The 112,341-nt window shown below is 38.0% G+C and overlaps 3 protein-coding genes across 7 annotated transcripts in view; 1 reads left to right on the top strand and 2 right to left on the bottom strand.

Annotated features, from left to right (window-relative positions):
• Positions 1-2,876: 2,876 nt before the first annotated feature.
• Positions 2,877-59,758, bottom strand: luzp1 (leucine zipper protein 1). 2 transcript variants are annotated; one of them, XM_079833871.1, is made up of 5 exons: positions 59,460-59,758; positions 25,826-25,954; positions 13,118-16,270; positions 7,691-7,874; positions 2,877-7,533 (listed from the first exon to the last, which is right to left on the bottom strand). In XM_079833871.1, the coding sequence occupies exons 3-4, from the start codon at positions 16,040-16,042 to the stop codon at positions 7,716-7,718; spliced, it is 3,084 nt and encodes a 1,027-aa protein (XP_079689997.1). In that variant the 5' UTR covers positions 16,043-16,270; positions 25,826-25,954; positions 59,460-59,758; the 3' UTR covers positions 2,877-7,533; positions 7,691-7,715. The 2 variants fall into 2 exon arrangements, with proteins under 2 accessions (XP_079689997.1, XP_079689998.1); XM_079833872.1 differs by lacking the exon at positions 25,826-25,954 and having other exon boundaries at positions 59,460-59,730.
• Positions 59,759-95,780: 36,022 nt separating this feature from the next.
• LOC307136650 (procathepsin L-like) overlaps positions 95,781-112,341 on the bottom strand; it is a 1,021,532-nt gene continuing 1,004,971 nt past the window's right edge. Inside the window, exon 4 of the transcript XR_013817816.1 lies at positions 95,781-96,136. The gene's annotated coding sequence lies outside the window, so the exon portion shown is untranslated. The remainder of the gene's footprint in view (positions 96,137-112,341) is intronic.
• LOC307136649 (platelet-activating factor receptor-like) overlaps positions 97,319-112,341 on the top strand; it is a 24,523-nt gene continuing 9,500 nt past the window's right edge. Inside the window, exons 1-3 of one of the 4 annotated variants that reach the window (XM_079833865.1) lie at positions 97,319-97,528; positions 105,452-107,031; positions 107,499-108,323. In XM_079833865.1, coding sequence (XP_079689991.1) covers positions 105,461-106,564 — 1,104 coding nt within the window. In that variant the 5' untranslated portion in view covers positions 97,319-97,528; positions 105,452-105,460 and the 3' untranslated portion in view covers positions 106,565-107,031; positions 107,499-108,323. Of the gene's footprint in view, positions 97,529-105,451; positions 108,324-110,854; positions 110,919-112,341 lie in introns of those variants that run through there. The other 3 variants (XM_079833866.1, XM_079833863.1, XM_079833864.1) reach the window with 3 other exon arrangements.

Here is a 112,341-nt window from a genome sequence, read left to right as displayed (position 1 = left end):
TACTTATCACTACCAGGCCATAAAACACAGACCATATTACTTTATTACATACTGGTGGTGCCTTACAGGAAGAGTTCATAAATCATTTACTCACCCTTACAAAAAAATAAGTTTACTTTAAGTTAATTTTATTAAGTATAAGCAAGTAAAATTCGAGCGTATTTTACGTATACTTTATGAAGTAAGTGTACTACTAGTAGTAAACTTGTAAGTGTACTATTTCAATACCACTTGGTGCTAAATTGGCCCACTTTTTAGTGTATAAAAGCGTATGCTTAAGTGTAACTAGTAAACTTTGAGTACACAACTAGTTTACAACTACATTTTTCGTTTTAACTGTTACTACAAGTGAACTTATAGGTATACTTAGTTTACTAGTTAAATACAATTTGTAGCACATTTTTAGCTTGAAATATACCTAGTAAACCATTAGCTTTATACTGCAAGTATAATTGTGAGTTGTGAACCTAACATGCTTGGTTTACTATTGGTATTTATATGTAATTTTTGCACAAAGTATATACTATGTTACTATTTATGATATTAATTTTTGTACTTGAAATATACCTCTAACTGTACTTTGGTAGTGTACATACGAATATACTTCAATAATCAGTGGACTACACAACAATTCACATTCAAAATTAGGAACAAATGTTTTCACACAATGTAAGTTTATGTAAAAAGGTATTTAATAGGTTACTTAAAGTAAACAGTATACTTAGAATACTTAATTATACCTTTAAGTATCAAAATATTAAAGTATAGGCCAAATATACTTGGAATTTTCTGTCAGTATAAGTCAAGTATATTTAAGTGTAATTTTTATGTATTTCTGAGAAGTACATAAAAAGTGAACTGAAAGTATACTTATTTTTAAGTTTAAAAGAAGTCAAGTCACCTTTATTTATATAGTGCTTTATACAATGCCGATTGTTTCAATCTTTACAGTGATAACAGGAAAAGAATGCAACAGAATTTGATTCGGCTGTTCAGCCGCTCTGGAGAAAACAGTGATGTCTCCAGCTCAGTTCAATTCTCATATAGTGTCAATGCGGGTAGATCAGTGATATAGTTGAATATTTAGTGTCCCCAACTAAGCAAGCCAAAAGCCAAAGGCAACCTTGTGTATCAAACTATATGACTTAAGAAACACTAAAGGCCCATTCACACTAAGGACTATAACTATAAAAAGTTTAGTAATCATTCCAAAAAAATGTGACAATGGAGAAGTCCAAAACACAAACGTTGACCTATACTGTTGAAATAACTTTAGAACAATTTAGTCAGATGAGAACCAATCAGAATCCAGAGGACTTGCAGTCCACTGTGTCTAATGGTCATACACTCAACAAAAGGACTTTGAATTTACTCAAAAAAGCAGCGTCAAGTGGTTCCACACAACTATATGGAGTATTTTTTTTACAAATAACAATTTAGTTATATAAACAAAGAAAAGTCAAGTAAAGCTGAGAAAATTTCTTTAATTAAATACAAACCATTTGAATTTGTCACAGTTGCATACTATTTATATGTGCAGTTTACTTAATATGTTAAATTTATAAAAGTTGAATATGTTAGGTGAACACATTTATTGATTTTAATTTACCTTATTAAATAAATCACTTGCTCTAAAAGTGTAAGTGGAACACTATTAAATAACAACAAGCATATTTTTAGAAACAAAAAGCAAAAATAGCTTAATTGAGGAAAGTCCATCCAATAAATGTGTATATGAGTGCCCACAGCCTAAACACAGGCACCACTCTTCTGCATAATGGTAACCACAAAATGACAGAAACTCCTCTAAATGTCCAACATAACTGAACATTAAACACTAACATAAACTAACAACATCTTTCCCTTTACTGAAAAACATAAAATAACACTTTAATCCCTAAATTTACTAATGCAGTCCCTTGCAAAGCTTGCTGGGAACTACAGATCCACTGCCCAGTTTGTTCGTTTCACGCAATGTTAAGTTGACCGAACAAACATTTATTAAGTAAAGCTGACAATACTCATTTTTAGTAGAAACAACTCAGTAAATTTAAGTTCCTTTAGGTACATGAGTTTTTTAAGTAATGTGAACAAGGAGGGTTTGAGTGCAACTAACAACAGTGAAAGTTCATTTTTTTGAGTGGGAGTTTGACAGTTACAAACTTATTACTGTAGTAACATTCATCCCATTCCATCTGCCACTTGATTGTAAATATAGGAATTAATTACTGGTCTTAGGGGCTGTTTACACGACACAATTTTTAACTAAAAAGAACAACTAACTTTTTATGCACATTGGCCGTTCATTTCATGTTCAGGCTATAGCTTAGTGTTTCTTTACAAAGTGACAGCCAACTACTGGCCTGGCATGTATAATACAGCATTTTTAATCGTTTTCGTGGAGTTGTGAACGGGATCGTTTTGACAATGCTGCCGTGTGTATGAGAAAAGCGCAAAGAATTTGAATTTTAATGAATTTTAATGAAACACAAAAAAGTGTAATGGGATGGGAGCTCAAGTTTCAAAATGACAAAATGTGTGTTGCTTGTGCTATATTGACAATCCCCTCATTAGGCTAAAACTAATTATTTACTGTTGTGACTGGATTTAGTGTTGTTCATTCAGCCAGCTGAAAACAAAGGGGTGTGACATTCCAAATATGTATTGTGTTTGATTACTGCTGTCATCACAAACTCGTCTATTAAATGATAGCAGAGATTTTTGGACGTACATGCAGTTCTGTATAGTGATTTGTCACACCACCATCACTCCATTCAGTCATGTCTATGTTCTGGTAAGCAACTGCTAACAGATAAAAAAAAAAAAAAAAAAAGACAATTTAATAAGCCACCGAATAAACACACAACCAAACCGTTACAAACAAGTTGTTTTTTATTATATTTGCTGGAATACATGTAGTCTGCAGTTCAGCCTAAAGAGGTGTCTAGCTCCATGCACAATGCTGAAACATGTTACGTTGAAACATGCACAAATATTGCAGTACAAAGGTGTAAGACTGAAACACAGAGTGTGTTATTGCTGACACTGAGAGGCTGAATACAATGAGCATGTTCACCTGTGTCCTCACTGAAGGTTCACTATACCAACATCTGCTTAATTGCCATTTACACAAACTGCTTTATCAGAAAAACACCACACTCTCAACTTCTGTCTCCTTAACTATAAAGACTTGTATTTAGACTTGCTAGAGTACCAGTGAACTTAAATTTAGTTACTGTGTGTGGCATGTTACAGCATGTTTGCGTCTGTGTTAAGGCCTGAAATCGGTCTTTGGCAGCGCTTTTAATACAGCACAGGAGATGAATGAACCCTGAATGAACAGAAGGGAAACCCACAGTCTGGGCGGATAAAAGATGGGAACAGTACAGAACTGAACCATACCGAGCCCCTGGCTCAACATATTCATCTTACATTTAATAAACACTTCACCCAGACACTTCTCTTAGAATGAAAGAAAAAAAGCAAACGTTTGAAAAGCTGGTTAATTAACACTAGCAATCTAACTTTAATAGTTTATACAAATGTGAATAAAACATAAGATTGACATTAAAAATCCACAAAACACTCTCCAGGAGCCCAATAAGGTACGCATCTACACAATAAACGAGAAAGGAGAAAGAAAAGAAAAAAACTTTGCATATTTTAAACATGGCCCACTTTACAAAATTACAAGATACTTTTAAATAAAACTATCTGATTGTAGTCTGGGGGACAAAGGCAGATAAAAGAAGAAAAAGCTTGACAACAGAAATATTTACCCTTTTAATTTCATAATTGCTTTTAAGAAGCCATTCGTTTCCATGTAAACTACAAAAATACCTTGGAATGATTTTTGGCACATTGTGTCAACTGAAATATATAGCACTTGGCCTTACAGGAAAACAATATAAATGACACAAATGAAAATAAAACACTTTGCAATCTATACAAATAACGTGGACAGTCTCTCTCTCTCAACCCAGAAAAATACAAGAGCTGTCTCACACTTGCTGCAGGTGAAATTATTCTGTTATTCTGGCCAGTGCACAACACATGTACATATTTACACATCTTTGATGGCTGTACATTCACTTAATTGGGGGTGGGGGTGGGGAGCGATTCAAAAAAAAAAGAAGGGAAAAAAACAAAAAAACAGGCATATTAGAAAATGAAATCCATAAAGGTTAAGGAAAAGGGTAAAGGAGTCATTTAAGTGCTGGTTAAGTGCAGATTCTGGAGCGTGATACCAGTGCCAGCTTATAATGCAGGCACATGTCAAAGCCTTAATGTTCTCTTCTGTACATTCATTACTTTATTGCTTAGAAATGGCTTTTATAAAATAATTACAACTACTTTCCTCGATACGGAGTAGAAAATCGTCACTAATAATGATTAAAAACCATTCCGAGTCATCACCAAATGTTTGGCTACCTAAAATGTACATAAAAGTGGTGTAGATGCGAAAACATTGATGTAGGAAGAAGTATTTTCATGATTTCGTTCTTTCAAATGAACGATATGTGAAACTATACAACCTTTGATCCGTTCTAAGACGTGTAACCGAATCTCGCACTGATTATTTCCACAGAGAGCTAAAGACAGAAGTGGAGGAATGAAAATCAGAGACATGTGTTAGATGACTTCTGAGGGTGAACGGCACATTGACACATTGCTAAATGGGGTTGAGAAACGAAGAAGAATTCCTTGAGAATTGTGGTTTCAGTCGGCCTCTTTCAAAAAAAAGAGCTCTTCCAGAAACTCTGGACTGTCTTGTGAGCACATAAAATCTACGGTTTCCGACAGCTGTGGTTGTGCGTTGAAGCCACAGAGCAGCCGAGAGACCTTTGCCTGGCCGGGGGGTTGGGAAGGGAGATCTAGTAGTCTGCTGGTATTTCCAGTTCAGACTCGCTCTATATCATCACATCAATCTGGGTCATGCTGCAGTTTTAGGATCATGTTTGCAAGCTTTGAGTGGGCACAATTTTATTATAGAGGGATTTACAATTCATAATGCCTAAAACTATTTACGGAAGTTGGGAAACGGCTAAAACCTTCCCTCTCTACAGAATCCTGGCCGACCCTCTTGGTACCACACATGGACACCACCCCGGTCACCCACTCTGCTTCCTCTTTCGCTTTTTTAGTTTTTATTTGCTGCCAGCTGGGCCCACTTCCTCCCTTAGAAGTTATAAGCCCATCAAATGCAGCGCTGACCTCCGACCCGCAACCAACCCAGGGACCGTATATCAGGCCTGCTGCCGCTGCTTTAGCCAGCCAATAAAATTGCTTTAGGGACCGGCAGCTTGGATTACAGCAGCCCAGGGCACTGGGGTATTCTGAGAAAGCAAGGGCATGAGATGTCCGCTTCAGCCCAAGACCCCTGAACAGGAAGTAGAGGTGAAGTCTGCGATATTCATTTGGAAAGACAAACGTTTGTTTTTTACCGTGCACAATTTGAGAAGTACAAAGCCACACTGCCACCCGAGGACAAATGAGTTATTGAAAAACGTTCAGAAATTCATAGAGAAAATACATTTTTGTATGGGCAGCTCGGTGAAGAAAATGAAATGCGTTTTAAGTTGGTTGGCAATATTATTTCGCGAAATGTGGTGGTAACTAATGTTAGAAGCAAGACTTGTTGCTGTTAAACCACATCGATCATGTGTAGTCCCTGTATTTCAGAGGCAACCAAAGAAATAACTTCTTTCCAGAAAGATCTAGTCTGTTTTCTTACTTTTATAAGGCTGTTTTAATGATTTAAGTGCAATTACAAATTCATTAGAATGACTTAAATAAAAAAAAAGATAAATTGATAGACAAACAGAAATTTCCATTCCATTTCAAAGACTTCATCCAGCCCAAGTCAGAGGGATGAATAACTATTCAAGACACAGAAGCACAGGAAACCAGAACAAAGCAAAACTGACCGTGATGGTGAGGTGTGGATGCCGCTGCAGAGACAGCAAACTGTCCACCTGAACATCAACTCCCAGAACAATAGTACACATACAGCATTAGATTAAAACAAACAGAAAAATAAAACATCCCACATTCCAGTGACAATGGAGATCGAGATCATCTGGTGGGTCGTTATCGTCGGACTCAAGGTATTGGATAAGAGAGATAATAATACACAGATACTTAAGAGTAGTGTACAAGGACAAAAGGAATCAGCCCGGAATAAGAAAATAAATCATTGGTGGCACTGAACCGGAGTTTAAAACCTAATAGAAACAGTACACGACAATTCAACTGCAGCAGCTCTATTCAATAATATTTCAACAAGTACTAACCACATGAGGACAAAGTGATGGGCATTCCGGTGTTTTTGATGGTGAGGCCGTTTATCCAGGCATAGGCATTCCTAACTGAAGCATTCTGGATCCTCTGTGGTGTCATGCTAGCCACCCTCAAGGCTCAACAAGCTCTACGGCTGAAATAACATGAAAACACAACCCGTCTAGGGGTTTATTAGACTGACTCAGACCAGCAGAATCCCAAACGCTGGTTATCTGTGACACACCGAGAGTTCGGATCATTGTCTTTCTGTGCAAAGGTAGCGAGTAGAGACACAGAGCGGCTGCAAAGAGTCCGCTCTGAAAATCCTCTATAAATGTCCAGACTTTGGGTTAATCCCGGTTAGCCACCCAGATGGACAAGGTCACATCGAGATAAGCTCTAGGTGATCGAATTCTTCTCCAGTGGTTTGGAATTCAAAGCCAGCATCCCTTCAGAGCTACTGAGTTGGGAAAAGGTCAACATGCAGATGAGTTTTCCAGCTTTTCTTAAAAACGTTTAATGTTGGTGGCCCTGTGCATTCGCTACGCTGGTCGTGAGATCATCAAATCCAGTTAAAGAGAGGATGAAGGAAAAAGACAAACTAGTAACAGAATAAATTGACATGATCAGATACAAAGAACAAATTACAAATGAGATCAATTTGGACACCAGGCGTTTTAAGGATGAAAAGCTGGGCATATGTACATCAATGTATAATGAAGACTGTTGGCCTTGGCATGTACTCTACTGACTCTACTGGCTCCTAAGAAACAAGACAAAAAAATATGTATACACCTGCCTTGATAATCAATGAATTTGAGCTGTGTGCAATAATCCCAATGAAAAAAGAGAAAGGTCAGATTGTAGAACTAACTGAAAAGCCACAAGGTACAACTTGCTCCTTGTGAGAATAACACATGAAATTCAAGACCTGTGGCATCAGAGAGACCCAAATGCCCCTTTCACATATTCCCAACATCAAGGCAGTCAACGTGTCTGCACCTCTCCCTTGTCATGTCTGACGACTTTAATACACTACGAGGAGCAGAAGAGGATTCATCACTGTAGGGACATGTGATTTCCGTTCCCAAAGCGACAGCTGGAAGATGGTACGGAAGATGAGTACGACGAGGTTCCCAGGGGTCACTTGGGGTCTACCTGGAAATCTGATCAGCTGATGGGTCTTTTAAAGACATGGCATAACTGAAGAGATGGGATGAGCTTCATTCCTTGATGAGCACGTGGATGTAAGATCTGAGGTAATGAAAACACACAAGGACACTTAGGTCAGGACTCATTAACATTTGAGTAATTAGCTTCTAGCTTACTTTAATTAAGTATAACCCAGAATCCTCTATGGTCTTTAGCTTTTGATAAGTTGAACTGAATATGGCTATAAGACGACACATACCTAATGGAAATGTGGGTAATATGGATCAATTGTCCAGATGTCGGTTTGACCACGAACGGTTTCCATCAGCTGTGCGGCTTCTGCTAGACCATGCTCCACGACTCCCAGGCCTATCGTACAGTTCCACGTCACCCGTGGGCTGCCTTCGCCATGAGGATGGAAGACTTTCTCCGTCATCTGCAGACTGGGAAGAGAACAAACATACAACAAATGTGATACAGTATACTAATGATTTTAATAGACTCTTGTATTTATCCAGCAAATTCCGTCATGTTCTGAAGGGTTGTTTAATGGCCTGACACAATCAATGCCTGACCATGATTATTTGATCTATTATACGCAATATGATCGATTAGTGACTATTGTGGGCATAAGATACCCAATGATGGGTAATGTGTGATAGGAATTTAAAGCAAATTAAATGCACTTAAAAAAAAAAATCTCTTTATGGTGCAGTAATATGTTAAGAGCATGTGAAGTATAAAAAAACACCATTACAGGTTGAACCAAATTATTATTTGCATAATATTCTAATATTCACAACAACAACAACCAATATTTTTTTTACCAATGGCATATCCGTGACTTTCCTACTCATTTGTGAGTGTTTATTGTGATTAATTTGATAGAGATTCAAAGACTGGCCAATGGATTTCTTAATAAACAAATGTACTTTATAATAAGGAAGTGTTTACAATAGAAATGTCTAGGATGTTTTTACATATTCATTTCCACAATTTCCAGGCAGGAGTTTTAAAATTCTCTGATATTTCCAGGTTTTCAATGTCTGTGGGAAGATGTAAATGTGATCTACATTCCAACAGAAGTATAAAAATAAAGTTTTGTACAGACCAAACACTTATCGGACAGTTCAGAGCAGAGAAATGGCTCAGACCACAAAACAAGCCCTAATATAGAACGACTATTGTCTCTTCCCTTTACTATGAAGGTGGAGACTTTACTTTACACAGCCAACCAAATGGTTTATGACGTCAGTTATAAAAAGTTCCCAAATGAGGCAGCAGGATATGCCACACACTGCTGTGGAATTTCGTACGCAGCAGACAGATGCTAATTGTCCATAATAGGGCTTGAGGCCTGCTGGGATACGAGAGGTGGGTGTACAGGAAACCAGTTACGATGCACTGGCTGCCAAATGGGCAGGCGCAACCTTGCAACTTCCTGTGTCACTCAGGAAGGGGCAACGGGTGGAAACGACAAAAGCACTATCTTGGTATGGGTTCCATGTAAGTCCATGGTACAGGACGTTTAAAACACGTGATTGTGCTGAAAATGGCAAATGTCTAGTTTTGTTTTAAATGTATAAAAAATTGTGCTCAGTAATATCACTAAGAGTAGAACATGTGGCCTGTTAACAAGACATTCTGAAAATGTTTTAATAAAAGCTAAATGCAATACATTCCATTATTTTATTACTAGTGTGATTAATGTGATTCAAGTATGCGTTTATGTCTGGTTATGCAAGTTGAATGAAAAAATAATAATCTTTTCCTATTTTTTAACTTAAAATTATTAGTTAGTAGTTAGTTAAATTAAAAATACAATAAAAAGTACCAAAAAGGTAATAAGATATTATTTTATGTATCTTGTAAATCCCATGATGCACATTATCATTTCAATACTATGGCATATTGTGTATATTAAAGTACTATGGCATTACCTTCTAATACGTAATGTATTACTGCCACATTACATTCTTATATTCTTGGTTTTATGTACTTTAAATGGATATTTCACCCAAAAATGAAAATTAGCCCATGATTTACTCACCCTTAAGTCATGCTAGGTGTATATGACATTCTTCTTTCAGACGAATAAAACTGGAGTTACAGTAAAAAAGTCCTGGCTAATCCAAGCTTTATAATGGCAGTGAATTGTTGTTTAGTTTATGAAGTCCATAGAAGTGCATCTATCCATCATATAACTGCTCCACACGGCTCCGGGCGTTAATCAGCTTCAGCATTCGTTAATACGCATGCGTCAAGGGTTACTCTTTCGCCGTAAATCGATGCGTATGGCAATCCGCCGGAAGTTAGTTATTTTAGTCTATAAAGTTTTAAATATGGATATTTTTCTTACACAAACGCTCCACTTCGCTTCAGAAGGCCTTTATTAACCCCCCAGAGCCGTGTGGAGCAGTTATATGATGGATAGATGCACTTTTATGGACTTCATAAACAAAACAACAATCCACTGCCATTATAAAGCTTGGATTAGCCAGGACTTTTTTTTTACTGTAACTCCAGTTTTATTCGTCTGAAAGAACCAAGGATGACTTGAGGGCAAGTAATTCATGGGCTAATTTTCATTTTTGGGTGAACTATCCCTTTAATATAATTAATAATTTTTTAATGCAAATGCACTTTTTTTCTTCACTTAGTCGGGTCTCCTCATTAAGAAAATAAAAGGGATCACAAATTCAACATTAGCCCTACAATTTACAATGTGACTTGTCCAGACAAGCTTTTAAGATTTTAAATCGCACACCACAGGTGCCATTAAGCAAAGTACCATTATATCTGTGCAGTCACTTTCTGTAATCTACATTAGTATGCAGCTAATGGATGCCTGGCTAAGCATAACTTTCCCATATTAACCTCCAGAAAAATAATAATACAGGAAAAAAAATACAGATTGAACCTGTGATCAAAATCCCTCCATAAATCACTCCAGATTTGTATAATTTTGTAAGCACGGATGAAAAGTCATTCCAGTTCTAAACATAACATGACATCTGGCTGAACGGGATTACTTTACTTTATACAGCTCTCCTCGCAGCAGGAGTATTAATGACTTCAGCACATATACTTGACTCACATAGGCTTTGTGTCAGAGACATGAAACAAATGACCTTGATCTTCGAGGACAGTCCTGGACATGTGCCATCATTAATTATGGAGGAGATAAAACCTCTGCCTCTGTCAGCACAACGACACTGCATCATTGATGGACGGATTGAATCTCCATCAAATCACTGTGGTATTGATCTTATATAAGACACAGTCTGGAAATCTGTCTGAAGGTTTAAATAAAGACATCCATGGCCAAGCTATTCCAATCAAGAGTACGCAGAGAAAATAAATAGAAATAAAGGAATCAACAATTTTCTTCCACTCTATTTACTAGTTTTACAATGCAGCTCCTAAAAACAGACCAAATTCTCAGTTTAGAGAGTTTCTTCATTTAAACATTGATCATGTTATGTGTGTGTGTCGCAATCATTGTGATAACCCTGAGTGAGGCATTTATTGAGAAGATTAGTCTAAACTCAGGGTGAAAAAAGAAATCACATGAGTTGGAGATAAAGCTGAATGCATGCCTGACCATGGCTGATTAGATAAATCCTTCCTAATGGACTCCAGATTGAGTGGGAATGGATGAAGTTTGCTATTTTTGTTGAAGCCTGTTAGACTGAGAATATGTGGGTGCTTCTTCAAATGAGGGCATTCATTTATTTATGCTACTTTTGACATTAATTTTATGCACTGTATAGATTTTTTTGTTTTTGTTTTAGCCTCATCTCAGACCCAGACTTTCAATAGAAAACTATGATAATCCATTCTAAAAATGTATATTACATTTAACAAATAATAATTACATAAACAAGTGAAATAAGCATAAAAAAATGCCATACATTTTTATGTAAAAGCAAAGTTTTACGCAAATTACGACTTCATCAGTTGCCAATTCCAATAAAACAAGATTTCAAATTATGCAAAAATGTATTCAGTTATGTGTATTATTTAGTACACATGTATTTCCATCTCCATTATGGTGGAAATTACACTGTAGTGGAAATGTTCATGAAATTGAGTCATTCAGAAAAATGACTGAAATTACAGAACTCTTCTGTAAAGAATGTGTGTATAGAAAAATCAACTACTGGGAGTGTGTTTAAGGGAGTGCAGAGACCAAAAATGTTTATGGTACAAATCACATTCACTTATACAGATGGAAAGATGCTTTAAATATAAAAAAAAGAAGATAAAAGATTAATGATGGAGAATACCCAACAGAGTGAATGTGATCACAATAGCAGCATATTAACTTACAGCTGCAATGACAGCATTAAGAACCATCTGTAGTACAAAGAAAACTAACCTTCACTGAGTGATAGAGAGAAGGGAGTAAGACAAATGATCTGACCTCTGCTTATGCAAGTGCTAGAATTCACTTGTGCATAAATCTTTCAAGGCATTTGCCATCCATCAGAGCAATAGACAAAGAAAACAAACATGGCATGAAATGGAACGTGAGAAACCAGAAAGCGAGGGAGAATGAAGAGGGGGCAGTTTTTGTTTTTGAAGTCGTGTGCCAGGAAGGGGCCATGTTTGAGGGCCATCTCAGTGATTTAATTAGGTCTTTGTGGGTAAATTTGAAGGCTGGGCTGTTTGAGATGTTTAATGAGAGGATGATGGTAATTGGTGCTCTGGTAGGGTGCAGCTCTATTCTCCTACTTGTATTCTCAGTAAGTGAAAAAGGGTGAAAGCTGGCGAAAAGGGGCCGCTTTCCATGTTTTGTTTTGACTGCTGGGGTGACGCCAGACTCAAATTGGTTTAGCTGTTGAGACAAAAACTGCCAGTTGACCTGACTAACAGTTTTTCTAAAAACAAAGGCATGACCTCTGACCTGTCCGTCATTAGCTTTTTACACCCTTCTCACATGCATCAATATCTAATATTTCACTTAAATGTTAGCTTTGTTCATACAAATGTAAAAAATGTATACACATGTATACTGAACCATGTTGTGTTAATTTTTTCAGAGTCAGCTGTGTCAACTGAATTTCTTCATGATTTAGCTTTAGTACATGCAAGAGAATGTATTGAAATGACTGAGGACACAGACACAAAACACAAAAACTGCCCAGGCCACGACAACTGAAAAGCAGTTTCCCAGTACAGATTCTATATCAAGAAAACAGAAGAGAGATAGATGCCTTAAGGGCCTATTTTCTCTTTCAACAGATGGAGAACAATCTAAAAATACTTCATGCTTACAAAATATCTGTCCACTTCACCTTCTTCCAGATGCAGAGAGGATTACAAGAAAGACTTCCAAATCAAACAAAACTTTAAGAAACAAATGTGTTCAATTCCATGGCTAAGAAATATTAATCAAGATGGTGGCATCAAATATGTGCACAGACTTAAAGGCTGTACTGAGATCATTAACAGGTGGTAGGGCAACAAGAAATTAAAGGAAAAAACAAACATAGAAGATTGGATCTGAATGATCAGATATTTTGCATAAGCATATTTTATGCTCCCGTTTATCTTTACCTCAATGTTTCACAGATCTAAACCACGGCGCTCACAGTGAGAAACATCCATTGGTGAAATGAACAAATCGCTTACAGTACACTTCTGGAATCTACATTATTAGTTATAAAAAGTCAGTACTCACCATGGGTTGTTTACGGCCTCTTGGTTGAAGTTGCTGGGCACTGACAGGCTCATGGGCAATAGCCCTCTCTGGTGAAGGAGTCTTCTTGTTCCTTTGTCCTGGTTCAGGGACAGATGCCGCTGCATTGTTTATCCTACGCATGTATACCTCGGCTGGGCTTGGTTTTCCTCCAAGGTTAGCAGCAGTGCTAGAGCTTGATGGAGTGTCCAACACTGTAGTTGCCCTATATGCTCTCCAGGTAGTTGCAGACTCACCCTCATCCTCTGAGACATCTTGTCTTATTGCTTGAGCAGTTTCATCCACAGAAGCGGTCCCACGGCTCCTCCAAGTGCTCCTGACAGTGATGTTTCTCATTTCTGGCAAAATGTCATCATATGAGTGGTGGTTTTGACGGTGGCTTCTCCAGCTGGTCACGGTGGTGCTGCTACTGCTGCTCTCAAACCCAGACTCAATGTCATTATTGAAGTCTGAAGCTTCTGAAGACTGGAGGCTGAAGCTGCTTTGAGACAGGAGGGCTGTGTCCATGGGAGCAGTCTCAATATAACTTTGAGGTTCAGAGAAGTCAGCATCAGTCTCACTTTGACACAGAGTGATCTCACTCTTAGGGATGGATATTTCATAAGGTATAGAGATGCTACCCCTGTGCTCACTGCTGGGGCCGATGACAATATTACTAGTGGAAGTGTGCCTTTCCTTGGAAGGGGGCTCACTTGATAAACTACTGCTCCGACTGCTTGTTCGAGAGGAGCTGGGGTCATTGGGATAGAAGGTGATACTGCTGGTCATCTTGCCAGTCAATACTGGCTTAGTGGAGATCTTGGGCTTCCCACTGGTAGTCAAAGGCTCTGTGATTCCCCCTGACATCACTTCCTTCCTGTCAATCTCAACAATGGCTTGTTTGATGACAGCTTTTGACCGGAGAGCTTCACGAGGGCTGCATACCCTGCGGATTTCAATACCTGAGGTAGTATGCATAGTCTCTTGGGTATCCCCTTCCACCGTAAGAGGCATGTGTTCCTCCTCACCAAAGAGGCCCTTTGAGGAACCATCAGAGTAAGAATCTTGCAGTTGTGAGTATCTAGTGTACTTTGATGATGTTCTTCCACTTGTACTTGACATCAGGGGGTCATTTTGCTCACCTGCCGATCGCCTGGAGCCGATGGATTCTGTTTCAGAGGCTGAGGAGTGACCATCAGAACCATGATCACTCAGAACAGGTTGTGATACTTGAGACTTGTAAGCAGTATAGGATCCATTTGCCTTGGACAGGCTCAACATTGCAGAAGCATCCTGATCTAAATTCTCAGGTTCATTTAGTCCTTTCTCAGATGAAGCAATGATAGCAGCCCTGGCTGAAATTAAGACTGTCCCATCAGATGTGTTGGATTCATTATCACTTCTAGGGTACCTGGACAACTTTTCTGTTTGATTCCTCTTGCTATCGGGGTCATTTTGCTTGACCGATGGCTTCCAAGACTTTTGGTCATTAGCAGCTGGAGGATAGCGACTAAGGACTGACATTTTCTTGCTTTCACTGAGAGCACTCGATGAGGCACTTCCAATTTTTTTGTCTTTCTTGCCATCTTTTGTCTCATTGTCAGAAACAGAACTGGAAGCACCAGTCTTCAACCCTTTCCTGACATTATGTGCTGGACTAAGAGTCCTTCGTACAGTCTTTGGGGAGCATTCTGTGGAGTGACAAAGGTCTTTGTTCCTCAGTTTAGTTTCTCGCCTCTGCTGAGGAGATGCCTCTCTGCTTTTGGAAGCAGCAGGACTCCTACTTAGGAATTTAGGTGTCTCCTGTCTAAAGCCTCCTCGTACATTGATCTCCTCATTTTCCGCCTTGCCATTCTCCAGGACCTTTGCCATGCTGCTAATTGCAGAGTTTCCATTACTATTGCTGCAACCATTGAGCTGCAGTTTCATCTGCTCAACCTGGTCATGGAGAGCTTGACTACGGTTCCTCTCCTGCTGGTACTTCTCTATCAGTTCAGCATTCTTGGATTCCACGTTCTTCAAGTCCTCCTCCACTAACTCCATCTGCTTCAAACGATTTTTCAATCTTTCCACTTCCTGGCTGAGGTCTTTTACCTTATTATCTTCCTGCCCCTCTAAGCTATTTTTCTCATTCTCTGACTCATTTCTCAAATCTAGGTCATCTGGATGTTTCAAGTACTCAAAACTCTTCTTCCTGGCCAGTTTGCATGTAAGGCCTGATGAGAACTCATCTTCAATTCGAAGATCTCTAGAATCAAATCGGTCTGTTGTGTCTAGTTTGTTTTTCTGACGTTCAAGCTTCTCGGTCAGCTTGAGTATGATTTTCTCATCCTCTCTCTGCCTTTCCAAAAGTCTTTTGCGTTCATTCACAAACGTCTGAGTGAGACTCTTTAGTTTCTCCATCTCTGCAGTAAGGGATTTTTCTGCCCTGTCCAGTCGAGCTTCAGAGGTATCTACTTCCTTTACACGTGCCTTCAAAGCCTCAAGCTCAGCTGCAAGCTTTTTGGTCAGGTTTTTCTCCTCATTAAGACTAAGGCACAACTGGGTACAGTCTGACTTACTTTTACCAAAAGCCTCTTCAAGCTTCTCAAGTTCAGTCATTCTGCGCTGAAGACGCTCAATCTCCACTTTAAGATCCTTACTAAGTTTCTCCTCCTGATCTAGTTTCTCCCTAACGTCACGACAAAGATCCTCCGCTTTCCTGACCTCTTCATCTTTGCCTTCAATTTTGAGCAATCTCTTCCGCAATGTCTCCACATCAGCGAGCAGAGAGGAATTACTCCCCTCAGCCTGAATGATTTTGTCCTGAATGTCAAGAAGTTCATCTTCAGCTTTTTGTAGTTTTCCTCTGGCCTCTTCAAGCTCATCCAGACGTCGTCCTAAGCTCTGCAACTTGTGTCTCAGATGGCGATTTGTTGTGTCTGTCATTTTTTCTTTCCGATACTAATCTACTGTGAGGTCTTTATGATTGCTTGATGCAGGGGTACACATTTGTATGGTGGTGTTTCCTAAGTGGCTCTAGGACTCTTAAGAAGAAATCAGAGGACGAATTTGAAGTTCAGGTCCCTATGTCTTCCTCTTACCTCTAGGAGGAGGTTTTGAATATTTTTTTTTATTTCAGCCTCGTCTCCACTATCAATAGTGATCCAAATGAGTCTGCAAGACAAAAAGAAAGAAACACAAGTGTGAATAGGGTTTGCTTACACACACACACACACACACACCAACCATTGTTTATATAACAAAAACCTGAATATATCTGTGCACAAATTTAAATTCACAATTTCAACCTAACCGATTTTGTGTGATTTTTAAAAATGTGTTTTAGCAAAGAGCACATTAACAAGCACATGGAAAGATTATGACAATAAGCAAAGGAAGACCTCGAAAGGGGTAAAAGGATGGTAAAGGAGAAAGGACACCCACTCTTTTGTTTGTCCTCATCAGAACCCATGCTAATTTTAGCATGGATTTCTTGTCGCACTTTTGCTGACAGCAGCACAACTCACTGACATTGGCCTCTGTCCCTGTGCCCGTCTCTATGGCAACATTCATAGTGACAGCCACCTCTTATCACATCCTCAGGACGCTGAACAAGATTTAGAACCTCTTATGCGCCAAGGCAGTTCTGGCCACAGCAACGCACACTATAAGTAGTCTACAAGCAGTGCCTACTCAAATTAAAAATAAAATTTTTATGCTATGAGCAACTGTCTCTCACCAATTTACTGCTTATAATTTTAATCTACCAATCAAAATCTCCTGATGACTCAAAATGGCTCTTATTAAAACTAATGCAGAATGTCTTGATAGCTGTCAGTTGTTTTGGAAAAACCCCAAGCCTTATTAAATATTCCACTAAATACAGTGAAAGCCCACATACTAACAGTAGGTCCAGAGGTAATAGAGCATTTTATACAACTTAATCTAAAGTGTATTTCAATATGACCGTTCGACTGGCAGGCCCACCAACATGGAGATGGGCCAAAATGAATGAGCTGCTGTGTGTGGATTGCAGGAATTCTGTCATAATACTTTCATAATCTCATAATTTTATGGTGTGAGAGGCAGGCATCAGTACTTCAGGGTTTAGAAAGGAAACGAGTCATCCAGTAAATATACCAGCCAAGCAGGATGGAGATCCAGCACATCTAAGGCATATTTCCATGACACATGACATTCATAATCACTCTGGCAAGATCCCTAGTAAAGGGGCTTCTAAGGTCAGGATTAAGCACACAATGATCGAAGCGAGCAAAGCAATTCATTCCTATGGAACTTGAACTTCACCGTTATGAATGTAACAACAAAACAGTACAATGACAAACTTGCTTAAATAGGTGCTTTTACATTTTGCTTTAAAATAAATGAACTTGATAAATAAAATCTGAGATAATCGTGATAATTTGGGAAATTTTCATACCGTTTCATCCCTATACGCCACTGAAAACATACACCCTCAAAAAAAAAAAAAAAAAAAAAAAAAAAGAGTACAAAATTGTACCTTTGAGGTACAAGTGGCCGTCACTGGGGTGGTACCCTTAAGAGTACATTTTTGTACCTCACAGTCAAGGGTAGGCAAGTTCGGTCCAAGAGAGCTGATGTCCTGCAGAGTTTAGCTCCAACCCTACTAAGATACCACAGTATAAAACTCATGGCTCCCAGTATGCATTGCAGCATTAAGTATGTCACCATTGTTGAGATTCATGTGTGCGTCTAAACTTTTTTCTCCCTAGAATGTATTTAAAAATAAAAATTCTGAATGTCTGACCTGTGGCAAGAAAGTATTGATGGTGAATATTATTTATTAATATTTTTAATCAGTAATGAGTTTAGTCAAACATTTTTCTTCATGACAATTTTGTTTATGGCTTCTTTTGATATGAATAGATTATGTGTTTTGTTAACACTGTAACAAAAACCACAAACTCGCATAAAAAGCCAAGAGTCAAACTGCCCAACTGAAGAAAACACTGATCACCATAATGGGACCAAATATTTTCAATATCTAAACCTCTGTTAATTTTCAACAAGAGCTTCTTTGGATGTCTTTCAGGGTTGGAGCCAAACTCTGCAGGACAGCAACTCACTAGGACTGAACTTGCCAGCCAACGGTTTAATTTTACCCTAAGGACCAATTGTGTACCTTTAAAGGTACAGTTATATGTTTTGTTCCCCAAGGAACAAAATTGTACCTCCACTGTACCGTTTTTCTGAGAGTGTAGTTATGTCTATTATATTGCATTTCTGTCAATAGATCATCATAAATATTACACACTGCATCTTTAAAATCACGTGTCAGAAAAATGACAAGGTCCTTTCATATTTGGAAATGTAAAGGTGGGTAATAAGACACTTGCGTCCCAAATTCACCAAATCAATGAATTATGAAGAAAATTCATATTAAAAAGAACTTTATAGTGGATAAATAACTGGGCTTGATTTTTTCTATGTCATGAATTCTGGTCTTTGGTTAAGTTTGCATTGCCCCAGTGAGTGGTGTAAATGTCATCATGTAAATGTCTTTAGGGCTCAAGCTAGAATACATGAGAAGACTTGCATGACATGTACAATTTCATTTGTACAAATGACAGAAAAACTAAAATTTCTCTTAAGACAACTATAGTGGTGAGAAAGAAATGAAACAGACCAATAAGGAAAACATCACAGAAACTGATAAAGTACCTGAAAGCAAAGCAAATACTTTGTTCTTAGCTTCTAGCCTCGCTCACACACACTCTCTCTTTCTTAAGAGCACCATGCATGCAATCATGCACCATATCATTAGTCCAAGCCATGCTAAGCAATCCGTCGACCTCACAAATATTCTCTTCCCCAGGAGGAAAGGGAGGAAAAGACTTTCCTCTGCACTTGACATCAGTTTGGTTGGCCAGTCTGAAGCTCTTTATTCTTTAAAAAAATCCCTTAATAATAATCCCTCAACTCCAGAAATAATCACGCCTGGCAATCACGACCACCTGAAAGACTACTTTCAGATGAAAAACTATTTGTGATCACTGCAAGGTGAGGTTTAAAAAGTCACACTTTCCCAACAAAGAAAAATAAGAAATAACAATCATTGCTAAAAAAATAACCATTCATTTTGAGAAAGAATAAAATATTTTGCAGCTAAAAATGAACATTTAACTGTGTATCTAAATTGCAGCAGTTTGTTTCTGAAAATAAAATGCATAGAATAGTGAAATAATTTACAGTCACATGATTTTCTCCATTATGCCAAGTATCTGAAAGGAGGCAGATCACATGTCATTGCATAACACCAAAAAAAATTAAACTTTTCCTAACAACAGGGACCTGAAATGGCTAATTCATAAGAAAAAAAAATAATGACTTCCGTTGCTTTGTTGCTGTAAAGCAGTGTTAAATGTGAACATTTATTTCTACCTGATCCTGTATTGATAGAATGATTTGTCAATATTGTACAGTAAGAAGTCAAGAAAGCACTCTGAATTAAAAAGTGAGAGTGAGGGAGAGAGAGAGAGATGATGAGAGTGTGTGTTTGGCCTCCTCTGAACTCGTGCAGTTCTGGCAAAAACCGACAAGCCACAAAATAGTGGCAACCTGAAGTTTGAAGCAGCAATTTTTTTTTTTTTTTTTTTTACATTTTTCCATGAAAGCAAAAACCAGCCTATAATGTTCAGTTTGTTGTTTCCTGTGCAGTCATGTCATTTTCTTCTCCCTCTCTTCACCGCTTTTGGAAAAATGGCAAAGTAAGGACAGGAAGTCTGATGTTTTAGTGGGGCTGTACGTCTGAACGGCCGAGCAGACAGCAGAGCTACAAAAAGACTCTGGTGAGAAAACAACAGTCTAGTGTTTAAAATAAAGACACGTTGATTTGTTTGGACTTTCACAAGAGTTAAAGATTAAAAAAAAGAACACAGGACTCCTTTAATACCATCAGGCAAAAGGAAAACACAAAACAATATACAAGCAAACAGACCCTTCAAAATAAAAACTTGGTGAATATAAATATACAGTCAGCTCAAAAAGTATTTGGACACTTAAGACATGCTTGAAAAAGATTTTAATGTTATTGCTTTAGATAAAAACATATCAAGCGAACAAGTGATGCTAAAGCTTTTCTCAGAACTAACTTGAGACATTTTTGTCTGTTACTTTTAACCAATGAAATGTCAGAATAACTAAGTTTGTGGTTCATCACATTAACTTAACATATTGAATGTTTTACTGACATCTGACAACCAGAACATTTTATTCTGTTGTTTTATCATTTCAAATTCAACAGCTACTCATTTTTATTTTTAAAGTTTTGCTTGAAAAATGTTGCTGTGCTCTCTGTCTTTCTTTCTTTTCAAGACCACGTGGTTTTTACATTTTGTTATATAAAAGACATACATTGGTAATGTACTACAGGAGCCCCAAAAGTATTTATTTGGACACTAAAGTTACACAACACAACAAGGCCTTGTTTTTTTGTTTTTGTATTGTTTTTTTTTTTCATAAACTCTGCTAATGCAGAAAGAAATTTGAAAGTTCAATAATACATTTTAAAAGTTTTTACTACTATGTGCAACTGTAAGAAATGCAAGTCTAAATGAGACAAATGACAGCGAGGGAGAGAGAGTTAAGGGCAAAGTTTTTGAATTATCGGCAAAATTGGCAAAAATCTTTGTGACATGACTGCATAAATGGTGCACAGGAGTAGTATGTTAAATAGTCACGCTACTCCTCTTTAATAATCTTTCATCGTCATTCTTGTATCTTTCTCAACTCTTCCCTCAAGTCTTCCTGCATCTGTAAGAACAACATCACAGACACACTCTCCTAAATAAGGTAAACAACAAACATGACACAAAAAAAACCCTAGTTAATTACCTTGGTATTTTGAGGTTTATACCTCTTGACTGACAGCAAACAAACATTTACACGTTCATTTTGATTTAGTAAAGAGACAAATCCATCACACAGGTCACTGACCCCGGCAGACACAAACAAAGAACAATTCCAGAAATGTTTTCAGCCCAACATACGCACAAACAGGAAAGAATGGAGCGAGCGAGAGAGACATCCACCACACATGTTTGTTATTAAAACGCAGGTACTTGAGCAGAATTTATGCTGTTATTTGAGTTTCTGTGGAGATTTCGAGAGAAGTCTGGAGGCTTGCTCGCTGTGTGTATGTTTGCCATTGTGTTTTGATTATATGTGCATTTCTGAGAATACCAGTTTAGGTCCCTATAAAGCAGGGATACAACATTTCACTGGCATATCTGAAGCGCTGCATGCTGTGTCAGTGTATTTTAAACAAAGCAAAGCATTTGTCCTCAGGATCAGCAGATTGAACACAGCAGACGCATTACTGAAAACTGTGCATAATTGCCATTTACAATCATCCAAAGGGCTACAAACTCTGTGAGTCTGTATAACACGTATCGGTGCCATATGACAGCTGTAAGAGAAGCTCTGTCTGTTTGAAAAATATTATGATATCAGAGAAAGATTTATTGTTTTTGGCAGTGCAAACAGGAAAGGAAAGGAACTGAATGAAACAATGTATGTTTTATCATTAACTAGTGGTTCTAAAAATGGGCCTATTCTAATAGGACTATGGACAGTGAGGAAAAATGCTAATAATTAAGCGCAACTAACTATATATTTGTGGATAGTTACGATTAAAGGGATAGTTCACCCAAAAATTTAAATTCTGTCATTAATTCCTCACCCTCATGTCATTCCAAACCAGTAAGACCTTCGTTCATCTTCGGAACACAAATGAAGATATTTTTGATGAAATCAAAACGTAAACAGCATGGGAGACTGGCACAGGCCAGAACGAAACTGTTGAATAAAGTCGTTATTTTTGTTTGTTTTTGCGCACAAAAAGTATTCTCGTCGCTTCATAAAATTAAGGTTGAACCACTGGAGTCACATGGACTATTTTAACAATGTTTTTACTACCTTTCTGGACCTTGAAAGTGTTAATTAAATAGCTGTCTATGGAGAGGCATGAGAGCTATCGGATTTCATCAAAAACATATTCAAAAATGAACAAAACTTGCAAGTAAAAAAAAATCCTCCACAACAGATCAAGTCCAGACCGAATTTCCTAAACTCAAATGTTGTGGGCGGGGCTAAATTCCGCTGGCATCCAGGCTAGTGATGATCATGTCATTCAATGAAATAGAAATGTGTGGATTTCTTTGTGCTTAGCAAACAAGTGTAACAATTACGTAATGTTTAAAGGTGGGGCTGTGATAAAGCGAGGCGGTTAAGGACAGGAATTCTCCCAGCTGATCTTATTATTAAAGTCACAAACAAAATCGAAGAGAGTTAAAATGTTCAAAAGTTTGTTGTCCCAGATTAAAAAAAAAAATATATATATATATTAATTTTATTTAGCAAATTATACATTAAACTGATCAAAGGTGACAGTAAAGACATTTATAGTGCTACACACCATTTTTATTTAATAGAAATGCTGATCTTTAGAACATTCTATTCATCAAAAAATCCTGAAAATAAACAGTTTTCCACAAAAATATTTTATCACAGAACCATTTTCAATATTGATTATAGAGTGGTGCAGGTATGACATCACTTTGTAGGCCAAAACGCGGAAGCGAGTTAGCATTTTAGCACTTCCGGTTCTCTCGCCTCGAAGTCAATGGGTTTTTTTAATGGGATTTTGTTTAAGTAGCTGAAATAAGGTTTGTGGTGAACACGAGCTCAAGACACTTTCACGTTTTATTCTACGACATCAAATACATCAGTATTACCCCACTTGTGATTTTTGAAGCTGTTACGCGTCTTGAAAAAGGCTTTTACAGCCTCATTATGCTCATAATTGTGCTCTTATAAACTGGTCTAACTCAAACTTTCTGGGAAAATGTTTTGAGATAAAGACTGAAAGAGTTGTCTTAGTGATGGTGACGTTGAAATCAAGGGGCCGTGGTGTAGTCCATTAATAGCTTACCTTTAGCTTTATACTACCGCCGACGGCATTCAGACTTCAAAATTAATAAAAGTTGTGTTCATCTGTGATAATTATCTTGATGGACAAAACATGCAAGTATCATAAACTTATGTAGATCACAGAGCTTGTTTTTTGCCCTATGGGAAAATCCTATTGGGTTTTTCCTCGAGGGAACCAGTGTGACGTGAACTGCCGGTTGGCCTACAAAGTGACGTCATACCTGTACCACTCTATTGAGAACCGAATCAGCATTTTCAAAAGAATTCTGAAGGATCATGTGACACTGAATAATGGAGTAATGATGCTGAAATTCAGCTTTGCCATCACAGAAAAAAAAAATATTAAAATATAAAGCAGTTATTTTCAATTGTAATACTGTTTTTAATCAAATAAATGCAGCATTGGTAAGCATAAAAATCATTACAAAAAATCCCCAAACTTCTAAACAGTTGTCTATATTCAACGTGAATTTGTGACCACTTTATAGTTCCTGGTCTCACTCTGGATGACACAGAAACCAAGTGTCTGCTCTGTTTAGGTGACCTGCTTTCGCTGCTTGGGGATTACAGCACAGCAGGATATACTACAGCACAACTACCTAAATAAAACTACAACTATTACAGTTAAAAAAAGATCTAGACCTCATCAGGGTTCTAAGCTTTTAATCCGCGGGATCCACTAAAATTTATGAACCCCAAGAGACTAAAATACCTTCTGACAGTTTACACTGCCTCAAATGTCAGGGCAAACCGCCTGGACAAAGTACAGACTAGAGAACAAAACCCAACAACAAAAGTGCCACAAAATATGGCATTATACTTTCATGCCACGCTTACAAGCACAAGGAAAGTACAAGGTCATTTTGAATAAGGTACAAGAACATGTTACGCCAACAATGCAAAACAAAACAATCCTGAGACAGTTTAGCATTCCTCAAAGAGCAAAGGTTATTGTCCACAGAGACATTTCTAGAGACTGCTGCTGATGGTGGTGGTGCTCTACAGTATACTAATAACCGACTCCTCTGACACACTAAAAGTTCATTGCTAGTGTAAAATCAGTTAACATATTCACAATGTGTGTGTGAGTTTGTGAGGAGGAAATGGTTTGTTAGTGTGTATATGGTCCCAAAGTCCATCTGAACCCTTTGTGAGTGACTTCCTTTAAACCCGGCGCCACAGTTCCTTCCCTATTCAGCTATGAAGCTATAAAGTATTGAGCTTTGGTGTGTCTCACTCTCTTTTATTGGTACAACACATATTTCAATTTCAGACGTAACTCACCTTACTATTGTCAGCCATCACAACCTGCTGTGGAACAAACACTGACTCAGTGCCCATAACTTTAAATTAGGGTTGAGATAATTAATACAGAAGAATTTAATTTAGAAGAGTGTGAATTTGGGAAAGACTTTGTCTCAAGTTCAAGTTTTAAAACGTGACAAAACTTCACAAGCTTATTCTGAAATATGGAGTCTGTAATGTTCTTGAGAGATGTCTCTTATGTTCACCAAGGGCTGCATTTAGTTGATAAAAAAAAAAATACAGTAATATTGTCCAATATTTTTACAATTTAAAATGACAATATATTTTAAAACCCAATTTATTCCTGTGATGGCAAAGCTGAATTTTCAGTAGCTTTTACTCCAGTGTTCAGTGTCACATGATCCTTCAGAAATCATTCTAATATGCTGATAACAAGAAACATTTCTTATCAAAGTTTCTGTAAAAATATTAAGCAGCACAACTGTTTTCAGGATTCTTTGAGGAATAGGACGTTCAAAATAACAGCCTTTATTTGAAATAGAAATTACATTATGAATGTCCTTACAGCCACTTCTGATGAGTTCAACAAGTTCTTGCTGAATAAAAAAAAAAGTATTGATTTCTTTCAAAAAACAAAAAAAGACATTATGAATCCCACATTTTTGTATCGGTAGCGTGTATATCTATATTTACTATAGAATTAATAAAATAAATATAAATTATATAAATGTAAATGACAAAAATATATGGCAAGTCCTCATTTAGACAGCATGTATGTTTGGTAGTTTTGCTCTCCCTCATAGATGAATAAACTGTTTGTAAGATACTGGCCAAGGTAAACAGAGGTCTGCCAGAGGAACACACACATATACACACTCAGACCACAGACACTCAGTGCTGTTTTGTTGTAGTTATGTCTCCCTCTTGATACATAATATTTTCATTTAGTTTCCATATCTCACTCACTCAAAAACTTAGCAGGAATAGAGATCATAATGATACTGTATACCCGTAAATAAGCATCAAGTTCATTTCATAAAAAAAATTCTCACTAAAAGACCTTTTGACACTTGTCTGAGTGACTTCATCATTTGATTCATTGGTATTTTTGCTCATCATCACTATACAACAATTTTTGACAAAGAATACTATAACTGACCAATCAGAATAGAGTATACCAGGGAGCATTGCACAAACAATTCAGTCAAAGAGTTTCATAACTATCTGTTGACCAGTGTGTCCATCTGGATAGGAACTAGAAGCCTAACAGCATTATGGACGTGCAGATATGAGCGAACACAGCCTAGTGTGCCAACAACAAGTGAGTTGATTGGAACAAAAACCAACCTATCAAGAACATCTACTACTAATCACATTCTGAATCCAGTTTTAAAAAAAACGACCTAAACAAACTACACTAAGACACATTACCAGAAACGAAGCGAAGTTATAGCACACGAAACCTACATTCATAAACAATCATAAACTCACCGCACGATATATCCAAAGCTTGTTTTGCCCTCTTTCTCTCATGCTGTTCAGGAGCCCATTTCCTGTGAGTGATTAGAAGGGTGAGCTCACGGTCCAGAAAATTTTCGCTCTTTGTTGTTGTTGTTTCGTCTGTGAGCAAAGGGAAGGAATGCCCAAATTAAACACGTGGAATTCGGGACGCCCAAAGAAGTAGTACGAGGTTCAAAAGATGGCACGAACGGCAGAGTGTGTGCGTGAGAGAGTGTGAAGAAGCGAGAAAGAAAGACTGCAAGAGAACTGAGGGGGGAGGGATGAGTGAGTTAATGGGTGATTAAAGAGAAGAAAAGAAAAACCTTGTAACATCTTTGGAATCCATTTTTTTGTTTTCTACTGGCACATTAGACTGGCAGCTGAATGCTTTGTATTTATGTTCGTATTTTCTGACAGGCAGGAATGTTATATAAAACGCCTGAGTCCGACCTGAAGAACATGTTCTCTAATGCGTTATTGCACACATACTCTGTGTGTGCAGCATGCAAAACACTCGCAACCACCTCCCAAGGAATTAACCTGAATGTGATTTCAAATGACAGGCCGCTTTCACAACTGGATGAGCAATTACAGAAGACTGATGAAGGTGAAGAAAAACAAAACAAAAGCTTGGGTCAAAGACATGACACTCATTTTTGGCGAATGGGGCATAAAGTCAAAAACGTACTGTCCTGACTCCTGATATCATAAATGAAGAGGGTAAAAAAGCCTAATCAAAATAATAAAATTCTGGAAAAGACATTCTTAAGTAGTTTAGTATGTTTATATTTTATCTATATATTATTTCTCAGAAAAAAACGGTGAAGAGATTTGTTAAAATATTAATATTTGAAAAACCTTTGTTCACCAAATCAAAGTAATTTGACGTGACTAATGTCAATAAGTCTCATAAATATCAGATAAGAGCTTTTTATGGTAAAGCAAGATTGTAATAGCTCACATGGTGAGAACCCCCAAAAACGACTGATATTTATGAATTAATAATTCAAAGAAAAGGATCATAAAACATAATTTTTTCAAAAATGTTTTTCAAAAGCATATGAAACCAACCTGGATACCAAGGGAACAAAGTCAGCTTGATAATGTCAGATAACTTTGATAGAAAGGTATGTAATGGATTACAATCGACCAATCAGCTGTCAGCATTTAAATTTAAGTACACAATTAGATCAACCAATTATGCTTCATTTTGTTCAGTCTGTAAGTAAAAGTAAAAGGTCGCATTAGCAATTAAAGAAAAAACACTTCAGCAAAACATGGTCAGGTCAAAGTGTCTGAATATTTTTTTATTTAACCAATTTTACTGGTAGTCCACTGTATGAAATGTTTTTGGGTATAATAAGACGCGGTTTATTTTATTTTGCTATCCTCACATAAATGAGCTACAGTGTCCTGCACACACAAAATCATATCTGATGTCTAAATCATTTTTTTTGTTTGACTGTATAAAATTAAGGAATAGTTTTTGCACAAGTGTCAGGTTTATATAATCCACGCAAAGCGCCTGGCTGCAGAGGGGGAGTGGAGAGAAAGAGAGATGCCAAGTGAAAATGGTAAATGTGAGATTTGCCTGCATCATGTCCTTATAAGGCCTGAAAAAAGAGCCTTTTCCCTCTAAATCCATCTGGTTGGCATGACCTACAAACACAATACCAGAAGCCCAAAATGATAAAACGGCATCATTTACACTGCATTCTCCAGAGCAAGAGAGAGAGAAAAAGAGGGATGAATATATCAGAGTGGGTGGGCGTTTAATATACTTGACCTTTGGCACTGATTTCGGTCTTGACTTTGAGGTAGAAAACAGACGGAAAGCAAACAAACAGAACAAAAAAGAATCGCTTGAATGTGTGGTATGTTGTGCAGTCCTCTCCAAACTACCCTCAATAATTGGGTGGACGCACACATACTCATTACTAGAGCTTCTATTCAGGAACAGGAATATGTGGAATACAGTAAAAATTTGTAGTAATAATAAATTTAAAAAAGTTTCACAATACCACAACTGGTAACACTTCCCACAAACAACAGCCAGCGAATGAACGGAATTCCTAGGAAGACAATTGCCTCATCATCCTTTGAAGTTACTGGAAGAAACTGTGTGGGAATGCTGATATCCATCAGGAATTGGCCAGTCTCTCTCTGCTAAAGAATTCCTGATTCTGTTTGTCAGTGTGTGTGTGTGTGTGTGTGTGTGTGTGTGTGTGTGTGTGTGTGTGTGTGTTGTAGGACAAAGACTTTGTTCTGCAAAAGGCACTGATGCTGCAGCAGGAGGCTGTGTCTATATCCTATTATGGGTGGGAATGAGTCAGGTCAGAGTCATGTTGACATAGTTCCAGGCTGCACGGCTGACAGACTGACAGCTTTGGGGCCGCGGGTAGAAACTGAAATAATAATCGTTAACTGACTGATTGCACAGTTTATGGAAGACTGATGACTGCTCTATTTGTCATATGACCAGTGTTTGACATGATGAGACTGTCTGTACAAAATAAGACTAAAATTAAGAATCATGCTACAAAAAATCGTTCTTAGTTTTATTATTTAATCAAAAGTCTGTATGACTTACTTGTTCTGTGGAGCACAATATGTACTTTTTGAAGAATATATCTAAAATGTCAGAAAGGCATTTTAAAAGTGGTCCATATGAAACGTGCTATATTCCAAGGCTTATGAAGTTGTGAATACCTTTTTTGTATTGAAGTTTGTTCCTCATCTTAAATTTAAGACACTATTTATTGAAAATCTTGCAATTTGCCCTAACTCTCCTTGGCGGGTTAATTTGATTTCTTGAGAGAAGTGGCAATGCCCGAATGGTATGTAAATCAGTCAGATATTTTCAACAAATCAGTTGATACAGTTTCCAATCAAAACCAATCCCAATGACTTGAGATTTTTCAAGTCCAGCTCATTGACATCCATCTACAGCAGTTAAAGGGGGCATAACACACACAGTTTCTGCCAAACTCCTATAGATACCTATAGTACCTATAGATTAGTATTGCATCCTTCATATGTTCAAAGAGTTTTTAGTTTTATCATATTCATAAAAGACAGATACTCTGTACCGATTATTTCTGTAAATAGGTGAACTCGAGCAGGCGTGCAGTGGGCGGAGCTAAAGAATCTCGAGCACACACACACTCCCTTGATATCTTTCGATTCACTATATGTACACGTTGTTAACATTATATCAATCTTGGCACAGAAATACTCCGTCATATGTCCAACTAATTGTTTTTAAACATTTTGACCATGTTTAGCATGATAATCCAACTCTTTAACCGTGTAAATAAGTCAGAATGCATGAAAGAGCATTAGACCCTCCTTTAACAGTTCACTGGAAGAGAAGATTATAAGTGACAAAAAATGTAAATTGTACGACTTCAGAAGACTATATAGCATAGAAGTCGTATGTACTTTTTAAAATCATTTTGGAGCTTGACAGTCCTCGTTCACATCCATTATCTGGAAAAGATAATAATCTATAATCTAGAAAAAAAAATCCATTCGTGTTCACCATAAAACATTTTTTTGTCTTACATGTTTGAAACAGGCTGAGTAAATAATTGCTACCTCTTTAATAAGCAATAGGAAATTGATCAAATTCCATTTCAATAAATTTAGATTTTAAGCTTCCATGTTTCCTTTTTTGAACAACACATAATTGCCTTCTCTCTAATTAAGACAATGTATTAAAATTTGAAAAGATATGCATCTCGCAAGATAATTATACGCCTTAGCGCAATACAAACCGATATTCAGACAGATTAACGGCGTGTTTCCACAGATCTAAATGACATAATGCGGTATGGAATTCAACCAACTGAACACAGGTATTCATTTTTCGGTTATAAATATCAAGAAGCAACTAATGACAGGGAAGAGGACATAGAACATTTTAATCAGCTAGACAAGACCAACTTTGATTTAGCCACAGTGACGTCAGGCATGAAAGAAATTAATGAACTACTTTAAATGGATTGAAAAGATAGTCATAAAAAGGATGAAGAGGAAATGATGAGTGTGTATGGGGGAGAGAAGGAGAGGATAAAGAATGAGTGCGTAACAGAGGAAGAGGAATGTTGAAAATGAGATGCATTGTCATCCAGATGGTCAGACCATGAAGATGTGTTTATGAGTCAGACACAGCAAACCTCACTTAACACAAGCCAAAATCAACAACATCCCTCCAAAAGCCCCTCAGACCATTCACAATACAAACGCCTCACAAGGGTCTCTAAACCACCAATCTATCAGACTGAAAAGAGGGAGAGGGAGTGGAAGCTCTGCTAAGTCCATGCTGCTTTAGACTTTGAGAGAGAACCAGAGAAAGAGAGAAGAGACAGGGGACCTGCAACATGTTAGCCTGTACATTCCTCTCTCTGAGAACATGTATATTTTCACTGATCACAGAGAAAAACAATCCAGCACAGAAGGGCCATGAGATCGCATGCTGAGAGAGAGAGAGAGAGAGAGAGAGAGAGAGAGAGAGAGAGAGAGAGAGAGAGAGAGAGAGAGAGAGAGAGAGAGAGAGAGAGAGAGAGAGAGAGAGAGAGAGAGAGAGAGAGAGAGAGAGAGAGAGAGAGAGAGAGAGAGAGAGAGAGAGAGAGAGAGAGAGAGAGAGAGAGAGAAATTATGGGTCTTTCAAGCACGCATAAGCATTAGACACCTCCAAGAATCTAAGAACGGAGCTTTTCTATAGTACTAGAAAAATGAAGATGGTGATAACATACACTGGGATCAGAATGTCTGACGCCACTATAGTGAAAATGACATATTTTGTATTTTTAAAATAAAATAAAATATATATCTAATTTCTAAAATTAATATAAAATTAAATAAATGTATTATTTATACAATTAATTAATTAAAACCTGATGATAATGTTATCTAACATGATATGGGAATGTTCCAAAAATGTTTTTTTACATTATTACATTTATTTCATAAAAAAAAAAAAAAAAATTAAACCTATATTTATACATTTCCAGGTTTAAATCCATAATAGTGGTGCAGGTATGACGAGTTAGCATTTTAGCACTTCCGGTTCCCTCAAAGTCAATGGTTTTTTTTTAATGGGGTATTGGTTAAATAGCTGAAATAAGGTCTGTGGTGAACACAAGCTCAAGACACTTTCACGTTTTATTCTACAACATAAAACACATCAGTAGTACCCCACTCGTGACTTTTTGAAGCTGTTAAGTGTCTTGAAAAAGGTGGCAGTTAACAAGTCGCTAAAAAAGACTACAGAGGCTGTCGAGAAGATTAAATGTCATCATGCCGAAAAGGTAAACTCAGTCCGCTTTTACAGCCTCGCTATGCTCATAATTGTGCTCTTATAAACTAGCCTAACTCAAACGCTCTGGGAAAATGTTTTGAGAGATAAGGACTGAAAGAGTTGTCAGAAGCTTAGTGATGGTGACGTTGAAATCGCGGGACCGTGGTTGTAGTCCGTTTATAGCTTACCATTAGCCTTTTCCTTCCGGCGACTACATTTAGGCTTCAAAATTAATAAAAGTTGTGTTCATCATCTTTGACAATTATCTTGATGGACAAAACGTGTAAGTATCATACACTTTTGTTGATCACAGAGCTTGTTTTTTTTGCGATAATCCAAAAGCCTATGGGAAAATCATATTGGGTTTTTGTTGAGGGAACCAGTGTGATGTGAGCCGGTTGGCCTACAAAGTGAAGTCATACCTGCACCACTCTATTAAGCCAGGGTTGTAGATGTAAGAAAAGCTACAATGCAGGCAATGATTTCAGAAGGATTATGCTGATGAAGGTTCTCCTCATCTGTGGTGAGAGCACACCTCTCATACCACTTTTCCACGGTTTCTGGTTCGAGCATGTCTAAGAAGCCAGAACAAAGCCAATTTCTCTAGCCCAAGACCATTTTTTTTTCTTCTGTGTTGGTGAAAATTGAGTATGAGAGTGACAACAAACTCTTACTTTAATGGCAAACACAAGCACGGTTGCCTCCAGCTCTGCTTACAATTTATCAAGTTGTTAATACGTTCTTAAATCAAAATGAACATGTTGCTCTGTACATGCTAACAAATGCTGAAATAGTTCACAAAAGCCCTGCTGACACTCAATCAGGCGAATCAAAACAAATCAGGTTGAACATTGTGCGTCTAATGAGGCTTTTAATCAAAGAGCAACCGTTGAAAGATGGAAAGTCTGACGTGAGAAACAGACGTGGAGTTATTGTCCCACTCTTGGACTGAGAGTTGATGACGGATGATGACATAACAAGGACTGACAGTAGTGCTGGAATCCAACCGCCGACCAACTCCGATTTCTCTCTCTTTTATTCCCCCCATTGATTTCTTTTTCCTCTTTGCATTCATGTTCACTCTTTCTCGTTCTCTCGTCTCCTTGTCAGAAATGTGGCTACTAGAGCCTGTTTCTTGTTGAGAAGAGAAAGAGAGGAGTCTGGAATTGAATTTCCCCATGTGTTCCGCTTACATGCTGCTTCCTGTTTCAGTGTTTCTGTACTGATATCCCCCCCACCCAATCAATTCCACCAACCACAGCACAGGATTTATGAAAGTCAGCTTCAGGATGTTGATACAGGTGCCTGCACCGCCCCTCTTTCTCCCTCTCTCACATACATCCAGACACTCTTTAACCTCTTTCTACCCATTTGATTTCCATGTATCCATTTAGTTTTGTCTCCCTTTTTTAACTAAATTAATACTTGAATTCAGCAATTTCACTTTAAATTGATCAAAAGTGTCAGTAAAAACTCGAACATGGTTACAAAAATGTTATTTCAAATAAATGCTGTATTTTTTTATGGTTTTCACAAAAGCATTAAGCAGCACAACTGCATTCAATAATAATAAGAAATGTTTCTTGAGCACCGAATCAGAATATAAAGCCCTATTCAGACAGGACTAGATTTATAAACATGTTTAAGTTATTTCTTATCACCCAACGTCTGTGACGTCATGTACCGATTCGGACTAACATCTCTGTTTTTTAATGAATTATTTACAGATATACCTTTAATTTTTATAAAAATCCCATTTAAATAAACTTCAGAAGTGTCTGCTTATAATAAACCCACATAAGCGAGCAATCGAAACAAGTATCTTCGTTTGGATCTATTTATTATATCATCCATACTGAAATGAAAGCATGCAAAAGATTGGTGGGCAAATGGTAGCTCAAGTAGGTCAAAAAACACGAGGAGTAGCATTAGGAAAATACAATATTGGCAATTACAGACGCTTGCGTTCCTCCAAGAAAACTAGTCCCACGGGCTTTAGAATGATTTCTGAAGTGACACTGAAGATTGGAGTAATGGCTGCTGAAAATTCAGCCTTGCCATCAGAGAAATACATTTCATTTTAAAATATATTATAATAGAAAGCAGTTACTTTGAATTGAAATAGTATTTCACTGTATTACATTTTTCTGCTGTATTTTGATCAAATAAGTGCAGTCTTGGTGAGAATTAGAGACTAGTGTTGTCACGATACCAAAATTATGACTTCGATACAATACCAGACTAAAATACCTCGATATCGATACTGAATCGATACCACAGCAAAAAACTGTAAAAGAAATTGAATAATATGACGGAACTTATTATTCATTGTTTTATACATTAAAATGAAATAAAACTTGGTGAACTTTTTGGCCTTTCCCTCCTCTTATTGCAAAAATAACTACATGCCAGTGTGAACATCCTTACAGAGATGTTTGCAACAATCACATTATCAATCATGTTAACATTTACTAAACTTTCACTATTCTGAACAGGTTGGGGGGACCAGAATCTTATTTCATGATACGAGTAATTAAAATGTTTTTTTCAGAATGTACAGGAAGAATGTACTTGGTCCATTATTTTACATTATCTATCTTTTTTAAATTCATTTTTACACTGCATATTTTATATTTTATCATTATGTACATTCTAATAAAATTATTAAATTATTCCTAAAGTATTTCTTCCTTCTATAGGACAATATTCACAATATCTTGTTAATAAATATCCTCATGTTTGGTAAATAAGGGGTAGGGGGATAAATCAAATTAAAAAATTTTTTTAAAAAGTGTCTAAAAACTATCAGTAAAGATAAAAAAAAAAGATTGTTTTCTTCAGGCATTTAGTCCTACTCAGACTGACTGACAGCTCTAAATCCAATTACGCTACCTTGTCACCAATCGAAAAGAAGTGGGATGTGTGGAATATGTGTGGCAGCCATTCCAATGTAAATGCAGGTCAATAGGCATCACCAAGTGTTCTAAAAGCTTAGTCTTATCCTGTGTGTGTTGTCAGGGAGCCAATGACATCAGTGATCTTTTCTTTTTTTTATTTGATAATTTCGTTCAGTAGCAGCAGCACTCCTCTTTCAATGAGATGAGAACAGTCTTGTTGCAATGACACATGGAGATGGCCAGACATTAACTAAATACAGCAATGGGTCAGTGACATGATAGTCATTTTGTCTATTAATTTATTCCAAAATACATTTAAAAAAGTTTAAACATACATGTCTTAAACTCCTCTTCTATAATGAGGTTTAAAATTTCTGAATGAAATTACAAAACTGCTTTTCAATACAAAACCGTTTATGATAGTCATAGAGTGGACCTCTTTTTTGATTTTTGTTATAAATTCAAATGATAAATGTCATGTTGTGCAACTCCCCAAAAACAACTTATGTTTATTAAATACACAATGATATTTGATTATTTTTATTCAAAAATAGATTTAATAAAAAAATAATAATAATAAGTTGTGTAATAATAAGTTAAGTATTCAAGGTGTAAGGTAGCCTGACAAGCCAGACCCACATCAAGATGTTGGGTCTGGGAACACACCATTAGCAGGGCTCATATCCGAGGGGCGGGATAAACGGTTGTCTTTCAAATTCCCTCTGCACGCAATAGGATAGCGCTACAACCTACCAGAGCAACGAAGAAGGTGAAGCAGAGCAAGTTGATGGATTAAACTTTCGCCGTATCCGGTCGGCAAAACTCCAAAAACATATTCCTTTCTTAAAGGGTTAGTTCACCCAAAAATGAAAATTCTGTCATTAATTACTTACCCTCATGTCGTTCGACACCCGTAAGACCTCCGTTCATCTTCAGAACAGAAATGAAGATATTTTAGTTGAAATCTGATGGCTCTGAAAGGCCTCCATTGGCACAATGGCACGGTTCACTCTCAAGACCCTTAAAAGGTACTAAAGACGTCGTTACAAAGTCCAGCTCACTACAGTGGTTCTAAAATAACTTTATGAATCGGCGATAATACTTTTTGTGCGCAAAAAAACCCTAAATAACGATTTCAATGACGATTTCAAAACAAGGCATCATGAAGCTTCGAAGCATTATGAATCAGCGAGCCGATTCATGATTCGGATCGCGTGTCAAACCGCCAAACTGCTGAAATTTGGCGATTCAAACTGCTGATTCGACTCGCTGATTCATAACGCTTCGAAGCTTCATGATGCCTTGTTTTGAAATCATCATCACTATGTAAGTCGTTATTTAGGGTTTGCCGTTCTTTGTCTTCCAAATCTTCCAGAGTCGCGGCCAAAGCCAATTCGAAAGACCGCTGTTCATCAGCTTCTTTGTTTACAAGTAGCACTGCGGAACCGCGGCAACTCTGCCGTCATTATGTTAAGCCCGCCCACCGACTCTATACACGATGTGATTGGCCTAACCAGTTAGGTTTTTCCAGCTCGCAAGCCAACGGAGAGTTGCTAGACTACCCTGGCTGCAAATTAGATTTGCTGCCGCTAGGGTGCGTCTAGATTTCTAGGCTAGGTGTAAGGAAAACATGTTATTACATTTTACTTGATGTTACACCAAATTAAATTTTTTGCAACATTAAATTTAAAGTAAATGGTATAAAAGTGTTTATGTAACCAACGTGAATGCCAAGGGAACATTTCTAAAAACTTGCACACGTTGATTTATAAAAAAAAAAAAATCAATTTTATTTATCTTAAATGTCATTTAAGTACAAAACAGACCCTCACAAATCGACCAATAATAATTTATCTCTGCTATGCACAAAGTCAACCTCAAACAAACAAAGACTAATTTCTTCAGCTCACATTCTATAATTCATCACAATTATAGAAAATAATAATCATGGAAAACCACTATTATGCTCCAATCTCAACAAACAACAAAAAATTCCCATCCATTCTTTAACAAGCATGCAAATGGACTGTAGCACAGTCACCCATACAGTCAAAATATTTCTTCATGGACAGAGTACAATTTCTAGAATGGGATCATATTCTATGGGATCATATAAGGGAAAGACACAAGAAAGAGATCAGTATCCACATGATGAGCTGTTAAAACCCAAAGTTTCTGCTGAGACAGAGAGATTTGTTTAATGGGCAAAACGCATGCTGTTTTTCGCTAGTAAATACACTTTTAAGTTACTTTCAAGTCCTCCATACAGAAAAGAATTCTTAGAGTTACATGTACTTTGTGCACAAGCCTCATCCATAGCATGTCCCAATGGGCAAAAAGTGGACCTTGAAGTGAGCTGGAATGGCTTCTAAAAAATGCTAACTATGCCCCTTTTCCACTCTCCCTCCCCAAAGATCAAGTCCAGCTCAACTGAACGGTCCAACCCAGAGCATTCCTGTGTTCTCCAGCCTCTTTAACAAAACACAGTGTGAGAGAGACGTCAAACGCATTAATAACACAACTTTCCACTCAGCTGACCCAAACATCCCTTTTAAGGCCAAGCAGTTCAGATTTCTCTTTTCATTAAGTTCCAAAAATACCTCGAGAACAGAGAGAATGAGAGAAGGGAAGAGAAATCATTGCACTGCCTGGTTTGAGCTGACATCTCTTGGCTTTGATGACTAGAAGAGAGAGAGAACGGCCCTCACAAACTTGGACACACCTGATAAAACCCCCCCGAGGCCTCAGACATAAATATATGAGCCGGTCCAGAGATTTTAGACTCACGAAAGTAATAAATGACACAAGATCCTTGCTCTTGAACCTTTTAAAATGTTTTGAATTCCCATGTTTTAGGTTCCATCTTGTCCACTTTATGTCTGACAGTCTTCTTTAGGCAGTTTTTTCTTTTCAACAGCAAACATTCAAGAGACGTAGTGGAACTTAGTATTCTATTAATCATAAATAAACCATTCCAGATGGAAAAAAGCATCTATTTTGACTGTGAAAGAAGGAAGTCTTGCTCCATCCAGTCACACATTATTCCTAATGTTAACATTTAGTCCATTTCTCTAATAAATGTTCTTCAATAGAGGGAAAACAATATTCTGAACATCTGCACACAATGTGTGCCATTCCTAGAGGTCATTTCTATTTTGTTATGCCTTAAAAGAGCTTTTGTAGAACATTCTTGGAAGATGCTGACTTTGTCTACTCCAAACACAAAAAGTTGGATCTTATACTGCTTTTTGTGGGTTTTTATTATTTTAATTCACAGTATCTTTTTGATGGAAAAAGGTCCACAGAACTCTGTGGGTTGTCCTGATAAAATAACGGTCTATTTTTTTTTTTACATCGCCTTGCAGATGTAAAGGTAGAAGCAGAGTAAGTTTTACCAGACATGACGTCTGAACAGGAAGGTACATGCAGGGCCGAGTTTTCAGGCTTTAGGCTTGAACTGCCCTTTTAAAATGGCAAAAATTCTCAACCATATGTAAACCATTACAGAACTCAGGAAAATGTTTAGAATCGAGTGTCACAGTAGAAACATGTTTTCTATCAGAGATAAGGGATAATAGGCCTTGAACCAGAGCAGACCAAACGTGCGTCAGCCTCAGTTTAACTTTCTCAACATATTTGCACAGTTCACAGGTCACAGCTATCCTGCCTCTAATAAAAGATAGCGCAGTTCCGTTGTCCCCGGATAAACCACACTAGAGACATCTTGCATTTAGCCTAATGAGAGTAAAGACAAAGGATGTGTTAAGTTATTCCTCAAATGGTGTTGTTCTGCATTTATGGTTTTACAGTAGGTTTTACAGTATGATACTGAATGGCATTTAGTTCAGGGTCCAAGTACACTTAAACATTTGAGTGTTGCTGTCCTTTATAGAGCTTAAACACAATGTTTACGGAAGATCAAGATTCATTTTTCTTGCTGCTTTACACTCAGATTACAGTAAACTATTATTATGAAGGCAATGGCTCACACTCCAAAAAAATCTGTGATAGATGGGTCCATTCACTGTTTATTCAATATCACTAACTCTGTACTTTATAGTACTGTGTGTAGACAGCAACGTGGCAAAAACTAGAGTTCATGCATCAGTGAGAAACTGTGCAGAGGGAGGAAGGGCACGGACTCTTTCCCTGCCTATGCCTGAACCTGCTGTACCGAGAGTCTCTGCTTGTGTTTCCATGTGGGTATAAATAGGCAGTGCAGCACAGAATAAAAAAAAAACCAACATCCTCATGGTAAATGATGAGGGAATCCGGGGTTACTGGATGTGACTTTTGGTAAAACACAAAAGGGATTTTCCTGGGTCAAAAAGGTCTTTGGTAGTGGTGGACAAACATGGTCATCCACACACACCGTGCAAAGTACCCTACCCATGTGAGCCCAGTTCTGACAATAAATCCAAAATAAATGCAGAAACAGTTTGTAATATTAACTTATACAATGTATTCATGAAATAAATATTCAAAGCTCAGCGCTCGTCACATATCACAACTATTCAGTGTTTTCAACCACATAATGTTTATTTTAGGTTCCAGACATTTAAACTCACATAATTACTAGCAAAAAAATACACACTGATGTCTATAGCAGCAATGACAATCCTTTCAGACAGTTTGACTACATGTTTTATTCATATCAGATACACATTATATACTTAACTATATAGTTTACTCTATTCTTCTCCCAGTTCAGCAGTCACTTACTTTCATGTATTTCGTGAGACGAGGATGAATTTATGTTATGTAAATCCGACAGATCTGATTCTCTGAGGCGCAAACTAATATGGGGGCGCCCAGTCACTGTGTCCTTCAGACTGGAGCAATGTTCCCGGTAATGTGACCAAAAATATTTAAGACCCATCGAATCTGAATTTATGACTTTTTAAAGCCTTTTTTAAGGAAAACCTTATTTAAGACATTTTAAGGACCCGCGGACACCCTGGTTATTGACGTTTTAATCAACTACTTGTCCGGTCGGGCAAGTAAAATTCTCTTTCACTTGCCCCTTCAAAAAATCCACTTGTCCCGGGCAAGCGTTAATGTCGAGCCCTGAGAAACCTTTGACACTCTTCACAAAGTGAAAACACAAACACTCAGGGGAGTGTTTCAAAGCAGACGGCTTTTGCAGAACGTCAAGTATATCACATCAAATGATCAAATGCATCTTTGGCTGCCAAAATATTTTCAATGCAGGAAAAACCCTGCACAAATGTGAATGACACCTGAAACCAGGTGATTTGTAGCCCTGGGTGATATGGCTATAAATGTATAAATATAATGCATACACTGCTGTTCAAAAGTTTTTGATATGTAAGATTTTTAGAAGAAGTCTCTTATGCTCAACAAAGCTGCATTTATTTGATTAAAAATAAAACAAACTGTAATATTGTGAAATATTATTCAAATGTAAAATTACCGTTTTCAGGATTCTTTGATGAATAAAAAGTTCAAAAGAACAGCATTTATTTTAAACAGAATCTTTTGTAACATTATAAATGTCTTTATTGTCACTTTTGATCAATTAAATGCATCCGTGCTGAATACATTTCTCCCAAAAAATTCTTACTGACCCAAAAACTTTTGAATGCAAAAACTGTCAACTTATGACGTTCGCATGGTTTTACATTCAAAAACATCATAATGAATAAGTAATAGGATATTTTCAACCCTGGTTTTGAGCCTAGCTCCTGGAACGCTCGGTTTTTATGGTCGTGCCGCGTTGAAGACTTGGAAGTAAACGCCCACTGCTATGATTGGATAACAGTTTATAACATATTATAATGAGCTTCGGCTCCCCCGTCAGTACACGTGAGGAATTGTTTTGAAAACCAATGTGGAGAAATGGCAACCGGAATGATTCGCCCACAGGGCTCGCAAAATGCATTTATCAAACAAACACAATGATTTATCTCTCATCCACCGCAATTAATTGGAATGTTATTTTTTATTACTTGGCTGGCCCGATTGGTGGATATAACCGCGAACCGTACATAACTAACACACACACACGCACACACGAGTATGCGCTCACCCAAAAGCCAAGTACGTGCACCAGCAAAACTTCACTGCAGACAAATCAGTCATGAGAGTCAACAACGCACATCAATAAATTAATGTTATTTCACTATTTAAGCTAGTCGAGCCCTGGCCCATACATATCGGAGTCTGATCATGAATCGCAGCACAATGAACCAACAACACCTCAAATACAAAAGATTCTCCAGCCTGTGACACATAATCAGTATATCAAACATAATGCAATACTATCACATATAAAAAAATGTACTCACATAATAGTGTTGCATCATTCCTATTGGATCCAGAAGGCACAGCATAGTTTTTAATCTCATTCTGTCTGCAAATCCAGTATCTTGTTTACAAATGAATCCGGTGAAATGAAGCAAACAAACATGCAATACCCATGTGAGCTGGAACTTCATTAAAAATAAAGTTCAACCATGCATTGCTAATATTGAAATCTGAAGGAAGCTAATGGAATGTTTATTGCTTGGTAGCTCAATCCAGTTTAGCTCCACGTAGGCCTATGTTATTTATCTATTACATGTAATGTGTGAATTGGTGGGCTGGGCTACAGAATTAGGCGTTTGTCTTCTTCGGTTGAGGCGGCGTTTCACTGCTCTCTGACGTCACAGGTAAGAACATTCTGGAGATCGATCGTTTGCTGAGCCAGCTGTCAATAAAAGCTTTACATTGACTAACAAGGAACTTTTCAGCTCTGAATCTTACAGGATATTCTAAGATGACCTTTTATATATCAAAAGCTCAAGGGAAAGTTGATTTCTCAAATCGTGACCCCTTTAAAAAATCGTAATGTCCATTTAAAAATGCATTTGCTGCTTCATTTTATACAGCCAAAAACATATCAAGTGATTTGTAGTGATTCTTATACTAAAACTCTGTCAGAGGACTATTAGCCCTCTGTAGCACACTAGACTTTAAGAAGAAAATCCGGACAGTGCTTGACATCCATTAGCCAGATCCCTGGTGGAATTCCCCATCTTCACCCAAAACAAACATGCACAGAAGCTAATGAACTTGAATATGATCACTTCTGTGCGGCAGCAGATTGCTGCAGCTGTGTCCGGCGTGCCGTCCCGGATACTGAGGGAACATTACACCATCACAGAGCATGTGGGCTGCTGTGTGTGCATCACTCCAGTTCAGCTGAGCTATTTCAGGAGACCTTAGAGATATTTCAAACACACTCCCACTCTCACACCCCCACTCCTCAACAGTGTCACAGAGAGGGGGGTGTGGAACAAGGTCAAAGGTCGATGAGGAATCATTTGATGACTGATTCATTTGAGATGCACATTACTACCACTGGTGAACAGTGATCGGTCTCGGCAGACCACTTCAATAATCGTGTCAACAACAAAGATCCTAAAGGCCCTGATTAAAATCAAACTGATGTGACGTCATTTTGAACAAAATCAGTTAGTTTTGGGAGTTCGAAACAGCTTTTCGGAAAAGTTGGCTATGACTGCTAAACACCTTTGTACTGCCATTGATCTGTAGCGATTATGTAATACGTAGGTGTGCTGTCATTAATTCTGTCATTAATTACTTACCCTTATGTCGTTCGACACCCGTAAGACCTCCGTTCATCTTCAGAACACAAATGAAGATATTTTAGTTGAAATCTGATGGCTCTGAAAGGCCTCCATTGGCACAATGCACTGTACACTCTCAAGACCTTTAAAAGGTACTAAAGACGTCGTTACAAAGTCCATCTCACTACAGTGGTTCTAAAATAACTTTATGAATCGGCGAGAATAGTTTTTGTGCGCAAAAAAACCCTAAATAACGACTTACATAGTGATGACGATTTCAAAACAAGGCATCATGAAGCTTCGAAGCGTTATGAATCAGCGAGTCGAATCAGCAGTTTGAATCGCCAAATTTCAGCAGTTTGGCGGTTTGACACGCGATCCGAATCATGATTCGGCTCACTGATTCATAACGCTTCGAAGCTTCATGATGCCTTGTTTTGAAATCGTCATCACTATGCAAGTCGTTATTTAGGGTTTTTTTGCGCACAAAAAGTATTATCGCCGATTCATAAAGTTATTTTAGAACCACTGTAGTGAAATGGACTTTGTAACGACGTCTATAGTACCTTTTAAGGGTCTTGAGAGTGTAAAGTGCCATTGTGCCAATGGAGGCCTTTCAGAGCCATCAGATTTCAACTAAAATATCTTCATTTCTGTTCCGAAGATGAACGGAGGTCTTACGGGTGTCGAACGACATGAGGGTAAGTAATTAATGACAGAATTTTCATTTTTGGGTGAACTAACCCTTTAAGGCACACTAAACCTTCTGTATTCTGTACACATGCTCAAATGTAAACACGGGCGTGTTTGTGCGCAGGTAAAGGGTGGGGCGTTTTTGAGGAGAAAAGACATTCAACGTCCTTTACAGATGACTTTTAGTGCTAAGAGCTGGGGAATCTGATGAGCTCTTCTCACAACTATTTTCTATGATGTAAAACATCACAGGAGGAGCAGGTCTGAGCAAATCCAAGCGCATTGGCAATCCCAGATGAGGTGCAGTACTTATAGGATATCTGTTTTTTCCTCATTATAGGAGCTACGTTGTCCATTACAGTTCGGTACAGCCATCAGAAACGCCGTTTCCTTGCAGCAGATCTTCGTTTGTGCGCAAAAGAGGAATTCCCGTTCACGCAGAAGTCACTTTCAAACCAAACAGCTGTCTGTTGGTCAACACAGAGAATTCGTGTGAACAACTAGAACACAATGTGAAATTTGCGTGGGCAAATCTTTCACCCTCACACAAAATTCCTAATCACTTGGATTCCTATTGAAATGACTACATATCGCCTTCAAACATTAACTGAACAATGGTAAATGTGACCGCACCTTTAGTGTATATGTTTCAAATGTGATTTGATCACATACAATTTCGACTGCCTATCACAAAATATTCCACGTGAATTTAACATACTTATGATCAGATGACTTAAAGTAAATTCTGTAAGAATACAAACTGTATTTTTTTGTCCATACAATGAAAGTCAGTGAGGTCCAAAACAACTTTTTTTCATCATCAACAGTTTTTGCATCATACAAGTTTGAAACAACATAGGCCTACGGGAGTATAAATGAATACAGAATTTTCATAATTCCTTTATAATAGAAGAAGCACTCTCGTTTTGAGTCATTTGGTACTGTGTGAAGATCAGTCCTCAGGGCGAACTGGGACAGCTGGACTGGTTCAGTGTTTGTTTGTGTGTGGGAGGAGCTGCTGTAATCTTCTTGTGTTCACACTTTAACACCTCGTCCACAAGCTGGATGTCTGTCAGCGAGGCTCTCCCACTCCCTGACAGCACAAAACTGAAGGGACACTCAGTTGTGCACCAGATTCGGTCATCCTTCCTATAACACCATTATATGTCACAGTTCACAGGAACACAAAGAATGACTGAAAAAGTGAAGTCATTTTTTTCAAGATCACGTATACTATTCCTCTATAAAATGTCTATTTTCAAGATAAACAACTGGTTGTTAATGTCAGTGGCAGTGCAGGGATGGGGTTCTTGTTTACAGGATGTGAAAAGCTAATCTGCCGATGACTTTTAACGACCTTAGTACCATTTGGTAAACGTGGTAAAATACACAACAGATTTCACTTCCTTTTAATCTGAGGAGAAGTGTCAACTCAAAGCCTCATTCTTACAGAGAAAGGAGAACAATGATGTCATGTAAAGTACTAAACTGTCCCATAATGTCCCTGTAAAACTAAAACTGTATTGAGAACTGAGATTTTGCAACAGAATGAATGCATACTGACAAAATGGTGTCAGAATCTATCAGCTCATTTGAGCAAAGAAGAAAGAGAGAAAAGAGAGGGAACAACATGAGTGAACCACAATATTTAATTTAACTAGACTAGAAATTTAGCCTCTCCATAATCCCCTGGTGCAAAGTCTGGTAATTACTCTTATCGGACACCGATAACCAGGCCCGGTTCCTAAATCAAATCACTGAGGGTGCTTCTGAAATTACTGAGGGTGCACTAGTAAAGTAAAAACATAGGCTAAGCAACATAGCAGTGTACAGTGAGAAATTTATGATCAAGTCATCACTTTTACCAATAATTGGAATTTCAAAAATATTTAGCTACAAATTGTCTATTAATCTATTAGTCTGCCTTTACATTGCTTTAATGCGTTACTAGCATTTTAACATGTCATCTTCCTAAGAACCAGAAAAAGGTTGTATGCATTGTTTGGAGCATTAAAAAAAATCCTATGTTATATGCTTTATCCTCTGCTCTGTAGAACTCACCAGAACTCATTTATTGAGAAAATTAAAAGATATATCTGAAAAACTTTCACCCTCACACAAAATTCCTAATCACTTGGATTCCTATTGAAATGACTACATATCACCTTCAAACATTAACTGAACAATGGTAAATGTGACCGCACCTTTAGTGTATACGTTTCAAATGTGATTTGATCACATTCAATTTCGACTGCCTATCACAAAACATTCCACGTGAATTTTACATACTTATGATCAGATGACCCAAAGTAAATTCTGTAAGAACACAAACAGTTTTTTTTTTTTGTCCATACAATGAAAGTCAGTGAGTTCCAAAACAACTTTTTTTCATCTTTTCATCATCAACAGTTTTTGCATCATACAAGTTTGAAACAACATAGGCCTACGGGAGTATAAATGAATAAAGAATTTTCATAATTCCTTTATAATAGAAGAAGCACTCTCGTTTTGAGTCATTTGGTACTGTGTGAAGATCAGTCCTCAGGGCGAACTGATATATCTCTATACTATATACTATATCTCTTTACTATATACTATATTTCTGAGGGGGAAAAAATAGGTTCCTTCCACTTCAGAGTTGAGCTCTTTTTATTTTAATATAACTCTTTACATAAATACTATTTTCTACTTTTAAAAAAATTATTTAGTTATTTTACTAACCCAGTGTTTTGTATGTGAATGCTGTTTCACGTGAATATATTACCACAGGAGTGAAGCACAAAGCTTTGTTTAGCCTAGAAAGGAAATAATGGTCAGAGAGCACTTTTTCATTCTGTTTGGCGATCTGGATCTGGTCACTCGATTTTCCGTGAATTTTAACAATAGGCAGGGGATTATAAACGTTTCTTCCTTTCGTTTGCTTATAATTAAGTCTATTATAATTATTCACATCCTTTACTGTGGGAAAGTATAAAAAACACTGTAGGGCTAATACCTTTTTACTTCAAATTTTATTTAACAGTTTGTTCTTGTTATTAAACTTGGTAAGGCGCGTCAAGTTTGGTTTATTTGAATAGCGCATTACACACACACACACGCCGATGATTTTAGTTTTGTTTTCTCTGGCAGTGAATAATCAAACACTGCCTAAATGTCTTGACCTTGTGGAAGATAAAATCCGCTCTTCAGATATTTTACAACAAGTGTTGCCTTGCAACATCAGGAGAAAACATGAAGATGAAGATATTCGAGAAGGTGTCTATCCAGCTCGTGTCCCAAAGCGCAGAGCGGTATATGACGCATCTTTGCGGGGAAATAGTATGAATCAAATATTTTTCTAACTAATATTTAATTTTCTTATATTCTTGAGGTAACCATTATTTACTGAAAATCGTTTAAATGTTTTATAGGCTGTGTTGTTTCACTGATGGAAGTGCTAAAATAAACACACATGCTTATGGATGTTTCAGCCTCAAATTATTTCAAAATGTAGGCTATATATATTTGGCATAGACTGCAGTATTTAAAATAGCATATATATGCATTAGTTACATTCTCAATTTAATTTACAGAGCAATCCCTGCTAAGTTTTTAGTAGGGCTGAAACGATTCATCGAGTTACTCGATTAACTCGATTACAAAAATTCCTCGAGGCAAAAATGCTGCCTCGAAGCCTCGTTACATTCCTATGAAGCGCACTATCCGCGCAGGATCTGATTCACACAGACCGCTGTTCAATGTTCAGGAAGCACACCATAGCGCATGATACATTTTGAATTTAGTTTAGATTCTAGATGCCCAGAATCACTATAGTAACTGCATGTTTTACACAGTTTATGTAAGTTGATTACCGTTCTTATAGCTGCCACACACACACACACACACACACACACACACACACGGCGCGCAAGCCCGAAGCCAGACCGCTTTCACTTTCGTCCTCATAAAGTTTGTCAAGTAAATGCTTTTAAAGCCTTGCCAGTTTGAACATTGAAGCGGTTGTGCACTATTCAAAAACAACAATACGGAAAACTTATCCGTTCAGTGCTCAGCTTTTTTCTGTGACACGGAGAGTTGAGCCGTGTCGCGTCTTTGACAACGAGTGCGCGCCCTGAAGGCAGACCTCTTTTCGCGCGGAGAGCAGCGCAGAACTGATAGTAGAAAAATCAGTAACACACACACACACACACACACACACACACACACACACACACACACACACACACACACACACACACACACACACACACACACACACACACACACACACACACACACACACACACACACACACACACACATGCACCCTCCTCTCTCTCTCGCCAGTCAGACCAATCGTGGCAATGCATCACATATGCTTAAACTTTTATGTAGCCACGCAACAACAATTTCAGCATGCGTTCACTGTATACACCGGGACGTGATGTTGTGACGCGATTTTTCGAACGGATGCTTCACCTAAAATGCACCGCTATGCAAGTGATGCAAGCCAAATGCAGCGTTCTATTAAAAATGAATGTATGTATTTCTGCTGTACCAAACTGCAATGAAGCCTCGCGCGCACACACACACACACATACACACACACACACACACAGGTTGCTAGGTTACCATAGCAAATAGGCTCACCACATATGATATATTATTTGTTAGTAGCCTAATGGTAAATGCTGCAGGTGTAGAAATCTACATAAAATATATTTACTTTGATGTCAGCGCTAGATTACAGCATGAAACCTGTTGTGCATATTAATAAATTAAATTGCTTTTCCTCTTCATTTTCGATATGCATTATTTGTTTTGGTTGTTTAAAAACACGAAAAAAAAGTATCCGATTAATCGATCGATTAAGTGCTAGATTAATCGATTACAAAAAGAATCGATAGCTGCAGCCCTAGTTTTTAGTTTAAAGGGGCTATATGCAACTTTTTCCCCAAAATAAACGTAACAATAGCCTTTTTATTTTACCATTTATGACTCAAACATCTCCTGATGAGCATACTGACACCTTGTCCGCTCACAGTGGGTGCACCTATAAGCCTGTATCCTATTTTTCCTATTTTCTGGCGGGTCGTCTTTTCCCGCGCTGTCTGCGGATGTGACGTCACCACCGCTGCGAGAGCGAGCAGAAAATGAGAGCAGTTCTGTTTTTTGGCCACAGGTGTCAGTCGCGAGTTTAAATTTCAGAAAAACGCATATAGCCCCTTTAACTAATACTATAGAAGAGGATTAGTGTGTGTCGCACTCACAACAGACTCGCAACAGGGGCGTGGGATCACGATGGTGGCGCTCCATCGTGATGTCGGTCAGCCATCACGATGGACGATGATATCGTCCATCGGCACAACCCTATCTCAGGAGGATATTTCGGTCTCATGCAGAGTGGCATTTATATTTAGATGTCAAGTCCTCTTAGCAACAATAGTTTTATTAAATAAATATTATAGACTGTAGCCTCGAAAGTGAGCCAAGATCGCTACGATCACCAAAATGCTGTTGCTTTGTCAGTTCATCGCGATCTCACAAAGTTACGTTATAAAAAGTTGTCAACAATAAATCTCTTACTTACATTTTGTCTTGACTATGTTTGTTAATGAGAGGTTTCCGAGCCTGCATTAACTCAGCACTGAATAGCCTAAAAACGTTTTGAGTGGTGAGATTCTGATCGCGTTCGAGAGATCAACAACTATCTGTGATTGGCTAGTACATTAGTCACCGCTGCAAAAACACGCTGTACATAGATGCATTTAACGCTCTCCAGAGCTCGGACACAAATGTGCAAATCTGCCACATCTGTTTCGCCAGTATATTATTACAGTATCAACTGAGGGTGCTTTTGCTTGCGTTTGAGGGTGCTTAGCATCGGGCCTGCCGATAACCATCACAAGTATTTCACTGTATGCTTCCTCCGATTGGAAAAGAAATCATCAGACTGGCAAAACCAGAAGCAGGGCCTGCTCATAAACTAAAAGTGGAGATGTAGGGCAGGGATTACAGCACACCGGTATTCGTGGTTTGATCAGAGCAAACCGTCTTCTGTCTTTCTCTTGAGCGAGAACTGCCCCTGCCTTCACTCTGTCATGAACACCCACCCATCCTGTTTCAGCTGAAGCTGACAAAGTTCACGTGTACTGTTGTATAACCAAGAATAACAACTCATCATAAAACAACCTTTGCCCTTCTAAGGTGGGAAACAAGTGAAATGGCATAGGAGGCCATGAAGCACACAAGAGACAGACAGAGATAAGCTACGATAGAAACGGACAACAACAAAAAAAACACTAGATTGTTGGTTGGCATTTGGCAGAAGGCTAAGACATACGGCTCTAGAATGCAGTCCAGATTTCCAGCTGAACATACACTAATGCAGTAGCTCTCAGCTGGTTTTGTTTCAGGGCCCAGATTTTACAAGTGGCAACCAAACACAGTCCCACACTTAATGTTGTCTGGGTCATATTTTCTTTGACCTTATACAGTTTTTATTGATGTTTTGAGGATGAGGGTATGTAAATGTATACATGTACAGACTCATTTCAGTACATTTGATTTGTTTCTACGCACTCTATTCTCACTTTCTACGAGGATTATGTTCGATTTGTCATGTGTACGTTGTTGTGTTTAGTAGGGATGCACCGAATATTCGGCCACCGAAAATTTTCGGCCGAAAATGGCCCAAAAGTGCATTTTCGGTTTTCGGCCGAAATACTTTTATCACCGAAACAACACGGCCGAAATGTTGTGATGACGCAAACAGAAACCGCGACCTGCACGTGCTTGTCTGAAGCAGTATATTTGAGAAACACCCACGTCAGCTCCATGTACAAGCACTGACAGCCAGAGCTCATGTTCTCGATGAGAAGAGGAACAGACTTCACTGTGAGTTCCCACACAAACATCGATCAACATGTATCACGGAATTCAAACGATAAATGCCGTTTTGACGCTCTTTAATGTGGCATCACTGATCACATCACAGTTCAAGCCGCGGCGCGCGCGCGCGTGAACGCGATCATCTGTGAGCGCGATCGATCATCTCTTCCTTAAGAATAAACATGAATGAACATCTAAGGTATGTTGAGGATACATTACAACTTACTGTCACGTATCATATGTGGTGTAATCGCTCAATCAGTGTTTCAACAGCGAAAAGACGTCAATATAACTGCTTGTAAACTAGCCTAAACAATGTCATGCAACTTTAGCATCACATTTACCTCAGGCAGTCATTCAGTGTCCACAGAATTTTATTCACTAGAGTAAATCAACTCTTTCACTAAATATATGACCTATATTAGCCGTTATATTCATTATATTCTACTTAACCTGTTAATGATATCTTGATTATTTCCTGTATGTTTAAATAAACCTGTCATGAAAATGACAGACACTGTGTATAAATTATTATATTTCAACAACGAATTGGAGAAAAAACAATTTTATTATTAGATTATTAGTTATTGCAAAAACTGCCTTATGTGAAGTTTGCATGTTTGCGTACTATGTTATTTGAGTGTTGATTATTAGACCTAAAAATAAATAGCAACTGAATTTAGGCTAATAGTTTGGGCTCTGTTGTTAACCTTTAATATTAATGTGCAAGTAAGGGCTCCCTATATAGTTTACAGCAATATCTTCAATACACTTTTAGTTATAATTTAATTCATTTAAGAACAGATACTTTTTTTCCCAGTAAACCAATAAAAATAAATAAAAAGTCATTTTGTAAAACTTCTGTACCGAACCGTCAGTTTTGTGTTCCGCTACACCCCTATTCTACAGTTAACATTTGGGCTATGGCAGTCTTTGCTTTGATACACTATTATGTTGAAGGCCTACAGAGAAAATAGTTTTATCTTTAAGCAGTTGCACTTGTTCTGAATGCACTTTCTTGTAGTAGTCCTACAGAGAAAAATTAAAAATGCACTAGACCTAAATGTACTTTGTTTTTATGAGAGAACATTTAATTTTAAAATCTTTCTGTAGGCCTGTACATTATTATTTAATGCACAAATGAGTGGGGTCAAGTTAAACATTTTAGTTTGAATTTTATTTTATACTGTGCATTGTTGCAATGTGCTAAATAAATATTGGCATAATTTGTAATTGATTTATTCTTTGAAACTTTAATATTAATTTATGCAATTACAATGCCTTGATTTTAGTAAAGTTAGTAAACAGTCATAACCATAAATGCAATGGTACTAATAATTGGCATAATTTATTTCGGTGTTTCGGTTTTCGGTTTTCGGCCTTGGTTTCCTCTTTTTCGGTTTTCGGTTTCGGCCAAGAATTTTCATTTCGGTGCATCCCTAGTGTTTAGTAATCTTCGTAGGTTTATGCAGTCATGTAAAAGCGGTTGATTTAGGAGTTTGTTTGGCTTCTCCGTGTGGTCCTGTTCAGTATTGCAGCTTGACTCGTCTAAAATGAAAACAATCTCGTTGTTGTTGCTCTGTACACATCCTATACACTGTGAATTCTGTAAGTTTTTTTTTTTTCTTTTCTCCACGAGTGCTTAGGTGTGTTTAAATGTATTATATAATAGAATTATATGGACTCCTTATATTTGGTTATTTGGTGTCCTTTTGGAGTCTCCAATGAACCTTGAAGCTTGCAGAAAATATTTTTTTCTGATTGTTTACTTTGATGGATATAGCAAATGATGACAAAATGAATGTATTAATGAGATAAATGGCGTATGGTTAATTTCACGATAAGTGTGCGATTAATCACGATTAATCATGATTAAAAAATAATCGTTGACATCCCTAATAAATATATACATACATACATCCACACGGATGCACACTACTGTTCAAAACCTTTTTTAAAGGAATTAATACCTTCATTCACCATGGACGCAATTGACCAAGTGACAGTTAAAGGCACAATTTGTAATTTAAATTATTACATATGAATACTAATTTAAAAACCACTAGAACAAGGTTATATTTTTTGTTAACTTGTGTACTTACATTATGCCAAATGTTTCCAACAATGTTTGAATCCAGAGAAATCAGCTATATTAACAAGTGTAACGGCCCATGTCATTGCGTCACCTGTCAATGATGTCATATCCGTGTTAAACTTGATTTCTGGTTTAACTTCTGTGGAAACCATGTTTTATTAGACAGGTGAGCAAACGTTTGGATACCTTTATTGACAGAAATCGAATCATTGTTATATACCAGCTCAACACAGTTAGTCTTGTTTTCTCGATTTACTGTGAGTAACATGTTTGCCTTCCATTGGCTGTGGAGGTGAAGACAACAACTCCCATGATTGCATGCTTATTCCTGGCGTCACCAGGCTACGCCTTTTGTTATTGTATTGAATAAGCGACCTCTAGCAGCAAAACTTACATACAGTGCCTTTAAGACTTTTAAATTACAAAATACTCTATTTAAAATAAATGCAATATACTTTCTTTTCATAAAAAAATCCAGGGGGAAATAAACACCTGTGTCTACAAAACTATTAAGCAGCAGCAGCAGTGTATATAGATATTTAATTTTATATATTTAAATATGCAACATTAAACTTCAATTGCATTTTTATGAGCTTTAACTCCAGACTAGGGCTGTAACGATTTGGCCAAAAACAAAAACCTCGATTAATTGAACATTTGACCTCGATTACGATTAATGAACGATTATTTTGCTTTTTTTTTTTTGCCCTCATAAGGTTTTTGAGTAAGTTCACTGATAAGGTTTGTACTGTAAATAATTTCTACCATTAAAGGTGGAATTTTTTTTTCTAATGAAAAAGTGCATTGTGATTTTAAAATACTTGAAGGAAACGGTTCACTTTCAGCAGTTATTGTCTATGGAGCAGATTTCTGTTTGTTGTACATCAGATACAGATAAATTAACACTGTAGGCCTACATTACATTTATTTGAATGCATTAATGAGAGAGAGATTGTGTGTGTGAATTACTCATACCGTCTCTATTCATTATGAAGCTGTGGTTTGTACTTACTTCAAAGGTATTAAAATGTATGCCTATAACGGTTGAGTTTCTAAGCTACTTTAGTGACTTTACTTTAGTCACAGCTTCTGTCTGAGTGTTCGTTTGTCAAAATATATCAGGCATTAGTTCAACATAATACACATCTGATGGTCGAAACTCGCTTTAATGTTCAAACTGGCAGGTCTTAAACCACATACAAATGACAAAGCTTCACCAGGATGCAGGTGAAAGAGGTCTGCCTTCAGGGCGCGCGCGCGCGCGCGTTTTCAGAGACGCGACACGGCTCGGCTCTGTGTTACTGAAAAAAGCTGAGCACTGAACGGAGAAGTTTTCCGTATTGTTGTTTTTGAATAGTTCACAATCGCTTTAAATGTTGAAACTGGCAAGCCTTTAAACGCATTTACTTGACAAACTTTATGAGCACGAAAGTGAAAGCGGCTTCGGGGCTTGCGCGCGCCGTCTCTGTGTGTGTGTGTGTGTGTGTGTGTGTGTGTCAGCGCGTAGGCTATAAGAACAGCAATTAACTGACCTGTATATAAACTGTGTAAAACATGCAGTTACTATAGTGATTCTGGGCATCTATAAACACAGATAACTGCTCCTGCATCTCTCTGTGTGCCTTCAAACTGCACTTGATGTGACTGATGGGGCGGAGTCACGTGAAAACCGAAATAACCGACATGGGAAAAATACGTCGGTTAGAGATTCTGAATGTCGGTTTCGGTTATTTTTCGATTAATCGTACAGCCCTACTCCAGACAATTCAGAATCTCGCCATGGCAATCTTTTTGACTTCCATTCAGAAACCAACACAAACTCTGTCCGTCTTTCTTCTCTAGTCAGTCACTGAAAGCATCTCAAACTAAAGCATTAAAGCATATATGCTGCTTTATCAAAGCAACTCACAGGAAAGTGCAAATATTTGATCTTGACTCATAAAATTCCAGGGTATTCAAGATAGTCTAAGTCTAAAGCTAAAAGAAGTAAACTGTCAAGCGCCAGTAACTGTAGAGGTATTTAGTTGAATGGGCTAGTTTATGTTCATACTAAACACACATAGACAAGTGTTCTGGACTGGAGTCACTATGACAGGCGCTGTTTCTCAGGATTTACTGGAAATCCGTCAGTGCTCTGCATTTGAGCCTGGGACAGGTCATGGCAGGTCCTCTCTGTACTCGTCTTCCCTCTCTGCTTTATGGGCCCCACCTGCCTAATGTAATGGAGCTTGTATGGGGGTTGCTGTTCTCTGTCCTTAGTGTTTCATTTTTCTGTTAGCTTCCCATCCCCCCCCCCCCCCTCAACCATCAACACTGCAGCTTACCTGACAAATTCATACTTGTGTGTGTGTGTATATATGTGTTAGCAGCTTTTTGTTCATAAACAAATCCGAGTATTAATTAAACAATTATACACTCTTTCACAAACCAACTATTATTTAATTCGCTTTAGTCTCTCTTTTCCATGCAACTGCTTTCCTGCCTTTAAAGATTAACTATAGTGCGATTATAGCAAATTATAGCATTTGAGTGGACATCATTGGTTGGATCTATTGAATGAAGACGTCCCCCTTCGCTGAAGGAGTTACTACTACTCTACTGTCTAGTTAAAGGGTTAGTTCACCCAAAAATGAAAATTCTGACATTAATTACTCACCCTCATGTCGTTCCAAACCCACAAGACCTTCGTTTATCTTCGGAACACAAATTAAGATATTTTTGATAAAATCCGAGAGCTTTCTGACCCCTCCATAGACACCAATTTAATTATTAATTTGGAGCGACATGATGGTTATTAATGATAGAATATTTTCATTTTTGGGTGAACTAACCCTTTAAGAGTGTGAAATGTCCAACATTCCAAATGTTGTTGTTGTTGTTTTTTGTTTGTTTGCTTTAGTTATATGTAAGGCTGCATTTACACTTGGCATTAACAAGCGACCTGTATCCGGATGTTGTCCACATACACATTAAAAAGACAAGTGTAAACGCGTTTCTGATCGGAATACTATTCGATCAGCGTGTCCTGGTCTAGAGGTAGTCGGGTAGTCTAGATCGAATCTCAGTGTAATGTAAACGCAATCCAGCCATCGTATCTGCATTCACAGGTCGACGTCATATAAATCCCCGCCCAGTCTTAAAGGCTGTTGGAAAATAATGGACGGACGCAGTTTTGACAAGAAATTAAACGTGTTTCACCTTGACAATGATTAAAAACAGGTTATTTACACTTGCATGATATCCTCTGTGCCATCTTTCATTTTAATTGTGCAACAATATCTGAATGAGGTCATTGTCAGCGCTGCCGGTGTAAATCAGTCGTGGGATCCAAATTAATTTATTGCTTCAGCATGTTTATTATAAATAATATTCCAGTTTTGTCAACAATATGCATTGTACGCTACTTTCTTAGCACTTAAACCTGGACGATATGACTCATTTAACATGGTCAACACAGTTAAATAATCAACTTTGGAAATATTTCTTTATTTAAAAAAACTTTGATCTGAGACTGGAGACGGTATCAGAAAGTAAGTGAATGAGAGCAATGCAAGGCAAGTTTTTAGGTTTACTCGTACATCAATAAACGATGTGCTGCATAGCCTACCCTTGTTTAGTTCTAATTATTCTAATTAATGCTCTTTGTGATGTGCTGTAATGTTGCATAATTTCTTTAATAAAAAGGTTGTCAGATTCTGACATTTTCTGCATGTGACACGTAGCCTAGAGTAGCCTATATAAATGCTTGCCGGCTCTCGTGTCAGAATAAAATTTTTCTTTGTTTATCATACAGGATTAATATTGGAAATCTTAAACTGGTAAATTAAGTACCCTATATTTGAGATGTATATATTGAGTGTATATGAATACATCACAAAAATCCAGTGCTGTATGGGCACTACCTATTGATAGAGGTTAAAGCGAAAGTTGTTTTACACTACGCTATAAAGGCCTATTACAGACCTCATTTAAATATTTTGCAGGAATCAAAAATCCGATCAGTTATCCAGATACAGCGACCACTTGCATGTGAACAAATGTAAACGCGCTGTCCTGATTGACTGATGATCCAATCTGCTTGATCCAATCACGGTGATCGCATGTTAATGCCAAGTGTAAACGCAGCCTAAGAGCTATATGTAAGGGACTATATTTCATATATTTACTATTTTTTATGTGTGAACAGCTTGTAATGTAGGCTAACTTTTAAAAAAAAGAGACCGTCCCAGCTGATTTCCTAGGTTGTCTATGAAAGTCTATAGACTGATATTTATGTGACGATTTTGGGATGTTTTTGCCAGGAAAATCAAAAAGACACCGCGTTTACACACACTCCCTAGTAGGGATTGACCGGTATATCGGTTTCCCGAAAGTCCCTGTGAAGTCAAAATTAAATATGTGTTCTGAGTCATGTTATTAACCACACAGCCAAATTTGAATCATAAAAAGATCCGCCAAGTAAATAAAATAGCTTATCAAAATCTTGAAAAAATAAGCAGCATTCTCTGCTCTCAAACGTTGGGGGCGTGTCCGCTGTCTGCGCTGAAACCACGCCCACTCGCGGGAAAGCTGCCGTAAGCACAGTAGCACACAAGACGACAACACTCACATACAGTTCACGACGGCACCAGATGTCGGCGGGACGGGAGGATGAAGGCCGGCGCGGGAGATAATCGGTTCGGCCCCATTCTGCAGCGGATTATCAGTGAATCACAGTTGTCTCTGATGAAACTTTGTAAAACTATCCGGTGTAAAGTCACTGCAGAGGCAGGTGTTGGTGGTGATCCTCAGCTCTCCATCAAGGTAGCTGTTCACAAAATTAATCCACCTCTTCTTGATATCATCATTTTTGTTTTGTAAGTTGTAGGCTGTAGTAACTAACGGTACTGACAGTAACTTGTGATCGAACTGATGCGAATGTGCTCTAGTTATGATAGTGTTAGGGGAGGGGCATCAACTCACCGGGTTGTTGCTCCAGAATATAGGCTAGTCACCGTATGTAACTTTAAACAAGAAGGCACATAAACCTTCAAATAATCGACATTGGTATCGGTTATAAAAAAAAACAATATCGGTCAATCACTACTCCCGAAAGCCTCTCTTCCCTTTAATGAGACATGAAACGAATACAATGTTCAGGATCATGTCGAAAGAGCCATTCTGTACTGTAATGTCAATGTGTCATGCAAAGAGAAAAGGGATTGATTCAAACTATATAGATAGTCTCACATTGTCAGATCTAGAGCTGCACGATTGATCGTTAAAAGATCGCGATATCGATTCAAACGCCACGATCTCATTCCTAAACGACAACGATTCTCCCAAGTCTTTTAAACCTTTGACAGAATCACACCTGAACAATCAAATCTGCGTTTGCACTGCCGCTGACCCAGAGAAAGCAGTTGTCATGTATGAAACAGCTTCAAAAACAGTCTTTTCAACCACACAGTATAATTTCTGTGTTCATATTCATATTAAATCACACAAGTTTCAATTTACAAATTCAAACTTCGAATCAAAATCAACTTCAGAAAGTAACATGGCGCTTCAAATAATGATTGTGTCAATTACATCGTTACACCAACAGGTGGCGACAAGCAAAAATGTATTGTTGCATTATTCATTCAAGAGATTGGTTTTAAAAATGCTAATTCATACAGTAAACAAGTGAAGTATTTATGAATGAGTCATTGAATCAATAGACTGCAGGAATTAACATTTTGTCTCTAGTAAATTACATGTTATTTTGTTTAGTTGTCTTCAGAATCATGATTTGTTTGAAACAAAAATTCAAAATCAATTTTTCCACAGTCGTGCAGCTCTAGTCAGATCTATAGTCTATAGTCTCAAATATACTTCATAATCAAACTATCATAGCGGTGTCATTCAACATGATGCCGGTGAATTGCATTCACATATTTAAATTTATCTAAACATCAACAACATATCGCTGCAAAGGTATTTCTAACTTCTTTTTACTTCCATGCAAAGAACAAAAAAATAACTTTGCTGTGAGTATATCGGGGCCTTGAATCACTTTCAGCCTGTTCAGTTGTATGATGCAAGCAATACGTTGCTGGCTGCAGTTCACTTATCGGCCACCGGTTTTGCTAATAACAAGGGTTTCTGAATTCTACATATAGCTCCTTTAAATAAGAGCATCATCTGGGTATTCGAAGTGCACTTTTTCTTGTTGCAATTTTTAGTGTATACACACTACCCACACTATTTGTGACCCTGGACCACAAAACCATGCAGTCATAAGTCGCACGGGTATATTTGTGGGAAAACATCATTATTCCAGAAATCATTAGGATATTAAGTAAAGATCATGTCCAATAAAGATAGTTTGTATATTTCCTACTGTAAATATATAAAAAAGTATTATTGGTAGTAATATGCAAAGGACTTCATTTGTACACATTTAAAGGTGATTTTCTCGGCCAAATATTGTCCTATCCTAACAATAGCCTACTTCAATGGAAAGCTTATAATTCAGCTCTCATATGATGTATAAATCTCAATTAAAAAAAATTGACCCTTATGACTGGTTTTGTGGTCCAGGATCGCATTTATACTACAAAATGGCATAGAATATAGTGCATATGTATCAAAAAAGACTGCTTTGAACATTGAATCTAATTTCCATTTACAAATGAACTGGGACATTTTATTTATGAACAAAGTGAATAAACTGGGACATTGTTTTGTATTTGTGAACAAACGAAATGTTTTTTTTTTTTTTACATTTCAAATCTTATGACTCCTCAGCTCCCATGGTATGTGATAGTGAAGTAATTGCTACATAAGTAGTAAAGTGTGATTTTGCTAGCGTTTCATAAATACTGCGTGTATTCAGCCATTCTGCTTATCTGGCATACTTTTTGCGTACAATGTAGGCTATGCAAATGAAGCGGGGACTCACTTCCTGCCACCTACTGGCGTAACGACGTAGCTTGCAGAAAGAGTCACTAAACAAATCAGAACAAACATTTTTGGTGACAAACTTAAAAAGACTGACTCTAATTAATAAAATGTATGTGTCTATAATCTCGGACATGAACCCACAATATGCACAGACTGCCAAAACGAGCTCGCCTCAAACTTCCTGACCTCTAGGCTACTCGGCATCCCTCCGTTCCCTTACAGCACACAAGTCAAAAATAAACACCAGATTTTTAGGCCAAGGCAAAAACAGGACTTTCCACTTCTAATATAGGCCAAAATATGAGCCATGTAAGGTTAAGCTTCAGTTAAAAAAACATCAAACGTGTTTAATTGTGCCTGTCATCGTGTGTTAACGCAGCTCGCATCTCTAATAACGGCTGTCAACATTAATAGCAACGGCTTGAAATACTTTTTCTATTCGCGTCCGTGCCGACAGTAGTGCAAGTCGAGACACAAACTGCGTCAAAAAAAGCAACACGTTACGATACAGAAATTAAAATTTAACACGGTATGTCTGACAAGCGAACATGGACTTCATAATTACAGTCCCACCCCGGACTTTCTTGGAATATTCTGTCCAAACGCACGAAGAAACGCGTTCATGGTTAAGCACAGGGAAACTGCTTCATGTATAAATAAAACCAAATTATATAAACTCTAACCGTCCCAAGATCTCCTGTACTCTGCTGTATTGTTCTCATAGAAAGCAACTTTTCCTGTTTGAAAACAATATTCTAGGATACATCGGGTGTAACGTTACGTGGCGAGGAATTTAAATCGATTTGACATCGCACGCGCGCGACAAATTAAGTGCAGATACCACGTAAATGTTATTACTGCAAACTTTACTTCGCTACATAGTGCGATGCTGCTGACGTAGAACATTACAATCTGAATACTGAGGGAATCTCTGGTTCAGCCCCCTAAAATAAGAATGAGAACATAAGAACATTCAGTTGTCGCTCGGCTACTAAACATCCGTCGTTTGGAAAGTCCCGGTTAAGTTTACAACCGCATCGCTACGAGGCTATATGTCCTACATCAGCCACAAAATAGCTTCACTAAAATCACCGCAGTCCGGTATCGAGCTCCTCCGCTGCAGCGAACAGGAGGGGGAGGAGGGTAGCAAAGTTGCCGCAGTTTGGAGTTGTGTCTGGGGGCAAGCGTCGACCTTTCAGCTCCCCTTCCACTAAACTAGCTTAATAGCACCGCTTCGAATTTCTCTTACCTTGAGCACCAGGAGAAGATTAGTGAGATTTTCGGAGGTAGCTCTCTGGAAGGACAATCTACTCAGCCGCGTTTGACTTTTTGAGGATGAATAGATCAGCTCTCAGCAGGGTCCTCGCTAGTTCCTTCACTCACCCCCCTTCCTTGCTCCGCAAGATCAAACCATTACATTCCTTCGAGATCCAAACAATGAAAAAGGTGGGTTTTCCTTTGCCAAGAAAGACCCACCCCTAGAAAGACTACGCCGCCTGTGACCGCAGAAAGAACGCCCTGCCCGGCTAATACGGTCCCGCCTTCCACGGGCCCGAGGAGTATGGCGGGCGGGAAGGTCCAAAATTAAGACTACTGATTTGTCTTGGGAAATCACTATGCTATAGTGATTTGCTACTGACTTACCCACTGATAAGCCAGCGGTGGATCTGTATAAGCACTTATCTCACATGGCAGACGACTGACTCACCTCACGCGGCGGGCGACTCACTTTCCTCACACAGCGACTGACTCTCCTCACGCAGCGGGCGACTCACTTTCCTCACCAAGCGACTGACTCTCCTCACGCAGCGGGCGACTCACTTTCCTCACCAAGCGACTGACTCTCCTCACGCAGCGGGCGAGTCACTTTCCTCACCAAGCGACTGACTCTCCTCACGCAGCGGGCGAGTCACTTTCCTCACCAAGCGACTGACTCTCCTCACGCGGCGGGCGACTCACTTTCCTCACACAGCGACTGACTCTCCTCACGCAGCGGGCGACTCACTTTCCTCACAAAGCGACTCACTTTCCTCACCAAGCGACTGACTCTCCTCACGCGGCGGGCGACTCACTTTCCTCACCAAGCGACTGACTTTCCTTTCCTCACTCTTGTAGGCCTACAATATTATAATAAAATGTATACCCTTTTCAAACACTGTAATGGTGCAATAACAAACTACATTCAGTAAACTTTATCATTTTTGTGACACAAATGTAATTTGTTCTGAATCTGAACCAATATTCCAGTCAGTGTTCTGTAGCCTAATTGATTTTCATGGCATTTTTTACATTTATAAATTTAATAAATGTAGGCCGTCATCTTTCATGTCATCTATGTATATCTATGTCTATTGTTATTGTGCATAAAACATTATGCAAGTAGCCTCCTATGGCTGACATGGCTAATATTTTAAGAAAACTTGTCAATTAAGTGGATAGTGGTTCTTAGTTGCTATGTAGGGTGTGGTGATTTTTGTCAGATCAGAGATCATGTTACCTTTTTATAAATCAGGATTTTTGCAGGTCAGGTCAGTGAAGTAACTACTGGTTAATGGGTCGTGTTAGTCACTATTTATATTGGCACGCTATGTATATTTTCATTATTAGGCTATTTGTTTACATATTCATAGCCACTGTGGTTCAGGCAATGCGTAGGGCCTACATTGATTATCTTCACTGAATTTCTATATTTATAACAAAACGAGATATAAATTAAAAAATATTTATTTTATGTATGTATATTATACATAGGCTATTATATAATATGTATATATTAAACATATTAATATGTGTGTCAGACAACAAGTGTGCATATATATATGATTATCATTGTAATACAATTAAATATGACATAAAACACAACCCATTCTCACATTTTTGGTAAATGTCAGTTCATGTGTGATCAATAAAAGAAAAGTGTTTGGCAAAACACTTGGGAAATAGAGAGACAAAAGCTTTTTCCAAATGGTTTTTTTTTTAAAGCGATTTAAAATGTGCATTTAAACGATATATTAATGCTCTTTTTATTGTTTTATTAATATATGTTTTAAAACATTAATTAAATAAACAGTTTTAAATGTGTCTATTTATTTATAGCCTACATTTAAAATGTTTTTGTAAATGTATTGTTTTATTAAACTACATTTAAAAACACAAATTAAATAAACAACTTTAAATATGACTATTGATTTGTCCATTTAAAAGTGATTTATTTATATAAGTTTTTATTTTTTAAAAATGATTAAATCGATATATTAATTCTTAATTTTATTTTAAGTGCATGGTACGCTGGTCCTCCATACATTTGTCCTGTATGTAACATTTTAGAATCCATAAAAAGTAGGCTACAGTAAAATGTTCGGTCAAATAACAACAATCTTTAACAAATGCCTTAACATGCAGTCAAGCCAGTCGTGTGTCGTGGCCGAGAACGCATGCATTCAGATAATTCAAACAAAGTTATTAATTCTGGTTTCAGCCTTCAATAACATCAAATCTATCAAAAACATCAAACACTATACTAAAAAAAAAAATTCTTAGAGACAGATGCAGCTGTAACCTTAACTTATTTGTGTAACCTATATTCAGTGATGCCAGTAACGCGTTACTCTAATTTGACCACTTTTTCCAGTAACGAGTAATCTAACGCGTTACTATTTCCAAACCAGTAATCAGATTAAAGTAACTTATCCAAGTCACTGTGAGTTACTTTTTTTTGTCATTTTCCTTAGTAAAAATATATATTTTTGCTTTCTTGTTTTGTCTCAGCAGGGGTTTTCCTGCATAGAGAATTACGAGGCGGCCGCTCCGTCTGTCGACAAAACTCAAGACAGGCAGTCACTTGCTCAGATTAGGCATGTCGTGATAATTAAATAATCATCAGAAATATATATTGTCACATTATCCTTCAGCAATCATTATTAGTATATTATTATTTGCTAGTAGCCTACAAAGTCATCTAAAGCCATTCCATAGCTGAATGTCTTTCCTCCGCTGTTGCTGTCCATCATTCTCCGTTCAGCATTCAAACTGCGCGTCGCGTTCGGTTCCAGTCAGCAGCAGCACGGTAAAGCTCACTCCATATGATATATTCCCGTTATAATACTTGATATGTTGATAAAATAATTTATCTTCCTGGAGTTTATCTTGCGGTTTCTGAAAGATGTTGTGCTCGCTGACAACACAAGGACTATTAATTAGCATCACACGCACAATAACCAGAATTAAAAACTGTGAAGAAACAAATTATCAGTGAATGTTTGGACCGATAGGCTACATAGTAGACTAGGATTTGTGGGCTCGACGCTCATCTTCTCTTTATGCCGTGAACTCTTCAATGTGCACTCGCGCTGCACTGCACACTCTGATTCCATGTTGCTTTAAGCGCATCATTCTGCACCCGGGATGCGCATAAGCGCTTTGTTGCCGCTCTGTTTTGAAGCGTTTCATATATTTTCATAGTTTTGTGCACTTAAAGATTATTAAAAATAAAAAATATATTGTTCTCACGGATCGATCATATATTTGTTGTCCCTTTACAGAGCTGCACATTACGTTTACAATAAAATATAAATCTTGTAATTTTATATTATTTGTGTAGGCCCATATAATTATTTACATTCATATATAAATATAAATTAAAAATTAAATATAAATTGTTTTTCATAAATGTATTTAATAAAAACAAAGTAATTTGTACCTTTTCATTAACATGTTTAGGGTTTTATGTTTAGTGTTTTATGTTTAGTGTAGTGTAACATGTTTTATGTTTAGTGTTGGCAAAAACGGTTGTCATTTTTATGTTGAGGCTGCAGAGGTGTTGTCGGCAACTGATGAATGTAACTAATAAAGTAACTTGTAATCTAACTTAGTTACTTTTAAAATCAAGTAATCTGTAAAGTAACTTAGTTACTTTTAAAATCAAGTAATCTGTAAAGTAACTAAGTTACTTTTTCAAAGTAACTGTGGCAACAATGCCTATATTTAACTTCTTTAAATAGTCTAGCTTAACTGATGCCGTCTTAACGATTTTAGAATTCGTTTAGAGCTTTATGGTTTAAAGTAAACCAACTTTATTTATTATTTGGATTGGTCTGAGATAAAATTATAGTACATAGGCCTATTAATACATATAGGCTATTTATACAATTATTTTAACAAAGGGCATTGTTTTTGATTTTCACTTGTAGAGTAGCAAGATCCTGCATGAAATCGTGATTTTATGGCATTCATTTTATTTATTCAGATATTCAGTATTGGAAACTCCAACGGCCTTCCTTCGTTTGACAGACGTTTTTTTATTGACAAGCTGCAGATAATTTCAAGGCGCCATATTTCCTCATCATTTTTTCAAAATTGTGGGCCCTATATCCTACAATTATTTTTATTAGTAGCTAAGTGTCATGTTTTTTTTAATTTAATTTTTTACTTTGTTATAAACACTGTTCAGATCAATAGCCTACTTGATCAAGCAATATTCAGAAATTAAGCAGCTATTTTTCTGATTAACTTTTATTAGATTGTAAAAAAACAAACTTACAAAAATAAGAATGAATGTTTGAGAGGTAACATGTCTTTTCATAAACTTTAATGAATGTATATTTCTAATTGCACCATTACAGTGTTTGAAAAGGGTATACATTTTATTATAATATTGTAGGCCTACAAGAGTGAGGAAAGGAAAGTCAGTCGCTTGGTGAGGAAAGTGAGTCGCCCGCTGCGTGAGGAGAGTCAGTCGCTGTGTGAGGAAAGTGAGTCGCCCGCTGCGTGAGGAGAGTCAGTCGCTTGGTGAGGAAAGTGAGTCGCCCGCTGCGTGAGGAGAGTCAGTCGCTTGGTGAGGAAAGTGAGTCGCCCGCCGCGTGAGGAGAGTCAGTCGCTTGGTGAGGAAAGTGAGTCGCCCGCTGCGTGAGGAGAGTCAGTCGCTTGGTGAGGAAAGTGAGTCGCCCGCTGCGTGAGGAGAGTCAGTCGCTTGGTGAGGAAAGTGAGTCGCCCGCTGCGTGAGGAGAGTCAGTCGCTTGGTGAGGAAAGTGAGTCGCTTTGTGAGGAAAGTGAGTCGCCCGCTGCGTGAGGAGAGTCAGTCGCTGTGTGAGGAAAGTGAGTCGTCTGCCATGTGAGATAAGTGCTTATACAGATCCACCGCTGGCTTATCAGTGGGTAAGTCAGTAGCAAATCACTATAGCATAGTGATTTCCCAAGACAAATCAGTAGTCTTAATTTTGGACCTTCCCGCCCGCCATAGTGGAGTGGATCATACAGCGCCGAGCTCTAGAGGAAGCTTGAGGAATAACGGAAACCCAGTTTTATTTTTTAGCACTAATCAATACAGGTGTTACAAAAATGAACAATGTAAATAAGTGAAATGGAATATAGCCTAGTTAAAGTGAGTAAAACAAACAGTTACAATGATTCATATAAAAACGCACATAAAAAACAACATATGACAGCAGCAATATTCTCTCTATTGACTGAATATGTGACATGTCCATTCCACTGGCAGGCTATGTTGCAGAAGAAGAACATTTAAGCAATTCCCTGCATGCAAATAGTTCATATTATTCTAAATGTTTTAAATGGCATTTAATTAAAATTGTAATTAATTTGAATCAGTTTTAATTGTATTGTTGCACCATACCACACAAAATCATTAACATTACCATCCAGAAATAGTGTAACAAATAATAATTTATAATATTGTACCCTTAACTGTGTTGTTTTATTCAAAGTCATATCTTGATTATTGTAATTTTTGTGTAATTTTTATGCAGTTTGTGGTTGCAAAGCAAATACATTTTATTTAACCCAAAGGCAACATTGCAGGGCTAAATTAAACATATTTCCTAAACACTTAATAGTTGTCAGAAATAGTGCAAGCACTGCTGAAAAAAACACCAGTCCAGTAGAAAGTTGACTTCCAAAGCGGGATCTGAAAGCAGAATTTGATTGCTGGTGTACAGCCTCAACCCGCAAGCAACCACCAAAATCACAAACACTATTATATTTTTAGCAACTATGCTGTTTCAGCTTGCATTCTTTTTACTCTTCATTAGAGTCATTTCAAAGCAATGCATAGTGGTTTATCATTAGAAAACCAACTCACTCCACTTTATTGATGTTGTGAAGAGAGAAGGCGTGACTGTTATTTTCATATAGAGAAGTCAGGACATTAATATACACTCCAAATGCAAACAATCCCGTTTTTGGTCCAAAAAGAAAAAAAAGTATTTATTTCTGAAAGCAGCAGTACTACTGTGGTGGCCAAGTTTTATTCTTGTGCTGCAATTTACTAAATCACTCTGTGAACTCAGTGAACCAGGCATACATTTATCATTATTACAACATGAATGGTGTATGAAAAGGTCAAATCTGCCCATAATGGTAAGACAAGCAATCTGGGGCCATATTCACAAAAAACATCTTAAGGCTAAAAGTAGCTCCTAACTTGCCGATTTAGGAGAACTCCGATTTGAAACTAGGCTCTGGCTCCGAACCAGCACCAGCACTGCCTTGGTGGAAAAGGGGTGCCAGTGGTAAGATACAATGTTTTGTGAATACGGCCCCTGAACAGGTTTGTTGCTTTTAACATAATTAAAATAAGAGCCATTAATGAACCAGGCTCACTTTATCACAGTCCAAGCTTCATACATACTCTGTCGGGGATGGCAGTTAAAATTACTCTTTCTTCAGTGGCAGTGATCCTGAATAAGCACATGGCAGAAATAAAATGCTATAAACAGCTATAAATAGTTACACCTGCCATAGTCAAGTATAATTTTCAGCATATGCTTTGACTTGCCTTTTTTGGAAAACTTGTGCTGTATTATATTATCCTATTTATGTATTTGCCATTTAACAGCATTTTTTATATTTAACTTTGCCTATTTCAAATATATACTGTACTGGATAATATGTCTTAGTTGGCTGTCTCTTATTGCATGTTGCAAACATTAGGTTAAGAGGGTAACTTTGCCATATACGTTAATTTATTTCCAACATCATATTTAAAAAAAAGATGTCATGAATAGAAAATTATTGAAAATATTAAATCAGGATTGTCAGAATCAGAATGTGTAGTTTGTGCAAAAAAATGTTTGGCAAAACCAACAAGTTGAACGATATTCACTAACAAGTTTTTCAATTGGATTGGCGTCAATTCCCTGATCATTCTGATTCATTTTCAGTGAGTGAAGAACAAATGTATACTCACCCAGAAAATTATGTATTATGCATGTTATCATCTCTGACAGAGCACTTTGAAGCCACTCAGGAAAGTGAAGCTAGACTCTGCCTAAATTCCCTCTATAAAACCCAGTCAGCGGAAGACTGTGCATACATGCATCTCCACCCTGTCTCCTCCGCAAAATAATCACGGAGCTTACAATGAGTGTGTTCAGGTGTTGCAATCACTTCCATGGCCAAAGGTGTATAAAATCAAGCACCTAGGCATGCAGACTGCCTCTACGTGAAAGAATGGGTTGCTCTCAGGAGCTCAGAGAATTCAAATGACGGATGTATCATGAACGTGGTACCATGATAGGTTGCCACCTGTGCAATAAGTCAAGTCAAGTCAACTTTATTTATAGCACTTTTTACAATGCAGATTGTTTCAAAGCAGCTTCACAGTGTTAAACAGGAAAATAATGCAACAGAATTTGATTCGGCTGTACAGCCGCCCTGGAGAAAACAGTGATGTCATCTAGCTCATTTCAATTATCATACAGTGACAATGTGGGCAGATCAGTAATTTAGTTGATGTATTTAATTTAGTTTAGTAATTAAATTTATTTGGATATTTAGTTGAAAATTTAGTGTCTCCAACTGAGCAAGCCAAGCCAAAGGCAACAGTGGCAAGGAACCAAAACTCCATCAGGTGGCATAATGGAGAAAAATAAACCTTGAGAGAAACCAGGCTCAGTCGGGGTGCCAGATCTCCTCTGGCCAATTAACAAACAGTGTATGATTATTATTCTGGCAACTTTACAGGTCAGAGGTCATATTACGAAATACTCCACGGGCAACTGTTAGTGGTATTATAACAAAGTGGAAGCAATTGGGAACAACAGCAACACAGCTATGAAGTGGTAGGCCACGTAAAATCACAGAGCGGGGTCAGCGCATGCTGAGGCGCACAGTGTGCAGAAGTCGCCAACTTTCTGCAGAGTCTGTAGCTACAGACCTCCAAACTTTGTGTGGCCTTCGGATTAGCTCAAGAGCAGTGCATAGAGAGCTTCATGGAATGGGTTTACATCACCAAGTGCAATGCTAAGTGTGGGATGCAGTGGTGTAAAGCAAGCCGCCACTGGACTCTAGAGCAGTAGAGATGTGTTCTTTGGAGTGATGAATGACGTTTCTTTGTCTGGCAATCCGATGGACGAGTCTGGGTTTGGCAGTTGCCAGGAGAACGGTACTTGCCTGACTGCATTGTGCCAAGTGTAACATTTGGTGGAGGGGGGATTATGGTGTGGGGTTGTTTTTCAGGGGTTGGGCTTAGCCCCTTAGTTCCAGTGAAAGGAAATCTTAATGCTTCAGCATACCAAGACATTTTGGACAATTTCATGCTCCCAACTTTGTGGGAACAGTTTCGGGATGGCCCCTTCCTGTTTCAACATGACTGCACACCAGTGCACAAAGCAAGGTCCATAAAGACATGGATGACCGAGTTTGGTGTGGAGGAAATTGACTGGCCTGCACAGAGTCCTGACCTCAACCCGAAAGAACACATTTGGGATGAATTAGAGCAGAGACTGTGAGCCAGGCCTTCTCGTCCAACATCAGTGCCTGACCTCACAAATGCTATTCTAGAAGAATGGTCAAAAATCCTAAATCTTGTGGAAAGCCTTCCCAGAAGAGCTGAAGCTGTTATAGTTGCAAAGGGTGGGCCAACTCCGCATTAAACCCTACAGATTAAGAAAGGGATGTCATTAAAGTTGATGTGTAAAGGCAGGCATCCCGAAACTTTTGGAAATATAGTGTATTTTATGCTGATGTTTATATAATTTTAACAGAACACCTATTTTGGGGCAGTTTCTCCAATTCTTCTTTGCAGGACTTCTCAAGCTCCATCAGGTTGGATGGGGAACATCGGTGCACAGCCATTTTCAGATCTCTGCAGAGATGTTCAATCGGGTTCAATTCTGGGCTCTGGCTGGACCACTCAAGGACTTTCACAGAGTTGTCCCATTGCCACTCCTTTGTTATCTTGGCTGTGTGCTTAGGGTCATTGTCCTGTTGGAAGATGAACCTTCACTCCAGTCTGAGGTCCAGAGCGCTCTGGAGCAGGTTTTCATCAAGGATGTCTCTGTACATTGTTGCATTCATCTTTCCCTCGATCCTGACTAGTCTCCCAGTTCCTGCCGCTGAAAAACATCCCCACAGCATGATGCTGCCACTAACATGCTTCACTGTAGGCATGGTATTGGCCAGGTGATGAGCGGTGCCTGGTTTCCTCCAGACATGACGCTTGCCATTCAGGCCAAAGAGTTCAATATTTGTTTTATCAGACCAGAGATTTTTTTTCTTCTCACGGTCAGAGTCCTTCAGGTGCCTTGTGGCAAACTCCAGATGGGCTGTCATGTGTCGTCTGGCCACTCTACCATACAGGCCTGATTGGTGGAGTGCTGCAGAGATGGATGTTCTTCTGGAAGGTTCTCCTCTCCCAACAGAGAAACGCTGGAGCTCCTCCCTGACTAAGGCCCTTCTTAGTCCATGGGTCCAGGCCACAATTTTCTCTAGGTGGCAGGTGGCAAATTCTAGTTTGATTATTTTTTTTAATCCATATCTCTAGATGATATTACAACATGATAACCTTTTGTTAGTGATCAAAGAAAATCAGCCTTCAATGACACTAACCGTTGAGCCAAAAAATAAAAAAATCTTGTAACTTTATTGTCCTGCAAAGAAAAACAAAAATAATTCGACCTTGTTCATGAACTTATTTGGTCATTGCAAATGGTTTCTGTTTATTAATCATCATCTTCATCATATTCAGCCAGTTTCATGACATCAGTATCCTCCTCCTCCCTCTGATTGCTGCAGGTTTGTAGCTTGCACATTTCTGTGCACTTCAATTTGTTGGCAAGACAGGAACAGTCGGGAAGCTTGCAGATCCGTGAACACTTGGAGGTCATAAGCTCCAGAACAGCCATTGGTGCTGGGGGTCCCTGCATCCAGTCTAAAATCAGCATAACTGTACAAATAGATGGACGATATTTCTCATCCATTTCAGTGAGATGTCCAAATGTCTAGAAATTACCTATACATATTTATTCTATTTTATTATTAGTTATTGTATTTATTAGAAGTTTTGGAAGGCTTTACACAGCAGACCTATCCGACAAGAACATGGCCGCCTCCATCACCCTACAGCTCTCTGAGGGCCTTGAAAAGATTGCACAAAGCTAGCTACCTGGCAAAATGAAGGTCTGGTGTTACCATTTTACCTTGTACCATCGCTTGATGTGGCCTCTCAAACTGTGTGACATCGGCATATTAGCAGTCCACAAAAAGGACTCAAAGGCTAACAACTATATCCGGAAGTGGCTGGGCCTTCCCTGATGTCTGTCAAATGTAGCCCTGTTTGGAAGAAACACCTTGAGGCTCCCAATGAAATCCATCAGCTTGGGCTACAAGCTGAAGAAGGTGCGGCTGGTATTCAAGCTGAACGTCTCACCGGATCCGGCAGTGCAAAACAACATGGCCCAAGTGCAGACTGGAAGGAAATGGAAAGCATCACAGTCAGTACACCAGTCCATTACCCACCTAAACACCAGGAGCTTGTCGGATTGGTGAAATATGGCAGGGCAGGCTTTGGTCGGGAAACACCACATAAGATATGGTCCAAAGCCTCAAAGGTAGAGAGAAAAAACCTGGTGATTTCCGAAGTTGTGAGGGAGGAAGAGGAGGGCTACAAAATAAAAGCCGTGAGCCAATGCCAACAAGGGAGATAGAGAACCTGGGTGGCTGTCATCGACAGGGCTGTGATGTGGGCTGATTTGTGGAGGATGTCTCAAGCAAGGCTGAGCTTCCTAATCAGGGCCACGTATGATACCCTACCAAGCCAACAGAATCTGCACCTTTGGTATGGCTCAGAGAAGATCTGCCATCTTTGTGGCCATCAGAACCCAAACTTACAGCACATCCTATCCAGCTGCAAAACGGCACTGACCCAAGGACTTTATGGTTGGCGTCACGACCAGGTCCTGCGAAAAGTAGCTGAAGCCATCGAGGCACGCAGATTAGAAGCCAACAGGACAAGCCCAGCAGCAACTTACGGGCTGATCCAGTTTGTGAGGCAAGGGGGTGAGGCATTAAGCAGCACCTCAAAGGAGTGGTCCTTGCTGACCCGGCGGCAACTGGGAGCTGAGAGCTGTTCTTGATCACCAACTGAAGTTCCCACAGCAAGTCACCGTAACCTCCCTCCGGCCAGACATTGTGCTCTGGTCTACCATCACAAGAACGGTTATTATGGTTGAACTGATTGTGCCATGGGAAGACGCCCTAGAGTCTGCTTTTGAGAGGAAAAAGGAGAAGTACGCAGACCTATCAGCTGCATGCACGGAGGCACGGTGGCACGCTGTCATGTACCCAGCAGAAGTCTGCTGTCAAGGCTTCACTGGAACTTCCATGCAACGGCTCCTCAAGTCCCTAGGTGTCAGAGGTGCCAGGTTGTCAAAGACACTAGGGCCCCGTCCACACGAAGCCAGATCTTTCCCTATCCGATCTTTTTTTTTTCCTTGTTTCAAGAAATATCTGCGTACACACGAGAGCATGAAAATAGCTCAAAACGATGTAGTATACATGCCAGGCCAGTATGTGGCACTGTAATTCTGCCACAGAAATACACTAAAAACGGAGAAGAAGAGTTGTGGCTAGAAGAGGTACGGCAACAGTCGGAGGTGAGGTAAAATCTCACAATAAAATAACAATAAATACATTTGCTACTTACCAGATGTGTTTTATTAACGCATACACCTACCCCAACCCTAAACATACCCTTACAATAATGCAAATACAGTAATTAAACAACGCAGTATTGATGTGCGCATGCCCAGTGCCCGTAGTTGTATCCCTTCAAGTCTTCCCCGCGCAGGTTGTGTGATGACATCACCGTTTCACAAAATATACGGATTGGCTGTATACACGAAACCGCAAGGGTGTCGTTTTCAGATTTATCCACTTTAGTACCCGGTTTCAAAAAATAGCGGTTTCAGTCTCCCAAAACGCCGGATCCGTGTGGACGAAACGCCAATACGATAAAAAATGTATATGTATACAGTGATACGCGTCTCCATGTGGACGGGCCCTAAAAGAGCTAGCAGAGACAGCAGAGCAAGGGAGCTCCTGGCTCTGGCTCCGGAGAAAGGACAAGGTGTGGGGGAGAGAAGGATCCTAAGGCTGGTTGCAGGGGGCAGTATGGAGACGTCCCGGAGATGTTCCGGGATTAAAGGAGCGAAACGTCAACGAAGGCTCTGACGACTCTGCAGCCAGCCCAAATGGTACCGTCGAAAGTGCGTCAGAAAGAAATGCCTAGGTAACTATTCCTACCTGTGCTTACAACTAACTAAGCACCTTTGTCATCAGTTGTCCATCCATGTCCATTCTGTTCTCACCTTTCCTGACAGCTTCTCTCCTGATTGTAACATCAGCTCTCAACTCTGTGCATTTTGTCAGGCTCTCTTTTGTCCTTTGACCTTTCAAATACTTGCTACATTTGTTGCAAAATATACATTTGGCCTCATACACCCTTGATGCCGGTGGACCTAGTCTAGTGGATGTTCTTAAGTCTTCTGTGAGAGATCTTTCAGAAGAACTTAATTTTGAACTCAGAGTAGTGTGTTCCATGAATCTAGATTCGTAGGTGCCACAAGGTTAGAGTCATCATCCGAACAGTGTATTAAACACACTGGCTGTGTACCACTTGCACTTTGTTTTGCCATATTTCTCTATTCTGTGATGTACATTACTCTGAAAATAATAGAAATACCGGTATATCAAAAACAAGGAACATTTAAATATGTGGTGCTAAAAATAGCATCAGGACTAGCCGTTTCCAATTATGCTATGTGCTAGTCTGTGCAACAAAGTATTGTTAAGTAATCTGGTTTTAAAATTTCAGCCATCTTAAAATACTTTCATCTCGGCATCTCCACACACTCAATCTTTTTTTAATTACTCATGAAATTGTTATTGTATAAAACAGGCATCAAATGCAAGAGAGGACCTTCTGCTTCACAGTGACGCTAGTACTGTGAAGCAGAAGATTACTCCGATCATCTTTGTTCTACAAGCAAGGTAGCCTACTAGACCTTGCTTGTAGAACAAAGATGATCGGAGTAATATTGATTTGAAAATGCATCAAATTAAACAAAGTTGCAATCATCTGTCATTTCTTCACGCATTTTCACACAGCTGAATAAGTCGCAAAGTGCTGGTAGCCTAAACAGCAGTATTCACCTTTTCAGATGATGCTAGTGGCTTATCTGTACAACAAAGTATGGTGGTGTAATCTGGTTTTGAAACTAGCACCAGTCGTTGTTCTTACATAATATACTATTTCATATACAGTACATGCTTTTTTTTGTTTTCAGATTACTATGTCATGGATTGTCCCACCATCATGGTTCTGATATCACCAGATTACAGACAGTCTTCTCTATCCAAATCTGAAACGATATCCTCCCTAACATCAATACATTTTGAGATAGATATACAAATATAATAATTTAATAGATGCAAAAATATGTTTTCTTTAATATGAGGGCTAATATAAAACATATACAACAAAAATAACGTCAAATTATGGCAGATCTGGATAGCCCTGACTGTCCTGAAAAAAATCAACATAGCATGTATGGCTACCTCTTACAATAGACTTCATACAAACCTGCTGTGCAGAAACTGTAGGACGATAATGGCAAAAATTAGTAAAGCTACTCAATTGAAACGGTTATCATGTTTCAAAGTACTTGTATGGACTCTACAAACAAACTGGTACCAAAGAGATTTTGCCACCTTAGGTGGTACCAAATTCTGGCTTGGCCCATGGACTATCTCCCCCGATCGCTCAGTTTGGCCGGGTGGCCAGCCAGAGGTGGACAAAGTACACAACTCTATTACTTGAGTAAAAGTAAAAGTACTACTGGTCAAATATTACTCTGTTACAAGTAAAAGTTCTAAAAACAGATTTTTACTTGAGTAAAAGTACAGAAGTATTTCTATTTAAAAGTACTTAAGTATCAAAAGTAAATTTCATTTTTTATGTCAATGCATTATTTTATTATTATTGTATAAATGCACATTATGGCACTATGGTGGTTTAAGCCAGTCAGTGAAGCTCAATCCGACATGTTAGCATACGACTACCTTAAACTCATTTCAATACTTGTATAAAAGTTACACAAAGCTGCTGTCACTTTAAGGCCAAATGCACGGATCCAATACACTGATACACATCCGATGTTCTCCCAACTGTTTACTTTTCCCTTTCTCCCAAACGTTTACATTTTTGATCAATTGTATGCCAACTAAACTCATCTTTAATCTTTTCAGAAAACTGAAACATACTTTTTAAGTTTGGCCATGGGTGCACACACTTCACAGAGGAACCACTTTCTTCCATTTTGCTATAAACTGATCAGTGTTCAAAAAATGTTGGGAAACTTCACATGACCGTATACAAGCGTGATTACTGATAGGCTGTCTGAAAAAACAACAACAACAAAAAACTTTTAAAGAAGAAAAAAATCATCCACTGACTTTCAAAGTTGCTACAGAAATTACTTTTGACTTTGAGGATCTTGATAGAAATGTAGTGGAGTAAAAAGTACGATATTTGTCTTTCAAATGTAGTGAAGTTAAAGTAAAAGTTTCCCGAAAAAATAATACTTCAGTAAAGTACAGATACAAGTAAAGTGTACTTAAGTACAGTACTCAAGTAAATGTACTTAGCTACTGTCCACCTCTGTGGCCAGCTCTAGGAAGAGTCCTGGTGGTTCCAAACTTCTTCCATCTATGGATGATGGAGGCCACTGTGCTCATTGGGAACTTCAATGCTGCAGATTTTTTTTCTGTACCCTTCCCCAGATCTGTGCCTCGATACAATCCTGTCTCGGAGGTCTACAGACAATTCCTTGGACTTCATGGCTAGTTTGTGCTCTGACATGCACTGTTAATTGTGAGACCTTATATAGACAGGTGTGTGCCTTTCCAACTCATGTCCAATCAATTGAATTTACCACAGGTGGACTTCAATCAAGTTGTAGAAACAGTTGATCAAGGATGATCAGTGGAAACAGGATGCACCTGAGCTCAATTTTGAGTGTCATGGCAAAGGCTGTGAATACTTGTGTGATTTTTTTTTTCTCATTTTTTTGTTTTATGAATTTGCTAAGATTTTAAACAAACTTCTTTCACATTGTCATTATGGGGTATTGTTTGTAGAATTGAGTAAAAAATTTAAATTTAATCAATTTTGGTATAAGGCTGTAACATAACACAATGTGGAAAAGGTGAAGCCCTGTGGATACTTTCCGGGTGCACAGTATCCTACCTTTTCCTTCAAATTCTATTCTTCAAATAAAATAGTATTTTTCATAATATTGGGAAGACCACATAAGGTGTTATCATTAGGCTACTGCCTGTCTGTGCATGACACCAACAGCACACCTGCGTGCAGCAGAAGTTGTACAGTATTGTGTCATCATTCTTATTTAAACTGGCAAATAGACAGTTTGATCACCGAGCGAGTCCTTCGGTGTCTGTCAGTACAGGTCTATGTTGCTAAACCATCTGCTTAGATGGAGTCAAGTGTATCATTGATCATAAATGACAGTGGCGTAGGCTATTTAATCTAGGCTAACTAGTGTATATCAGAAGTAAAACAGAGTTTAAATCATTGTTTACTTCGCTCACTCCAGTAAAAGTGTGCATACACACTGTCTAGAGTGTCCGTACGGTGCACACATATTTATGCCTATTTTATTTTTTATAAATCCCAATATATGCGTAGAAAATGTGCAACTTTTAGACATCAGGTCCCAGGTAGTTTGGGTTGACTTGCTAGACCTCTACTTCTCGTAATTACTACTGTGTATTGTGTACAATATTTTTTGACAGACATTGATGTTGTGATATTCAAATTATGTGGATCTGAAGACAGATGGATCGTAAGGTAATAATGATTTATTTCTAAGCCGCAACATTTCAGTGAAGTGATTGATGTCAATGAGTGTGTTATGTCAATGTTTTTGGTTCTGACATACAGCCTACGTTTTTGATGGACGTGATAACGTGCGTAAGGGGTGAACTATGTTTGATTTTTGGGTAATTATAAAACGTGAAGTTTGCGTTGCGTAGTTCATTAAACTTATTCTAAAGTTTATTTTGTGGCTTAAATACATTACTTGTTACTCAGAGACTGACATATTTGGCTTGTCAAAAATGTTACATTTAGCTGCCGCAAATTTGTTGACTTTTAATTTTTGCTTACTTTTTTCGAAAGATCGTACTTTCCGTACTTTTTATTGTCTCTTAATAACAAAAATATTTTATTTAAACCCACGAAAATGCAGATCCTGTGGCAAATAATAGTGAAAAATCACTTAAAACTGTTGTTCCATTATTACCTCTTAGCAGATTTTGACTCACATACAACAATATTCAGTGATGACTTTTACAGAAAGTTTTGGATTAAGTTTGAAATGAATAACTGCAACACAATATACAGCTCAGGATAATATTGCAATATATTTAGCCTACCTTTTATTTATCTGCACATCTGAACACCTGTAGTTTTGGTTATGAGTTTGAATGTCAAGGGATAAAGCACAAGTGGCTTTCAGATCTCTCTCACTCCTACACAAGCTGTCATCGGTTAAATCAAAAACAAAGTCCTTCACTCTTGAATTATTTTTGAACAAGGCCACTGCATGTCACAGCAGGAGAGGCTGTAGGTGGGGAGAACATCACAAGTTCACACTGTTTGGTTAATGGTGTGCTAAATTTGTGAGAAAATTTGCTCTTACATAATACCATAGGGTAAAGGTGATTTCAAGTACAATATGTTCCTGGACATGTTGTACAAAGCCTAACCCTAACCTATTCCAATCAACCAATCAACCAATCAATTTACAGTTACAACAAGGCTTCTGCCTCATTCTTATTCAACTATCATTTCCCTCTGGTTTTAGGGGTAAGTAATAGGTAGGGTTAGGTTTAGTGGTACACAAGTTAATATAACATTCCAACTAATTAATATATCATGGCAACAACATATTATCACATTCCCACAAGTTAATATGTTGTGGCCATGACAAAACTAAGTGAATTTGAATCCCAGAAAATCTGTTCAGTGGTTCTGATGTTAAATCAAAGAACAGCCTCAAACGTGTGAAATGCACGCTTTAAAAGCATAACATGATGGGACATGCCCAGGTATCAGTGTGTCACAACACATGAGAGAGGTCTTGAGTGCTGGCACATTTTTCACTCTCTCCCACATTCAAATGCCGATTTGCACTTATAAGGAGAGGATATTTATATTGAGTAAAATACAAGCTGTGTTATCGGTGCCAAGCTGTGAATCATCCATAATACCTGGACACTCAGAGGAGCCTCTAGGCGTATAAAAATCTTTCAGCCAAACAATATCTTGAGTCAGAACTAAGATGCCTCACCGTCATGTCTCTCTCACTATTGTTTACGGTACAGTCCTGAGATGTAAGCAAACCATGTGTTGCTATGTCATTGCGAGGGGGGGTTTGTGTTCAGTAAAAGGTGCTCACCAGAATGTGCTTCAGCTTTTTCTGGAATGTGGCTCCGTCTATCTCCATAATATCGCATGATGCCTTTGGGCTGCAGGCCAACATTCCCCAAAGAGCACCTGGGTGAATTTGCCCCATCACTTTCCTAGATTCCATCCGCAGGACCTGCCCTCTGTAAGGAATGATTTAACTTTTAAGAATTGCAATGAAAATGATGGTGTGGCAGTTGCCCAGACAGAGTGCATTTGAAAATTATTCACTCAATAGTGTTTGTTTTTTGCAGTTATAGTAAATAAAAATATAATTATTTGTTTTACTGAATTAATTGTATATAATGCTAATCACATTGTATTTGGTTGTTAAGTGGAAATCATTTTATTGCCAATAACAAAAAGCCATGTTGAAAAATACACGACGCATGATGTCTCCTGCCATTTAAAGGCCGTTTAGCAAAGCAATGCTATTATGATGCATATGATTGGCTCTTGTTAAATGTGTAGTTAACTACGTCTGCCAATTACATCAAACCACATTGCCGCTGAAAGCTTTAGGCTACAACCTGTCTGAGAGTTGCCACCATGGCGAGTGATAAAAATGTGTTTCACTGCTGGAAAATAGAAAAGTAATCCAAAAGTAATCAAATGTAATCAGTTACATTACTTTTATAAAGTAATTGAAAAGTTACACTACTTATTACATTTTAAATAGGGTAACTTGTAATCTGTCACCTATTACATTTCTAAAGTTACCTTCCCAACACTGTCGTCTGTAAAGCTGTGTGCAGTGACAGTGCAAACAGAAATATTTATTTCTGTTTATTTTATCTATTTTTTGCATAAGAACCTGCATGTGGAAAATTGAAAAACAGATGTCAGTAACTTCAGATTAGTAGATTTATGAGTTTCCTAAAGTTGGTGTTGTGAGGAAAAACAAATAATGTACCTTTTTGTGTCATTGTTTTGCAGCAGGTCACGTTCCCTCTGACTTCACTTTTTCCACTCTGAGTGCTGCCTAAGTTAGGTGAAGGCTTTTTTCTATAACTCGTCTTAATTTCATAATGCATCTTTAACAACCAAATACAGTGTGTTTAGCATTATATACAATTAATTCAGTAAAACAAATAATTATATTTTTATTTACTATAGCCGCAAACACTAAACACTCAGTTATGCCCAAAAGAAATGGAAACATATCCATCAGCTCCTTAGTTTTTCATGTTCATATTGAATTCATGTTTATAGTGCAGAAATGATAAACCTTATGGCGGAGAATAGCGCAGGTAAACCACACTAAACCACTTTTCTTTCAAAAAGTAATTAAAATAAGATACATTTTCTTACTTACCAATGTAATCATCTTTCTCTCTAGCGCTAAGCTTAAAGGTTAGTTCACCCCAAAATGACTTCTGTCATTAATTACTCACACTCATGTCGTTCCAAACCCGTAAGACCTTCGTTCATCTTCGGAACACAAATGAAGATATTTTTGAACAAATCCAAAAGCTATCTGACCCCTCCATAGACAGCAATTTAATTAACACTTTCAAGGCCCAGAAAGGTAGTAAAGGCATCAATAAAATAGTGACTCCATGTGACTCCAGTGGTTCAACCTTAATGTTATGAAGCGACGAGAATACTTTTTGTGCACAAAAAACAGACAAAATAATAATAATTGCTTTATTCAATAATATTTCTTCTCGTCTGTGTCAGTCAGTTGACGTTGGCCAGCTCCTGCATCAGCATCATGCGCATCATTTCAGAGACCATAAAAACCATAGTGAGAATTTTTTGTAAGAGCTCTTTTGTTTCTTTTCTTTTTTTAAATTGTGCCTCGTGGTTTGTTTGCTCCAGCAGCGTTTTTCTCATCTTTGTTGCAGGCATACCCATCATAACAAACAGCAGTTTGGCTAGAGACTATCGTTAACCTTAATCCAGGATTTAGCTTGTGGCTCCATAAGGGCTAGGGCTGTGTGTCAGTTTGTGTTTATGTGTCTGTGTTGTGTGCATGTTGTTAAAGTTAATATCTATTAAAATAAAGTAGCATTCCATGAGGCAACTTAAACAGTAAACACAAGTATTTTTCCATCTCTCACTTTTTTCTTTCTTTCTCAAATGTATGAGCTTTGTCTTTTAACACAAGTAAAGAGACTGGAAAGTGGAATAATTTTGTGGATGTTGCTGTTTTATTCTTTTGTGCGTCTATCCATCTTCTACAGAACAGATGGATCGTTCTTGATTGAGCTCTGTCTCTAACTGATGTGAGCACTGTGAGAACATATAAAAGGAATTGTATACCTGTCTGCCTGAAGGGGGAGTCATGTCTGATTTGTGTTGTTGCATAGCATAGCCATAGCTAAACCTTCTGATACCATTTGTGTGCTGTTGCTTGTTTTACTTGAATTGTAATTACATATGGATAAATAGATCATTCACATACGGCAAGATATTCAGGCGCTATTGTTGTAATATTTAATTTTATGTTAGTTTGGTGATTTATAATAAATTATGTTCTTCCAATCGTGGTATGAAATACAAAAGTGGAATATTATAACTGATGTTGCAGCCTCACCCTAGATGGAGCCCTAATTGGGAATTATAGATTGTATAGAATTAGATGTTTTATTATATTTGTGGAATCAATACAGACGTAAATGAATAATTTATAAGAGACAATATTCTTGATATCTTGGTGCCCCCATGTGGCCACTATGCAATCTGTAGATTGAAGAGAGCGAGACAGACCCATTTAGACAATGGGTGATTTTGACATTGCAATCTAAAACGAATAATGTATACTTTCAGTCAAACTTTTTATGTACTTCTCAGAAATATATGTAAAATAAAGTATACTTGACTTATACTGACAGAAAAGTATATTTGGCCAATACTTGTACTTTTTGTTGAGATATTCTTAAAAGTATATTTTTATGGATTATTTATAGGAATTTAATTAAAATCTTTTTATAGTACAATTAAAGCTATTTTTCAAGAATAAAAATGTATACCAAAATATGAACATATAATTAAAGTGCAAATAAATAAATAAATATTAAACTATAATGTTAGGTCCACTTAAAGAAAACATACAAATAGGCCTAATTGCATTATAAATCTACGAGAGTATACTTCAAAATGTTCTTCCATAAACTAAAAAATGTGCTACACATATTCAACTAGTAAACTATCAGTGTTCACTTGCAGTAGGCTCCCAGCAAGCAATTTTGTGTTTAAAAAAGTCTAATAGCAGTGCAAACACAGCTCTGGGACCCGTTTCAATAAGATGGTTCAACCAACTGTGAGTTTAAACTTGAACTCTGAGTTGACTTACCCTGAGATGGGAAACTCTGAGTTTTCAGAACAGCTGAATTGAGGTAGTTCAATCAACTCTGAGTAGACTGACTCTGAGTTAAGCTCATGCACCCCAACTATGAAAAGCCACGATCGATGGAGCTCCGAAATTATGGCAACAGCACCCAACAAAAAGACTTTTGCATACTTCTGGGTCAATATGTAAGTTTAAATCTTAATTAGTTTTATTAAGTTTAATTTTCATGGTATCCAAAAGGCAAAAAAGAATGTTGTAGCAGCTTAAAATGAAAAATAAAAACACAATTCAATCAGGTAAAGCTTTAAGCATAAAAGGTTCATGGGTGTAGGTTTAATGACTTTACAAACATTTGACATATTGAATAAATATCATTCAGTGTCCAATGTGCAGCAGCTTTCACAGACTGTGATGACACGTTTTAACGGTAACGTAAATCCTGCAAAGTTTTTTTGTATTTTCATTTTTTTTAATGTATTTACATTTATAACACTAATACTTTGTATTATATTACTTTTGCATCAAATTACAAAAAAAACAAAACAAGTTACTGCTGCTGTGAGGGTGTTTTTAATACAGCGTCTATGGGAGTGATGGTAAAAAATAATATCTTTCTCTCTTTTCACTCCCGTTATCAATCTCACTCTATTTTTTCCCCTCTTTTTGAAAGTTTTTCACAAAAAAATATATTTAATGTATTCACCACTATAAAACTATGACTTCAGCTTCTGAGAAACCCGGAAATGTGAAAAGGGTCTATGCTCTTTTCACATAATGAAATGTTCTCTGATCCCACCTGTTACATGTATTAATTAGGGTAATGACATTAACATTTTACTTCTACTCAGGCCAGCCAAACACCAGCACCACTGACAGATGAAGATGAGATGAAGGAAGAATATTAAAATCCAACAGGAAAAAGAATAAAGTATTTGGAAACAAAGATGACCATAAAAATTGTAAATAAATGTATTGAACTGCTGTGGTGGTGGTTATGGCATATATCACCTACTAACATATGGCAGCATCCTTCCATCCCATACAGTAATTCGTTTTCAGAAAGTGTGATGATGGGAATATGAGTGTCATCAATGCGTCGAACCACTGGAAATCCTAAAGGAAATTCTAATTATTAGGTAACTTCTAGAGGTTTATCAAGTGAACGTTGGGATCCTGTATAAAAGGACATGCCATTTTTGTCACTTGACCGTGTCCTCATGATGAAATATGAGCAATGAATGACTGTACCTGCACTGCAAAGAATGTTTTTCTTACTTTGTATTTTTGTCAAATGGCAGATAATTTAATTAGTTTTAAGTAAACGTTGCTTACTTTAGATTTAGATGTAATAATTTTTTTTATTGTTATATTTGTACTTGAAATACGACAAAATACTCGGTAAGAAAAGCATTTGTGCAGTCTGAATGAATAAATAAAGTATTTAAACACTGCTGGCGCTTTAAAACTACAGATGAAAAATAGCCTTTAGGCTAATTCTGGTGCATTTACAGAAATGTTTTATTAATGTGCATTGTCCCTGTTAACTAAACAATCAAATAAATAAAAAATAAATAAAAAGTGCGAGGAGACCAAACTCTGGATTTACCAAAGAAAACCTGCTCCAGACCAGGTTAGGTTCACAGAGTAAGTTATACTGACTCTGAGTATGTGTTACCTCTCTTTTAGAAACAGGCTTGACTTACCCTGCTTTCTCAGGTTTAACCCATAAGAACCCGGACCAATTTATCCTTATAGGAAAATTATGGGGCATATAAAACAGGCTTAATGTACCACTTGTAACATGTTTCTGCAGTTGTTTTTGAAATACAACCCCTCCTTGTGAAAGAAATGTAATGTTACACATATGTGACATTGGGCATTTATGATAATTTTTTTTATGTTAAATATATGTGACATTGGGAATTTATTTCTCAGTTTAAAAAAAAATATGTTTTTGCTAAATAGCAGTTTTTTTCTGTTTCTTTTCTTTTCCACAACATTTATCAAAATTATACATATTATAAAAAAAATATTAACAAAACATATCAAGCCATAGACGGATCTTTCAACACTTATCCCCTGCTTGCTGATTTTAAGAATCATTGTTGTCAGTGAAATGTAGACATGCTAGTAGAGTCTGAAAACAGTTGCGTAACATTCTGTCAGCCACCATGGATATGTCATTTTGTCATTTTCCTAAGTATGCATGATTTCCTGGCATTTGGTGCAGATCATGCACAGATCAATACCAATCAATATTTCAATTATATTAAACAGTGCTGTTAACATTTTTCTGAGTCCCAGATTTTATATAAAACATAGAGAAAATATATAACTCTAAAAAAATGATTGAATCTGCTAAATTAATTGAGCAGCTCATTAATATTTTTCTTAAAATGACAAATACATAACATCAAAATTCCACCAACTGTTGTAAGGTTAACAGCCCGATGTGACATATGTCACCACAATATTTTCGGAACTTGTTTTATATCAATTTGTTTAAGAAATTTATTAAAATCAGGTTAAGTGTAATCTATGATACATTATTAAAATGTTAGAATTGTTGCATGGGTCGAAACATACCTTTAGTAACAAAAACAAGCAGATTAAAAAAATTGCTCACACTGCAACATGTGCTAACCAGACAGGCCACCATTTTGGAAATGTTGCCATGGCAACAAAAAATGCACAAATTGTCACATGACTGAACCTGGGTGTTCCTTATATGTCACTTAGGGACTTCCTGAATTGAAATTTAGGGATATTGCTTTAAAAAGACCTTTCCAGATAATCACCAGTGTTTGTGACATCCGTGTCACAGTGGGTTCTTATTGGTTCACCTCCCATTCTGAAACAGAAAACCCAGAGTTTCCCTCATTTCAGGGTTAACATACTCAGAGTTTTCACTTAACCTCCTTACTGAAACGGCCCCTGGTCTTGTTATGTGATTCCCATGCCCTCATGTGATCTTGTCATGTTCTGTCATTGGTTCATTGTTTGATCATTGTTCACAGGTGTCCATTGTCTTGTCCATACCTGTCAAGTTTTGGATTTGAAAATAAGGGAAATTTTTCGGCGCCCACCACAGTCCCACCACCCCAACCAAGGTCCAGTATCCCTTACATTTTAAGACAGGTGTTATAGCCCAAATGAAAACACAAAAGGGTATATATGATGAGCATTTATTTAAAGGCTTATTTGCATATTTTCTGTTCATTTAACATTGCTTGTCTTTACATTTTATTTTCATTCCACACATTCTTTTCATTTCATATTGCTTTTCTTTTACAGTTTTTCTTTTCATTTCACATAACTTTTCTTTACTCTTTTAGTGAGTTATTGTACAAATTTGTTGCTTTGCATTCTTTAAGACTGTTTTGGAAGGAGTGTATTTGTGGGCTGGGCCAGAGTGGTTCATTTTACATGAGAGTAGAGCACAAACAGTTCTGTTGTCTAATGTCATCCTATTCTCTGTAACAATCTTTCGTTCCATAAATACCCTTTCTGAACTTGCATTGCTATGGGCAGGGCTCGACATGAACGCTTGTCCGGGACAAGTGGATTTTTTGAAGGGGCAAGTGAAAAATAATTTTACTTGCCCAACGGACAAGTATCCTGAGTAAAATGTCAAAACAAAAAATAACTAGGGAATCACTAGGGAATAGTTAGTGTAAGTGGAGATCGATAGTGGATAATACTATCAAACAAACTGACATTAACAAGGTTGAGCTGGAGAAAATCGAAAACAAATGAGCGCCGCTCATACAAAGAAACTCAGTTAACATGCATGGTTAAAATTGTGTAGTTATTATATTTATAACATATGATACAGTTAAGCAACATCACACTAACAAGAGTGCTGTTTTCCTGAATACCATCACGACTGGAAATGACACCGATTTCATACACCAGTTCCATAAACAATTAATTAACATTAAGTCACTTACATTTTATAATTAAATTCGCTGTCCCATTGATCACGGTATTTACACGAGGTTTTTTTTTTTTTGGCAGGAGTGCCTTAATCCGTCTCTATCGTTACGTCCATCATCCGTCTCTGTTTTGTTTTTTTTCCCGCGTTGTCACTCGTCATCTGACCTCACACACTAACCTCGCGACAACTGACACCTTTACTGTAGGCTACTGCAGATGGCAGTTATCGCGAGGCTAGTTACAGTGCTCAGGTTGGAAATGTTTTTGTTTTTTTTACTCCGGTATTATTGTTTTTTTAATAACGCAGGTTAAAATACGGGAGATTTACAGGAAAATACTAATACGGGAGGACGGCGGGAAAGAAGGGTAAAATACGGGACTTTCCCGGCCAAAACGGGATACTTGACAGGTATGGTCTTGTCATTAGTCTCTGTGTATTAAAGCCCTCATGTTTGCCGTGTGTCTTTGTCTGTTATTGATGTTGTAACCACTGTTGGTGAGTTTCGTTAAAGCCATGCTATGTTAGCCATGCCAAGCCTAGTTAGCCAAGTCAGCCAAGTCTTTTGTTTAGTTTGTTTTGCCAAGTCCTTGTTTTATGTTTTGTCATTTGGAATAAACTGCACATGGGTTCTAAAACTTGCCTCTCCAGTGGAAGTATGTTACAGAATATCAGACCTTCAACCATGAACCCAGCAGTTTCTCTGCTTCGTCTGTGCCAAGACCATCGCACCATTGAGGATTATGTTCAGGATTTGTCATCTGTGTAGTGAGGTGGACTTTAATGATGCTGCTCTCAAGAGGATTTTTTGCCATGGACTTAATGACCTTTTAAGTTACTTAATGCCTGAGAGCACTGTGCCATAGGGATGGGGAAATGAAGCCTCATGAAGCAGTGAGGCTTTCCCCTGACTGTACCGGGAAAAGATTCAAAGCTTCAAGAGTGTCGAGAACAGCGCCATCTGGTGCTTATTTAAAATAAAGCAGCCAGAAGCCTGTGGAAGAAGCTGTCAGATGAAGCAACCACAACACACTCCAATCGCTTCAATGTTATGTGTACAAATAAAAGCCTTGCACGTTTGAGTTTAATTTGTCCATTAAATAAATTAATTTACTCATTAATGTGTGACAGTAAAATATAATTTGAGCTTATGATTCTATAAGATCTAATATAGGCCTTCTCTCTCTCACACACACACACATTGTGAATAAGGACGTTGTGTGATAGGATCATTAAATGTGGTAATGACACTTGGCAGTGATAGTGCTTGTGTAACTGCAGGAATGACAGAAGTTTTTAATTATTTTTATTAAGGGGAAAAAAACTGCTTCACAGTGTTGGGGCTGAGTCTATTTCTCCTCTTAGACAGTAGAAAAGTGTACATACATTGGAAGCTATAAACTCAAAATATTCCCAGATAGGGGAAGCTTTTCTTTTTTGCTTGTTGCCATTGCTCTAAATACAAAGCCTTCACCAAACACCAACACCCTATCCCCTAATCCCACCCTAACCCCAAATACCAGCACCAAATTACCTAAAAAAACAACAAAAGTGCAAAGATTTTACCAAAATAAAAACACACAACAACAACAACAAAAATAGTGACAAATAAATGTTGGTTATCTAAATGTAATGTATTGATTAACTTTCAAAGTACAGCACTCTCCTCACAAACCCATCAACCAGACTGACTGAGCCAACAAGGATTCCGAACCTCCTGACACGCAAAGTGAAACGTGCACGTGATTGGACAGAAAGTGAGGCTTCATTTGTCATCGATCACGTGACTCTGGGAAACCAATACACACCCCGATACGGAGCTTCACTAGAAATTGTCTCGCATGCGCGATAGGCGCATCGAAGCTTCAGTGTCATACGTAACATCACTACTGTGCCATGGACTCTGACGCAGTATATAGACCAGGCCCTTTTGTTGTGCGGCTCGGCATTTACTGTGGGAATTGCGGAGGAGTCATGCCATTCCACAGTACCCACCACCCCAGAGGGCTTCCATTTTCCCATGTCTGGGTTCGTCCACATCCAGTGTCAAGCCATGTCTCCGATCCACGTTTAGAGAAGAAGTTGACGCTTATTTTGCAGCTTTCGAGTGTGTAGTGGGTAAGTTAAAATTGCCTAAAAATATTTGGCCTTTGTTGCGGTATATTTTTATTGCTAAGGCACAAGTAGTTTACTCTGCCTTACCATTAGAACAATCTCTTGACTATGACATGGTGAAGGCCACAGTTTTACGTGCATATAAGGTGGTCCCTGAGGCTTAATGCTAAACATTTTGTTTGCATTCGAAAATTGTCAAACAGCTGTACGTGGAGTTTGTGAGGGAGAAAATGACTCTGGTGTCGTTCCAACAAGGTTGAAAGTTTTGAACAACTTCAGGAGTTATTCTGGTTGGAAGACTTTAAAAATTGCGGTCACTGGTAAAGAGTACCAGTCAATTTGCTTCTGTGATGGAAGCATCTCACCCTCAAGTTTTCTCACACTTGATTAAAAGTGGTGCTCCCTCAAATTCCAGGCGCAAATCTTTCATGTGTACCTGTGACAGGCGTGCTTGTTTTTATTCCCTGGACCCAAATTATCTAATTTCTGTGAAGAGTGGAAGCAGAAAAGATTTGCGTCTGCGACTAAGTGATGCGCTCGTACAGTCTCTGCCTAAGGTGAATGATGCTGAAATGGCATCTTTTCAGCCTTTTCTCCTGTCAGGTTTTAGATCTCTGTCTGAGTCTGACTTGAGACCAATCTCGATTTTAAGAGATGCAGGATCAGCTTTATCATTCATATTGGGGAGTGTCCTGCCTTTCTCTGCTAACTCCTTTGCTGGCACTGTGTTGGTACATGATGTGTTAATGTCCCCATTTATCGTGTTAACATTTAATCATTTAGAAGATGCTTCTATCCAAAGCAACTTATAAATGTTAACTTTAAGTCTGACCTTGTTAAGAGCACTGTTAAACTAGGAGTACGCACACAGTTGCCTATTGCTGGTGTAGACCTTGTCTTGGGAAATGACCTTGCAGGTGGTGAAGTCTTTCCGCCTTCTGTCGTTGTACGCAACATTAGTGTTGGTGAGCAGCCTGACATTACTAGTCAGTGTCCTGAGGTTCCTCCTGGCATAATGATGCAGTCACAGGAACTTGGGGACATTTTTTCTCTTTCTTCTTTTTCTTGTGTGTTATGTTTTGGGATGTGTTTAAGGTCCTTGCTTTTCCCTCTTATTCTCCCATGCTTCCAGCTTATAGGTATTAACGCCTGCCACTTGATCCCATTTACCTTGTTGGTTTCCCTATACCGGTTGTGATTGGCAGATGACTGGAAGGAAGTGGTATAAAGCTTCAGTGCTAACTGAGAAGAGGAGAGAGACTGAATTGAGCATGTTGTGTGGGGAGGGTTCCGTTCTCCTGCCCCATTGTTGTGTTTGTTGTTGACTTAGAAGGCTAAAATTTTTGTATGATTATATAATTGGTGTGCTGTGTGCCACCCAACATTGAATTGTAAGAAACTTTATCTATTATAACCAATTATTGAATTTGTTTTCTAATGATAAGAATCTTGTGTTTTTCAACATTGAATTGTAAGAAATTGTAGTCTGCCTCGAGTCAGATTCCACTCCAAAAAGTATATTTTAGAATGAGCTCATCCGCAAAATGACTTAATTATCATAGAGAAGAAGAAAGTCAAGCTTTATTGTTTATGTATTGTATATGCAAATAGTCATCGATTAGTGGAAAGGGTGTGGGACATCTCAGACAATAAGGTGTCACAACTTCATACAGACCACAGCGGTTACAACAGGATCAACTTCATTTACATTTAGAGTGGTATAAATTGTAACAGGATATAAGGTTTGGATGTTCTGTGTTCATTCTGACACCGGTGAACCCAAAGTGCTACATGTTTTTTCACTGCTATGCTGCAATAAACTTCTTCATCAAGATTTTCAACATCCATCATTTTTTTTTCAGCGTCTTATTTAAATGACAACAAGTTATCTAATTGATTCAAGATAACCATTAGTCTAATTATTCACAGCTGCTGTACTTCAGATGCAAATGAACAGAACAAGCACACTGTCTCAGGCTTCTAAACTCAACCATGGCCACAATCTGTCTGGGCTTGAATTTCACTATGCAAAAGCAGTTAAGAAATGTAATGCTGTCACAGTACGTCAGACCCACAGAACCCACTCTACGTCGGGTCTTATGTTATATTCTTAAAACAGCTTACTTTGCCACAGTACATCTGGCTTAAACAATTTATCAAATTTAAAACACTTCCACAGTACTTCGGGTTATTGTTTTAAACTTCACAGAGTCACAGAGCGTTGGACTCACTACACCAGGGGTGTCCAACTCGCAGAGCCGGCGGCAGAAACAAATCAATGGACGGGCATTTAATATTCTTGGGGGGGCCTAATTATGACATCCAATACATTTTTCTATAGGACAACAACCAACTAATGTTATTGCTACAACAGTTTCACGGCGATTTCAATATCCTAACTACAATTAGCCTATTGCCCACTCATATTTCGGTTACTGATGTTACAGTTATAGCCTTGGTCTGCATTGTTCCGTGAACACAGCATGCTATAAGCCAACTTCCTAATAACAGCCTAATAGTCACAAATCTCAAGTTAAGTATTAAATCAACCATGCATAATCAACTACGACACACTCACACACATATAGCAATTTGAAGGGTAATGTAAACACGGCTAGTGTCAAATGCATAATTTACACCACAGCTGGTGCAACTTAAGAAGAGTAATAAAACCAACTACTCACGTTCTTAATACAGCTGAAGTCGACGTTTTTGGGAGTGGAATCTCATTAAAAAAACATAGCTTGGATCATGACTGGTGCTGCTAGCCGAGGCTCCACCACCTTCTGTCGTTGTAGCAGGTGTTTCAGGCGCCACAGGTGTCAGTTTCTTCCCTCCAGAAGCTGACGATTTGAAAAAGCTTCGTATATCCATATTTTAATATTTTCACTTTCACGATTAATTTAAATTTAACCTAGCTAGCTAGCTTAGGCAAAACCGAGCGCACGTCACTTCGCTATAACTTTACCGATATGCTGCCGTTAGAGCGGGTCAGCGGGAAACCCCTTTTTTGTAAACAATCAGTCAAACTTCGCGGGTGTTTTTTTAAATAAGATTATGAGTCAAATATTACACTTAAATACACACATCAATAAATATATAAATACTACACGTAAATTATTATTATTTTTTAAATAATTTTTAAATATAAATTTGATGAAGGGGGGGCACAGGAGCTCTGTGGGCGGGCCCGGCCCCCTAAGGCCCGCCCATAGCGCCGGGAGTGCCAACTCGGTCCAGGAGGGTCACTATCCTGCAGAGTTTAGCTCCAACTTGCCTCAACACACCTGCCTAAGTTTCTAATATGCCTAATAAGACCTAGCGGGTTCAGTTGTGTTTAATTGGGGTTGGAGCTAAACTTTACAGGACAGTGGCCCTCCAGGACCAGGATTGGACACCCCTGCACTACACTAACACAACAGTTATGAAATAATTCTGTGACCACACTGTGCCGGGTCTATTCAGTTACTGTATAATTTCCTCAGAATTATAACAACTTCACAATCAGTTTCAATTCCATTAGAAACCTATACTTTGTTTCAGTTACTTTAGAAACGACAAATCTAATACAATGTTCCCCTCACATGCATGGGGCATAGTTTCAAGGGGCTGATGCAGTTTCTTCTCTCAGTAATTATTTGTCCTGTTTTCTAGATTTACCATCTCAGAGGGAACGGATTATTTATATACAAAGTCTATTATTTTAACCCTCTGGTGCTCTTCGGTCATTTCTGTTTTGAAATGTTAAAAATCACAGCTTCATCGGAATGATGTGAAACTTGGTGACTTTTCTATGATTAGGTATGTAAACACACAAAAAAATTGGGGTCATGATTCGAGCATGCTAATTGGTCGTAAAAAAAAAAAGTAGCGTTCATTGTCTTAGGTCATAAATGACCGACCATATAGGAAATGAATGGGAAATCGACAAAAACACACAAATACACCAAATATTTGCGTGTAAATCGGCCACAATGCTGAAAAAAAGTACACAGCGGTAAAGGGGTGACAATCTAAAACACCAAGAGTGTGATATTGACACATCCACACACACGCACACTTATACATACACACACCTATGAAAAACGGAACCTATGCACCACATTTGGATTTTTTTTTAAAACTTGGTGACTTTTCTATGATTAGGTATGTAAACACACAAAAAAATTGGGGTCATGATTCGAGCATGCTAATTGGTCATAAAAAAAAAAAGTAGCGTTCATTGTCTTCGGTCATAAATGACCGACCAAATGGGAAATAAATGGGAAATCTGCAAAAACACACAAATACACCAAATATTTGTGTGTAAATCGGCCACAATGCTGAAAAAAAGTACACCGCAGTAAAGGGGTGACAATCTAAAACACCAAGAGTGTGATTTTGACACATCCACTCACACGCACACACGCACACTTATACACACACACACCTATGAAAAACGGAACCTATGAACCACATTTGGAATTTTTTTTTAAACTTGGTGACTTTTCTATGATTAGGTATGTAAACACACAAAAAATTGAGTACATGATTCGAGCATACTAAGTGGTCGTAAAAAAATGTCTCCCACTTGTGCTCTTCGGTCAAAAATGACACCATGGGAAATCTGCAAAAACACAAATTCACAGAAAAAAATCTATTTCATAATGATTTAATTTCTATAATCATTGTTTCTCTCACCCAGGCCACCCGACGCCGCGTTACGTCCGCTACATGCTGTCTATGTCATTTCTTCAAAGTGGGAAAGCTAAAAAGCCTTTGCCCGTTGTTTAGTTTTGACCCTTTCTGTCATGAGACTTACTATTGCAGCCTATCACACAACAAGAACGGACACTTTTATCACTGAAAAGAAAAAACACAACTCTCTAACAACAGAACCCCACTGTTCTTTATTTCTAACTAAAATAAGACTAAATTTCAGTTTACCAGTTTAAGTATCTTGGTTGTAGTGCTAGGGTTGGAGACGGGAAAACCTCCCTGTCTCGCTCAAATTATTGGTAACACTTAATAAGGTTCAGTAGTTAACTACATTAGTTAACATGAACTAATAATTAACTGCATAAATCATTTATTTATCTTTGTTAATGTTAATTTCAACATTTACTAATGCATTATTAAAATATTGTTATCCTTAGTGGCCCCACTTTATATTAGGTGGCCTTAACTACTATGTAAAAAATACGGGTGGATACGGGTAAAGTTAGGGACAGGTGTGGTGGTATGGGTGAGTCTAAGGGTAGGGTTAGGTGTAAGGGAAGTGTCAACAGTGTAATTACAAATGTAACTACAGAAATTAATTACAGATGTAATTACATGCAGGTATTATTAAAAATGTAAGTACAATGTAAAAACATGTATGTACACAATAATTGTATCAAATGATTAATTAAATTGTTAGTACAAAGTAGTTAAAGGGGCTATATGCGTTTTTCTGAAATTTAAACTCGCGACTGACACCTGTGGCCAAAAAACAGAACTGCTCTTATTTTCTGCTCGCTCTCGCAGCGGTGGTGACGTCACATCCGCAGACAGCGCGGGAAAAAAACGACCCGACAGAAAATAGGAAAAATAGGATACAGGCTTATAGGTGCACCCACTGTGAGCGGACAAGGTGTCAGTATGCTCATCAGGAGATTTTTGAGTCATAAATGGTAAAATAAAAAGGCTATTGTCACGTTTATTTTGGGGGAAAAGTTGCATATAGCCCCTTTAAGGCCACCTTATATAAAGTGGATCCAGATTAGTTAATGCACTGTGAACTAACATGAACAAACCATGCTGTATTTTTTAAAGTTAACAAAGATTAACTAAAGCTGAACAGAGGTGTTGTTCATGGTTAGTTCATGTTCACTAATGCATTAACTATGTTAACTAATACAACCTTATTGTAAAGTGTTACCAATTTTATTGAACCTTGTTCGACGTTCCTAATACCCCTTGACTGGGAGCAACAATTCCCAAGTAGTATTTAAATAAATCACTTACAAGTATTCTAGATCATTGATATTAGTATACTTTATACATAAAGTACACTTAAAATATACTTTAAATTTACTTTATTATACTTGAATGAACTTGAAGTATACTTATTTTTAAGTGTTGTTGGATTGTTTTTGTGAATTTTTCAAAGGCAAACATATTTTTTAAAAGTAGTTCAAGAAAATTTCTGATTGAATCAACTAAATATATAGTTTTAAAACATTTGTGTATGTTGCTATAGCAGCAAGTTAGTCTAATTATGTACGATTGCTCTTTTCACTCATAATTGTGGGATAATATGCTTTTATGCATTTTTATGTTATTTAATTTTGCCTAATCATGTAGGATCCTGATTTGTCTTACATAAATATTTATAACATTTAAGAAATCACCTCTGCTATATGCATAAATATAAATGTTTATTCATTAAACATTAAATGACCTGAAAAAGTAATTCAGGATCAATCAATCAATGCAGTAAAAAAAGAAAAGAAAAGGAAAAATGTCAACCATTGTCTCAACCAGTTGGTATAGGCAGGCTAATGATACAAATATAATCCTTATTGTTTTTATTGCCCCAAGGAACGATAAAAAACAATTCAGGGTGTGCTCATTAAATGCTGAAATACAGTTGCATTTCAAGTGTATGTTTAGAACCCCAATGACATCACTGTAAGAGACAAAGGTTTGAAAAAAAGTGAGTATCTTGAGTGAACAAACCGCTAATGACGCATTACATAGATGATAATTTCACATGACCCCATGTCAAGCATTAAAGACCCATTAGTGGTCTAATTATCAAACAATATCCGTCCTCTTTCTTGGTTCTAATTTGAAATTTTTCCGATTTCCTAACGCTTTCAAATGAGTCATTATTAAGGAGATTTTTTTTCCATCAGCCCATTCCATTTGAATAAGTAAACTCTAATAGAAAACACTCAGCAGGCCAGTTTTTTTTTCCCTTCACATATTTCATGTGGTGCAGCCATAAATTCACGTTTCGACTTGTAGCCCTGACATGTCAAGACTTGCCTGTGGTGTACACGACTTCCCCAAATGTGAACATAATCAGCAGATATTATATTTGAGTTCGGATCAGCAGATTGAACATATTCATTTTGATCAAATATGGTTAATCTCTGCTGGAGATATTATTTCCATGCTACAATATCTGTGAAGCTGCTTTGTGAAAAGCGCTATACAAATAAGTGTGAATTGAATTGAATCTGGAATACATTGATCTGACATGCATTGTTTTTGCTGGAAAAAATAATGAGCTCAGAGGCTGATTTCAGCTTTGGGTCCTTTTAGAGTACATTAATATATATATACACAAATTAACCATTGCTCTCAAAGTCTTAATAACAACTATAAATGTCATGCTCTGATTAAGAGGACCTTTATAGACAAGCTACTCAGGAAATGGTCATTTATACATGTCAGGACATATTATATTCAGTTTGACTAAGCAAACAGCCAACAGATAACACACCAATGAAATTAAACACCATAGTTTATCTTTTCAATAGTAAAACACACACAGGATGTTTCTCAGGATCTGGAGTCAGTGCTTGCTATGGCCAATGTAAATGTGCTGCATTCTCTATTGGGAAACCACTAAACAATAGAGTGTGACATGAGGAGTGACGTGACTTGAATTCAAAATAATAAGGGCGGGTCTCAAGCAATCCCACCATCAGCAGTGTAAAAATGTGTTTTGCAGTCCCTTCTGCTCACAGGACATGGAAAAACATTTCTGGCAGTTCTTGATAATGATCCAATGCAAATACATCCCACTGTTGGAGATACACTAACATACAGATGTGGGTAATCAGCAATAAACTAACTAGGTCAGACAACCATGACATCACATGCCTTTGTGGAAGTGGATATTACAATATATTAATATATAAATTAAGTTTAAAAAAGACAATTTTACCAAATATTTTATCCACTTATTCTTATGCAGTGAGGCAAATGATCAGTTATGAGGACTTTTGTGACATACAACACATACCTTTGTGCATGGATACTACAGTATATTGAAGGCTATGCAGTAAGGACACAGGGGAATCATTTTGGCTGGCTTTCCATTTCCAAATAATTTGTCCACTTACAGTTATGCACACAGGAGCAAGTCATGGTCCTGCAAGAGCTCAAGTCATCCATTTTTGGATGACCTTGCTGTCCCTAGTGGCAGACCACATCTCATGCATTTTGATAAGCAAACATGGGAAGACTATAAATGGTCAAAGACAGTGTGCTAAATGATCAGCTTAAAGGACAGCGGCCAGCTCATACCGTATATGCATTGTCCCTGGTTTTTTCCGGATTTGGCTGAACAACCTGATGCTTTGAAAGTTCCTGCAGAGGCATGGATGTGCAGAGGGTTACTGAGGGGCAGGGGCTCAATTGGACGTGGCTAAAAGCGCACTGGGGTAAAAGGTGTAATTGACTTTATTCTCTTTTAAATACGGTGCTCACTAGCATGGGGCAAAAAAAGCACACTGTATTGATACAAATACTTTAGCTAAAATAATATGTTTTAATAATATCAAAGTTAATACTTATTCAAAGCAATCACTTTAGCAAAGTTTGTGCTTTCATCATTTTGATAAAAGAATGAATTACTGTTCAATAAATACTGTCATTAAAATATAAATATAATTTATTTTACAGAAACAAAATGATAAAAAAGATTCTGAAAGCACTGAAGGAGATTGCATAATAAGCTATGGCTCGCGAGCCTAGAGGTAGCCTACCTGACCGCTGTTATAAGCAGACGGTTTGGTCACAATTTTATGGGATTACTGATATAAGCTTATTGCATTTTTATGTTTACAATGAAGATCAACCAGATGTACACAATATCAACCAAAACCGGGTTATTAGTAGCCAATTATTAGTTCAAACTTTTCTTCAAAGTTTCTCTCCGACTTCAACAGCTTATCTCATAAAGAGGTGGTGGATAAGTAGGCTATGACTTTCATTTTTATTCATATGAATAGGGGAGACAAGTAAGCCTGGTCCTACCAGACTCTCGTACATTTCATTTGTACAGAGAGTCTGGCCACTCTCCATTGACAAGCGTTTAATTCCTTGGTTGACGGGTACTCTGTTGAAGGTTAAAACTATTGGATCTGCCAAGAGCCACTCTGGATCTGCCATAACCAATCGCTAACATTTGGTCGTGACTTATGTCGTGCGCCGTTCGCCTCTGTTTCTCACATGGAAGTCCGCACAAATAAATGTGCAGCCACCTCAGTGATAAAACCTTGTGCATTCGGATTGTGATTTATTCAAGGTGGAGGGGAGAGTTTTGGTATCGGTAACGCACTGCTCAAGTGGTCCATGATTGTATACTGTAAATTAAATATCATATGCTTGGTATGATAAGAATAAATGCTGCCGTAAATAAAGGCCCAATTCAAATGTTTATGTGCTTTTCTTCCTTTTATTTTTTGAGCGGTGATTAAATATATTGCTCTTGAAAATACTTGCCAGGTCTAGAAATGCATCCAAATTACAGCGAAGCGCAACCATACGGTGCTCTGCAGTGGTCAAAAAGGATCATATAACAGTGAATTTTGAAGTGATATATTCTTGAAAACTCAGAGATGTGGATTCAGACAGCAATTCAATTACCACACAACCTTGGTGTTTGTCAAAAGCAGTTGGTAATTCGGCCGGGGATTTTTACGCGGGTGGTGGGAGATGGACGGCAATAAAATAACTGACTAGCCCCTGTAAATGATGACAATACCTTCCGACCGCACGCAAAACAATTACCGGGGCTTCACTGAGCCAACTCCTTCACCACTAGCGGAGCGAGCTGGAAAATCAAACATTCCCAGGACACAACATCATGGCCACCAAAAAAACTCAGCAAAGATTGTTCTTGCTCCGGCTTTAACTTCGGTATATTCGGCAGCGGTGCCACAACGGAATGAATGGCTTCGCTTGCAACTTTTCTCTGTCCGCCATTACTGAACTACAACTCAAACTAGCTCACAACATCAACATCATCGTTCTCAGTCACTCCCTCTGTTCACTGATTGGACCGGTAAAAATATGTTTGGAGAAAACCTACGTCTATACCGCAGTCCCAGACGGAGTACTGAAGGAAAATGAAAATTGAGCGGAAGTACGTAGGAGGGCGGAGCCAGGCTAGAGACAAGTAGGAGAGAAAGTATTTTCTTTTATTTATTAAGATTTTTTTTTTTCAGCAATCATCATATTGTAGATACAGTTGTTTGACTTACTTAACCTAAAGTAACTGTTTCTATACTTGAATTTGTTCCTTTGCATACATGCTAACTTCAAACCAACATGCTTAAACCATTAGCTTGGCTGTTTTGGGGTGGGGATAGTTGTAACAGTTACATACAAATGTTACATCCAACACCTTATGATGATTCCAATAAATCCAGTTATCAATCACATCTCCCATGAGTTTTTTGTTGCATATTGAGGGACTTATGTGGTAAATGTGTTTCCATCATAGTTTATGCTCGTCTTCTTATCGAATAATAATTAAAAAAAACATTAGGCAAGCCGTCTAATTTTTTTGTGCACATTTTTAGAATTTATGCACATCTTGGCATTTCCATCCAGCAGTTTTTATATGATATAAATAAATAGGTGGATGGCAACATGACTGAACTGTTATGTCACAGGAATACAGTACAGACACTCGAACACTCGTAAATTGTTTTATGCTACATTAAAAAAAATATAATACTACAATACAATGTTTTTATAAACACTTTATTCAAAACTGACTATTCTCTATTCTTCAATAACCTTCTTGCATTAATTTAGATTGTGTGGATCTTATTTCAGCAAATCACCTCTCGATCCCCACCTCACCTCAGTAGTGGGGTAGGTTGTAACAACGGAAATCTGTATTTGACATCAACTCACATAAGTTGTGTTTGTGTAGCCTATACACGGTCCAAATAAATGTAAATAATATTTGTAGTAGACAAATATGTCTACCACGTATCAAATTTTAAGAGATCTAAAACCACTGAGTGTAAAGAGTGTTTCATCCCAGGTCTCCCCTACATTATAAAGTTCTCTGAAGCTGCTGGAAATAGGAAGCAACAGAGAGAGGTGTGACTGCGTGTTAAATACAAAGAGCTGTGCGAGCTGAAGGCGTGAACTCTGAGAGAGCAGCGCGGGAGCATCACATTCACTGGGAATTAAAAGGTAGGTTAAGCGTTAAATGAAGTTTACATTTGTAGCTCATTTAGAAGCTGTCTATACTGCGAGCGAGTGACACGACAAGAATGTACAAGTAAAAGTTTAACATGTAATAGCCGTCGTCTATTGATGATAGATAGCTATAGTGTTGTGTCTGGTAACATCGTGCGCAGTTTATAGCCTACTTCGTTTTCACGTATTGTAGTAGCCTATTTTCATGATTTAACTAATAAGCAAAAGCAGGATTATCGTTTTACATATCAGTTATGTAAAACTCTATAGTATAGGCTATTGGCGTTTAAATATCGATAATGTCTAACAAACCTCTCTGAATCTTGCGAAACATGTCTGTTAATGTTGTAAGATGACAAACATCCCCACGGCGAAGACTGTAATCCTGACACATGAAATGCTGGAAAATCCCACGTTTTAGATGCAATAAAAGTGTATCAGTGCAATAATTAACTCAAATGAACAATAAGTAGCTACAAATGAACAATATACAGTGTAATTCAAAAATTGCAATATAGCCTAAGCCTAATGGAAATAAGTAAATTAATATTATGTGTTTTGCTGCGAAGACAAAAAAAGTTGTTTATTGTGTTGTTTTCCTGTATTATTTAAAAAAATATATATACATAATAATTTGTCTGTATGTGTGCTGAGGAGATGTGTACTTCGACTATAGTACCGTAAGCCTATTCTATATAAGGAAATTAATGTTTTCCACTGTATATATACCAAGGATATACACTAAAGACAGTTGTTTTTATGGAAAGTGGATTGTGCCACGCGTAAGCATGATGTTTATGTCTATTTTTTGCATAAACCAACATGTTTCTACCTTAATGGAATCAGGTTCTTCCTTAGAGGTATGTAATGTCCAGTTTTAGTGTAGGCTACTGCCAGGGAGGAGCAGAAGACAGCAGGATAGGCAGACAGAGGGAGAGGGAGAGGGAGAGGAAGGATGGAGCAAGGGAGAGGGTAGAGGAAGCGAGGAATGGAGAAACACATACAACTGCAGGGTTTTTCCAGGTTCAAAAATGGTCTTCGGTGGTGGCTGAAAGACATGGTCATCCTTACACACACACACACACGCACAGTAAAAAGTACCCTATACCCTCGTGATCTGTAAGTGCAATACTGATAATAAATTTAAAATCAATCCAAAGAAACAGTTTGTAATTTTTGCTCATCTTATTTTGATACCTTGATGTTTGTTTTTGTTCCTCATTTTTTACACTATTTACAGATAATTGTTTTGGTATATAATCATATCAATATTAAAAAGTAGAATAAAAAAATTAACAAATAGCCTAATTTTCTGCCATATACAATTTCATAAAATTATCAGCTAGCTAATAACAACTTTGTTCTGGTTTCACCTCACTCCAGTCTAAATTATTTTATGCTATTTATTTTACTACTCATTGTCAACATAAATAAGCTCAAATAATGTGGATAATTAAAACTAATTATTACTATCCACTCTTGCTAAATTGAGTAAGCACACTTGTGTTCTCATTTCAGATGTGTTCTGAGTAAATGATTAAACTGATTCGTTAGTTCAGTGTTGGACAGATCAGTTGTTCTAACCATTGACCGTAAAAATATATGGACGACTTGACTTCATTCGCTTCCGCTGAAGTAACTGAAGCCTCCGGAGGTCTGAATATGATGCTGACATCTTGTGCAGATTTAGAGTCTACGCAGTAGTGATCTCGGGACGGAGTCTGCGCTGTAGAGAGCAGGAAGTAGAGGTGCGATATCAAAAGCCTGCCCACACTCTCACAGATGCAGAACAATTCATTATGTTGGTGTGAAATAAACAATTATGGAAATGTAGAAATTAAAGCTAAAGCTCCAATCTCCTGAAAAAAGTCTGTTAGTGCCTCAGTGACAACTTCACTCAGAGAAGCTGCCAATCTCAGCTGTCAATCATGACGTCACCCCCCCCATTTTTATAGCATCAAATAACTAATAAAAACTAAACTTATTAAAAAAACCCTTGAAATGAAATCATCGTGATAAAAACTGCCTACATTGACAGAAAACAACTTTAAAAAAAAATTATTTGAAGTGTAATTTGATTGTTTAGTTTGTCTCTCATCCATTAGAAAACCCGGAGGGGCGAGGGTTAGGACCCATACTGGGACCAGCCACCTGGGGGCAATCAAGGCGCGGAGGCTTCAGTTTCTGAGAGGAGTGCTACAGGCTTGGTTCTAAGGCCCTTTCCCAAATGGCACACTTCATGTGCACTTTCGGTCTTGTGTACCGTTAAGTCCACGAGACCGCAGGGTGTCCCATTTGTCATTTTAGGTCTCAGAAGGGTGCTCGCGAGCGCCCCCCTTGAGGTCGATATGTGCCCTCGATGTGCACTAGAGGGCTGCATTGGGATTGAGTCCCGCCGGGTCCCGCGGGACCCAACGCAAATCTCGCGGGAGCGGGCGGTTTGAATTTTGCTGCGGGCGGGAATGGGCGGCTAAAAAAAACACAGCGGGAATCGGCGGGATAGGGAGGTTGCCTAACAACATGATGGAGAAGATGTCAATAGATGATGTAGAAAAGAACCTCAAACGAGGTATTTACAGCACAAAAGCTAAGCAAGGAAAGTCTGACATTTGGAGAAGTTTCTCAATTGTTTTGGTTGGCAAAATCATGCGGTATAACGTTATATGTATCCACATATTGCGCAGCTGGCAAATACATAGCTACTTGATCATACCTCACCAAAAACGCTCAGCACTCCCTGCAGGTCAAAGTTGACTGTTTGGTGTTTTTGACAAACAATACATAGAAGTTTAGTGAGTGGAAATGGATTGTTTCTAAATGTCCGTTTGCTATTTTGTGTTCACATTACGTTCTGTTGAAGCATGTTTTCTCAGGTTTCCTTTCAGTCGGTCACGTTCAACGTACGTCGGAACTGACCGACGAATTGGGATCTGTTTTTTGTTTCTCAATCTGTTTTTCTGTTTTCTGTTTTGCAAAGCAGTCTATTTTTATGTGCAAAGTTTTTGATAAAAACGAAATTATATTTGAATGTATTTGTCTTTTTTTTTTTTTACATGCAGGCCAGGGAAACGAAACAAACAACCCCATGAATCTCTTTAATAATATCAATACAAATACGTGTTTTTTTTCCCTGCGGGACGGGAGAAGACACAAAATCAATGCATCTCTATTATTGTGCGGGAATAAATTCTCAGAGTTTTGCGGGTACGGGCGGGAGTGGACATACATATTGTGGGAGCGGGCGGGAGTTTAACACATACGTTGCGGGAGCGGGCGGTAATGGTCAGAAAATCGGCGGGTGCGGGCGGGAGCGGGATGAAGAAAACAGTCCCGCGCAGGGCTCTAATGTGCACTTCTTCCGAGCCTGCACTGGTGCGGGTTACGCAGTGGACTTCTTCCCGGCAGTCAAAGTGGCATTACATCGTGAAAGTGCGGACTCAGAGGAAGACCGTGAGGGTTTAGGGTGCCATTTGGGACAGGGCCTAACCAGTCATTAAAATTATTTGTTCGCTAGAACAAATTGGACATTGGACATTAGCAGACACGTTGTGTGCGAATGCGTTCATGTATTGTACGAAGATGTATTGTACAGCTCCAGGTATCCAAATATGATTTTGTCCTCATTGTTGTCATTACTAGAGTAAGCTCCTGATTGGTTAACGCTGCGTGAATATCCGGCAAAGTTCCGATTTTTCAACTCACTCAATTCGCGCGAATCATGCCGCAGAAAGTCTATTCGCGTCTTTGCATTGACTTAACATGTAATTTACTTGCGCGCAAAACTCTTCATTCACGTCTAGTGTGAATGCACCATTAGTACATTGTGAAAGATTTGTCAACACATATAAAACACTTAACACACATAACTGGATAGGATTTGTTTCCCTTTTATTGAAATTATGGTTTATGTCAGAAGAGTCAACGTCTGGTCCTGTATAACAAAGCTTAATTTTTAAGTCTACATGCTGCTTAAAATTACGCATTGTTATTATTGCTATTGCAATCCATTATAGGGGAGAACGGGTCTAGTTGTCACAGGCGTTGTATCTGTGAATTCTATCCCCAAAATCATATTTTTGTAGCTGTTAAGTAAATAGGCCTAAGTGAACAATAAAAACACACAAGCATATATTCAAATGTCTACTATATAATTGTATCACTTTTCTTGGGAGACACCGTCACATATGTTTTAAATGTTTATATGCATTAACGTTTTACACTTTTTCATAAATGTTTTACTGCTGCTGAAAAGCTTAATAGTTTTTTTAATGGCAGGTTACACAGTGTGACAGCTTACCACAGTGTGACAAAATGCTTTGAGGTGCAACTGCATGCCCCCTTTTGCATGTCACAAAAGGTAACATGTTCTGTGTTACATGTTCACTGAGTAACTGAAACAACTAAGAATACTGGATGAAAAGTAGGCCTACCTGATTGTAATCTGACTGTAAGTCCTATGAAACTACTCATGAAAAACATATTTTGATGTATGTGCTCTGTGGTTTTCAGAAAATGAAGCTTCACTAGTTCATTTCCTGCTTTCAGAGATTGCAGATAAATGTGCAATGATGAGAAGGAGAACTCTAATGCAGCTTCTAGAACGTAGTAATGTTAATGAAAGAACACTTTTGATACAATGCATATTTTCTCAACTCACAGTGTGCGAGAGAAAATAGGCATTACCTCTTTTAATGCTGCTCTCCCAAGTTTCTTGCATTAAAACACGTACAAGTACATGTCATTTTCACCTATCTCTGTACTATGCAGACAACTCTGAAGCCTGAAGTAAACTTTGAGTTTCACACGTGTGTTAGGCTAAACATACAGTGTGTGTGATGTAGGCTAAATATCAGCATTGCATGCTGTGTGTGATCCAAAACTCTTGTTTAAAGGGTAAATTGGTGAAAATACTGGACAAGGAAGGATGAGAAAAAAAAGTAAGGTCTAGAGCAGGGGTGTCAAACCACTGTCCAGAACAGTTTAGCTCCAACCCATAATTAAAAACACCTGAATCAGCAAATCAATGTCTTCAGGATTACTAGAAACAGAGATTGTCTTATTATAGGAAGAAAAAGGGTAGCGGTTGACTTGGATCACGTGAGGCACCACAGCCCATCGTGTAATAGCAGTGACGTCAGTTCCCGTCGTTCAAAGTTTTATGACAGTCAATTACAGTTAACGCTTATCAGTTTCTTGTGGATGAGCGCGTTGGTCCTGTGAATAAATGTTCTGGTGTTATATAGTAAAAGTACAGTAAGACTGCATTGTTTGTGAATGTGCTGTGGCGTGAATCCGGTATGTCTGTTACCTGCAAATTACTAGTCACTGCAGGGCGCATAAAACTACATTTAAGATTGAACTAAAACTTCATTGTTATTTAATAAATATTGAATTTATTAAAATTATATTCTTCTAACCTTAATTCATTAAAAAGTGTTATATCATCATCATTAGGTGCACAGCAGTCATAAATCATTACAATATAAGTTTAACCTGGCAGCGATAGAAAGAGCACTTTATTTTCATTTAACAACATAAAATATAACACAATATTTTTTATTGTGTTTATTATCAATTTTCTCTTTATTCATTAAAACGCATAATATCAGTGTCATATGCATACATGCAGTTATAACAATCATTACAATTCAAGTCTTATCATAACTGGTAAAACCTAAAAGACAAAGAAAGAAAGCATCTGCATTTTCTTTACTTTCTTTAGACAATATAGGCCTACAATATCACTCAATATTACTATTAAATACAATGGCAGGGGCGATTCTAGGATTTTCATTTTAGGGGGGCTCAGCCCCCAGTGAGGGTATGAAAAAAAAAATGGTAACACTTTAGTTTAGGGTCCAATTCTCACTATTATTAACTAGTATCTTATTAGTATGCGTATTAGGATATTGGCTGTTTATTATTACTTATAAAGCAAATATTAATTACTTATTTTGCATGACCATACTGTACATCCCTTAATTATACAATGTAGGCAGGTTTATAATCACTTAGATCCCAAATGTGAGGTAGTTAGGGGGGTTTGGGGGCTTACTCCCCCGAGAAAAACAATAGCTTGAAAACCATGTCAGTGGTCATGTCAGATATGACTGATAAAGTTTTTTCATTTTCGTCAGTGAAAACAGTAAACATATGTTTAACTGATATTTACTGTATATGTTTTTTTTTATCATTTTCATCGACATGTTAATTTACTGAAAGTTACCAGGAAAGCTAGGTAACTAAATTGATTAAATTAATTCACAATATGCACACATTCATTACTAATCTTATGCCCAATACAGGCTGAAAAAAAATCTGAGCTTTTTTATTTACTGAATGCTACAAATGGAATTATATTAATTTACAATATACACACATTCATTATTAATTACTACACATTCATTACTATGCCTAATCTGAAGAAAATGGCATTGTTAATATTTGTTTGTGAATTATTTTATAAATGACATTACATAGGCCTATTTCAATTCAAAATGGCGAAATTAGACACAAGTTTATTCATTTGCCTGAATATTTTTGTAATTTGTTTAACATTTTTGACTTAAAGAAGCAGCTGTCAAATATGAAATGTTTAGTTTAGCTGCTTACATATCTCGCACTTTATGGCTGAAGCCCCCCTAAAATGGGCCCAGTGACACCCATGTAGTATGGTAATTCCGTAATTCCTACCTGTCATGACATTCCCTTCTCTGCCTTTTCTTATAAAATAACCTTTTTAAAATGTAAAATCTACATATCGTTCCCAACAAAAGTTTTATTTAGCGTAAAACATGTTGAAGATAAGCGGACAGGCAGTCTATTCATTAAATGATAAGCCTTTTCCTTACAAAAGTGGATTATTGAGTGTAGTGAAGCCTCTCCTCCATTCACATCTACTCAATAATAAAAAAGGCCTCTGCCTGGTCTCCTTCCCTGCGTACCAGCGCTAGCATTAGCCGTTACGCTTTTTTGGCTAAAAGTTACAGGCTTGCCTTCCAGTGGATTTGTTAGAAACTTCCTGGCAGGTGTTATAGAGCTGATTGGAGGTACACTCTGAAGGACGGTGAGCGGAGTTTGATACATGAGGTCTAGAAACATTTTGTAAAAGTCTTAGATGACACAGCATTCTAAAAACGTGGCACTCAAGTTCATTTGAAAGTTGAAAAGGTAAATATTATGGTTCTGTGACACTATCAAAACATTGCCCCACCAATGTGTGAGTTTGGGCCGGTATTATCAGTTTGGACAGGTTCAGGTGTTTGGGAAACCTTTCTGAAATGTGGTTTCAGTGTGGTGGAAAATTACATGCTTCACCTTTAACGCAACACTTACCACAATAAACTGTCAAGTCTTGAGTGTTTGATGGATATAATTGAACCATAACATTATTGTAATCAAGTTCGATTGTAGCAAGGAAGGAAGAAGGCAGGGTCGGCTTGTTGGAGACTCGGGGTGCTTTATTTTCCCTCGTTTCGTTACACAATATAAATCACGCCCACTGGCGTTCACAATAAACTCAAACTGGTACGGGCAATCTCAACGTTTCTCTGTGTTCTCCCGTCTCTGTGCGTGTGTGTCTCCCGAGCCTCCAGACAGTCTCTCCCATCGAAGCCCTCTTCCGGATGGCTTATATCCGGTCTCTCCACGCCCATTACTGAAACAAGACACAGGTGTTTATGCTTTGCACTTTGACCCACTTACGGCGCACCTGTTTCCCGACTCTCTCTCCCGTCACAGACCTCGCTAAACCACCCCCCCCCCCACCCCGGCAAAATCATAATTACTGAGGGTAATATCTCCCCGTTATCCAGAGCATTTGTCGGCCAATATTGTTTTTTAGACAACCACTTTGAAGGATATTTGAAGGAATCAAAATTAATTGTATGCTGTCTTATCACTCTGCTTTGTTCTCAGATACACAAGATGATGACTACTGCAGGCACGATGACCACTGGAAAAAACAGCCATGAGAATCAAACTTCATTGAAAGAATTCATTGACTCAGAGTTTCGTTACACTCTCTTTCCTATATTCTACGGCGTGGTCTTTGTCTTGGGGTTGCTGGCCAACTGCTACGCTCTTTATGTGCTGCACTATATGCGGGAGTCTAAAGCTATGAATGAGATTCGAATCTACATGACCAACCTGACCATTGCAGACCTGCTGTTCGTGTCCGCTCTACCATTCTGGATTGGCTACTACGTGCAAAACGGTGACTGGAAGTACTCAGATACCCTCTGTCGTATCACAGGCTCGTTTTTCTTCATTAACACGTACTGCTCTATTCTCTTCCTTACTGCCATCAGCATTAACCGTTACTGGGCTGTTACCAGGCCACTGGTGGCCGCCTCTTCTGACTGCTGGAAACGTGCAGTAATTGTCTCAACGGTCATCTGGGTCGTCACTCTTGCAGCATCTATTAAATACCTCACTGAACCAGGAATCCAGATAAATACAATTCAGAATGATACATTACCCACAAAAAACATTTCTCGCTGTTTCGAGGGTTATCAAGACATGAATGACTCTGATAAGTATTCATTGGCCATCACCCACTTCATCATTATTGGCTTGTTCTTTCTTGTTTTCACAATGGTGATTTTCTGCAATATCTTGATCGCTCGAGCTCTTCTGTCTCAACCCATCAGTCAGCCTCGAGCCAGCACGGGAAAGCGTCCCGGCGGTACCAAACGCAGAGCTTTGAGGTTGTTGTGTGCCGTCGTGGGCGTCTTTGTGATCTGTTTCCTGCCTCATCACGTGGTGCAGGGTCCCTGGACATTGTCCGTGCTGTACCTGAATGGTTGGTCCATGGAGACTCGCCAAAGCTTAAACGACGCTCACCAGATCACCCTCATGCTTATGGGGATCAACTGCCTCCTGGACCCACTGGTGTATTGCTTTGCCACCACAAAGTTCCGCAAGTACATCCAGGGTCATTTCACAAAGGTCAAGAATAATAAAAACTGTTCACGCAACACATCAACTACGGCATTGTCACTGAAGAGCAAACATCAGAGTGAATTATGAACACAGCTAATAAATATTTGGTGTTCATTTTAAACAGTTAGAGCAGGGGTGGGCACTTCCAGTCCTGGAGGGCCACTGTCCTGCGGAGTTTAGCTCCAACCCTAATCAAACACACCTGAACCTGCTAATTAATGTCTTCAGGATTACTAGAAGGCTACAGACAGGTGAATTTGATTTGAGGGTTGGAGCTAAACTCTGCAGGACAGTGTGCCCATCCCTGAGTTAGAGTCTTTTTCCAAATGTTTCATATTTGAGGTTTCAAAATTAGGTTCTGTTTGGATTCTTAAAGGGTTTGACCCAAACATGAAAATTCTGCTATCCCACTCATCATCATTTTTTTCTGAACCAATATGACTTTCTTTCTTCTGTGGAACACAAAATAAGATCTTTTGAAAAATGCCTTTTGAAAAATGTTTTTACAATGCAGTGAAAGTCAGTGGGATCCATTGTTTTGTTTAAAAAAGAAAGTAATGAAGCTGGGTAAATGATAACATAATTTTGATTATTGTGGGAAGTGAACTATCCCTTTAATGCAACCAAAGGATTGGCATTTGAAATTAGTTGTTTATCTTTCAATTGCTGTCACTTCCAGGCAACACCTTCAAACAATTGTGTATTTCAACCATGATTATTCAACACTTAATGATAAATGCTTTATACACTGAAACATTAAGCATTCATAATGTGATTCCTATATTGCCATATTGTCTCTTAAAGAGATAATCCACGGCAAAATGAAAAGTTTGTCACCATAATATTATACCTACCCTGATGTCATTCCAAACTTTTATGACTTCCTTTCTTCTGAGGAACACAGAAGAACACATTTTTAAAGTAAGTGGCATTCAAACAACACTGGACCCCATTGACTTTCATTGTATGGATAGAAAACACTGAAACATACTAAAAATATTTTATGTTCCTCAGAAGAAAGGAAGTCATGCAGGTTTGTAACGACATGAGCGCGAGTAAATGACAACAAAACGATGCCTTTAAATGTCTGCACTTGTGTAGGTGGAATTGACCTATATATATGTGTGTCAAACAAACCTGTTATCATTTAAAGAATTCTCTTTCTCGGTAAAGAAGTTGTGGTGTTCATTCTTGTTGTCATATAAGTGACAGAGATAGTCTCCTGTAGAGTAAAGAATACAAATGAGTAAAGAGGATGTTGGTGGTTAAAATGACTAAAGCAAGAGGTGACAAGAATAGAAGATAGGTTTTTTTTTCTTCACACAAAGAGTTTTTAATAGTAAATGAATGGTAAATTAAAGTTTAGAGATAAAAAAATACTGGTAATCAGTTATGGCAATTTTCTGATAGGCCTGTGAGAAGTTGTAACATTATCAGTAAATTTCCAGTACGATTGCCAATATGAGCACGTACAAGGGCATGACGTGCTGACAGCAGAAGTCTGCTTTGGGCCAATCATAACGCTCTGTAAAGCTCTACTTTTTAAAATAGTTTGTTATGGGAAAATGTAATCATAGCTATACATTAAACTAAGGCTGGGAAATTTTATCGTTTCTGCGATATAAATCGATATTTTTTTCTCCCAAGAAAGTATCGATTTTTAAGCCGCGAGTATCGATACATAAGTCCCATTCAAATCCCCGTGTTTACCCCCATTTGTGTTGCAGGAAGAGCGATTTGGTCAGCCAGCCGCTAGTATCGCTGTAGAGCAAGTTACCCGTACTACTAACTTTACACAGACGCCAACGTCTACCTCTTCTTGTTTACGGAGTCAGAGCGAGGAGATAAAAAAAAATGGCAAATATAAATCCAGCGCCTTCATGCTTAAAAGCAGATGTGTGGGAGCACTTTGGGTTTAAAAAGAAGAAGGAAAGCGACGACTCAAGCCCCGTTCACACCGCCAGCAATGATGTCGCTGAATGTCGCCAGCGCCAGAGATTCATGTCGCTAGTGAGCGTTCCCACTACGAGTTGCCTATAAACGTCATTATATATTTATTATTATTATATTAGCAGATCACCCTCGTTCTTCCATGCATAATTTTTTTTAAAATGTGTCTCTGTATTTGCTAACATCTAAAATCAACATCTCCATCTTAACAAGACAACGCAGTAGCAGTACTGCAGACGGATCACGTGCACTCCACTGACTTCACTCCTATAGGTTGTCGCTCACGAAAATCGCTTCTCATTTGCATAAAGTTGAAATTTTTGAACTTTTGTCGCTTGTCTCGTGTCGCTTGACACGCCCACATTCTGTCGCCAACGGTCACTGTCGCTCGTGTCGCTGGAAGTCGCCAGCGCTCCATTGAAATGAATGGGATTGTGTCGCTTTGTCGCTGCGTGTCGCTGGCGGTGTGAACGGGGCTTTAGACTCACGATACAGATCCACTTTTGCGGCACGACTGAAGCGTGGTGTTGTGCCGCTTCCCTTCAGGTGTATATTGATGGGTGTTCCTCAAGTTTACCGCTATGGGCGTGCGTTTAAGCCAGAGGGGAATGAAAAACAAAGGACCGGCGAGAGACTTCCCTCCGTCTCCGTGTGCTCTACTTCTATTGGATAGTTGCGTCGCGTTTAACGGATTCATTTGCAAAAAGTTGAGCTTCGGCCAGCTTTTTTGACGCACGGCATTTGTTCAAATGTAGGAATAAAGTGGAGTGCAGCGCGACAGAAGTGTTGCACGGACAAGTGGATCTGCACCTTGCGGGGTCAACAACATGAGTCGCCCGCAAGGACCACACGAGTTGCCCGCGGGTCTGTTCTAAAAATAGCTCACCATAGCAGCTGCGTTCAGTCGCTTCCGTGTTAATTTAAGCGCAGGGCTCCAGACTGAAGCCGAATATATACTAGTGTCTGTAAATAATAAACTGCAAAATTACTCCTGCATGTTATGCGTCTGTGTGGATGACAGGCGCAGCGCGTGCGCGCAATCACTCTTGTAGTCTCTGCTGGCACAAAGGCATAAACCTTCACTTCATGAGAATTTACCGTTTCATTTGAGAAAACTGGGTGCGTCTCATTCAGCTCCTGGTTCAGTAGTCAGGGCACTGATCAGGACACAAGTCAATGGGCTGATCCCTGATCAGTGCCCTGACTAAACTAGGGAGCTGAATGAGATGCGCACCCACTGTCATATCATGAACACAGACACTGGTATTCACGGCAACCCGTCAAAATAAAAGTTCGATTTAACGTGAAGAGATTGACTACAGATTGTAGCCTACAGTAAATTTAGCTACGTCTCTATGTAACAATAATACGTCTCTACTAATAATAATAATTATGAAATAAATAATACTAATTATATAATTATTAATGGTTGCTTATTTTTCACTTGATCTTTCATTTATAAACAATGTTTACTTTTAAACAGCATACAGCCTTTACATGTTTATGTATTATTTACTTATGATTATCATCATATATAATAAAACATTTATTTAAAAAAAAAATAGTGGTATTGTACCGACTACTGGAACTACTACTATGCTCTTTCAGGTGTAAAACAGTTTGGATAGTTGTTAATATGAGAATTATGATGCATTATTTAAGAGTTTTAAGTATTATATAACATGAGTAGCTCTCTTTGACTTTCTTTTTTAAAAAGTAGCTCTCAAATGAAAAAAGGTTGGAGACCCTTGACTTAGACAAAAGCATCGCGGTTGGTTTGCAAGCTGTGTGACAAAAACGTGAAATACTCTGGAAATACTACCAAATGTCAGTGTCAAGCTAAAAAAGTTGTCAAAGAAACTGTTCAGAACAGGCCACTTACTGCAATTTTTAAAACTCCATTGTTAATTGCAATACTGCACTTTATTTACTTTTCAAAGGCTTGTAAGCTACAGTTTGCACTGTTTCAATAAATGGAACTAATTTTCTCAACACATCTTTGATTCATTTTGTCCAGCATTTGCAAGCTGTAGACTCTCTGTCCAGTCAGAGACATATATTGTGTAAATGATGATTTTAGTTTTCAGTTCAGTTATTTCAATCCAAGTAAATGAAACACTCACAAGATGTCACCAAAATCACTCTGTCCCCTTTAAATATTTCAGAAAATGATGTAAGTGTATCGAATTATATCGAATCGTATCGTTGGCTGAATATCGTGATATATATCATATCGTGAGCTGAATATCGTGTATCGTATCGTATCGTGAGATTAGTGTATCGCTACAGCCCTACATTAAACATTGCGCATGAAATGTTTATTGATTTGCATATATTCATACTGAACCAGCTTACTAAGTAAAAGGTCATATACAGAATATAGAGAACACATTCTACACTTACACATGGAAAACATGTTTTGTACAGGAGACATGAAGACTGGGATTTGACAACAAACAAACGAACCCGAGGTGGCAACGGGACACTTCTGGTAAGAGACAAACTTAAAATTCGGGGAAGAATTTTGATGAATAGAATTTGTTTAAATTGAAAATTGAGTTAAATTGAAAATTGAAATTGGGGTGGATAAACCATAGTGGGGTCTGACTCTGTGGCCAATGCAACGTGGTTGATTTGTTTATGGGATAGAAACTGAAACCATGTGTGGGCGAATAAAATGAGAATGCAACGTGATTGAAATTTTGAGATATCACGTGGGCGAGGAGACCGTGCTGTGAGCAGGGGCGTAAATCACGGGGGGGACGGGGGGGGACAGGACCCCCCCCCCCCCAATCTGAGGGTTGTCCCCCCCCTAAAAACCATGCTGAGTATTATAAACAATATAATAATATATACTTAAAATAAACGTGTAAGTAGTAAAACAATACAAAAGCAAACGGGACAAAAAATGCGTTTAAGTTTAGAAACATTTTGAGTCCCCCCCTCCCTTCTTTCCCCACAGTGGTTTGATCCACCGCGCACCTCAAGTAACGTTACCCATAGAACGTAAAAAATCTACCACACAAGTTTGGGGAGAGAAAAAAGCTCTTCAGGCAGCAGTTGTGAAACTTCAGTAAGCTGACAATGCTATTTTATTCACTTTAAACATCAGATGAAGTGACTCTTTTCTCTTTAATACAGATTAGGCAAAACACTGTTAATATCACTTGCCCACCGTCACCGTCATTTTAATTTTTATAGTAATAAAATAATTTTGTTTAGTTAGAGAACAGACACAACAATTAAAAACTGAACGTGAGTTCATTCATCACTAGATCACAGCTGACAGACAGGATGATCGCGGAAGATTTGGTTTCAAAACTAAATGTACAAGTGCCTATTTAAGGGAATGTGTCATTGCTACTGTTTTCTTGCTGTGTTTTTCATTAAGAATAATAGGCTAATGAACCCATAATTCAAGCAACCCGCCCTCGAATTGGCACTAATTCTAAATCTAATATGCGGACGGCCGCTCCGCCAGATCTGTGTTGGGTTTTGCTCACTAGGCCTATGATAATAATGCTGCGTTCCAGGCAGGTTTTTGAGCCCGTAAATTACAACTTCAAACCACGACTCACGACTTTGTAGTGTTCCAGGCAAAGTCACGCCAAACTGCCTGAGCGCAAGGAATTGTGTAGTAGTTTGATGTAAACAAAGCATGTCGGACCGTACGGGGTGTATGCTCATTTACAATCATTTCTAGCGCCAAAGGTGCTTACTCCTTGCTTATTTGAGGGAAACGGAGGAGAAAAACAGCGCAGACGGCAAGAAAAGCTGTTATACCTTTTATTTTACGTTATTTGTATATTTGTTTCATAAACACCGCATCCGTAGGGGGCTGCCATTGTTGCTTCGCGGGCTATGTGACATCAAAACTCGTAACTGGGAGTACATCGATCTAGTACGAGTTCACG

This window comes from Gobio gobio, assembly GCF_949357685.1.
Source record: "Gobio gobio genome assembly, chromosome: 13".
Lineage (NCBI taxonomy): Eukaryota > Metazoa > Chordata > Actinopteri > Cypriniformes > Gobionidae > Gobio > Gobio gobio.
This window is presented reverse-complemented; position numbering and strand designations above follow the sequence as displayed.

Coding starts and splice junctions, on each gene's coding strand:
- luzp1 (XM_079833871.1), bottom strand. CDS start 16,042: ATGACAGACACAACAAATCGCCATCTGAGACACAAGTTGCAGAGCTTA. Junction 7,875..13,117: donor GAGGCCGTAAACAACCCATG/GTGAGTACTGAC, acceptor TTCTCTTCCCAG/TCTGCAGATGACGGAGAAAG.